This window comes from Hypanus sabinus, chromosome 3 (genome assembly GCF_030144855.1).
Source record: "Hypanus sabinus isolate sHypSab1 chromosome 3, sHypSab1.hap1, whole genome shotgun sequence".
NCBI lineage: Eukaryota > Metazoa > Chordata > Chondrichthyes > Myliobatiformes > Dasyatidae > Hypanus > Hypanus sabinus.
Window position 1 is genome coordinate 143,258,734 of NC_082708.1, and position 144,179 is coordinate 143,402,912.

At 40.8% G+C, this 144,179-nt stretch overlaps 2 protein-coding genes across 3 annotated transcripts; both read left to right on the top strand.

Annotated features, from left to right (window-relative positions):
• The first annotated feature begins 32,421 nt into the window (after positions 1 to 32,421).
• On the top strand, positions 32,422 to 39,438 carry LOC132391716 (cytokine-like protein 1). The gene is made up of 4 exons (XM_059965273.1): positions 32,422 to 38,398; positions 38,479 to 38,523; positions 38,631 to 38,777; positions 39,154 to 39,438. The coding sequence occupies exons 1-4, from the start codon at positions 38,255 to 38,257 to the stop codon at positions 39,232 to 39,234; spliced, it is 417 nt and encodes a 138-aa protein (XP_059821256.1). The 5' UTR covers positions 32,422 to 38,254; the 3' UTR covers positions 39,235 to 39,438.
• A 4,555-nt stretch (positions 39,439 to 43,993) lies between these two features.
• On the top strand, positions 43,994 to 100,819 carry LOC132391715 (leucine-rich repeat-containing protein 27-like). 2 transcript variants are annotated; one of them, XM_059965271.1, is made up of 10 exons: positions 43,994 to 44,955; positions 49,001 to 49,131; positions 52,296 to 52,354; positions 52,550 to 52,702; positions 57,461 to 57,659; positions 65,809 to 65,946; positions 80,987 to 81,068; positions 88,047 to 88,126; positions 94,403 to 94,520; positions 97,529 to 100,819. In XM_059965271.1, exons 1-10 carry the CDS (start codon positions 44,761 to 44,763, stop codon positions 97,664 to 97,666), a joined length of 1,293 nt encoding a protein of 430 aa, XP_059821254.1. In that variant the 5' UTR covers positions 43,994 to 44,760; the 3' UTR covers positions 97,667 to 100,819. The 2 variants fall into 2 exon arrangements, with proteins under 2 accessions (XP_059821254.1, XP_059821255.1); XM_059965272.1 differs by having other exon boundaries at positions 88,050 to 88,126.
• The last annotated feature ends 43,360 nt before the right edge of the window (positions 100,820 to 144,179 follow it).

The following is a 144,179-nucleotide window of genomic DNA, read 5'->3' on the forward strand; positions in this document are numbered from 1 at the left end:
GAGAAAAAGCTAAAAGGTCCAGTAGCAGTTTCAAGAAGAGCACTAATCTGCATGCTGTGATGAAAAATCTGATAAAGATGAGAGTGACATCAGTCTGAATAGCCTTGAGATTTACAGTGTGAAAACTAAAAATAGACAAGCAAAATGCAGAAAAGTAGGAGTTAGCTACATTCCAAAGCTGTGTCCTGCTTATGGAAATTCCTGCAATAACTGTGGGAAGAAGAATCATTTTGCAAAGTGCTGTATATCTGGGACTACCAAGAGAAAGGTGCACATGGTTGATGTTGAAGTGGAGCAATTCTTTGTGGATTCTCTACAGATTGTTGATGCTGGTAAAACAGAATGAGTCATTCCAGTGACTGTGAATGAGACAGAAATTCCATTCAATCTTAATACTGGAGCCCAGTGAACCTGTTAACTATGGATGATTACAAGATTCCCACAATAAAGAGCAAGATTTAGACAGTGAAATTAAAAGTAACAGACTATACTGGAGAGGACATTCCAGCAAAATGGGTCTTTATAGAAAACTTCAAGCACAAGGGACAGCACCTGAAGTGCAGCTACTGATTTTAGAAAAGAGACTACAGCTAATATTAGCTCTGAGTGCACATGAAAAGCTCAACCTGGTGAAATGAGTTTTCATAGTGGCTTCACAAACCAAGGGTGATCACACGGCACTCATGGAAGAGTATGCAAAAGCCTTTGAGGGACACGGATGCTTACCTAGTACAGTATATACAAAATTCATATAGATGAGACAGTGACACCTGTTGTCCATGCATATAGGAAAGTTCCATTTCCACTTAGAGACAAACTTAGACAAGAACTAACATGGAACAGAAAATAGTCATACAGAAGATTGAAGAACCAACAGATTGGGTGGGCTCACTGGCCATTGTACAAAAGAAAATCGGAGCATTGTGGATATGTCTAGACTAAAATGATCTCAATAAATCATCATGAGAGAGCATTTTAGATTGCTAACATGGGAGATCATGTCCTGATTTGCAGGTGCCAAATGGTTTAGCAAGCTTGATGCATCATCTGAGTTTTGGCTGATGAAGCTCGATGAGTCAAGTTTGAGACTGTGTACTTTTAACATACCACGGGGAAGAGATCCCTTTCTTCAGTTACCATATGGGTAACTGTCTGTACCAGAAGTCTACCATAAAACCATCCACATGATCTCTGAGGGCATGCCTCATGTCAAGACCACGATGTCGTGACATCGTCTAATGGGGGTTCAACTAGGAAGAACATCATGCACGACTGAGACAGGTGCTAGACGTGACACGGAATGTCAATTTGCAATTAAATTTAAAAAATGTTTAGTTTGGTGTCAAGACACTGACTTACTTAACAGATGTCATATCTGAAGAGGGAGTGAAGCCCGACCTAAGAAAGACATCAACCATTGAAAGCACGGTGAGGCCGCAAAACAAGGAGGAAGTGAGATGATTTTGGGTATGCTGGCTTACCAGGCTAAGTTCTTCCCTCGACTGTCAACTGTGTCAGCACCACTGAGGTCACTCCTTGAGCAGCAAAATGAGTGGATTTGGTCTCTCGAGAAAGAGTGTTTACAGACGCTGAAAAGCATCGTAACTGAAGAGCATGTGCTGAAGTTTTATGATCCGGAAAGGTGTACTCGGATCTCAGCTGATGCATCCCAGTATGGCCTGACTGTAGCAGCATGATGACACGTGGCAATCTGTGACCACAAAGGCTTTAAGAAGTATGGAAGCCAGCTGTGCACTGAAAGAGAAAGGGCTTCTTGTCAAGCACATGAGCATGCAAAAGGATCCATCAGTACATTTATGGACAAGCTTTTGAAGTAGAGACAGACCATAAACCATTAGTCTCAATTATGTCCAAACCCTGGAATGACTGTCACATCTGAATACAGCACCTGTTGATAACGCTGCAGAAATATGACGTGAAGATGATTTACACACCAGGAAAATAAATGTTTGCTGCTGATGCATTGTCTCAAGCAGTCAACAAGAAAGAAAAGAGTGACCAAGAGGGTAATGGAGATATACAAGCCTATGCTGACATGATTGTTACCTCTCTTTCCGTATCTCCTGAAGGAACAGAGCAGATTAGGAAAACAGTGGGATGAGGTGAAACAATGAAATAACTCAAAAATACAGTATGGAAAGGATAACCAGCAGCTAAGAATGAGTATTCAATATGCATTTGGGATTATTAGGCATGCAGAGCAGAACTATCAGTCATGAAAGATATGGTCTTTAAAGGGACCAGGTTTGTGGTTCCAGTGTTGCTTGCAAGGAAATGCTCCAGAAGATACATGAAGGGCATCTTGGTGTGGAAAATGGTAAATGTAGACCTTGTGAAGTGATGTAGTGACCAAGAATGAACTAAGACATCTCCCAGATCATTCCTTCATGTGATATATGTCTTACCTACAGACCCAAGCATCAAGCAGAGCCACTTACATCACACCTAGTATCAGAGAGGCAATTCTTCAAAGTTGGAGTGGATTTGTTTGATTGTAATGGAGAGAGTCACATTGTTGTAACAGACTACTTTTCCAATTACATGGAGTTTGAAACATCCAGCAAAGCATTCATCGTCTTCCTGAAAACTATGTTTGTGAGGCATGGGGTTCCATCTGAATTGGTATCAGACAATGGTCCACAATATTCACGCTATGAATTTGAGTCCTTCACCAATGTTTGGGGGTTCAACATATAACTTCAAGCCCACATCATCCAAAATCTAATGGCTTAGCAGAGAGTTCAGTCAAGGTAGTGAAAGGCCTCATGAAGAAAGCGCAAGGCAGATGAGAGGATTTCCACAAATGTCTAATAATTCACAGAAATGCGCCACTACAGAATGCCCCTTCACCAGCCCAAATGCTGATGTGTCGATGCATACACATTAACCTTCCAATGCATGAAAACTTGTTGATACCTAAAGGAGCACATAAGGCCAATCTGGTTAAAGAAGAAGGGAAAGAAAGACAGAAACAGCATCATGACAAGACTGTGAAAAGCTTAGCAGTCCTGAAGCCTAGAGATCAAGTGTGAATCTGAGATTGGAATTCTGCCACATGGTCCAAGCAAGGATATATGCAAGAGAAAGTTGCTCCACATTCTGACCACATCCAGGCAGAGTGAGGACCACCTCTGAGAAGGAACTGCATGGTTCTACAATCACAAGCTCCAACACAGTAGATGTGACACGTCACCTGTCCATGCACCCAAGGGGCCAGCATAGGTACAAAATGAACATGGTGATCAGAGCTCTCAGAAAGGCACAAATATCAATGCAGTAAATTCAAGCAATATACCTGTGGCAACACATAGCAAACAAAAAAGGACTGCCGGGTGATGTAATTGGTGGAAACATACAGAATTCACAGCCACCAACATTGAGCTGGGGTTTCACGTCAAGAGGCTGTCCTGGCGTGATGATGTAATTACATAAAGTACTTTAACCACGCTTTGAGTTCAGTTTTTGGTGTTCAATAAATAAGTTGCTACAACTTTTCTTCAACATAAAATACCTCAGTTGTTCTATATGTGAAAACTTACCTTGGTGACTCCGATTCTCTGAGACTATTCCAAAGTTATTGAACATGTTGGCTCATGCAGTTGCTTTGAAATTGACAAGAGTTTTGGGAGTAAAATACCATTGCTTGGTTCGTACTAACCAAAGCCCAATTCACCCTGTGAGAAATCTCTGCTGATGACACCAACTATTTCTACAGGGTAGCAATGCTCAGTAATTCCATAGCTGTGAAAGTGGAGAGTCTGCTAGAACACCCACCTGAACATGATAAATACTGATTGCTGAAAACTCACCTTTTCCAGACTTACGGACTATCAGAGTGCGCCAAAGAGTCGCTCTCTTTGCCTGGCTATGGCGATGCTAAGCCATCAGAGGTAATGGACCATACACTGTCTCCCCTGGGAAATCACTATCCTTGTTTTATTTTTAAAGAATTCTTCATGCAGCAAATGTCTGATGAAGTTTGTATAGCCCTCGCTAATTCACCCGTGAAGGACTGTAGGGAGCTTGCTAAAATAGTTACACTCAGCCAGGCAACGGGACATTATTCCTACTTTCCCAGCCTCAATAAGTCCATTCAGCAAGGCCCCCAAAATAAGGATGCCCATGGCTGTAAAACAGGTGATGCCAGGCCTGTATTTTTACCATGCTCGCTTTGGTACAAATGCGCGGAAATGACAACTGCCTTGCAGTTTTGACATGCCAGAGCCTCAAGACATCAGAGGTTTGTGAACATCATGGGTTCCAGCTGCCAGGACCATTTACAGTTTCTAAAGTGACCCTACTGGTGCAGCCACTTCCCAATGCCATTGCTACTGACGCTTCAGACTACGCTGTGGGTGCTGTGCATGAACAGTTGCCTTCTTCAGCTGGTAGTTCCATCCTTCTGAAAGGAGCTACAGCTCGTTTGGCCATGAGCAGCAACACCAACTGGTCTACATATCAGAATTCACAACTGATATACAACATTTTAAGGGGAAACATAACACCTTTTGATGTCCTTGAGTGATGGTTTGACCACTTCTATGTGGACCCTTTAGGTCCTCTTCCCCCCCCCCCCCTCACAGTTTCACTTACCTCCTTACCGTGGTGGATTGTACCACCGGATGGCCAGAGGTTATCCTGCTAGCATTGATGATGTCTATAGACATGGCTCAGGCGTTCACTTGGGTTGCTCAGTTTTGTACCCTATCTGATATTTCCTCTGACTGCAGTCCACTATTCCTATTAGACCTGTGGGCTGCAATGGCCCAGAACGCTGGTGTTAGGCTGCATCACACCATGATGTATCACCCACAATCCTATGGCTTATGTGAGCATTTTCACTGTTGCTTAAAGGCTGCTCTAAGGGTTTCCCTAACCAATGAGTGTCGGCATGATTGTCTCCCGTGGGTCATGCTGAGGATCAGAACAGCTTCAAAAGTCGTCTGTGGCTGAGTTGGTATATGGGCAAAATTACGAGTGCCAGGTGATTTGACTTCTGAAGCAATGACTGCCTGGTTGACTTGTCAGCAGCGTTCCATCCTCCTCAGGAAATTCAATTCCATTGCACATATTCCTAACTCCCAGCATGTCTTACAGCACTCTTGGGTTTCTGTTGAGCTCATTCCACCTCGTTTGTTTTCGTCCACCATGATGCACGCCAACATTCCTTAGGCCCCCTTATGATGGGTCGTTCCGCGTTCTGGAGCAGAGAGAAAAGAGGGTAAACCTGACTGTGTTTTGGTAGAGCATCATAAACCAGCTCACCAAGATTTGGAGGATACCACTACCATGCCCCTGTCATCGCAACATGACTGTGAGCATGTCAACACACCTCTGGATGAGCCAGATGCACCTGTTGGTCCACCACCCATGGAACATAGGACCTGAGCTGAGAGGCTTGTCCAAGCTCAGGGCAGACTCACAACGCTGGTTTTAGTAAACATTGGAAGGGGTGGGGTGGCATATATAGGGTAATGTAATAGGTGGAAACATACAGAATTCACAACCATCAATATTGGGTTGGGGTTCACTTTAAGAGGCTGTTGAGTTCAGTTTTTTTTTGTTGTTCAATAAATGGGTTGCGATGGCTTTTCTTAAATAAATAACACCTCTCCAGTTTATTTGTGAAAATCTATAGGACCATTAAATCACCTCAGAGACTGATTAAAAGTTGTTGAGTGGATGGGGACTACAATTGAAGTTGAAATGTTTAGACAATTGAAAACTCAAAGAAAAGGAAAGAGTGGCTACTGAATGTGTATATTTTTGCTGGAAAGGATTATTCTTCCTTGGAGGCTTATGAGGACATAGTACTGTGTTTGTTTTTCTTTCAAGGGGGAAGATGTATTATTATGTGTGAATCATAAAGAACTTCAGTTCACCTGGAACCGGTGATCTAGTTACATGTGCACAGGGTTGAGCAGCAGTTCAGTTACAAAACATTCTAATGTAAACCCACACCAGGTTTGCCTTTATTGAGAGCAAACATAGCAAGTACAGATAGGTTAAACACAAGCAGGCCTTTTCCACTGGAGTTGGGCAGGACTACAACTAGAGGTCATGGTTGAAAGGTGAAAGGTTTCAGGGGAATATGATGGGAAACCTTTTCACTCAGAGGGTCGATGAGTGTGGAATGAGCTATCAGCACAATTGGTGCATGTAATTCAATTTCAATGTTTAAGTGAAGTTTGGATAGATACCTGGATGGTAGGGGTATTAAGGGCTATGATTCAGGTGCAGGTCAATGGGGGTAGGCAGTTTAGATGGTTCATCATGGAGTAGATGGGCCAAAGGGCCTCTCTCTGGGCTGTACTTTTCTATGACCCTATGACATTTGTAGCAGTGAAATATGACTGCTGTCCTGACACCTCAATAATAAGCAAATTAAGGACTACATATTCAGCATGCTACCACCTACACTGGATCCCCTACAATTTGACTACCAATACAACCGATCAACAGATGGTGCAATAGCTACAGCTCATCAAAGCGACCTTATATACCTGGAAAAGAAGGATGTTTAAATGAGAATGCTGTTCTTGGACATTCAGCATTCAACACCATAAATCCCTCCAGGCTCAACAAGAAGCTCCGAGATCTCAGCCTTCACCCTGCCTTGTGTACCTGGATCCTGGACTTCCTGTCAAATCGTTGGCAGGTGGTAAGAGTGGGCTCCCTTACCTTTGTCCCTTCTGACCCTCAACAAAGGTGCTCCTCTGGGCTGTGTACTTTAGCTCCTTACTTTACCCTCTGTATGCCCACGACTGTGGTGCCACCCACAGCTCCAATCTGCTAATTAAATTTTCTGATGACAGTACACTGATTGGTGTAATCTCAAATAATAATGAGGCAGCCTACAGAGAAGATATCATCACCCTGACACAGTGGTGTCAAGAAAACAACGTCTCCCTCAATGTCACAGAAACAAAGGAGCAGGTTGTGGACTACAGGAGAAACGGAGACAGGCTAACCCCTATTGACATCAATGGATCTGGTGTTGAGAGGGCGAACAGCATTAAGTTCCTCGGCATCCACATCAGAGAGGATCTCACATGGTCTGTACATATTGGGGGTGAGGTGAAAAAGGCACAACAGTGCCTCTTTCAGCTTAGATCGTTGAAGAAGTTTGGTATGGGTCCCTAAATCCTAAGAAATGTCTACAGGGGCACAACTGAGAGCATCCTGACTAGCTGACGCTGTCTGGTATGGGAAATGTACTTCCCTCAATAACAGGGCTCTGCAAGGTGGTGCGGACAGCACAGTGCATCTGTAGATGTGAACCTCCCACTATTCAGGACATTTACAAAGACAGGTGTGTAAAAAGGGCCAAATGATCACTGGAGATCCAAGTCACCCCAAACACAAACTGCTCCAGCTGCTACCAGCTGGGAAACTCCAGGACAGTTTCTTCCGCCAGGCCATTAGACTGCTTAATTCATGCTGACACAACTGTACTTCAATGTTATATTAACTATCCTGATGTACATAATATTTATTATAAATTACTATAAATTGCACATTGCACACTTAACAGAGAGTAATGTAAAGATTTTTACTCATGTATATGAAGGGTGTAAGTAATAAAGTCAATCAATTAAATTCAACAAGTCACATTGGGCTATAATGTGGTAAAAACAGGAGGACCAGCATTGTGGGGATGTGACTGGCTGAGACAGAAACAACTTGATTGGAGATCCATCCACCAGTTGCATGCCACACCCCTTGAAAGAGTTAAGTGAAAACATCAGTGCTCAAGATGGCACTGGGAAAATCAAACATATCAAGGGTAAAATAGTGTTAAATGAAGATGCCACACTCAAGTTTTACAAAACCCATTCAGTTCTTGATACCATCCATGACAAAGTAACCAGTGAACTGGGTCAACTGGAAGCTGAAGGAATTCTTTCCAAGGTCTCATGATGCCATGGGCAATGGCAGTGGTTCCAGTTGCCAAGGAGAATGTGTCTGTCAGAATCTGTGGTGATTTTAAAGTCACCATCAACCCAATGCTGAAAGTAGATCAATACCCTCTGCTTGAGATAGAAGATAACTTGGTAAACCTTTTTGGAGAAAAAGACCTCAGCAAAGTGGACTTAGTTGAGGCCTACCTACAGATGGAGATTGAAGCAGAGTCTGGTGTTTCTCACCATAAGCACTCACAAAGGGTTTTATCTTTATAATAGGCTTATTTTTGGAGTAGCATCTGCACCTGCACTCTGGCAGAAAGCTATGGACCAGGTGCTGCAGGGCAGTCCAGGTACTTTGTTTTACCTGGATGACATGATTGTTGTTGGTAAGGATGACAAAGAACATCTCCAAAATCTCAAGACAGTGTCCAAAAGATGAGAAGATGAGGGTCAATGTACAAAACAAGTATGAGTTCTTTAAAATCAGGCATCACTTATTGTGGTCACACTATTGATGCACAAGAATTACACAAGTGCGTTGAAAAAATTCAAGCAGTGGGAAATACCCCAAGGCCAAAGGACATCTCACATTTGCAGTCCTTTTTTGGAATTGTCAATTACTATAACAGATCGGATAGAAATAGCAATGGATGAAGCAGTGTGAGGTGGCATTCAAAGAGGTAAAGAAAATAGTGACATCCGACACTGTACTCACACATTCTGATCCATATCATCCAGTGAAGCTTGCCTGTGTCACTTCACCTTATACTCTCAGTGCAGTCATGTCATATGAGTGATAAAAGTACGTTTGTAAATGTGCCATAGCCTTTGCATCACAGAGAAAAAGTCTGGTTTGGAGTGTAAAATGTTTAAACTATGAGAGAGAGAGTTTATCCTCATTACTGATCACCAGCCACTAGTGTCTATCTTCAATCCACAGCAAAGTGAACCACTAACAGCTGCAGCACAGATGCAGAGATAGGCTCTGTTTGTTGAAGGAGACAATACAAGATCGAATTCAAGTGTCACGGTCCGGTCCGTGGATTCTTCATTCCAGTTTACTTCCTTTACCCCTTGTTCCGTTGAGCACCTTGATTAAGGCACTTGATCTTCATTTTGTACCAGCAACATAAAAGGCTCTGGGTTACAGCGATTATTGCTGGACCGTCGTCAGAGGTTCGTCACCGGTAACCAGTCACCAGAAGCCTAGACTCTAGTTGCTCAGTACCATGGCCACTTAGTGAATTCAGTCGTTTTCATGCCCAGCTGGGTTGCCGGCCGTTTTGCCATTACTCCAAGTAAGATACAAGTTCTGTCATCTTCATGGGCGGCTGAGACTGGGTCGAGTCATGAGCCGGCCATGTGCAGATCTGGGGTCGAGTTGAGAACCTGTCGTCGGCTGTTCCTGAGTTGAGTCCAGAGAATGCTGTCCTAGTCCTTCCAGCGGAGTAGGTCTGGCCATCAACCATTACTCCGAGTTCGGTATACTGTCTCCTCATTGTCCAAGTCCTTCCCGCTGAGTAGGTCCAGCCATTTGCTGCTACTCCAAGTTGGGTATTCTGATTCCTCCTTGTCTGAGACCTTCCAAGCTAAGTAGGTCTGGCCATTTACCGCTACTCCGAGTTGGGTATTCTGTCTCCTCGTTGCTTAAGTCCTTCCAGCTTAGTGGGCCCAGCTGTTTGCTATTAGTCTGAGTTGGGTAGTCTGTCTCCTCGTTGTCCAAGTCCTCCAAGTCCAGACTCCAAGCCATGTTCCAGTTCCAGGCTTCGTGTTCCAATTCTAGGCTGAGTCCCAGTCAAGTTCCATGTCCAGGCTGTCCCAGTTGACTCTCGAGTCCACATCAAGATCCAAGTTCCAAGTCCAAGCTGAGATCCAAGTTTTGAGTCCAAGCCGAGGTCCAAGTTCTGAGTCCAAGTCGAGGTTCAGGGTTCGAGTCCAAGTCGAATCGTAGTCCGGGTTCCTAGTCCAAATCGAGACCGAGTCCAGGTTCCTAGTCCCAGTCAAGTCCAAGGCAAGTTCAAGTCCAGGTTCCAAGTCCAAGTCCTAGTCCAAGTTTCACCGGTTTGTTACCCAAAGTTTACGTCCATGTTGACATTTAGTCCTCGCTCTCTATCCTTAGTAACTATGAACAAACACTGCTCTGTTTATAGTACATCTGTGTCTGTGTCTTGCACTTGGGTCCACTCCCAATGCCCTCTTGTAGCAGAACGGACCAGCCAAACGTGGACCCAGCGACACAGCCACTGTCTTCAGACTTTAGCTAACCAGTCTTTTCCTGCCAAACACACCCCACTCCCTGCCCAGGTCGTCGATAAACTGGGCAAGCCTGTTGGGTCGCCTGGAGGCCCCCATTGAGGAGGGGTGGAATTGTCATGGTCCAGTCCGTGGATTCCTCATTCCAGTTATTTCCTTTTCCCCGTGTTCCATTGGGTGCCTTGATTAAGGCACCTGATCTTCATTTTGTACCGTCAACATAAAAGGCTCCGGGTTACAGCGGTTATTGCAGGACCATTGTCTGAAGTTCGTCACCGGTAACCAGTCACCGGAAGCCAGTCATCTCAGCAAGGCAGCTATGCTTGTCTCAGGGCCGCCGAGAATCGTGGACTCTAGTTGCTTCAGTGCTGTGGCTGCTTAGTGAATTCAGTCATTTTCATGTTCAGCTGGGTTGCTGGCTGTTGTGCCACTACTCCATGTAAGATACGAATTCCGTCATTTTCATGGCCGGCTGAGACCAGGTCGAGTCGGAAGCTGGCCGTGCACAGTTCCTGGGTCGAGTCGGGAGCCTGTCATCTGCTGTTGCTGGGTCAAGTCGAGAGCCTGCTGTCCAAGTCCTTCCAGCTGAGTAGGTCTGGCTGTTTGCCGCTACTCCGAGTTGGGTAGTCTGTCTCCTCGTTATCCAAGTCCTCCAAATCCAGGCTCCAAGCCATGTTCCAGTTCCAGGCTTTGTGTTCCAATTCTAAGCTGAGGCCCAGTCAAGTTCTGAGTCCACGTCAAGATCCAGGTCCCAGTCCAAGCCAAGATCCAGGTCCCAGACCAAGCTGAGGTCCAAGTCCCGAGTCCAAGCTGAGGTCCAAGTTCCGTCCAAGTTGAGATCAAGGGTATGAATCCAAGTCCAGGTTCCTAGTCCAAGTCGAGTCCAGATTTTACTGGTTTGTTATCTAATGTTTATGTCCATGTTGACATTTAGTCTTCACTCCCTGGCCTTCCTAGTAACTATCAATATACTAACTCTGTGTCTGTGTCCTGCACTTGGGTCTGCTCCCAGCACCCCCTTGTAATATCAAGAGGATGACTAATCATGGAAATGCTAATGGATTGTGCCATTTACACTTGAGAAATGAAATGTCTGAAAAATTTACCGAAGAGTAGGCCCCTCTTGTCGTATTCTCCCTAATGAAAATTGAAAGCTCCTCTATTATGTCAGAGATGATCCAGAGGGAAAGCAGAGAAGACCCCACACTTGTGGCAACCCAAAATAGCTGGAATATGCAGCAGAAATGTAACTTCCCCCATTCTTACCAGCACAGGGATAAACCTGCCCTTGATGACGGTTGCCTTATGTGGGGATTGTCAGTTGTTGCACCATGCAAGCTAAGAGCTAAAATGCTAGTCATTTAGGCATGTTGAAAATGAAGGTGTTGTCTTGAAGTTTTGTCTGGTGGCTTGGGATAGATCAGCAGATCAAGCAACTTGCCATGCTCTGTTTTGGATTCCAACACATCCAGAAGATGCCAAGATCAGCACATCTATATCCTGGGAGTGGCCTGCATTTCCCTGTAAGAGGATTCATATAGATCTTACCAGATTATTTATGGGCACAAATTTTTTGGTAGTTATGGATGCAGTTACAAAGTGGCCAGAAGTGTTCCCATCGCTTCCGATATTGATGTGTTGAGAAGTCTCTTCCCAAGGCTGATGTGTAGCCCACTTGGTCAGTGACAATGGACAGTTTCAATCATTCCTGAAAATGAATGGAATAAGATAAATTACATCTGCACTATACGTACTGCAAGCAATGTCAGCAGAACACACTACACTGAAACTGAATCAGAAGCTCACCAATCTTCCCCTTGCACATCTCAGTGCTGCAAATTCCACAACCAACAACTGACCAGCTATGCCGTTCCTGTGTCACCCCTTGCATTCATGAGTGAACCTCCTCAAAACCAATCCCAGAAGGAGAATGCAGGACAAAAAGCTGAGACTAATTGCGGGCTTATCAAACAATGAGGTTAGAGCAGTCCTGATTGAAAACTAGAGAGATGATCAAAAGTGCGTACTCAGAGAGATTAAGGACAGAACTGGACCACTGTTCTACACAGTGAAGATGGTATTTGATATCATGTAGAGATGACGTATCGATCAGTTGAGGAGAGCCATCATTTATTTGAGAAGAAATGTGGCCAAAGCTGTCAGAACCATTTCCTGCAGTCCCAGTGTCAACTTCTACAAGCACCATGGAGGAGGACCCAGAAACTGAGATTGTTTCACAGTCACAAGTGTCACCTACCAAGGAGAGTGATCTCACTTGTCAGAATAGATGTTATCCCACAAGAGCAAGAAAGCTTCCACAGCAATTAAACCTTTAGCCTTGAATCAGACAATTTAAATTTTATTTATTTATATATATGTATGTATAGAATATAAGTTGAGTTGCATTCTATATTGAGTTGGCATTTATAGCTAAGTAGGGAAGAGTGTTGCGTATTTAATATTTCAGTAATATTTGAGTGATATTGTAAATATGTACTTTGATTAAGCATACTTTGTTATTTAAATAATTTATTAGGGTTAGATGTAAAATAATGTGTCTGCGTACATCATGCCACCACATGATATGTGCCAACTTTGCTTAAAGTAAAAATAAAGTTAGATATGTTATCTCCAGCTCCTTGTTTTCCTTCCATTTTGTTTGATGTTTTGGAGTTACGAAACATAACAGCTACAGTCAAAATATAAATTTTTAACTATGATATAAAATGTATCTCAAAGTGAATGTGATCAAATACCTAGACCAATATATTTTTGCATCGTTGTTAGATTTGAATTAGGTCCTTGAATGGATATGTTTTTATAGTAAGCTTGGGGAAGTGTTCGAGTGAAAGCCATTGCAGCCCTTTTAATCAGAACCACCAACCTCCCAGGGGCAAATTTTTGTCCAGAGAACCAACAGGAAAGCATGTGAGGGAGAAGATACTTAGTCAAAGAATAAAGATATGGTAATTATTAATACAAATGAGTACCAGTCTTCATGAACTATTTGGAAATGGAAGCTACAAATACCGATCAATTTGAATTAAAAGTACAGCTGAATGAATAAATCCTACTGTTTGAAAAGACCTTGTGAGATATGGTTTGTAAACTGACAGATCATATGACATCCAGCCAAGCATAAACAATGCCTAATTACCCTGCATGAAAGTAAGTATCAAAAATGTTCAGCTGAGATAGTTTTGTACATTATGACAATGATTAATGAAGGATCAAAGATGGTCATGGGTATACTTGACATACTGTATTTGCGTGCCCCAGATAATCAAAACTCACTACACTAACTTTAACTTGCTGTAGTTTCTGTCCTCAGAAACCTTAGAAGCATTCATGTGAATTACTTTGTCCCAGGAAGGGTGGTTGAATATTCAGAGGCCTCTTGCCCTTTAAGATGTACTCCCAATAAAAATTTGTAATTCAATGGAACCACTTGTCTAATGCAAAAATATTGAAGTAAATCATGCAATTGTAACTATTGAAGCAGTATTTAGTCATCATCTGTTAACCTTGTTCTTAAAAGTAACACAATGTACTTTGACTTCAGAGAGATTCTGCTGAGTAATTCTCCCCAGAGAGATTCTTCCACCAGCTCTTCTCCTGAAAGTCTACTTGTACTGAGTAAAGATTAATTTACATGTACAGCTCCAGCTTCAATGTCACAGAGTCACAGCAGAGAAAACCAAATTAAATCTTTATTCCGATCTATGTTTGTGCTTTCAGTCAAGTCTAAAACATACAAGTTTGTTGGTGCTTCCCAATAATAACTGCATTGAATCTTGGAAGTTTGCAGTTTGACTGATGAAAGGCTGATTATATGTAGGACAGGGGTGTAAAGAGAGTTCTGAACAAATGACCTTAGACATCCTTGAAATCCACTGTCATGGCTGCAGATTGGCAGCAAACTGCTGATGCTTAATAAACTCTTCTCAGGCTTCCAGCCAGATACAAGTATTAATTTTAACTGACATTTCGATGACAAATTCTGCCGTGTTCATCAGGGATGACGCCTAGGCATGGCTAGTTTGTCATCCATCCTTCCCGATTGGTTAGTCCTCATCCAGTCAGGTTTCTGCTGTCCCACCCTGTTTATAATTGAATCAAAAGAGCTCGCTGCAAGTAAGTACTGGAATTCGATTATAAATTAGGTGAAACAGTGGAAACCTGATTGGATGAGGACTAACCAATCGGGGGGATGGATGATGGGGTTATATGTGCCACTGGACTAAACATGCTTAGGTATCATCCCTGATGAAGATGGCAGAGTTGGTCATTGAAATATTGGTTAAAATTGATACTTGTATCTGGCTGGAAGCCTGAGAAGAGTTTATTTGTCATATACACTGGGAAAGAACTAAATCCTTTTGCTCATTAGTATTTCATTTACTGCAGGGCAATCCTGCCTCCACTGTGCATAAAAGTACCGGCACCAGGACTGATAGTTTGCAAGTGTCAGACGGAATGCTGGAGTACCTTCCTAGATTCTGCCTTGCTCAACAGCTGCCACCACTGTCCAAGCCAGATAAGAGTTGTTGGTTACTCAAAAGAAGAAAGGTAAAAGTGTAGGTTGCTGGCAATGAGATGGGGCAAGTATAAGAGATTAGAAATTAGCTTTATTTGTCACATGTACATCAAAACATACAGTACAATGTATCATTTTCATTAATGACCAACAGTTCGAGGAGGCGCTGGGTGCAGCCTGTAAGTGTCACCATGCTTCTGGTACTAAGTATCATGCCCACAACTTGTACATCTTCGGAATGTTGGAGGAAACCAGAGCATCTGGTGACAGGGAGAATATACAAACTTCTCACAGGCAGCAGTGGGAATTGAACTCCGATCACTGGCTCAGTGAAGCATTGTATTACTGCTATGCTACCATGCTGTCGGCACAAGAGATTGATGTTTATGCATCTTCTACTTGTAAATCATAAAAGGTCATGCGATGAGAAGGAAGTGGAATTTGAGAAAAGATGAGTGTACCACCATCAATGTCAATAACTGGGCTCAGTTAATGTTGCAGCAATAATTCCCAGCACTCTTCATTCTATGATCAATTCAGCACTGCCATCAAAGAAGTCCCTTCTCAAGAGCCACTATTCATTCTTGGCAGCTTTAACTCAAGTGTTGGCAGTGACCACCACAGCTGGCCCTCCTGTTTGGGACAGTTCAGAACTGGAGAGATGAATGAAAATAGCCAGCACCTCCTTGGACTCTGTATCACTAACACTTTCTTCAACACCAAGCCTCAGCACAAAGTGTCATGGAGACATCCAAGGTCTAAACATTGGCACCAGCTTGATGTCATCCTTGCAGGATGCAACAGTCCTCTGACTGTCAAGGTGACGCACAGTTACCAGAGTTCAGATTGCGACACTGACCACTCCCTTATGTATGGCAAGGTAAAATTTCAACATTCCAGGCCACGCATTGTGCAAGCCCTGGAAGAAGCTCTGCCTGGCTCTCCCAACACCAATGTCAGCAAGAGGTGACAAAACCTACAGGGCACCATCTACAACACTGCGATATTCACTTTCATTAAAAAAAGACAGTCAAGCGCATTCTGAGGTGCTGCTGCTCTGATTCAGGAGAAGAGAAAAGCACTGACAGCATACAAGTCTTCTCCTAGTGAGAAGAACCTGCAAGTTTTCTGGTCTACTCAGAACAAAGTTCAACTGGCTACCAGGCAGTTTGCTAATGACTACTGGCTCCAGCTCTGCCTCAAGATCCAGGAGGCTACTGACACTGGGAACATCAGAGGAATGCATGACAGAATCAAGTAAGTCATTGGTCCATTACAGAGCAAGACTGCCCCGTTAAGGTCATCAATGGGAAAGGTCTTCAAGGACAGAACACAAGAGATGGAATGCTGGGTAGAACGTTGCTCAGAGCTGTATGCCAGAGAGACTATCATTACAGAAAAAGCTCTGAACAGCATTGAACTTCCACCCACCATGATCAAACTTAATGTAGACCCCACATCAGGGGAACACAGCAAGGCACTGGAAGCACTTCCTTCTGGGAAAGCACCAGGAAAAGATGGCATCTCTGTCGAGGTTCTCAAATGTTCCAAGAGCACCCTCATCCCAGAGCTGCATCAAATCCTCTGCCAGTGTTGAAGAGAAGGCAACATACCCCCAATACACGAGGGATACAAACATAGCCACTCTCTGCAAGAACAAGGGCGACAGAAGCAATTGTAACAACTATCGTGGCATCTCTTTTCTCAGCGTTGTGGGGTAGCTTTTTGCCTTAGTCACCCTGAAGAGGTTCCAGCTGCTCACAGAAAGGGTCTATCCCAAGACTTAGCGTGGGTTCAGAGCTGAGCGGTCCACCGTTGACATGACCTCCTCCCTCAGGCAACTGCAAGAAAAGTGCAGAGGACAGCAGAAATCACTCTACATCACCTTCACTGATCTTACTAAAGTGTTTAACCTTGTGAGCAGAAAGGGCCTCTTTGAGATTCTTGCCAAGATTGGCTGCCCCCCTACTCAGTATCATCAGGTAATTTCATGACAACATGAAGGGGACCATAGCTCCACATCAGAGTCCTTTAACATCCTCAGCTGGGTAAAGCAGGGCTGTGTCCTCACTCTGACACTGTTCGGCACCTTCTTTGCAGTCCAGCTCAAGTCAGCCTTTGGGGAGGCCTCTGCGGGCATTTATTGCCCTTCAAGGTCAGATGGAAACCTCTTCAGACTGTCAAGACTCAGAGCGAGGACCAAAGTACAGATAAGGCTCCTCAGAGACTTCCTGTTTGCCGATGATGCAGCTGTCACAACTCACAGTAGGAGCTACAAGATCTCATGACCCGCCTTGCGGAAGCCTGCAGAAAGTTTGACCTGACTATCAACCTGATGAAGGCACAGGTGATGGGCAAGACGTTGATGACAAACCATCCGTTAACTTTGTCAACTATGTGCTGGAAGTCATCCACGAATTCACACACCTGTGCGGGGCCTATCAGCGGCGGCTCTGAGCTCGATGAACTAAATGAAAGTACAGAAGGGATAAGTGGTGCGGCCGTTGTCGGAAATAGGCCAGTGGCAAGGGTAGAAGCGACAGGCTTGTGCTCATTTAGGCATCGGCGAAAGTGGGCTTCACCGAGTTAGGTGTGTAAGTGGAATCGTTTTTGATTTTTCTTCACATTTTTTTTGAGGAATAGTGAGCATGTCAGTAGGGTTAGTATTTTGCTCTGGGTGTCAGATGTGGGAATCCTGGGAATTATCCAGTGTCACAGATGGCCGCATCTGTGCCGGGTGCACCGAGATGCAGTTCCTGCAAGATCGTGTTAGGGATCTGGAGCTGTGGCTCGAAGACCTACAGCTTATTAGGGAGAGTGAACAGGATATAGAGAGGAGTTAGTCATCCCAAGGCTGCAGGAGTTTTATAAGTGAGTGATGGTCAGGGAAGTGAGGGAAAGAGCTCAGATAGTAGAGAGCAACCCTGTGGCCATCCCTCTCAGTAATTGTTATCTCATTTTGGATGCTGTTGAGGGGGGTGACCTGACAGATGTGAACCACAATGATTGGGTCTCTGGCACCGAGCCTGGTTCCATGGTGCAGAAGGTAAAGAGGAAGATGAGGAATGCGGTAGTCATAGAAAATTCCATAGTGAGGGGAACATGCAGGAGGTTCTGTCAGCCTGGTAGAGATACCTGCATGGTGTGTTGCCTCCCAGGTGCCAGGGTACAGGATATCTCAGATCAGGTGCAGAGTATTCTGAAGGGAGAGGGTGAACAGCCAGAAGTCTTGGTACACGTTGGTACCAATGACGTAGATAGAAAAAGGGAGGAGGTCCTAAAGAGAGAATTCAGTGAGTTAGGTAGGAAGCTGTAAGGCAGGAGCTCTAGGTTAAGAATCTCAGGATTGCTCCTGTGCAACGTGCTAACGAGTGCAAGAATAGCATGACCAGGCGTATTAATGTGTGGCTGAGAGACTGCAGTAGGGGGCAGGGATTCAGATTCCTGGATCACTGGGGCCTATTCTGGGGGAGGTATGACCTGTACAAAAAGGACAGGTTACACATGAACCCAAAGGTGTCCAATATCCTAGCAGGCACATTTAATAGAGCTGTTATGGAGGGTTTAAACAAATTTGATGGGGGGATGGGAACCGGAGTGATAGGGCTGAGGAAGGGGAAAACAGAAATAAATCAAAGATAGCGTGCAACAGAAATTATAAAAAGAACAGGCAGGGATGAGACTTAATCAATCTATGGGTTGAGTTAAGAAATGGCAAGGGTAAAAGGACCCTAATGGCAGTTATATACAGGTCTCCAAACAGCAGCCAGGATGTGGATTACAAATTACAGCAGGAGATAGAAAAGGCATGACAGAAGGGCAACGTCATGATAATCATTGAGGATTTTAACATGAAAGTGGATTGGGAAAACCAGGTCAGCACTGGACCTCAAGAGACAGAATTTGTAGAATGTCTAAGGGATGGCTTTTAAGAACAGCTTATTGTTGAGCCCATTAGGCTGTGCTGAATTGGGTGTTGTGCAGGTGATAAAAGAGCTTAAGGAACAGTGATCGCAATATGATCGAGTTACATTGACATTTGAGGGGGAAAAAATAACCTATATCAGTGATCAGATATCCATTTACATTAATCTAATCCCATCCGTTTTATTCTCCCCACATTCCCATCAACTCCCGTCAGATTCTACCATTCCCTGTCTTTCCAAAGACAATTTAAGGTGGCCAATTATCCAGACAATCTGTGCCATCGTTGGGGGGGGGGGGGGGGAAGGTGGAGTAGTCTGGAGCACCAGGAGGAAGCTAACAACTGACATGAGAATATGGTAACTCCATGCAGAAAGTACCAGAGGTCAGGATAGAACTTAAGTCCTTGGAGCTTTGAGGTAGCAGCTGTTCAAACTCCCTGTGGTTAGCCAAAAATTCTACTCATCTTGGAACCAGGCAAATCAAGACATCTTGTCCAGAAGTTTGTAAAATTGTTAGATCTTAGTGTACAGTCTAGTGTCTGTGTCTCCCAGCAATACAGAAAGTACTTCATTGGCTTGAAGAGCCTTAGCTGTAAAAGACAAAATATAAATGCATATCAGTCATGTTTTGCATTAGAAGAATGCTTTTAGATGAAGCATTTTAAGGGCAGTGTTTGTCACTTGTTGCTTTAATGAGGGTTAAACTTCAACACAGGTCTTGCTGTTCAGTTAACATAATTGTGTTCTCTGCTTCTTTTTACTGCAACCACAAAAAGATCCCTACCGTTTGTAGAATGCACTTTAAGTGCCAGACTGTTGCAATTTGAGGAGTTTTGATGAATGGATGGAATGTTAACATGCTAACCTCTGCTTTATTTTTTGCAGTTATATAATACAGTACTGGGAATGCACAATGGGTCTTTTCTCCAAGTTAAGAATGAACACAAGGCGAAATTGTACCAAGAAACAGTAAAACCAAATAGTTCTGTTAGAAATATTTGAATAAGCCTTCAGTGTTGTTAGAAATACATATAAAAAACACAAGGTAAAACAAAGCCAAGATTTATATTGGTTTGAACCCTAGCAGAATTTCTTTTTGAGAGAGCAAGACCAAATAGCAAAGATGGTTTGGTTAGTTAATGTCAATAATGTTGTGGTAGCGGGGCAAAGAAAAACATAACATGTTTAGGAATTTTTGCAAATGTCAATCACGTATCCAAAATACGTATTTTCCAGCAAAATATATTTTAAAAAATAATAAAATGATCTAAACATGAAAATAGAGTTATATTTTCTGAGTGCTAGAGAAACTCAGTAGGTCAGGCAGCATCTACAGAGAGGAATAGAAAGTTGGTGTTTCAGACCAAGATCACTCACCAGGTCTTGAAAGGAATGGAAAAGAAGCCAGGATAAGAAGACTAAGGATGGGGAAGGTGTACAAACTAGAAGGTGCTAGGTGAATCACAAACAAGAGAAAATCTGCAGATGCTGGAACACACACAAAATGCTGAAGGAACTCAGTAGACCAGGCAGCATCTATAGAAAAAAAAGTAGAGTTGATGTTTCTGCCCGAATCGTCCACCGTACTTTTTCCATAGATGTCTGCCTGGCCTGCTGAGTTCCTACAGCATTTTGTGTGTGGTGCTAGGTGAAGCCAGGTGAAGAGGAAGGCAAGTGGGTGGGTCAGGGCAGATGAAGTGAGAAGTTGGGAGATATAAAGGTAAAGGGCTGAAGTAAAAATCTCATAGCAGAGGAGTGTGGACCTTTGGAGAAAGGGGTGATGGATGGGCACCAGAGGAAAGTGATAGGCAGGTAGGGGGAGCCAGAATAGGGAGTGTAAAAGCAGTGAAAGAGCAGGAGTAAGAAATTACCAGGGTTGTAGAAATTGATATTCATGTGTCAGATTGGAGAATAACCAAACAGAATATAAGGCAATTCTCCTCCTACATTGTCTCATTGTTGCAGTCGAGGAGTCCATGGACTGACATGTCGAAATGGGAATGGGGAGTGGAATTAAAATGGTTAACTGCCAGGATATCATCCCTGTTGCGGATGGAGCAAAGGTATTTGAAAAAGTGGTCCCTCGATCTACATCAGATCTCACCAATGTAAAGGAGACCACACCAGGAACACAGATACCATAAACTACTCTAAAAACTTGCAAGTGAAATAAGGACCGTTTGAGACCAGAATGGTGGTGAGGAAAGAGGTGAATCGGCAGGCATAGCTTTACTTATCCACTTCACTTATCCCTCCACTTGCAGGGGTAAGTACCAAGAGGAAGATTAGTGGGTAGGGACACACAGAGAAGGGAAGCATGGAGGGAGCAATCCTTGTAGAAAGTGGAGAGTAGGGGGAAGGTAAAAATGTGTTTGGTAATAGAATCTGGCCCTGTGCAGTGATATTTCCAGCAGCTCATGTGATCAACTGTCTACAGTACATCAGGCAGAAAATGCTTAAGCTTGTCATCAACAAGCTATATTAACTATTTTGTGTCAACCCAATGAATCATTTTATGTGAACCTCCTTTGAACCCTCTCCAAAGTCTAGCACATCCTTTCTTAGATAAGAGGCCCAACACTGCTCACGATACTCCTAGTGAGGCCTCACCAGTACTTTATAAAGCTTCAACATTACATCCTTGCTTTTATATTCCAGTCTTCTTAAAATGAATGCTCACATTGCAATTGACTTCCACACCACCAACCCAACCTGCAAACTAACCTTTAAAGGATCATGCACGAGGACTACCAAGTCCCTGTGCACCTCGGATTTTTGAATTTTCTCTCCATTTAGAAAATGTTCTATGCTTTTATTTCTTCTACTAATGTGCATGACTATACACTTCCCTACACTGTATGCCATCTGCCACTTCTTTGTTAATTCTCCTAATCTGTTTAAGTCCTCCCGTAGCCTCTCTGCTTCCTCAAAACTACCTGCTCCTCCTCCTATCTTCATATCATCAACAAACTTGGCCACAAGACCATTAATCCATCATACAAATCATTGACATTCAACATAAGAGGAAGCATTGGTGTTAAAGGAAAGATACCAACATGGATAGAGTATTGGCTGATTGATAGAAGGCAAAGAGTGGAAGACACAGTCCCAACATAGACTGCTATGGAACACCACTAGTAACCAGTAGCCAATCAGAAAAGACTCCATTTACTTCCACTCTTTGCCTTCTATCAATCAGCCAATACTCTATCCATGTTGGTATCTTTCCTTTAACACCAATGGTTCTTAACTTGTTAAGTAGCATCTGTCAAAGGCCTTCTGAAAATCCAAGTACACAACATCCACTGATTCTCCTTTGTCTATCCTGTTTGTTATTGCTTCAAAGAATTCCAACATATTTGTCAGGCAAGATTTTCCCTTGAGGAAACTATGCTGACTATGACCTATTTTATCATGTGCTTCCAAGTACCCCAAAGCCACATCCTTAACAATTTGACTCCAACATCTTCCCAACCACTGAGGTCAGACTAACTAGCCTATCATTTCCTTTCTTCTGCCTCTCTCCCTTTTTGAAGAGTGGAGTGACATTTGCAATTTTCCAGTCCTCCAGAACCATGCCAGAATCAATTGTTTCTTGAAAGATCAATACTGATACCTCCACAATCTCTTCAGCCATCTCTTGCAGAACACTGTGGTGTAGACCATCTGTCCAAGTGACTTATCAGTCCTTTCAGTTTCCCAAGTACCTTCTCCCTATTAATGGCAACATCACACTCTTCTACCATCTGACACTCTAGAACTTCCAGTGAAGACTAATGCAAAATACTTATTCAGTTCACCTGACATTTCCTTGTTTCATATTACTACCTCTCCATCATCATTTTTCAGTGATCCAGTGTCTGCTCTTGCCTCTCTTTTAAACTTTATATAGCTGAAGAAATTTTTGGTATTCTCTTTAATATTATTGGTTTTCATTTTCCATCTTTGCCATCTTAATGACTTTTTACTAGCCTTCTGTTGGTTTTTAAAAGGTTCCCAATCCTCTAACTTCCCATCAATTTTGCTATGTTATATGCCCTCTCTTGGGCTTTTATGCTGCCTCTGACTGCTCTTGTAAGCCATGGTTGTGTCATTCGGCCTTTTAAATTCTTCTTCTTCTTTAGGATGTATATAATCTGTGCCTTCCAAATTGCTCCTAGAAATTCCAGCCTTGCTGCACTGCCTTCATCCCTGTCAGTGCTCTTTTCTAATCAGTTTTGGCCAGCTTCTCTCTCATGCCTCTGTAATTCCCTTTACTCCACAGCAAATTTGATACATCTGACTTCAGCTTCTTCTTCTCAAAGTGCAGGGTGAATTCTATCACTTTATGATCACTGACACTAAGTGTTCCTTTATCTTAAGTGCCCTAATTAGTTCCAGTTCATTGCACAACACCCAATCCAGAATAGCTAATCTCTTAGAGGGCTCAGTCACAAGCTGCTTTGAAAAGCCATCTTGGAGGCACTCTGGAACCTCCCCCTCTTGGGATCCAGTACCAACCTGCTTTTCTCAATCTATCTGCATATTGAAATCCTCCCATGATTATCACATCATTGCCCTTTTGGCATGCGTTTACTGTCTCCTGTTGTAATTTGTAGACCATATCTTTACTAATCTTTGGGGGTCTGTATACAACACCCATCAGCCTCTTTTCACACTTGTGGTATCTTAGCTCTCCCCACAAAGATTCTACACCTACTAATCTGATATCACCTCTTTCTAACCATTTCTGATTCCCCATCCCAGGGTGGAGGTGCCGCACCTTATATTCCATCTTGGTACTCTCCAACTTGATGGCATTACCATCAATTTCTCCTCCTCCCCTTCCTCTATTGCTCACTCTGGTCTTTGACATCTTCCCTCCTGCCTATCACTTCCCTCTGGGTACCCTCTTCTTTCCCTTTCTCCTATGGTCCTCTCTCCTCATTATCCTTCTTCTCCAGCCCTTTACCTTTCCTACCCACCTGGCTTCATCTATGACTTTCTAACTATCCTCCTTCCCCTCTTCCACCTTTTTATTGTGTCGTTTTCCCTCTACAGTCCTGAAGAAGTGTCTTGGCCCAAAATGTTGACTGTTCATTCATTTGCATAGATGCTACCTGACCTGCTGAGTCCCCCAGCATTTTGTATGTGTTGCTTTGGATTTCTAGCATCTGCAAACACTTTCATGAATATAATCAAGATCCTTCCCCCAATGGTCATTTTCTGTTGTTCCCGAATGGACCTCTCATACACTAAAGGTGAATTCCTTATCTTTTTTCCCCATTTTTCAATCTTTTTTATTGATTTTCAAATAAAGAATATACAAATCAAAAGAGGAGTTTAACAAGTAGATAATATAAGACATATAAACAGCAATAGTAAAAATAGAAAGTATATAATGTCAAAATCAAATAGGTAAAATATTATGCTGTTATATATACAATGGTCAAAAAGAAACTACAACTCCTCAATCATAAAATAAGATCAGAAATTTTATTGACAAAGAAAAAAAAACCCAGTAACTAAACTGAAACAAAAAAAGAGAAAGAAAAAAAAGGAAAGAAAAAGAAAGATTGGGCAGTCCAATTGAGGATAAAACTTTAAAAAAGAGGGAGAAAAAAAACATCCTTCCAGTCATCTCTGAAGCTTCATTGATAAGGATTTTCCCCAAAGAGAATAAAGAAGAATAAATAAAGATAAATTAAATCATGTGAAAATATTGAATAAAGGGTCACCAGACTTGTTCAAAATCAAAGGATGTATAAAATGTCCAGCTTCTAATTTTCTCCAAACTTAGACATAACATAATGGAGGAGAGCCAATAGAAAACAGTAGGTGGGTTAGATTCTTTCCAGTGTAGCAAAATAGCTCTCCTAGCCAGTAAATTTGAAAAAGCTACCACATGTTGGGTGAAAGCAGACACTTTGCTTGCTTCCTCTGGAAATATCCCAAAAATTGCTGTAAGTGGATTAGGTTGAACATCCATATCTATAACTTCAGATAATATTCCAAACACATCCTTCCAAAAATTATTTAAACTTACACATGACCAAAACATATGGGTTAGAGTAGCCACTTCTGCGTTATCTTCTAATCTTATAATCCTTCTAATCCTTATCTTCTAATCTACTGTCCCTTGTTGCACAGTTTGTCTAATTACACTACACTTTTCCAACAGTACATTCTGTGTTTTCTTTTTACCACTTTGATGTATACATGTATGTATGATCTTCCTGGATATCACACCAAGTTTTTCATTATATCTTAGTACACATGACAATAATAAATTGCTACCAATAATTTTGATGGCATCTTTTTAAAAGTATTAATGCAACTTTACTATCAACAGTTAAAGTTTGTTGAGATCTCACTTTGGGAAGGGTGTTACAGTCCAGATGTAGATTTTCCAGAACTTTCGTTGGCCCTCGGTAGACACTGTCTTATTCTGAGGCAACGTTTGGCAGGCACAATTGCAGCTGCTCCATCTCCAGCCTGGAGAACTCTTCCACCATCAGATACAATGCATCCATTTTCAATGCCAGGAATTCACAAGATGAGCAGTAACTTGGGTGCTCAACCCAGTTCTCATCATCAGGTTCACACAAAATGCTGGTGGAACACAGCAGGCCAAGCAGCATCCATAAGGAGAAGCACTGTCGAAGTTTCGGGCCGAGACCCTTCGTCAGGACTAACTGAAAGGAAAGATACTAAGAGATTTGAAAGTAGTGGGGGAGGGGAAAATGCAAAATGATAGGAGAAGACCAGAGGGGGTGGGATGAAGCTGAGAGCTGAAAAGGTGATTGGCAAAAGTGATACAGAGCTGGAGAAGGGACAGTAGGCCTCAGGAGAAAGAAAGGGGGAGGGGGGAGCACCAGAGGGAGATGGAGAACAGGCAGAATGATGGGCAGAGAGAGAGGAAAAAAAACAAACAACTAAATATTGTCAGGGATGGGGTAAGAAGGGGAGGAGGGGCATTAACAGAAGTTAGAGAAGTCAATGTTCATGCCATCAGGTTGGAGGCTACCCAGCCGGTATATAAGGTGTTGTTCCTCCAACCTCCTTCCCTTAATGCCCCTCCTCCCCTTATTGTGTCTGTTGTTTGAATTTCCAGCACCTGCAGATTTCCTCATGTTTGCTCATCTTTAGGTTTCCAACGTGAACAGCAGAGTGCCTAAAAAAGCGTTCACAGAGTCAGCTCAGTGCTGAGGCCAGTGAAGCCGGTCCAGGAGCTCAATTGTCGAGGGCAGCAGCTGCTCCTGAACCTGGCAGCTTGGAATCCGAGACGCCTGCTCCTCCCACCCAAAGGGAATAGTGAGACACGAGGGCAACAGGTCAAACACAGTCATGGTGAGCACTAGCAACGAATGAACCCGGGTGTGGAGGAACAACCCTCGCACGTAGAGTTAGAAACAAGAGCTTATACATAGGAATTCTGACAGAACATCGGTGCACAAACAAGCAACACCACAAGATGAATCATTCTCAGGACAGGGACGCTAATCGGGAGTCTGCTTTAAATAATCACAGAATGCAGAAAACCCATGCCTGTGAAAATAAATTTGACCAGATTATACAAAAAGCAGAAGTGCTCAATGGCTGCAATTAAGACAACAATTAATAAATACAGGTGCTTGAGAAACCTAGCCCAATGCTCACAACCAAAGTTTGCAGAGCTCATGACAAAACCAGGCATTGGGACAGGCCCAGGTGGGGGATCTTGGCTGGCATGGAGTAGTGAGGCTGAACACCGGTTTGTTTTCCCCTCTCAGGCCTCGACATATTAATTTGGCATTTTAATCGGCATACAGTAGTGAGGATGAATACCTGTTCATTTTCTGCTCTTGGTCCTAGACACTTTAACCTAATGTGTAGTTCACCCCACGGATGGCTGACCTTCATCCTCAAGGCAGCATACCTGCATTCCCTAGAGTCAAACTCATCGGATCCTTCAAGAGATCATAAAATCTCTCATTCGTTTGGATGGTTCTAAAGTATATTTCCTACAGGAAAATTGCAGACTGTGGATTGCAGTGATCATAGTCCAGAAGAAATATACCTAGTAGTTTTATGGGTTGCCTGCAATGTTCTATTATTCCTTCTGGATGCAATCATTTTAATCATTAGAACTATGAATGAAGAGATCTCAATCTCTGTATATGGTTCTTCATACCAAATTTATGGTTTTAACACTACCACAAATACTCCTTCATAATTTGTCTTGTGTTATGGACAATGCCTGCACAATATATTTATGTTATATAAAACAGAGAAATTAGAGTGAATAGATAATTATCATAGAACCTTGTTAACAATCAAATAATTCACTTAATTTCTAGACACTGATATTAGAATGTACACAGACCTTTAGTACATAATTTGACAAGTTAGTACATTTTCTAAACATTAATAGTTATCTTAGAAACTTGTGCATTCCATTATATTTTATGAATCACATAATTGTGCAAATTAATATCACTCTGGAAGTTTTTTGTTGACTAATATAAAGTTATAAAACTTACAGAAGATGTTTGTACTGCTTATACACTTTTCTTGCTGTAATAACATATTCAAACTAAGCATTGCTAAAATGTTGTCCCTTAGAGAAATTTGAGGAAAACAAAATATTTTATACTTGGTCCTCAGATTTCCGTCTAGTCCAAAGCAACCACAGGCATCCTGGAGCCTCTCTAAAAATATTATTTCCTCAAATAAATAAAGAAGAATATGTGAGGCATGCTGATGTCCTGGGGGATAAAAAGTACTGCTGCTGGAATGACAAAGAAAGACACAGCTAGCGTGAAAACTCAGTTACTTTGAAACAAATATAAACATCATGAAACAAAGAATGATAACACAATTCTATACCTCTATATACCTTATGGGAATTCCAGTGAGTGCAGGCCCAAAGCAGCCAAACGCTCCTCATATGTTAACCCTTCATTCCCTGAATCATCCTCGTGACCCTCCTCTGTATTATCACCAATGATAACACATTCTTTCTGAGATATGGGACCCAAATCTGTTGACAATGCTCCAAGTGCGGCCTGACTAGTGTCTAATCAAGCCTCAGCATTATCTCCTTGCTTTTATATTCTGTTCCCCTTGAAATAAATGTCAATGTTGCATTTTCCTTCTTTACCAGACTCGGCCTGTAAATTAACCTTCTGAGCATCTTACATAAGGACTTAGGTCCCTCTGCACCTCTGATATTTGAACCTTCTCCCCATTTAGATAATAGTCCGCACTATTGTTCCTTTTACCAAAACACATTATCATAAATTTCCCAACAATGAATTCCATCTGTCACTTTTTTGCCCATTCTTCCAATTTGTCCAAGTCCTGCTGCAATTGCATTGCTTCCTCAGCACTACCTACCCCTCCACCTATCTTCGTATCATCCACAAACTTTGTCACAAAGCCATTAATTGTCACCAGGCATGGGTATGGCCCAAGTGAGAAGTGAGAGACACTGAAGCAGGTCGATAGTTCACAGCCCTTAATGCAAACAGTGTTAAAGGGAAAAGAAAATCATAAACTCTAGGCCAAACAGGGCCACTGACTAAAACACTCAAACGGAAAATGAAGCCTACACTGCGGCTGAAAAGAACAACCAAGAATAAAACGAATACCATGAGTCTTCAGTTGACTCGACAGTCCAATTTCTCAGGCAAGGCAGAATGCAGATGACGAAGCGTAGCTGTGTCCAAGTCTCAACAAACACTACAACTGAATGAATGGAGTTAAATACTATCACAATGAAATAATAATTACCTGACGTGTGCATATTCACGGATGGAATTGCCGAATCCATGGTTGTGACATTATCCAAATCATTGACAAACAATGTGAAAAGTAGTAGTCCCAATGCTGACCCCTGTGGAATGTCGCTAGTCACTGGCAACCAACCAGTAAATTACCCATTTTATTCCCACTCACTGCCTCCTGCCTGTCAGCCATTCCTCTATCCTTGCCAGCATCTTTTCTGCAATGCCACTGGATTTTATCTTGTTAAGCAGCATCATATGTGGCCAGAATCAAGTGATTCTTGAAAGATCATGATCAATGCATCAATTATTTCTTCAGTGACCTCTCACTCAGGACTCTGGGATGTAATCCAGGTGACTTATCCACCTTAATTCCTTTGAGTTTGCTTAGCACTTTTTCTTTTGCAATAGCAATGGCTCTCACTCCTGCTCCCTGACACTCACGGATCTCTGGCACACTGCTAGTGTCTCCCACAGTGAAGACTGATGCAAAGTACCCATTAAATTCATCTGCCATTTCTTTGTCCCCATTACTACCACACCAGCATTATTTTCCAGTGATCCAATATCAACTTCCTTTTACTCTTTATATGATTGAAAAAAAATCAGCATTCTTCTTTATATTATTGGTTCGTTTGCCTTCATATTTCATCTTTTCCCTTCTTATAGCTTTTCTTTGGTTGAGTTTTGTTGGCTTTTAAAAGCTTCCCAATCATCCAACCTTTGCTACCTTATATGTCCTATCATTGGCTTTTATTAACTTCTGTTGTCAGCCCTGGCTGCCTGGCCCTGTTGTTAAAGAACTTCTTCCTCTGTGCAATATATCTATCTTGCACCTGTGAACTATTCCTAGAAACCTCAGCCACCTCTGCTCTGCTGTCATCCCAGCCAGTGCCCTCCTCTAATCCACCAGGGAAAGCTCCTCTCTCATGCCTCCGTAATTCCTCTTTATTCCATTTGTGATACTGATACATGTGACTTATGCTTCTTTCTCTCAAATTGCAGTATGAATTCAACCATATTATGATCACTTCCTCATGAAGGCTCCTTAACGTTAAGCTCTCTAATAAGATCTGGATTATTACACAACATCCAATCTAAGAAAGCCTTTCCCCGAGTAGGCTCAAGCACAAGCTGGTCTAAAAAGCCATCTTGCTGGCATTCAACAAATTTCCTCTCTTGTGATCCGATATCAACCTGATTTTCCCAATCCCCTTGCATATTGAAGTCCCCCATTACAATTATGATATTGCCCTTATTACATGCTTTTTCCATTCCCCTTTGCAATCTCAACCCCATATCTTGGCTACTATTTGGAGGCCTATATATAATTTCCATAATGCTTTTTTACCCTTGCAGATTCTTAACTCCAGCCAACATTCTCTGATCCTATGTCACCTCTTTCTAAAGATGTATTTCCATCCCTTACCAACAGAGCCACACCATTGTCTATGCCTTCCTGCCTGTCCTTTTGATACAAAGTATATTTTCTGATGTTCAGCTCTGAAAAATGGCCTTCTTTCAACTACGATTCAGTGATGCCCTCATCTGTGATTGCACCACAAGTTCATCCACCTTATTCTGAATGCTATGTGCATTTAAATACAGCACCTTCAGTCCTGCATTCTTTGCCCTTTTGAATTTTGCCTCTGGTACAATTTAACTCTTTCCTCTGTCTGCATGTGTACCCAATCATTGGCTTATCCTTCCTTGCAATGATGTTATATCCAGCATCTACTTGTAAACTTGCTGGCTCTTCCTCAGATCTATCATACTGGTTCCCACCCCCCTGCCATTTTAGCTTAAACCAGTGGTCCCCAACCACTGGGCCGCAAGGCATGTGCTATTGGGCCGCGAGGAAACAATATGATTTGATGATACAAAACAATATGAGTCAGCTACACCTTTCCTCATTCCCTGTCACGCACTGTTGAACTTGAAGTAACCTACCAAATCATACCAAATAACACATAAAACTTAAAATAACAGTAACATATAGTAAAAGCAGGAATGATATGATAAATACACAGCCTATATAAAGTAGAAATAATGTATGTATAGTGTAGTTTCACTTAACAGAATCAGCAAGATTAAGCCAAAACTGATTTGTAGAGAAAAAAATCGGCACGTACACGCATACACACATCATGTATGCACACGTCAAGCATACGCACACAGGTGCCTGCACAAGGTTTCATGGTCATGGTAGTCTTTCTCGGGGTAAACACATGTGCCAGATTTGACTGCTACTTTTGTCCCTTATTTGGGAGTGAGAAAGTTGGCAACCCTACTTGAACACCCCCAACCCCCCACCCGTCGGCCGGTCCGCAAGAATATTGTCAATATTAAACCAGTCCGTGGTGCAAAAAAGGTTGGGGAGCCCTGGTTTAAACCACTCCCAACAGCTCTAGTAAATATGACCACAAGAATATTGGTCCCCCTTGGATTCAAATGCAACTTGTGCCATTTTTACAGGTCCCACCTGCCCTAGAAGAGGTCCAGGTTATCCTGAAATCTGAATCTAATTCTTCAGCCACACATTTATCTGCCACCTCACTCTATTCCTATCCTCACTGTTGCATGGCACACGCCCTCACACATCCCAAGATTACTACCCTTGAATTCCTGTTTCTCAGGTTTCTTCCTAACTCCCTATATTCTGTTTTCAGGACCTCCTCCCTTTTTCTACCTATGTCATAGATACCAATATGTACTATGACTTCTGACTGCTCACCCTCCCTTTTCAGAAACATCGCAGACCCTGGCACCTAGAAAGCAAACCATCCATGTTTTTTTTTCGATCCACAGAATCACCTATCTGTCCCCTAACTATAGAGCCCCCTATGACTGCTGCCATCATCTTCAGTTCCCTACCCTTCTGAGCCACAGGGCCAGACTCAGTGCCACAGGCACGGCTGCTGTTACTTCCCTCAGGTAGGCCGTCCCCACCAAACAGTACTCAAAATGGAATATTTATTGTTGAGGGGGACAGCCACATGGGTGCTCTCCACTATCTGACATTCTCCCTTCCCTCCCCAGATCTTATTTCACAGCCCCCTTAAAGTGGCTACACAGCTTGATAACATGGCTAAGAAGACATATGGCATGCTTGCCTTTATTCGTCAAGGCACTGAATTCCAAACTCAGGAAGTTATGTTGCAGCTTTTTAAAACTCCTGTTAGGCCTCATCTGGAGTATTGCATACAGTTCTGGTCACCCGATTATAGGAAGGATGTCAAGGCTTTGGAGAGGGAGCAGAAGAGGTTTTCCAGGATGCTGCCTGGATTAGAGGGCATGTGCGATGAGAAGTTGGACAAACTTGTGTTGTTTTCTCTGGAGTGGCAGAGTCTATGGGGCAATCAGATCGAAGTTTATATGATTAGATAGAGTAGAAATACAGTATATTTTTCCCAAGGTTGAAATGTCTAAAACCAGAGAACATGCACTTAAGGTTCAGAGGAGATGTGAAGGGCAAGTTTTATACAGAGAGTGTTGGTAGGTGCCTGGAGAGACGGTAGAGAAAGACACTTCAGGATTTTTAATAGATGTTTAGATAGGCACAAGAACGTGAGGGAAATGAAAGGATATGGACATTACAAGCAGAAGGGATTAGTTTAGTTGGCTATTTGATTACCAATTTAATTGGTTCAGCACAACATTGTGGGATGAAGGGCCTGTTCTTGTGCTGTACTGTCCTATGTTTTTGTTCAATCTATGATCTCTCCTAAAACGGTTGACACAGCTGTATCCATATTTAAAGTTAAGTTCATTGTGAATATAAATCTGCGTTGATGTTAATGCCAAGCGATAGTAGTTACTGTAGCAATATGCCCCAGCTCTCAGTGTTACAACACATAAAGATGCTTCATTTACCCAACTTTTCAGTTCATCAATTTTCCTTGATACCTCAAATCAAGCGATCTACATATATTTTACCATCTGACATTTCACATCAAGTCAAGTTGAGTTTATTGACATCCTCATAAATAAGGTGAGGTAAATTACAATGAAAAAATTTGCTTGTAGTCCAGACATGTAGATTCAAACAACACACAGAGCATAAATTATACATAGACTATACATAAATTATACAATTCAGTGAAGAAAAGGACTCAAAAACAAGACATTTTGCCAAAAAAACACAATCAGAGACAAGTCCATGGTACAGCAAGAGGTGGTTCATAGTTGTCTGTTGCTGACAACTAACAGGTCAGATCAACATTGATAACATAGAAGGAGAATTAGGTCATTTGGCCCATCGGGTCTGTTCTGCCATTCTACCATGGCTGTTTTATTATCCCTCTCAACCCCGTTCTCTTGCTTTTTCCACATAACCTTCGATGCCTGACTAATCAAGAAACTATCAACCTCCATTTTAAATGTATTCAATGACTTGGCCTCCACAGCCATTTGTGGCAATGAATTCCACAGATTCATTATTCTCTGGCTAAAGAAATTCTTCTTAATCTCTGTTCTAACAAGACGTCCCTCTATTCTGAGGCTGTGCTCACTGGTCCTAGACTTACCCACCATAAGAAACATTCTTTCCACATCCACTCTATCGAGGCCTTTTAATTTTCAATAGGTTTCAATGAGATCTCCCCTCTTTCTTCTAAACTCCTGCGGATACAGGCCCAAAGCAATCAAACAGTCCTTATACATTAACCCTCTCATTTCCAGATTCATTCTCATGAGCCTCCTCTCCAATGCCCTGTCCAATGGCAACATATCTTTTCTTAGATAAGGAGCCTAAAAATGCTCACAATACTCCAGCTGCTACAATACTCTGATTAATGACTTATGAAGCTTCGACATCACATCCTTGCTCTTATATACCAGTCCTCTTGAAATGAATTCAAACATTGCATTTGCCTTCCTTAACATTGACTCAACCGGCAAGTTAATCTTCAGGGACCCTGCTTGAGGTCTCAGTTTTTTGTGCTCTTTGCCCATTCATCTAAGTCCTTCTGTAGAATTCCTGTTTCTTTAACACTGCCTGCCCCTCCGCCTATCTACAAATAGTTCACAAACTTGGCCACAAAGCCATCATGTGATTCATTCAAATCATGGACATATAATGTGAAAAGAAGTGATTCCATCACTGACTCATGTGAAACACCACTAGCCACCAACAGCCAACCAGAATTAGTCTCCTTTATTCCCATTCTTTGCCTTCTGCCAGTCAGCTTATGTCCTATCCATGCTAGTACTTTTCCTGTAATACCATGGGTTCATATCTTGTTAAGCAGCCCCTTGTGCTGCTCTTTATCAAAGGTCTTCTGAAAATCTAAGTAAGTAACATCCACTGTCTCTCCTTTGTCTTTCCTGCTTGGTATTTCCTCAAGAAAATCCCACAGATTTGTCCGGCAAGATTTTCCCTTAAGAAAACCATGCTGACGTTGGCCTACTTTATCATATGCCTCCAGATATCACAAAACCTCATCCTTAATAATGGACTCCAACATCTTCCCAATCACTGAAGTCAGGCTAACTGGCCTATAATTTCCCTTCTTCTGCTTCCCTTCCTTTTTAAAGAGTGGAATGATATTTGCAATCTTCCAGTCCTCCAGAACCATTCCAGAATCTGGTCATTCTTGAAAGATAATTACTAATGCTTCCACAATCTCTTCTGCTACCTCTTTCAAAACCCTGGGGTATAATCCATTTGGCCCGGGTGACTAATCTACCTTCAGACCTTTCAGCTTCTCAAGCACCTTCTCCCTATTAATAGCAACTACACTCACTTCTGCCCCCTGACACTCTCACATTTCTGGCACTCCAATAACGTCTTCCCCAGCGAAGACTGAGACAAGTACTTCTGGTTCAAAATGGTGCTACCTGAGATGTGTGATGGCTTACTGGTAGTTTGGAAGGCAAGAGATTTGACTAAAACCGTTATTTATCATATCATTTTTGAAGCAAATTGTGGTGAATTGTTGCCGCAGACAGTGAGGAGGCAGGCAGAGGTGAGATTGGTTTGGGGATGTACTGTTCTAGGAGAGCATGTTCAAGCCGGGGTAGCAGATAGAGCTCCTGTCACTGCTGGAGATGGAGTGAGCGATTTGGAAAGGAGTCAATGCAGAAGAGTTTCAATGCCCGTCCACCTAACCCGGGCGTGAGCTTGGATCACTCCAAGCACTGAGCCAATTTGGTGAGATCAAAAATACCTTTGAGCTGGGCAGCACATGCGTATCGTGGCACTGCAGTACAGGTCCTAGGGAGAGGTGCCAGCTGGTGCTTGGACAAGTTAAACGCTGGTACAGATAGACTGGAAGCCCAAGTGTTGGGAATGGAGGCGAGGGTCAGGGTGACTTGCTCATTCTCCTGTCAATGTTCATTCTTTTTCTGTGGTGCTGAGGCTATGAACTGATCCAGTTACTGTGTGTTTTTGTCCTGCAGGTGTGATGAATTAGGACTAAGGCTTGGGCCTACTCCAGCTGCTCTGAGAACGGATCTGGGGACTCAGTCTAATTTGGAATGCTGTTAGTTTACTTCCATTGTTTGCATGATTTGTGTTTTTTTTTCTCTTTCTCTGTGCTGTGGTTTCTGGTCTTTCTTTTTTTTAAATTGGGTGTTTTGGGTGTCTTGCTTTGTGACTTCCTCTAAGCAAATTCAGCTCAACCTGTATAATTTATACTTCATTGATAATAAGTGTGCTTTGAATCTCTTTGAAGTACTTATTAAGTTTGTCTGCCACTGCTTTGTCTCCCATTACTATCTCTCCTGCATCATTTACCAGTGGTCCAATATCCACTCTTACTTCTCTTGTACTCTTTATATATCTGGAAAAAACTTTTGGTATCCTCTTTTAAATTATTGGCTAGCTTACCTTCATATTTCATCTTTTCTCTCTTTTTCAGTTGCCTTCTCTTTGTTTTTAAAAGCTTCCCAATCCTCTCTCCCCACTAATATTTGCTAAAGTATATGTCTTTTCTTTTCTTTTTATGCTGCCTTTGGCTTCTCTTGTCAGCCACAGTTGTTTTATCCACCTTTAGAATACCTCTTCGTCTTTGGAACGTATCTATCCTGCATCTTCCGAATTGTCCCCAAAAACTCCAGTCACACTGTTCTGCCATCATCTGTGGTAGTGTTCCCTTCCAATCAATTCTGGCCAGCTCTGCTCTCATACATCTGTGATTTCCTTTACTCCACTGTAATACTGAGACATCTAACTTTAGCCTCTCCCTCTCAAACTGCAGGATGAATTCTATCACATTATGATCACTACCTCCTAAGGGTTCTTTTCCTTTAACAATCTTCATTAAATCTGGTTCATTACACAGCACCCAATCTAGAATCTCCTTTCCCCTAGTGGGCTCAACCACAAGCTGCTCTAAAAAGCCATCTCATAGGCATTCTACAAATCCCTTCTCTTGGGATCCAGCGCCAACCTGATTTTCCCAATTTACCTGCATATTGAAATCCCCCTTGACTATCACAACATTGCCCTTTTACATGCCTTTTCTATCTCAAATTGTAATTGGTATACAATAAGCTCTACAGAACGAAACACAAAATGTATTAAATAATGTAGGGCCACTATATCAGAAACCGAGATTCTCTACATGGACTTGGTGTATACTCACTGAGAATTTCCAGCATTTTTTTCTATATTATATGAGACAGGATTTCTCTTCATCTCCACACATTATGACATGACATACAAATCATACTATACACAATTTTCTGCCAATTGCTATAATCTATAAAAGTTCAAACTGTTTCTATGAGGTCCTCCCTCATTCTTCTAAATTCTAAGTATAGTCCAAGAGTGGTTAAACGTTCCTCATAAGTTAACCCTCTCATTCCCAGAATCATTCTAGTGAAACTTCTCTGAACCCTTTCCAACGTCAGCACATCCTTTCTTAAACAGGGAGCCCAAAACTGCACACAGTACTCCAAGTGAGGTCTTACTAGTGCCTTATAGAGCCTCAACATCACAGTCCAGCTCCTATACTCTATTCCTCTAGAAAGGAATGCCAACATTGCATTTGCCTTCTTCACCACCGACTCAACCTGGAGGTTAACCTTAAGGGTATCCTGCACGAGGACTCCCAAGTCCCATTGCATCTCAGAACTTTTCCATCTGAGAGGTTGCTTCATCCATCCTGGCCATTCGCTGTCCAGTAGTGATAGAACTCTATAATGTGGTCCTCTCCTACAGAATCTTTCTACATCATAATAACTCTTTGTTTCCAATTAAGGAATGGCAGGCTCTCTGAGAACGAGGCCATTGCTAGATCATACCATTCATGAGATAATTGCTCCCAGAGCAATTGAAAACTGAACAAGATCAATAATAGTTTTCTGTACATTTAAACAGAAAACTATGATAACTCTTGTTTCCAAGGGTACTAATGATTGTGGAATTAGCAATAAATCCGAGTCCCACGATGACCATGGAATAGAGGCTCCTACTGTAGCAATGGGAAGTTTCATTGTGCTAACAAGTCTCCTACCAAAAGACATAGGGATTGTCCAAGCTCCAATCTTTAACTTTCCACATTAGCCTGTTTATTGTAAGCAGTCACAATGGGTTAAACATGCTTAGATTAGAAAAACAGTGCCTCAATTGTTACTCAGTAGAGAGAATTTACATCATTAACAAATGAGATTAACTGATTTATTAAAAAGACTGCAGGAAGATGGAAGTTTAGGATGGATTAAGGTTCTTTCATCAAAGTTTGGGGAGATTTGATTCAAGTTGTAAAATCACAGAGGATTTAGAGTAGACAGAGTTAAGTATTGAGAATATTTTCCAAACTAATGTAATAAGAATATTTAAGTAATGAGTATATTTTTCCAAACTAAAGCAGCCAAGAACCAGAAGCACAGGTTTGAGTCCTTTAACAAAATGACTAGAATTGATGGGAGAATAGATGAGTTGTTGGGAGGTGCAGTTCATTGATGCAGCTCAAAGAAGTGCCTGTTCATCACTATATCACTAAATAACAACCAAACAAATAAATAAATATATGAATAGGCAGATATATAGATAAGTAAGTAAGTAAATGAATAAATAAATGGGTGGCTCAGGTCTCAAATGCACTGGCTGAGTATAAGAAAGATAGGAACTCACTGGTAGCTTTCAAAAGGACATTTGGCAAAAAGTAAAGAATGGGATTTATGGAAATAATAGGAAATAGGTTGCTCCTCTAAAGAGCCAGTGTAGATTTAATTGTGTTAATTAGCTCTTCGTGCGTAATTCTCCATGTCCAAGTCCCATACCAAGTTATTGCCTATGTTAGGAAACAGAATAAAAACACACAGGGTGTTTCATTCTGTTGCTTTTTGCACTATGTGTATGTTGACTTGATTGAGAATTGGTTTCCAGCTCCCAGCTTTTTATAATACAATTTCCTTAAAATAACTTAATTTCACCTACCTATGATAACAGAGTCTGGACTATAATGCTTAGTATTCCAATTCACACGATGTATGATTTTTGTTAAAGTTCATAAGGAATTAGGACAACAGCTATTAGCGATGGCCGTGAATAAGGCAAGGCAAACCTGAAATATCAAACCTCACCCTGTATGAACAGGAACGCTTCTGCTAATTATAACCTGGTCTAAAGTTAGTCAACAAAACGGTTTTGTGTTGTGGTTTTGATAGGAACTTGAGAACCATGCTCCTAAATTTAGTTCAATATAGTCTGGTTCACATTTGGGATCCTTCTGTTGGAATACATCCAGACAGACGTCAGCAATAGTCATCACCGAATCCAGAAGGTCATGCGCTGGATTCATAAACTGGAGCATATTTCGGAATGGGCACATTTCAAACTTCACGGAAATAGAAGGAAGGCGCCAGGAGGGGAACTTCACTTTAGAATTTACAGCTGGCTGCATACTTTAACGAGTTATGGATCTGCTAAGAAAAGTTGTCCTCTTGTCCACTCTCCTTATAATCGTTGATTCCGCCCCACCGACTTGTTATTCGGCTGTTTTGAAATTAAGCAAAGGAATTATGGTGACAATGGAAAGATTAGAGAAATATCCTGTCACGGTAAATTAAAAAGGCAATCTGTTGTCTTGATTAGTGGGTTGTGCTTGCAGAATAGTTACATGAATATGTTTCTTCCACAGAGCCGTTGTGTTGCCCATTTGCCCAAACTATATATTGATGTACACGTAAGTACTTTCGACTTCAGGAAAGCACCGTTGGCGCAGTTATTATTTCAGTGATTTGTTGCTATTGTTCTTAATGAAAATATTGATGAAGTATATTCGTGTTCCAGAACGCTTGCGTGTTGGTCAAACTTCGCGATCACATCTATGCTTTGGAAAATCTCATCGCTGCCGAATGCAAAGAATTAAAAAGAATTGCTTTTCTGAAATTCCGTATTGCGCGATTGTATTCAATGATCAGCCGACTCTGCCGCCGGGTAACGTATACAGTATAGATCTTGTTGACACCTCAAGTCGAACTTCAGGTCTTGAGCGAGGACTATAGATAAAAACATATGTATTTCAAAAAGTACTTTATTCATATAACAGATCTAAAATATCATTCAAATCAATATTTTCAAACAAATAGTGTTATTCCATTACTTAACATTAACATAGAATCGGTTATCGTCAATTTTCAAATTTAAGCTAAATAGTTAGTGGAACCTTAACTCAATTCATAGGGCTTATATTCTGAATACATTACCAAGCTTACTATCTTTATGCTTATCCTGATTTTGATTTGCTTTCTAATTGGATAACGTTGCACTTACCGCATGGTCAATAATTACAGTTGTTTTTCCCCCCCTTCAGGATCTTGTGTTTCTCACTGATGATTGCCCAGCACTAGAACGGCCTCCACCCCCAGAACCTGAAGAAGACAACTTAAAGTGAATCCTTTGGGTTAACAGATTCAGTGGTATCACACGTTTTGTATTATTCCAACAGTCTCTCCATACGAAAACCCACCACATTATTTTAACCACAGAGCTAGTTCTAATAGGATAGTGCAGACTTGGATTATATAAAACCATTTGGTACATTGCATTCAATGATCTAATCATTTTATGTGTGTTATATGAGAGGTGTAGTGTGGCACTGGACCAAAACCATTTTGGCTCTCTGATTAATGCTGGATTGTACAAAAGTGAGTGAACAATATTAGCAAAATAAATGACTATGTTTCAATTTGAAATGTATTCTTGTCTTGTCAATTGTGTGGTTGTTGACACTGCTGTTTCTATGTAAGAGGTTATTGGCGCTTTGGGCAAATGATTATTCTTTGAATGGTTATCAAATCAAATTCACCATGATTATTAGTAAATATTCTTATATTATGTTTTTCATTTCAACTTGATATGCAATCCTCTTTTGAAAATCATTAATAAATCTTCTTTTACCAACATTTCATCCCAGTTCTTGTACATAAATGGTGCTCCACACCATCCAGAGCAAAGAACCTCCCTTTACTGGTACCCAATTGACCACCAAAATCTTCATTCCTTACAGAACGGCACAAAGTATAGTGCAGTCACTCACATAACATTCAGTAGAATAGTACAACACAGAAACAGACCCTTTGACCCAAGACATCTGTGTCACACAATGCCAAATTAAACGATTCCCATTCTCTGCAAATGGTCTATATTCCTCCATTCCCTGCCAGCCCATGTGCCTTTCAAACTGCTCCTTAAATTTTGTTATTAATTCTGCTTTCATGCCAGGAACATGCTTCTCTTAGCTGCATGTTCCAGGTACTCCCACTTTGTGTAAAATCTTGCATTGCAGATCTCCTTTAATGATTCCTCGTCCCACCTTAAAGCTTATCTGATATTTTCACACTAGGACAACGTTGCTGACCTTACTTATGCCTCTCATACTTTTATATAGTTTGATCAGTTTGCCTCTCAGACTCAAGAAACAGTCCAAGTTTGTCCAACTGCTTTTTACAACAAATACTCTCTAATCCAGGCAACATCCTGGTGAATCTCTTCTGTACCATCTCCAAAGCTTTCACGTCCTTACTGCAATGCCATGAACGAACTACACACAATGCTCCAAATGTGCTCTAAACAAAGCTTTATACTGCTGTAACAGAACTCCCAGCTTTTATACTCAATGTCCGCTCTAATGAAGACAAACAATCCTTACTCATTTACTGCTCCATCCATTTGTGTTGGATCTTACAAGGAGCTAAAGGCTTGCACCTCAAGATTCTCCTGTACGTGAATATCACTTATTGTATATTTTCCTCTTATATTTGACCTCCCAAAGTGTAACAGCTCACACTTGTCTAGATTAAACTCCACTTGCCATTTCTGCACTCAATTTGTGAATAATTCTGTGGTATCTTTTGATAACCTTTTTGACTAACCACTTTTACTCTAATTTTCTGTGTTTACTTGTTAATTGATATAACACCTCTTTTGGAGTATTAACTTCTTCGATAGTCTTTCAGAATTAGGGATGGTTCACTTCCAATATAGTTTTGTGGATTCTGTGATGATTGATAGCACTTATGTTAACCTTGATGAACCTTTATCATTGTGGTATGGCAGTGTATCCTGGGAGCAGATTTGTAGAGAATCTTTGTTTATGGACATAGTGATTAACACCCATTCTAGTGTATACTCCAGTGAAGGAGTTGAAGATGGCTTGAAGTTGAGTGTGTGCAAGTGCAAACATCATCTAATTGTTACAAATTGACATCTGAGGTTTAGAGGACCTTGGCTCTAGGATGCATAGAGTACTACAGCACAGGAACAGGCCCTTCAGCCCATCTAATCCATTCCAAACTATTATTCTGCCTAGTCCCATCTGCCTGCACCTAGACCAAAGCTCTCCATACCATTTCCATCCACATATTTATCCAAACTTGTATTAAACATTGAAATTGATACTGCATCCACCATTTCTGCTGGTAGAGTGAACAGAATTATGTATCTGTCTCTTGCAAATTAATTTCTTGAATCCTTTTATGATGCCCACAACCCATGTTTTGAGCAAAACATTTAAATCAGCAGCAGTGAAAGATTAGCTTCCGCATTCACCTAATGTGAATTGCACTTCTCCATCAAGTCATGGATTCCTTGCTGTGGAGTGAATGAGCTCCATATTTAAAGACAAATTACTATCTCATAAGACAACATTCTGCCTAATTATTCATAAGGTATCATGTTATATAAAAGTAAAGTTTGTCAATTGTATGTTTCCTCTGCCACACTACAACTTTGAGATGCCATCATTGAAAAAAATAATCCTTGAATATTTCTAAATCTAAGCCTAAAGAAGCAAAAGGTGCAAATTAAGTTAAACCAGCATTTTTCACTGTTTTTCCTTTTCTTCTAATACATTAATATGATGCTTTTATGCATTACCTTCTTAAATCTAATGTTACACTTTTAAAAATATGGTAGCTAAACATAAGCAACTATAGTATTTCACTGGTGAACAGAAATTCTCTGTTTCTAATCACAGTTTTCATAAGATTATGTAAATATACTTCACAGAAATAGGCCATTCTGTGTAACTGGTCTGTGTCAATATTTATACTTCATGAGTAGCCTTCCCCCTCCCTCTTTGTCACCTCATATGCTCGCCAGTGTTTATGTAGCATCTCCATTAATGTCTGTGCCATTTTCTCCAAATACTCCTTGTGATACCAGATTCTGTGTTCAACCAATCTCTCAGTAAACATACTCCTGAATTCCTTATTGAATTTGTTGATGAAGTCTTACTTTCGCTCATGTAAACTCTCTATCATATGGCAATACTTTATACACATCTATCCTTTCAAAGCTGTTTGTATTCTGAAAGGCTTAGTCCTTATTTTTCTATGTAAGGTTATGCTTTGTGACAGCTGTTGTATACTATCACCCTAGTACATGCAGTCTCCCATCCTTTACATTGTTTAAGAATCTTTTTAATGACATAATCTTCTTTGGCCCCATCACAAAAGTTGTTACATTGGAACCACCGCCATCTTTTTTTCTGTAGTTTCAATCTGAAATGTTGGTGTTACACTTGACCACAAGTCGACCTTCAGATGTATTTTAACCTCACCACCAAAACAGCCTATTTCAAGGTCTATGGCGTCACTTAACTTCACTGCCCCAGCGAATCTGCTGCTGAAATCCCTGTAAGCTTCTTTGTTATGTCAAGCCTACTCCTGGTTGAACGCTCAGTGAATTCAACAACATTAAAAACCCCAGCTTGAACTGACACATGCCGATCCCTAAATGTTCATAATCTCTGAATTTTCTGACCTATTCTGACTCCTGGAAGTACATTGTCTGTTTTCCAATTCTTGTCTTGTGGTTCAAATTGCTCCATTTAGTCACCCCCCCCCCCATCTCAGTCATCTTCACCATTGCCTTAACTCTCCCAGATATCTACAATCAACTGCCTCCGAGATCTCATTCTTTCTCAGACTTAACCACTGGCCATCACATCTTCAGCTACCAAAGATTACAATATCTCAATGTCATTTTCATTTTGAACATGCTTCCTGAGACCCAGCAAGATTCTGCAAGAAAATAGAAAAATGTTGAGAATATTCAACTGATCAAGCAGCACCTGTAGAGATAGAAACAGGGTTAAATTTCAGGTCAGTAATTCATCATTAGAATTGGAAATGTGAGGGGGAGAGCATGCCAATAAATTGAAGAGCAGGCAGATTGGGGTGTCTGTGATTGGGTGGACACAAAGGCTGTCCAGGACACAATTGTTTTCACTACCGAAGGAGTGTAATACTGGGAGGATGAATAAAGATGGTAAAGAGAAAGAGAGAGAGAGAGAATACTCAGTATATCAGGAGACATCTGTAGAGAGAGAAAATCTAAGTTAGTGTTAAAGGTGGATAACCTTGCATTGGGACCTATTGAACTTATTTCCTTATTGAATCTCAAGGGCTGCTACATGCCTAGAGGGATGACAAGGTGCTGTCCGCACATTTAGAAAATTACATTGCTATGATTGCTATAACCTAGATGCTCTGGGTTGACCTTGAGGGCTGATTTCGAGAAATTGGTTAGATTAACATTATTTGTCACATGAACATTGAAACAAGCAAACATACATAATTTGCATCAATGCCCAATACAGTCTGAGGATATGCTGGAGGTGGTCTGCTAGTGTTGCCATGGTTTGGATGCCCTCAACATACCAACTTACTAACTGGTAGTCTTTGGAATGTGGGAGGAAGCTGGAGCCCCCTGACAAAACCCACATGGTTATGAGGAGACACCTTACAGGAGACAATGTACAGACGCCTTAGATACAGCGGTGGGAATTAAACCTGATCGCTGGTGCTGTAAAGCGTTGCTACCTGCTATGCTACTGTGTTATGAGTGAAGGATCTTCTAAAAGAAGAATCCCAATCTGTACTTATTTCATGTCTGTATTAGAAGGAACAAAAAGCTCAGACAACATACAGAACATCTATTTAGTCTGCAAGGGATATTTATATCGGGCATATAACTTCGTTTCTCCGTCCACATAACCTGCCTACGGCATCAATCTACTGGATCAACATCTGTGAGGGGAATTGAATTGTCAACGATTGGGTTCGAATTCATCAGCGGGAATGCGACCGGAAACATCAGCTATTTCACCTCCCACACACACACACATACAGATGCTGCTCGACCCGCGGTGTTCCTCCAGCAGACAGCTGTTCCTGATTCCAGTATCTGCAGTCTCTTGTGTCTCCACTGATGCTTTCTGACCTGCTGAATACCCCCAACATTTTCTATTGTTTTCACAAAATTTCAGTGGACTTTCTTCGTTTTTCAGAAGTGTTGCAACTTTTTTTTCTTCTTCTGTAAGATTTCCTTTCTCGCCTGCTCTGATACCTTCTTCAGTGGCTTGGTGCCTGATTATGTTCGATAGAAACACTTCCGGTGGTTTATATGTAAGGCGCTGTATCCCCGTGTGCGTCAGGTCGATACCTACAACCGCGATGCCACCGAACCTGGGCGTTTGGCTGGGCAGCGCCGGACGGAGCCTGCACCCACTCGCCCAGAGTTGTTCTCGTTTGTCATATAAGGTGGACGCCTGGTACCTAAAGACCGCGCCAAGCCCACATGCAAACGGGTTGTCAGCGGCCATAGGTTACAGAGATCTCTATGGTAACCGCACCGTTGGTGTTACACTGCTCTGAAATTGAGAAAACTTCCCAGCATTGCTGTCGGAAAGTTTAGAAGTAAAAGCTCCTTATACCCTTCACTGAATTTTAAGCATCATTTAATACTAGTCGCTTGGACGCTTCATTCCCTTTTATGCCTCAATCGTTGGAATGAAGATTGCTTTGATTAGTTCTTGAGCTGTTCTGCCTCGGTTCGTGAGTCTCGGGCTGACAGCATCCTGCATGGCACGACGCCAGAGCTGCCTGTGCCGCTTTGCAGGTGGCTTTAACTCCTCATGGAACTCAACAGTCAGCCCCCTGACCCTTCGGCGAGGTCTAAGCCCGAAGTTCGACACCCCTGCACCCCGACTTCGGACAACGAGGAAGGCGAGAATGGAAGGCCGTCTCATGTCTGGTGCAGCGACAAGTCACTCGATCTTTGCAAGAACAACTTAACCTGTCTGAGTTGTGACATTCCAAGATGTATCGAGGTAAATCGGCCCTCGCTAGTTTTGTTGGCTCTTATTTTTGTGTAATTGCTTCACTTAGTTTAGAATTTCAAATGTAAATCTTCCTGTTCTTTGTGTTGCTTTTTGAAAGGACCGATGCATGAACTTTTGAAAATTGACCACAGTTCTCAATTCATATTGCATTTTTTTTAAAAAAAGTTTGGCCACTTTGGGGGCCTCGTTCAATCGTCGAGATTATTGTGAGCACAAGTATACTGAAGTACAGGAACAACTTAAACTTGCTCGCATCAGATTTCAGACAGGCAGGTTCAGACAGCGCGCCATACATAAACTGTAGGTAAATTATAGAAAGGGTAAAGAAAAGACTGCAAAAATGAAGTATTAATACACAAACAAGGAGAGACGCGTCTATGGCAGTGCAACAGTGTTCTGAGGTAAAATCCAGCATGCATTTGAAGGTGAGAGGGGAGGAGTTTAAAGGAGTTGTGTAGGGTAAATTTTTATGTATGCAGAGAGCGGTAGCTTGGGTAAATGGTGGAAGCAAATACAATAGTGTTAGTGGATAAAATATGCAAGAAATGAAGGGATGAGGATCACGTGCAGGCAGAAAAGAATTAGTTTAATTCGGCATAACTTTCTGTAGACATTGTACGCTGAAAGGCCTGTTATTGTGCTATACTGTACCTATCTTCCATGGTAACATCAGTGAGTGGTGGACTATAGACTCAGTGCATTCAGCAGACCAGGAGAGCAGTTTCTGCTGAAGATCCTGTGAGAAGTGCATTGACCCACAGGCTCCAGTGCTAACACTGCTGGCAACTGCCCCTTTGGGACTCCAGTTACATGAAGCAATGCATCAGGTAAACACTGTTTCCTGAAATTTAGGTTCCAAGAGACAATCTGAAGCCCAGGAAGGCCAGGCAATAGAAAGAGTAAGGAGAAATTTGATGCAAATTCCTTGTGTTGTTCATTCTCCTGAGCTCAAAAATGTGATCTCCTAATTTACTCATATGGGAAGAATGGAGAGTCCAATGGTGGCACGGCAATTAGTACTGTTGTCTCACAGCTCCTAGGAAAACGGTTTAATCCTGACCTCACATACCACCTACATACAGTTGGCATGTTTTCTCTTGTGACATTGTGGGCTTGCAATCGGTGCCCAAGTTTCCTTCCATATCCCAAAGAAGAGGTAGTAGACTAAATTGGCTCTTTAGTGTAAATAGGAACCACAAGAATCACAGTGAGTTGATGGGTATGTGAGAGAGAAGAGGTTGCACAGATACAGGGGAATAAGGAGAGAGGGTATGACTAATGGAATTATTCCATTGGAAGCTGGCTAGGACTTGATTAGTGATTGACCAGTTGTTTGGTAATAAATACATAATAATGCTGACAGCCAGTTACTTGGAGATAAGAATTATGTTTGGAGCTATTGGAGTATAAATTCTGTATGAGTATCTGAATGAATTTATTTGAGGCATGTATAATCAACCCCAATTCCTCTGGCATCATCCATTCCACGCACATTTGTCTTTGTACTGGCAAGATAACCACAAGAGATTCTGCAGATGCTGGAAGTCCAGAGCAACACATATAAAATGCTGGAGGAACTCAGGAACTTTACTGGCCGGATCATTTGTTTTTGCCTGAAGTATTTATATTTCTAGAAAAATCTAAGACTAGAGTTACAGCCTAATCTTGTGTCTTCCTGTTTTTCAGATTGTGTCCAAATTCTCTTAGAGAATTCAGTGGCCTCAGATCTTCCACCTTTTGGGACATTGCCCATGGCCACAACTTCCTTCTAAATGTTCTGCTTTTCAGTGACTAATATCAAAGAGACGACTCCTTTCATTAAAAATCTGTAATAGAAAGGAATGCACATGTTCACAGATGTGTCCAAATTGAGTTTGCTAATATCTGGCTCAGTAAAGCAGGCCACAGAAGTGCAGACAAATGAATAACACAATAAGTTAAACTGACAGAGTTTAAGAATGATTCTGGATGAACTCAACTCAACTGATCTGCCCATTATGTACACTGCATATTCTGATCCCCTTTCAATCTTAGAAATGTAGCTTGGATTTTGCCAGAGTCAAAAATTTACAAAATCAATTCTATAATTAAGAAGCTAAAATTGGGGCATAATGTAGTTAGATGTAGTAGTTAGAATATTATTTGTGGACAAACTATTCAAATCCATAATTTGAGGTGCAATTGGTGGTCATTTAGAAGTACAAGGCTTAATTTAGATTAAGAATATTAAGAAAATTAGTTTTCAGACATCAAATTTCTTTCAACACACACAAAATGCTGGAGGAACTCAGCAGGCCAGGCAGCATAGACAGTAAAGAGTAAACTGTCAACATTTCAAGCCGAGACCCTTCATCAGGACCTTCATGAGCCCTGATGAACTGTCTCAGCCTGAAATATCGACTGTACTCTTTTCCATAGATGCTGTCTGGCCTGCTGAGTTCCTCCACTATTGTGTGTGTTGCAGGAAATTAACAGAATCTGCAAAGTTTCTCTTGCTAGTAATAAAATTTCTTGTTCAGTTTGATGCCACTTCAAGTTCAATTTAAAGTTTATTGTCATTCGACCGTATACAGCTAAACCTTAACAATGTTTCTCTGGGACCAAGGTGCAAAACACAGTACATATTTCACATACAGCACATAAAATAATATTAACAGATAATGGAACAAATATTCAGAAAGTGCATACATGGCATATAGATAAACAGTATAATGCTACTGCTGCTGACATAAATAATGTGTACTGGAAAGTGTTCAGAAGTCTCACAGCCCCTTGTGAGGGAAGAAGCTGTTACCCAACCTAGCAGCCCCTTGTTCTTATTCTACTCGATGGTAGGAGGTTAAGTTAATTGTGGCTCAGGTGGGAGGTCTTCTTGTCAATGCTGAGAGGCTCTGCGAACACAGAGCTTCTGGTATATATACTGGATGGAGGTGGAGGTGAAAAGAGAGACTCTGTTGATTCTTTCAACACTTCTCACCATCCATTGCAGGGTCTTGAGACCAGATGGCTTTCAACTCCCATACCTGATGGTGATGCAGCTGGCCAAAATGCTCTTGATGGGCTCCGGTAGAGTATGGTTAGAATGGAGGCACAATAGCATAGTGGTTAGCACAGCGCTTTATAGTACAGGGCACCTGGGTTAAATTCCTATCACCATTTCTACATTTTCCCCATGACCACGTGGGTTTCCTCCTTGTGCTCTGATTTCCCTCCATAGTCCAAAGTGGTAGGTTTGATCTGTCATTGTAGATTGCCCCTTGATTAGGCTAGGATTAAATTGGGAGACTGCTGGGCAGCCTGGGTCAAAGGACCGGAAGTGCCTATTCCATGCTGTATCTCTAAATAAATTAAAAAGAAAATAATGAACTACTTTGGGCAAATGTGTGTACATGGGGATTTGAGTCATAGTCACAGAATAAAACAGCCTGGAAACAGGTCTTCTTGCCCAATTCATCCAAGCAGACAGAGATACCCAAGTAAGCTAGTCCCATTTGTCTGTGTTTGGCTTGTACCCCTCTAAACCAGGGGTTCCCAACCTGGGGTCCATGGACCCCTCAGTTAATGGTAGGCATCCAAAGCATAAAAAGTTTGCGAACCTCTGCTCTAAACTTTTCCCATTCATAAACTTATCCAAATGTTTCTTAAATATTGCTATCGTACCTGGCTGAACTACTTTTTTCTGGCAGTTCATTCCTTATATACACTACACCACTTTCTTTATGAAGAATTTGTCCTTCAGGTCCCTTTTGCATTCTTCCCGTCTTATCTTGACCTATGCTCCTGAGTTTGTGGTCCTCTTTTCTAGAGAACAAGACTGTGAGCATTCACCCCATCTGTGCCAGGCAGGATTTTATAAAGTCACCTTTTCAAATTCTTACATAGCAAGGAATAAAGCCCTAGCGTGCCCAGCCCCTTTGTATAATTCAATCTTTCGAATTCTGGCAACATTCTTGCAAATCTTCTGAAAGTTTATGCAAAGCTCAATACCTTCTTTTATCAACTCCTATTATAAATATCTTCTCCTCTTCTAAAGCATCTATATCTGGAGGGCAACTTACTTCAAGAATTACCAGAGGAACTGTTTGATCACCTGCCACATCTCGTGTGGTTGGACTTAAGGAAGAACAGACTCCAGAAAATACCCACTAGAATTGGAAATCACAGGTATGGAATCAGAACCCACTGGATCGGTTACAGGAGGGCATTACTGCTGATTCTATCATTGACTCCGAGTTGATTGCTATTTCATTGAACCACTTCTGAAATGGCAACATTCCCCTTAGTAGAACATTTATTATCATTCATCATCAATATTCATGATAGTCACAATATATACAGACACTCCAGTGCCTGAAATCACTTTATGGACATTCAATCAATATATGTGTATAAGCTATCTTTGTTTATATTTATTGTTTTTTATTATTGAGTTCTTTATCTTATTGTGTTTCTTTTTGTGCTGCATCCAACTCAGAGTAACAATTATTTTATTCTCCTTTACACTCGTGTACTGAAAATAACATTAAACAATCTGATATCTTGAATGAATAATAGTTTTTTTTCCGCAAGTCCGTGGACTTTGGAAAATATATCTGTAAGCTCATATCTTTCAGACTGAGGGAGCAACAAAAATTATTCCAAGTGGGGATCTTAACAATAATATTTTCGAATCATTTTTCAAGACACCACTGATATCTTGAAGCATCATTGGTTTAAGAATATCTGGGAGCCCACCTTGCTGACATAAATGTAAGCAAAGAGCACCCAGCTGTGTCATGTACTAGCCGCTAACCCCATCCCAGATGCTGGGAAAGAAGTTACTTGAATAGTTGGAAAGGGTTCATCAGAATGGCACTGATGGCATTGCTTGCATCTAGCAAAGCCAAAAATTTGTTGAAACCATCTGGTTCTGAACAAACAGGCCACTTTATTGCTCCGAGAGTGGAGTTTATATAATCCACCACAGGTGACACATCAATATTTTGCTAGCATGGGAGAGATTAAAAGTGTGTAAGTGAGATTTCCTCAAAAATCTAGGAGTAAATGATGGAATTGTTTTTGTATTGCATGTTTTCCACATATGGCAGTGGGTATGTTTTCACATTGCTGACTTTTAAATTAAACCACAAAATTTTCTCATCATGAAGAACACTTCACTGTTCTCAACAGATCATAAAAACCATACAGCTGAGGAGGCGGCCACTAAGCCTATCATGGTTGTGCTATGTCTTGGAATAATTCACCATTTAGATTCAGTCCCCAGCAGACAACAGTTTGTGCGGCTTCAGAGCTGTGTGTCAGACTTAGCTGTAAGCGGCACTGCGACCCCACAGGGGAATGTATTGGCTCCTTTCCTGTTTACCTTGTATTCTTCGGACTTTAGGTATAACTCTAAGTCAAGTCATCTGTAGAATTTCTGATGAATCAGCAATAGTTGGGTATGTAAAGGAGGATGGGAGGATGAATACAGGGTCCTGGTGGAGGACTTTGTCAAATGGTGCAAGCTGAAACATCTGCAGCTCAACATCAGTAAGACAAAGGAGATGGTGATGGACTTCAGGAAGACTAAGCCTGAACTGCTCCCTGTTACAATTGACGGTGAGGACCTCTGAGTATCTGGGGGTGCACCTGGATGACAGACTTGAGTGGAGCACCAACACAAATGTTGTTTTCAAGAACGTCCTGAGTCACCTCTACTTCCTGAGGAGATTGAGATCCTTTGGAGTATGCAGGCCTCTCCTTCACATGTTCTACCAGTCTGTTGTCGCCAATACAACCTTCTATGTGGTGGTGCACTGGGGCAATGGCATCAACACCGGAGATGCCAACAGGCTCAATAAACTGATTAGAAATGCTGGCTCTGCTATCGAAGTCAAACTGGACACACTGGAGGCTGTGGTAGAGCAAAGAACTCTATGGAAAACCTTGGCAATTCTGGACAATGTTTCTCACTCTCTGCTTGCCATCTTGGCTGAACAGAGGAGCATTTTCAGTAATAGACTTAGACAATTACACTGCTCCAGAGAGTGCTATATGAAGCCATTCTTACCCTTTACAATAAGTCAACGTATAGCTGGGGAAGTGATGACACACCTCCTGTTGGACTGTTTGAGGGAACTTATTTTTTAATATTTCTTACTTCTCTTCTAATGTTTGTATATTTGTATATCTGTGCACATGTAATACTATTGTGACACTAATTTATTGATCCTTTGGGATCAATAAAGTATCTATCTATCTATTGATCCATCTGTGTCCTCTGTTCTACAGATTGTTCTGTTATTTGCATACATAATTCCCATTTGAAAGTTACTGTTGAACTACTTCCAACATTTTGCTAAACATTCAAATTATAATTATAGTTTTTAAATTACTGAAATGAAAAGATCGATCTTGCATTCTTGATGTAAATAACAAAAGAAATATGCCATTATAGTAAAACAGAAAATACACAACAGGCCAGGTAGCATGAAGAAAGGGTGAAATTGAGTTAATGTTCAGCTCAATTCCATTCTAGCAGAATTACATAACATCGCTTTAGGCAAAATTAGGCATTTGTTTCTAGAAGTCCTGTTTCCAGAATTGCCTGGTTGTTTCAAAATAAATGTTTTAATGTATTGTTTTGACTCTAGTAGTTATTATCTTGGTCATGAATCAGAGAATTATTGCAAACCTCTCCCTAAGACTAGAACATACACAATAAGCTGATGCTTCATCATTTTATATAGGGAACAAGAGCAATATTATAAGAGTTGTCACCACCATGAATTATGTTGTTTAACCTCAATATTTAGGGGATTTTAAAACTGATCACTCAGCCTGTTTGAAATAGTGATAATATAAACTGGAAGTATTTATGAATGCTATTATTTTTTGCAATTAACTGTATTCTTTTTTTCAGTATTTTTATTTAGAAGAAAAAACAAGATTTACAGAGTGTAACACATAGATACATCTCAACATAAAGTGTGTACGTTCATATATTGTAGTAAAATTGATCAAAATGTTATAGCATATCACATAAAGGTATACCACTCTGTAATCAAAAATTTAAAGATAGGTCATACATCATAAAAGAAATTTTTTATATTAAAAAAAGTCAACCCCTTACAAATTACCAAAGAAAAAAGCTGATGGATGATAATGGATAATTAGAAAAAAAACATATTTGCTTAAGAAGAGATCTGTATTTGATGTTACTCTTGTGCTTGGAATGAGAAGAACACAAGAAATACATATTTGTAGTAAAACAGAAATGTGCTTGGTACTCAGCATTTAAGCAGTAGAATAAATTTAATATCTAATGTAATTAAAGGGTTATTTTGCAGATGTCTTAGAACACTATTGTTGGAGACAAATCCACTTAGAGAGTTACCCGTGGAACTAGGTAAGTATTATGACATAATATTTTAAATTAAACCTATTATTTAATAATCTAGTGGAAATGCATATTGTTTCAATGCTGGTTTATTTTAGTGACTGTATAAGTATTACTTCTGCAAGTATAGAATTTGAGATATTAAATTATCTTTTCACTGTACTGCCTCCTGCCATAACAAATTATTATGCTTCATTTTTTCAGGAAATGTATCAACTCTTAAAGCGCTTAATCTGAGGAACTGTCCACTTCACTTTCCACCTTCAGATGTAGTGAATTTAGGCACACAAATTATACTTTCCTTTCTTCGAGAGCAGGCCACTAAATCTCTTCCTGAGACACTAAATCACAAAGCAGGTAAGTCTTGGAATTATATTATTATTTTGAATGCCTTAAATTTAAGTAGCTATTATCCAAAGTGAAACCTTTTCTGTGCAAGGTGAATCCAAGGGCTTTGCATGTCAGAACACGTGTAAAAGAAATTACATAGGATGATCCATTTTATCAAACATCAACATTGATTCTTCTCTTCAGCAAACTATTCAATTCCTTTAAATTCTGAAGCCAACACCATTGAATTTACCGGAAAGATTTTTGAGAAAAGGTATGCACAGTTTGTAAAATATAACACACAATGATTAATTATCAGAAGAAACCAGCAAGAACTGTTATATAATCTACATAATGTTAAAATATCTAACAGTAAATTTAAAACACCAATTTACTCTCAATGGAGTTATTGTCAAGTAACTTTAAAAGAACAAACAAGAGAAAATCTGCAGATGCCACGGATGATTGATCTGCAGATCTACCATTCAGGGCCCAAACAGTCCTTCCAGGTGAGGTGTCACTTCACCTGTGAGTCTTTTAGGGTCATATACTGTGTTCAGTACTCCTGGTGTGACCTGTATATCAGTGAGATACGATTTACATTAAGAGACCACTTCGTCGAGCACCTGCGCTCTCCATCCGCCAGAACAAGTGGGATCTCCCAGTGGCCACCCATTTAAATTCCACTTCCCATTCCCATTCCGATATGTCTAGCCATGTCCACCTCCACTATCATGATGAGGCCACACTTAGGTTGGAGGATCAACACCTTATATTCTGTTTGGGTAGTCTCCAACCTGATGACATAAACATTGATTTCTCAAACTTCCAGTAATGCCTCCACCCCCCCCCCTTCACTATTTCCCATCCCCTTGTCCCTCTTTCATGTAGCCTTCTTGCCTGCCCATCACCTCCCTCTGGTGCTCCTCCGCCAACCCCCTCCCTCTTTCTTCCATGGCCTTCTGTCTCTTTCACCAATCAACTTCCTGGCTCTTTGCTTCATCCCTTCTCCTCCTCCAAGTTTCACCTATCACCTGCCATGTCTCTCTCCCCTCCCCCCACCTTTCAAATATACTCTTCAGCTATTTCTCCCCAGTCCTGCCAAAGGGTTTCGGCCCAAAACGTCAGTTGCAGTTTTTTTCCGTAGATGCTGCCTGGCCTGCTGAATTCCTCCAGCAAATTGTGTGTGTTGCTCTAACTTTACAAACATCCTATTTCCAATAAAAACCACTTTGTAACCAACTGTTGGGATACGGTATTCTCTCTTTTTATTGATGCTCACTGATTTACCTACACTGCTGCAAAATTATTAATCACAGATCAAATATTAATTTATATAATAACATTTTTTACACTTGCATGAATTCTTTTAAGAATAAATGTATTGCCAGAGAGGAAATCAATGTACTTGTCATGCTGCTTGTCCCATTGAATTCCTCCAATGTTTTGTTTATTGGCCTAAAGCATACCCTGTTTCAGCCAATCACAAGACAAATTTGCAATTAATAATTGTGCAGGGTCGGTCTTCTTTTCATCTACCAAACTTAATTTTAATGAAAGAAGCTTAGTGTTTTTATTTTGACCTAATAATATATAAGAGAACTGTATTGTGCTTTCTAGTATAGTGGGATTGTTTTTTCAATCCGAATGAAAAAAAGTCCAAAACATCCCAACACAGTTGTTCAAGAATCACTAGATTTTGAAATGGTTCTGGAAGACTAGAAAATTGCAAATGTCACTCCAATCTTCAAAAAGGGAGAGAGGCAGAAAAAAGGAAACAATAGTCTAGTTCAGGGGTGGGCAAACTTTTTGACTTGTGGGCCACAAAGGGTTCTAAAATTTGACAGGGGGGCCGGACCAGGAGCAGATGGACGGAGTGTTTTGGTAATACACCTCATAAGAGAAAATAAAATATCATCGGATATGTAGAAAACATGTGTTTTAATTTCAATTGAAAATGAACAAATGCATTACAACAAAATATCTGTCTTTGAAGTCCCATGGTATTTAGCTATTTATTGAAATGACTTTTAAAACACTGAAAATTAAATGAATAAAATACAGCTTTTTTTTATAGTAACAGTTATTATTTTAAAGCACTGAAAATTCTGTTATCCTTCAAGATATTATCATCATCACTCTCCTCCTGACTGTCTTTATTTCAAAAACGGTAGGAGATGCAGGTCTACTTGTCCTGCTCCTTCTTATTCAATTGTCCCCTGTGCCAAAACTCAACAACGACCAGCACAAGGACAGAACAGTGACAGCGCGCCAGTATGCGGAGCGCATTATTTGATCTGGAGCGCATTTTTTATTTTGAGAACGTACGTGCACCTGCACACTACTCATGTCCATCACTTAACAGAAATGACGTGTAACATGTAAGGCTTATTGAAAAAAATATTTTCAAATGCATTTTTTACATAACACAACGAAGAAACTTATTTTTAATTTCATTGGGAACAGTGTTGTTGGTCTCCCTTTTTAGCCAGCGCATCAAAGTCTGGATTTAGTTTTGTTGTGGCGATTCTCAGGATGGATCTGAAGTGTTGGTCAGTTAACTTGGATCTGTGGCTGGCTTTGTTGATGTTCATGACGCTGAATGCCTGTTCACACAAATAGGTCGAGCCGAACAAAGAGTAAAGCGCAAATGTGGAGTAATACGCTGCACCTCAACAAAGGTCAATGTATATAGAGTGCGTCATCCATTGGGAAAATGCCAGAATTGCGGGGAAAAAACGTTAACAAGGTTTATTAATATAATTTCATCAAGTTCTGCGGGCCGGATTAAAAAGTTTATGGCCCCCAGGCCGTAGTTTGCCCATGCCTCGTCTAGTTAGTCAGACCTTGGTGGTTGGGAAGATGTTGGAGTCAATTATTAAGGATGAGTTCTCAGGGTACATGGAAGCACATGATAAAATTAGGCAGTAGTCAGCATTGTTTCCTCAAGGGAAAATCTTGCCTGACAATTCTTTTGGAATTCTTTGAAGAAGTAACAAGCAGGATAGACAAAAAAGAATTGGTACTTGGATCTCTAGGAGGCCTTTGACAAGGTGCCACACATGTGGCTATTTAACAAGCTACACGCCTATGTATTACAGAAAAGATTCCAGCATAGATAAAGCTGCAGCTGATTGGCAGGAAGGAAAGACTGGGACTAGTGGGAATAAAGGGAGCCTTTTCTGGTTGGCTGCCACTGACTAGTGGTGTTCCACAGGGGTCTGTCTTGAGACTAATTCTTTTTATGTTAAATCTCAATGATTTGGATGATGGAATTGATGGCTTTGTTGCAAAGCTTGCGGATGATATGAAGATCGGTGGAGAGGCAGGTAGGCTTGAGGAAGCAGAGAGCCTGCAGAAGGGACAGACAGATTAGGAGAATAGGCAAGGAGATGGCAGATGGAATACAATATCAGGAAGAGTATGGTCATGCACTTTGATAGAAGGAATGAAAGGGTTGACTATTTTCTAAATGCAGAGAAAATACTAAAAAACTGAGGTGCAAAGAGACTTGGCAGTCCTTGTGCAGGATTCCCTGAATTTAATTTGCAGGTAGAGTCTGTGGTGAGGAAGGCAAATGCAATGATAGCATTCATTTCAAGAGGGCTAGAATATAAAAGCAAGGATGTAATGTTAAGACTTTATAAAGCACTGGTGAGGCCTTTCTTGGAAAATTGTGAGCAGTTTTAGGCACTTTATCTTAGAAAGGATGTGCTAAAACTGGAAGGGGTTCAAAGGAGGTTCACAAAAATGATTTCATGGTTGAATGGCTTGTTATATGCAGACCGTTTGATGTCTCCGGGCTTGTATTCACTAGAATTCAGAAGAAAGGGGGGGAGTGACTTCATTGAAACCTATCGAATGGTGAAAGGCCTTGATAGAGTGGATGTGGAGAGGATGTTTCTGATGGTGGGAAAGTCTAAGACCAGAGGAGAGCATCCTTTTAGAATAGAGATGAGCTTCAGAATAGAGACTCTTGGAATAGTGATGAGGAGGAATTTCTTTAGCCAGAGGGTGGTGAATCTGTGGAATTCTTTGCCACAGGCAGCTGTGGAGGTCTAGTCTTTACATATATTTAAGGCAGAGGTTGCTAGATTCTTGATTGGTTAGGACATGACGGGATATTGGGAGAAAGCAGGAGTTTGGAGCTGAGAGAAAAATTGGATTAGCCATGATGAAATGGTGGAGCAGACTTGTTGTTCCTGGACCAGGACTGCTGCTGGTTTGCTTTCAGTCATAACTTATTTAATTTCAAGTTAACATCAATGTTCAACATTGTCTAACAACATTCAAGTGATCCAATGCAGAATGTGTTGGAACATCTGTACCCAACCATCTAACTGCAGTATTTAGTTAAAACTAGGACATGTGGGAAAAGCTTTTAAAAAGAAAAATAGAAAAAATGCTTTTGACAGATCCAATACAAATCATACAAAAAGCAAGTTACTGACTGTGGCTATTGTTCTATTTTCACTCATTTTGAGTGCTCACCAGAGATGAATTTCACCTGTTTATGCTAACTATCTAAAATCAGTTATATCTTGTCAACAAACTTTTGTAATTGGTTACGGCAGAACTAGCTTTTATCTGAATTTCCATTTTTTGGCAGATAGTGAGTCATTTTGCAAATCAATGTGGCCTATTAGCAAAAAAAGATTTTTTTTAAATAGCCATAAGGAACACTCTCTCATTGGTTTAAGTTTCAAGGAGTAAAGATCTTCTATAACAGTATACAATCTTTTATTACTTTATTGACAGTGCTAGTTTCTTACTTATGTTCTTCAGATCCCAATCACTCCATCACAAACTCAAATCGACATCGTAAAGTAATAAAGATACATAATTCACTGGAGGGTCATTCCAATACCCAGAGTGGATGTAAACTTCCAAGTGCCGCAGATTCATTAATATCGATCCAAGGTCAAACACTTCATCACAAATTCATTCACAATCCTGTAAACAACAGAAAAAATATTGTACAAAGGTATGTAATATATTATCATGCAAATTAGCAATTATGTAATTATTGTGATAATCAATGAAATCTGAAAGCAAAATAACAACAAAAGAAAAATTAATAATTTTTAGCAGTTCTAACAAATGGTCTCCAGCTTGAAATGGTAACTCTGTTTCTGGCCCCACAAATGCTGCCTTACCTGTTGAGTGTTTTGGTCATATCTTGCTTTTATTTCAGGTTTCTTGCATCAGCAGTGTTTAAATTACATGTTTTATAATCCAATGTAAATCATTGTTTAAACCAATTTCATAAATTGGAGAAGCTCTGTAGGTTACAATTTCCATCCATGTTCTCCAATACTGCTGAATTGATGTCTGCAAACTCTCTACCCCTCAGAATAGACTAATGTGGTTCAAGGTGGCAGCTCATCCACCTTCTTAATAGCAGAGCTGGATAATGAATCCCAATATCAGCAACAACCTCTATCCTTCCTGCAATGACTCAATCACTTTAATAAAGAAGACATTAATATAAGTAGACAATTGCTAACATATTTCCATTGCTACATTATACAATTCTAAATGTCTACTTATTTCCTTAATTCAATATTTTTATCTTAAACTACTTATTTCATCTACATGTTCATTCAGATTTCTTAATCGAATGTAACAGAATGATGAGCGTTAAAAATGTTGAAAGATCTCAATACATAATGATAGGTGACTGTCAGGGAAAAATGGAAATGTGAATAGGCAGTTAGTGCAGAGCACCCCTGTGGCCATTCCCCTGAAAAATAAGTATACTGCTTTGGATACTGTTGTGGGAGATGACCTCCCAGGGGGATGTCATGCAGGTGGGGTTACTGGTACTGAGTATAGGTCCGTGTTGCAGAAGGGAAAGACGAAGAAGAAGGGAGCAGTAGTGGATTCAGGATTCAGTAGTCAGGGGAACAGACAGGAGATTCTGTGGATATAAACAGGACACACAGATGGTATGTTGCCTCCCAGGTGCCAGGCTCAGTGACATCTTGGATTGTGTCCGCAGCATTTTGGAGTGGGAGGGAGAGCAGCCAGATGTCTTGGTATGTACAGGTACCAGTGACGTAGGAAGATAAAGCAAAGAGGTCCTCAAAAGAGAATTTAGAGAGCTAGGTAGAAAGCTGAGAAGCAGGACCTCATGGGTAGTAATTTCTGGATTGCTGCATGCGCCATGCAACAGTGAGGGTAGAAACGGGATGATTTGGCAAATTAATGCGTGGCTGAGAAGCTGGTGCAGGGAGCAGAGCTTCAGGGTCTTGGATCATCAGAATCTCATCTGGAGGAAGCATGACCTGTTCAAAAGTGATGGATTTCACATGAACCCAAGGGGAACCAATATTATCACAGGCAGGTTTATTAGAGCTGTCGGGGAGGGTTTAAACTTATTTGGTGGGGGGGGGGAGTTGGGAACAGGAGTGAACGGACTCGGGATAGGACGGATGGTAAAACAGCAAAGATAGCATGCAATCAGACTGTCAGGAAGGGCAGACAGATGATAGGACATAATTGCAGCTAGCAAAGTGAGTGTCGGTACATTAGGGATGCAGAATCAAAAAGGATAGCAAATACAGTATTCAAAGTGTTTATATCTCAATGCACGGAGTATAAGAAATAAGGTAGATGGTGGATGATCTTGTTGCATTATTACAGTTTGTCAGGTATGATGTTGTGAGCATCACTAAATCAGGGCTGAAGGATGGTTGTAGTTGGGAGTTAAATGTCCAAGGTTACAGGTTGTACCAGAGGTATGGGAAGGTAGGCAGAGGGGGTGACGTTTATCTGCTGGTAAAGAATGGCATCAAATCAGTAAAAAGATGTGACATAGGACTGGAAAATGTTGAATTCTTGTGGGTTGAGTTAAGAAACTGCAAGGGTAAAAGGACCCAGATGACAGTTATATACAGGTCTCCCAACAGTAGCTGGGATGTGGACTACAGATTACATCAGGAAATAGAAAAGGCATGTCAAAAGGACAATATTATGATAGTCATTCAACATGCAGGTCAATTGGGAAAATCAGGTTGGTAATGGATCTCAAGAGAGTGAGTTTGTTGAATGTCTATGAGATGGCTTTGTAGAGCAGCTTGTAAGGGATCAGCTGTACTGGATAGGGTGTTATATAATGAATCGGAGGTGATTAGGGAGCTTAAGGTAAAAGAACCCTTAGGAGACAGTGATCACAATGTGTTTGATTTCAACTTGGCATTTGATAGGGAGAAAGCAAAGTCTGACATAACAGTATTTCAGTGGAGTAAAGCAAGTCACAGTGGTATGAGAGAAGAGCTGGCCAAAGTAAATTGGAAGGAGCTGCTGGCAGGGATGACAGCAGAGTAGCAATGGCATGAGTTTCTGGGAAAAATGAGGAAGGTGCAGGATAGATGCATTCCAAAAACAAAGAAATACTCAAAATAGTACAACTGTAGCTGACAAGGGAAGTGAAGGCTAATGTAAAAGCAAAAGAGAGGGCATACAACAAAGCAAAAATTAGTGGAAAGACAGAGGATTGGTGAATTTTTAAGAACCTACAGAGAGTAACTAAAAGAATTATTAGGAGGAAAAAGATGAAATATGAAAGCAAGCTAGCAAACAACATCAAAGTGGACAGTAAAAGTTTTATCAAGTATGTAAAAAATAAAAGAGAGATGAGAGTGGAAATAGGACTGCTAGAAAATGCCAGAGAAATAAAAATGGGGGAAAAGGAGATGGCTGATGAACTAAGTGAGTATTTTGCATCAGTCTTCACTGTGGAAGACAACAGCAGTGTGCCGGATGTTGACAGGTGTGAGGGAAGAGAAGTGAAAGACCTAGGGGTACATAAGTCACCGGACCAGATGAACTGCACCCTAGGGTTCTGAGAGAGGTAGTGATAGATATTGGGAAGGCATTAGTAATGATCTTTCAAAAATCATTGGATTCTGGCATGGTACCAGAGGACTGGAAAATTGCAAATGTCACTCCACTCTTTAAAAGGAGGAAGGCAACAGAAAGGAAATTATAGACCAGTTAGCCTGACCTCAGTGGTGGGGAAGATGTTGCAGTCAACTGTTAAGGATGAGGTTATGGAATACTTGGAGAGACAGGACAAGATAACACAAAGTCAGCATGGTTCCCATAAGGGAAAATCTTGCTTGTTGAAGCTGTTGGAATTCTTTGAGGAGATTAATTAAGAGGATGCAGTGGATGTTGTATATTTTGACTTTCAGAAGGCCTTTGTCACACATGAGGCTGCTTACAAAGTTAAGAGCCCATGGTATTACAGGAAAGTTATTGGTATGGGGTTAGAGCATTGGCTGATTGCTAGGAGGCAGTGAGTAGAAATAAAAGGATCCTTTTCTGGTTGGCTGCCAGTAAGTAGTGGTGTTCCACAGGGTTGGCGTTGGGACCGCTTCTTTTTAAGCTGTATATCAGTGATTTAGACAGTGGAATAGATGGCTTTGTTGCTAAGTTTGCAGATGATACAAAGATTGGTGGAGAGGCAGGTAGTGTTGAGGAAATGGGTAGGGTGCAGAAGGATTTAGACAGATTAGGAGAATGGATAAGACTGTGGCAAATGAAATAGAATGTTGGAAAATGCATGGTCATGCACGTTGGTAGTAGAAATAAATGTGCAGACTATTTTCTAAATGGGGAGTAAATCCAAAAATCTGAGATGCAGAGGGACTTGGGAGTCTTTGTGCAAAACAACCTAAAGGTTAACTTGCAGGTCGAGTCAGTGGTGAGGAAGGCAAATGCAATGTTAGAACTCATTTCCAGTGGTCTGGAATACAAGAGCAGGGATATGCGCTGAGGCTTTAAAAGGCACTGGTAAGGCCTCACCTTGAATATTGTGAACAGTTTTAGGCTCCTCATCTAAGAAAATATGTGCTGGCATTGGAGAGGGTTCAGAGAAGGTTCACAAAGATGATTCCGGGATTGAAAGCTTTATCATTCATTTGATGGCTCTGGGTCCGTACTCGCTAAAATTCAGAAGGATGAGGGGTATCTCATTGAAACCTTTTGAATGTTGAAAGGTTGAGACAGAGTAGATGTTTCCTGTGGTGAGAGAGTCTAGGACAAGAGGGCACAGCCTCAGGATAGAGGGTCATCCACTTAAAACAGAGATGTGGAGAAATTTCTTTCGCCAGGGGGTGGTGAATCTGTGGAATTTGTTGCCATGTGCAGCTGTCAAGGCAGGTCATTGGGTGTATTTAAAGCAGAGTTTGATAGATTCTTGATTTGACACGGCATCAAAGGTTAAGGGGAGAAGACCGGAAAGTAGGGCTGAGGAGTGGAAAAAGAGGATCAGTCTTAATTGAATGGCGGACCAGACTTGATGGGCCAAATGGACTAATTCTGCTCTTCTGTCTTATGGTCTAATACAGTTACAAAAATGCCATCAATCTGTTTTGCAGACAAATAAGCCTTTTAGAATTAATGTCCTTCGATAACTTGAGGTTCTGATTGTAATTAGTGCCAAACTATATTCATTTTGTAAAGGAAACCTGTCCTTTTGACATAAGTTTGACATAAGTTCATTAGTCCCAATCTCATATGTCGTTCTCTAGGCGCATGTTCCCATTCCACCGCCACCACTCTTCCTCTCCGGCGCATGTCAGCAATGCATGGCTCTTGGTGTGGGTGGCTCTCCAAGGTACCTCAAGCCTGCTAGCCTGGAAAATTCATTAATCGAGATTCGGTTTTCTTTACAAGGGAGGGTCACTTCAGTTTTCAAGGATTTTTTTGCCTTTTGAGTTTGTTCTCTTTTCTATTTGGCTTATGACCTCATAGACACAGACACCAAAATAAAAAACATCAAACATCTTGCTGTAATGATGCCTTATGCATCATAGCAGCTGATAGATAACCAGCCGAATGCTCTGTTGTCATTAGAAATCAGAACAGAAAACAAAATCAAACCCATATTTTTCCAAACGTCTTCTCAAAATATGCTTAGTGATTGCATTACTTTTGGTAAGCTGGCTAAGTACCTGACACTGAAGAAGATTTGTTTGTGGAACTCTAACCTTGGTTCTTAAATTTATTTTTGATTTAGGTGATCAAATATTTGATTTTAAACTGCATAATCTCTTTAAAAAGTTTGCTACAATGAGGGGATTTATTTAATTCAATTGGTTACTTAATGAGGTTGTATTTGCTGCAGTGAAGGATAAGGTATACTGAAAAACCTCTATTATTTTACAAGTCCACCGTAGCATAGCAGTTAGCATGAAGCTATTACAGCTTGGGGCGTTCCAGAGTTCAGAGTTCAATTCCCATGCCATTCTTTAAGGAGTCTCTGTACGCCCTCCTTGCGAAGTGCATGGATCTTCTCTGGGTCATCTGGTTTCCTCCTACAGTCCAAAGATGTACTGCAGAGGTTAATCTGTCACTGTAAATTGTCCCTTGACTTATTTAAGGTTAATTGGGTTTTGGGTTTGTCGGGGGTTACAAGGCCCCCAGAAGGCCCTACTCTATGTTGTACCATTAAATAAGCATATGAAAGCAGTAACAGACGGAAGAATATAGTGCTACTGTCACAACAATAGAGAAAGTGTACTGCTGGATCACAGTAAGGTAAGGGCCATGATGAGGTAGATTTTGATCTTTAACATACAAGAAGTCTATTTAAAAGTCTTCTAACAGTGGGATACAAGCAGTGCATGTTCTCAAGCTTTTTCATCTTCTGCCTGATGGAAGGAGCTGGAAGAGAGAATGTCCAGGGTGGGAGTGGTCTTTGGGAGTGGTCTTGTGCAGGGTGGGAGTGGCTGCTTTTCTGAGGTGATTGAGAAGTGAAAAGTTTAGACAGAGTCCATGGAGGGAAAGCTGATTTTCATTATGGGGCTGAGCTGCATAAGTAACATTCTACATTTTCTTGTGGTCTTGGGTAGAGCCGTTACCATCCCAATCTGTCATACATCCAGATCGGATACTTTCATTGGTGCACTTATAAAAATCAGGGACCAGCTATATTTCCTGGCCCTTTTGAGAAGCCTAGCCTCCTGAGCATAGAGGTGTTGGTGTGCTCTCTTGGTTACATTTAACAATCTTTTTGATCAGGTTATGGGGAAATCTTTTAAAGAAATAAACAATTATGTTTTTAAAAATCTGTTCCGTATCTGCACTTTTTTTTATCAGACCGCAGTAGCTATTGGATGAAAGGCTTGTAAGTTTCAGTCTGTAGGCTTCAGTTTCTAGAAGGTGGGTACATTGTTTTTGATTTACCACCCCTTTACTGGGAGGATGTTGACTAGCTTCTGACATTTCTTACCCACTATAATAACTAGAATCCCCTTAAAAGTTAAGACTTGCTGTGCCTCCCACTCTATGAATTTTCATATAACTAAGCACTCACTAAGAACTAAACCATTTTGTCATATGGAAGAGACCTGTACAATAAGCTGTATTGATAGGCAGCTGCTTCAGACTTAATGAAATTCTCAATCGCTGTGCAATGCAGATAAATGTGAGGTTATCCACTTTGGTGGCAAAGACAAGAAGGCAGATTATTGTCTGAATAGCATGGGATTAGAAAAATGAGAGGTGAAGCAGCTCTTGTGCAGCCCTGACAAAGAAAGACTGGATCGACTAGGCTTATACTCACTGGAATTTAGAAGATTGAGGGGGGATCTTATTGAAACATATAAAGTTCTGAAGGGATTGGACAGGCTAGATGCAGGAAGATTGTTTCTGATGTTGGGGAGGTCCGGAATGAGGGGTCACAGTTTAAGGATAAAGGGGAAGCCTTTTAGGACCAAGATGAGGAAGAACTTCTTCACGCAGAGGGTGGTGAATATGTGGAATTCTCTGCCACAGGAAACAGTTGAGGCCAGTTCATTGGCTATATTTAAGAGAAAGTTAGATATGGCCCTTGTGGCTAAAGGGATCAGGGGTACTGAGAGAAAGCAGGTACAGGGTTCTGAGTTGGATGATCAGCCATGATCATACTGAATGGTGGTGCAGGCTCGAAGGGCCGAAGGGCCTACTCCTGCACCTATTTTCCATGTTTCTGAAATAAGTATACAGGCACAGCAGAAGGTTATGAAGGCAGATGCTATGTTGGCATTCACAGCAAGAGGAATTGAGTACTAGAGCAGAGATATCTTATTGCACTTGTACAGGCCCTTAGAGAGAGCAGTTGATTTCTTCATAGAGACATGGAATCAGACATTGATCCAGCTTGGACCGGCTCTTTGTCCCATCAAGTCTGGACTGACCTTTAAGCACCCAATAAAGCTAATCCTGCACTAGTCCCTTTTTTATTATCTCCAGATTCTGCTCATCTAGTTCCTAAATTATATTGCACACCTACATACCAGGGGCAGGTTGACTTACTAGCTTAAACACCTTGGCATGTGGGAGACAACTGTAGCATTCAAAGGAAAGTCCTGCAGTCACCAGGAGAATGTGCAAGCTCCACTCAGGAAAAAAAAGGGTCAAGATTGAACTCTATTAGTTTCACTGCTGTGTTTTTTTATCGAAGGAAGGACATTTGTGCAATGGAGGGTGTGCAGAAGGGTTTATCCGATTGATTCCTGGAATGAAAAGATTGAATAATAAAGAGAGATTAGGAATACAGAGTTTAAATTCACCCAGATTTAAAAGAATAAAAGGGGATGTCATTGAAATTTATGAAATCCTGATGGAACTAGATCTAAAAAATATGTTAAGGAATCCAGGAAACATGCCTTAAGAAATTAGGATAGGCCATTTAGCATTGAGATGAGGAAAATTTTCTTCAATCAAAGAGTGGGGAAGCTGTGAAAGTTTTTGCAACAGAAGGCAATTAAAAACAAATTGTCAAATATATTCCAAAAAGAATTGGGTGTAACATAAATGGATAAAGAGATGAATGGATATGGGGTAAAGGCTAGGGCCAGGATACTGAATATGGATCATGATCATATGAAATGGCAGATCAGTCTTGAATGATTCAATGACTTACTGCTGGTTTTAACCTCTTTGTCCATTTCTGTTTCTATGGAATATAATTGCCAAATAACAATATTAACTTGGCAGCTCCTAACACCTACTGGATTTTCTTTTCTTTGAGCTTGTGTATGCCTGTTCAATCAGAGATCAGTTTCAACTAAGTACCTTAGCTATTCTCTTTGGTGTTTTGAATGCTGTCTTCATAAGCTAATTAAATATTATACTCACAGTGGTGACTACAGGCAAAACTTTGATGTTAAAGCAAACACCAATGGAAACTTACATCAGAAGAGAATAATTAAAGAGAAAAAGCTTCCTGCTTTCAATGAATTGTTGGAAAAGCGAAACTACACAGAAAAAATCCAAAGGTAAGCATATGATTAAATGTGACCTCTGAAATCCGTATGTTGAAGCAAATGTTATAAGAATTGGCCCCATGTGCATAATCCTAAAATAATATTTTCCACATGTGCTTATGTGAATTCTGCATTGAAATTTGCTGAGTTTGACATCTGCCTTGAATAAATTTCTTGTTTGCAATGTCTTCTTCTCGGGATTCAAATTTGCTTGGTCACTTGGCTGGGTTTAAGCTACAGGAAACCAAAAATGGATGAATTTCTCTGGCTCTTTTGTTCATCCATTCACTTAAAATAGCTAAAAGACTTGAAGCATATTTATCTTTTTATTCAATATTTTCAAGATCACTTCATAAATAAATAAAAATGAAGATATAGCCTTCCCTGCTTTGGATACATTCAAAGAAATTTCTAATCAGTTGCCTTGGGAAAGTGATATTTGTTCTTTTTGACTTGTAATCTTTATATTGGTGGTGCTCTAACAATATTTTAGTTTGCATTAAAGAATTCTGGGATAATGGCATAATGATAAAAGAATAACTGTCTACAATAGATCAACGAACTATGAGGCTCGGAGACAAAATAGGAGAGGCAAGTGGGTCAGCAACTCCTCCAGAATATTCAGTCTCCTGACACGCCCCTTGTCTCCATAATCGATTTCCATGTTTCTGTGCAACATAGCAGCAGACCATTCTGCCTATTGAGTCTATGCAATCCCAGTCGCATTCTGATTCTCCTAGTAGCCCATTCTCTCTACATTCTCATCAACTCTTGCAGATTTGACCACTTACCTATACCGGTGCAATTTACAGTGGTAACTGCATAAGAATAAGGAGGATGTGTTTAATTAGTAAATCTAGCCCCATTACTAAAGAGGACAGTCTTCACTTACTGTCCTCAAAGTCAGGCGAAGCATTTAGCCAATTTTAGAAAGCAGCACCACTGAGATTTGTTTAATATAATAATCTTTTAATTGATGATGAAAGTGTCCCCCTGATATAATCTGAAATGACTTGCATCATACACCTGGGTGTTCTCTTCTATTTGACCAGGGGCAGATGTTGTTGGGTGGTGCCCAACCTTCATAGAGTGCCTCAACCCTTAGCCACTGCACTGTCCAGTTGGCGGGTCAGCAACAGTGGCCATGTCACTGCCCTCTGCTCCTGACTTCCAGCACAACTCCTCTCGCCTGCTCCATGTCCAGCAAGAGGCTCTTTCTGCTTCCTCCCCCATCCTGCAAGCTGCTTGGCTCTTGCTCTTTGCATCAAGGCCCTGTGACCTCCACGCCGACCTTGCCAGGAACCCTCTACAACTGATCTTTACAGAGAATAGTCACGTCTGCCATCCTTTGTCCCTTCACTCCTGGACTAAGGACTGGTACTGCAGGGCCTTCCTCTTGTGAGCCTCCTCGCATTCTTCCTCCCATGGTACTGTGCGATCCACCAGGATGATTTTTTTGTCTTCGGTGGAGCACAGAATGCTGTCAGGTTGAAGTGTGGTTTGCATCACCTCCAGGAGCTGCAGCTTCCTCCCCACATCGAGTCGCACCTCCCGCGATTTGGCAGTTAGCAGCAGATTGGATTGAAGCCTCTTTGATGTGACTAATGAAAGTAACTGCCCTGTTTGCCTCTCTGCCAGTTGGTCTCCTTTTAGACCCCTCCTGCTCCAGTGTGTCAGCAAGGGACAACAGGACCTTGTTGTGGCACCACCTATACTGTTCTTGTGTTAAAGCTGTTTTGTATCCTGAGAATATGTGTGCCAGTGAACCTTGCTGACCACAAAGCTTGCAATTCGGGTCCTTTCTCAGCCTCCATCAATGCAGCTCTGATGCTGTAGGAAGAGTATCATACACGGACCGCAGGGGGAAGAAATATGGAAGAGCTGCAGTCTCCAAAGCTCTGCCCAGGTGATCTTGTGCTTGGGAAGATCCCATTTTATCCGGGAACCTGTAACCCCAACTCCACACCTTCGATAATCGCCTTTCATTCTCGCAGTTCCGGACCTCTGCCTGGACCATGTCACACCTACCCTTTGCATTTTCAATCCCCATCATTGGAAGTATGCAGAGCCGAGGCCTTGCCGTCCCAGGCATTTGTTGCCGATGATGTCTCTCAACTGCAGGAAGCTCAGTGCCGGGTCTGTGGCTGAGTTGGCAGGCCACTTTCAACCTGAACTTGTTGTGACTCCTACTTGATTTATTAGCTTGTCATCGGAGCCCCTCAGTATTAACACAACTCTACACTTTGCCACCTTGTACTCCTCCACTGCCAATGACAGTGAGAGCTGTAGCAGGCCTGATCTTATGTAGAGCCACACTGAAGAAAAACCCAGTTAGCTATGTTGTTCTGGGTTTCCAATGCCCATCTTGTTTAGACATGGGTTACAGTGGTTACTGTGATGTCATCCATGAACGCCTGTATTGCAGGTTGTTGGATTCCAGGCTCCAACACTGGGCCTCGGGTTACATTTGCTGCTTTGAGGAGGTTCATATCTATGGCAAACAAAGTGGGGGAGATGGTACACCCAGTTGGGATCCCTTTTTGGAGGCCTTGCTTCCTGGCTGTAAAGTGAGCTGAAATGAAGTGTAGCTTGAATCTTCCAACAAACTGGTGATCATGCCTTGCATTACTGGCAGGTTATGGCAGTGGTCCAGGCCAACCTGGATGAGGATGTGTGGAATTGATCCCTAGGTGTGGGCTAGACCTTACCAGACAATTGTTCGGTCGCCTTTCTTCTACCCGGCTGCATGGATCAAAATGGCTGATTATTGACGTGTGTTCAAGGTACACAGAAAAATCGGAATGCCACCTTTCTGGATGGATGCATTGATGTAGTGGTTCTCCATTAAGTAAATGTCAGCCTTTTTGCAAGCACTGAGAAGCATATCTTGCACTCCACGCTGAGGAGGGAGATTGTCCTGAACTGGGGGGTTGTAGAGGAATCATCTTCCTTGGGAACAAAGCATCCTTCAGCCAGTTTCCAGCTTGATAGAGTTTCCAGCAGGATAGAGCCTTTGGTCCAAGTCTTCCTCATTATCTTCCACAAACTCCCGAGGAGCTTTGGACATTTTTTATATACATTGTAGGGTATACCACTTGGTCCTGGGGTGGCAGATGTCTTTGCTCTCAATGATATCCTGGACTTCCTGCCATGTGGGCTCTGCCACGTCCAGCTCAGTTGCTGGGATTCTTGGTTGGAGGACTTTCAGACTGAAATCTCGTCCCTGATTCCTATGGGGATTACTGAGTGATTACTGCAGAAGTTCTTCCACCTCCTGCTTTGAGCTGGTTAGGATGCCAGATTTTTGCTGGCTGAGAACCTTGGTGAACCTGAATTGGTTTTTAACAGACTGCACTTTCATCTTTTTCTCATTTCTTCGCTTTCACAGCTGTTCTACCCTCCCAAGCTTGCGCAGCTGTTCCCGCAGTTTGCTGGTTAGTTCTTTGACACCCTCTTTTTCATCAGGTGAGTTGTTTTTGAATTATTTGTTCAGGATCTTTATCTCACTTCTCAGGAGGTGAATCTCCCTTTCCCTCCTGTTTGGTTGCTGTGATGGTTTAAGATCCCCTTTCTTTCTGTGAGTGGGTTTCACAGGCCTTCTAATTTCCTTAGTCTCTCTGTTCCCTTTCCTCATCTAGTAGCAGACATAGAACAAAAATGTGCCAAACCATATTTAATATGTTTTCATTGAATGATTCAAGCTAGATATGGAAAATAAGAATAAAATAAGTATAAAGAACTGTATTAAATTCACAATCAGAATAGGAGAAGTGCTTTTGGTGGCCAGGTTACTGATTATTAAAATACAGCAAATGATCATCTCACAAGCATTAGACTAATGGCAGCCAACTGTTGACCTTCACCAACTTTTTGGCACCTAGAGCTTTGCAAGCAGATGTTCGGCCATTGAGTGATGGGTCACAAATGAAAAGCACCTTCAAGCCACCATAAAATGGTTTCAAAAGTGCTTTTCATTTTTAAGTATTTATTTTCAAGGCTTCATTGTACTTTATTTTCATAATGTTTGCCGGAGGACTACAGTAGAACGCGTGGCAACAATTTTCGTTAAGATATACAAGGTCAATGTAGGAGGTCGGGTGGAACACTGCCTATTATATATTTAATTATGATATCCATTTACCTATGGTGTGATTGCTTGGAAAACATTCAGAGGTTGAAACTCCATCATCTTCTGACATATCAGAAGCAGGAATGCATTACTGGAGCTGGAAGACATTATGGAACTACCACGTATTCAACAATATCATTCCCTCAGGACTAATAACTCATTTCAACACCAGCACCTCTAGACATCTGCAGTTAGATCCTTGGCTTGCTTATCAGGAGACCACAGTCAGTGTGGATCAGTAATAACATCTCTTCCTCACTGACTATCAACATAGGCCCGCTTTAAGAGTTCATACTTAGCCCACTGCTATACTCTCTCTGAACTCATGATTGCGTGGCTAAGCACATCTCAAATGCCATCTATAAGTTCACAGATGACACCACTGCTGTTGTGGAATCTCAAATGACAATCGAGTCAGAGAGTCATAGAACACTACAGCACTGAAACAGCCCCTTTGGCCCATTTAGTTTGGGCCGAACCAATAATTGGCTTAGTCCTGTTGACCTGCCTATCTATGTGCCTATCCAAATTTCTCTTGTGCTGGCAGTTTGTTCCACACTCACACCGTTATCTGAGTGAAGAAGTTCTCACTCACGTTCCGTTAAGCCTTTCACCTTTAACCCATGACATCAAGTTGTAGTCTCACCCAATAACAGTGGAAAAAGCCTGCTGTATTTACCCTTTCTATACTCTTCATAATTTTGTATACCTCTATCAAATAACCTATCAATCGTCTACGCTGTAAGGGGAAAAAATCCTCACCTATTCAAGCTTGCACTGTAACTCAGGTCCTCAAGTCTCAGCAACATCCTTGAAAATTTTCTTGTATTCTTTCAATCTTATTTACATCTTTCATGGAGGTAAGTGACCAGAATGCTCCAAATTTGGCCTTGCCAATGTCTTATACAATTTTAGCCTAAAATCCCAGTTCCTGTACTCAATACTTTGATTTATGAAGGCAAGTGTGCCAAAAGTTTTCTTTAAGATGCTATCTACCTGTGATGTCACTTACAAGGAATTATGGATCTGTATTCCCAGATCCCTCTGTTATTCTGCACACATCAGTGCCCTACCACTTACCATGTAAGACTTACTCTGATAGGTTCTCCCAAAGTGCAACACCTCACACTTGACTGCATTAAATTCCTTCTGCCATTTTTCATCCTATTTTACAGGCTGGTCCAGATCCAGCTGCAAACTTTGATAGTCTTCCTTGCTGTCCATGGCACCCCCAATCTTGGTGTCACCTGCAAATCTTCTGATCCAGTTTACCACATCATCATCCAGATCACAAAAAACAAGTCCCAGCACTGATCTCTGAGGCACACCTCTAGTCACAGGCCTGTAGTCAGAGAAACAACCACCTCCTGCAAAGCCAATATCTAATCCAATTTACTGCCTTATCTTGAATCCCTCAGAGTGTCAGACACCCTGAGCCAGTAGGCTGGTCCTGGAGTTATTTCCACTGGTCATGATTAACTTATTATTATTTAATTATTTCTGATTTTATATTGCTATATTTCTTCACTATTCTTGGTTGGTGCAGCAGTAACGAAACCCAATTTCCCTTGGGATCAATAAGGTATGTCTGTCTGAGCAACTAAACCATCTTGGCCAAATGTCCATGTCGGATCTTGTCAAAAGTCTTGCTAAAGTCTATGTAGACAACATCCACTGCCTTGCCTTCATCAAATTTCCCGGTAACTTCCTCAAAAAACTTTTACTTTTTCAATATTAGAGTCCCAGTCTATGTATGGAAAGTTAAAAAATCACCTACTTTGATGAACTTGTGTCATTTTTCCAACAGTCTGCAATCTCTGTAAATTTGTTCCTCGAAATCTCTTGGACTGTTGAGTGGTTGATAATATTGTCCTAATAACATGGTCATACATTTCTTATTCATCATCTCTATCCATAAAGCCTCCCTAGCCAAGCTCTCTGATCTCTCCTGTCTGAGCACTGCCATGACATTTTCACTGACTAGTAATGCCCTCTCCCCCTTTAATTCCTCCCACTCTATCACATCTAAAACTACTGGAACATAGAACTATCAGTCCTGGCATTCTGCAACCAAGTTTCAATAATGGCAGCAATGCCATAATCCCACTTTGATCCATGCCCTAAGCTCATCTTCCTTCCTATAATACTCCTTGCACTGAAGTATACGCAACTCAGAACGTTAGTTACATTATGCTCAACCTTTTGGTTTCTGACTTGTATCTAGGCTTACCAGTCCACTATCTGTATTGGTTCTCTGTTTCCCATACCTCTGTATCTCTAGCTTAAACACTGCCCCCACCCCATGCAGCACTAGCAAACCATCCCACTAGGATATTAGTCCCCCTCCAGTTTCTATATAGGTCCCACCTTCACTGGAAGAGAGCCCAATGATACAAAAATGCACACAGGCAGAAATCTTGAGATCACAACCCTGGAGGTCCTATCCTTTAATGCAGCATCTAACTCCTGAACTTATTTTGCAGGACCTCATCAGCCCTTCTACCCGTGTCATTGGTACCGACATGGACCACAACTTCTGACTGCTCGCCCACCCACTTAAGACTGCTCTGGACTCGAATAGAGATGTCCCTGGCACCTGGGAGACAACATCCCATCCAGGAATCGACAGAACCTCATCCACAGAACCTCCTTTCTGTTCCCATAACCAACAAATCCCCTTTCACTACAACTCGCTTCTTCTGTTCCCTTCCCTTCTGAAGCACAGAGCCAAAGACCTTACTGCTGTGGCATTCCTCTGCTAGGTCGTCTACCCCCAACACTATCCAAAGAGGTATAACTGTTGTTGAAGGGAACAGCCATAGGGGTAGTCTGCAATGACAGCCTTTCCCCTTTCCCCTTTCCCCCTCCTGAAAGCCACACAGTTACCTGTGTCCTGCACCTTGACTGTAACTACCTCCTTGTATGTACTGTCTATCAACCCCTCAACCTTCTGAATGATCCGGAGTTCATCCAGTTCCAACTCCACCTCTGTGATGTGGTCTGTTAGAAGCTGCATCTGGATGCACTTCTCATGGCTGTAGTCGTAAGTGAAGGTCTCCCGGCCTTCCCATATCCCAAAAGAGGAGCATTCCACTATCCTGCATCGCATCTCCACTGCTCTAAATGTGCAATTGCAAAGAAAGAATAAATCTACCTATGGCCTATGCCTCTCCTCACCGAAGCCTCATTGAGCCACTCAAACACTGGACCTCTCTCACAATGGCTTCTCCACTTAAACCTAACTTTATTGGATGTTGCTAAGTGTCTAATTATGGGAAATCCAATGCCTCCTTGGGAACCGTGGCATGCAAAACGTGCCTACTGCCACCATTCGCTTCTTTTAAACTGCCTCTCCCTCTGCACAATCCAGTGTCTCCTCGGGAACTGTGGTGCGCAAAAGGAGTTGTACAGGAGTGAGGTACATCAGCTGTTTGAGTGGAGTCAGAGAAGCAATCTCACACTTAACATGAGTAAGACTAAGGAATTAATTGTGGGCCAGGAGGGAAAAGTCAGGAGATCGCACAACAATCTTTAATGAGGGCTTAGCAGTGGAAAGAGTGAGCAGCTTCATGTTCCTGGGTATCAGCATCTCAAAGGATCGATCCTGGGCCCAACACATTAATGCATTTCGAAGGAAGACAACAGCAGCAGCTCTAGTTTGTTAGAAGATTGAAGAGATTTGGTGTGTCACAAACAAAAATCAGGATAGATATATTGTGGAGAGAATTCTGACTAGTTGCATCAAAGCCTGGTATGAAGGCCCCAATGCACAATAGCACAAGAAGCTGCCAAGGGTTGCAGACTCAGCCAGCTCTATCATAAGTACAACCCTCCCACCACCAAGGACATCTCGAGATGGTGCATCAAGAAGGCAGCATCCATCACTAAGGGCCTGCACATCCTTAGATATGTCCTCTTCTCATTTTTACCATTAGAGAGGAGATGCAGCAGCCCTCACTTAATGATTTAGAAACAGTTTCTTCACGTTGTTACGTTGAACATTACATCATTATTCTATGTTTTTTACTATTTTTCTATTTTTGTAATTTATAATTCTTTCTGTCTTTGCACTGTACTGTTGCCTCAAAAGAAATTCCACATCATATGTCAGTGATAACAAAGCTGATTCTGATTCTGATAGCAAAGGTATTTAATTGTACATTAAACCAGAACTCTGGTTGCTCTGTCACTTTGATGTCCCTTGCTGGATCTTCTCACATTGCAACCACATGTCTATTGGATTTCTCCTTTATTTTTGGTGGCTTGCTCTTACCAGTATGATCCCCTTTGGTTGATGCAGGAAAGGTCCAAACTCAGGGAATGAATTGTACCATAACTGTGGAGGTCAGTTGGGTGTGGTGAAATCCTACTCTTTCAATACATGAAAGAACTGCAGCATTGGTCTTGAAAAAATTGCTAACAAAGTACATTGTCAGGAGGGAGTTACATTTCAAAGGTATAACATCAAATAACATTGCAATCCTTTGTGTTACCTGGTTAGTTCTCCCCAGGAACTTAGGCTACCATTAGACATGTGCTGTACTTGATTAAAGCATTAGAAGCTGACAACGCAATTCAGAATGCTGGGCCCTGATAATTTTTTTCTTTGGGCTGGTTGTGATGTGCATAAACAAAATGGTGAAGGGTCTCAGCCCGAAACATCAACTGTTTATTCCTCTCCACAGATGCTGCCTGACCTGCTGAGTTCCTTCAGCATTGTTTGTGGTGCTCTGAATATTCAGCATCTGCAGAATCTTTTGTGTTTATTATAAACAAAAGCCTATTTATAAAAAAAAGTAATTTGAATTGATTGATCCAGTTAGCAGTTATGACATACAAAGTGAGTGTTTGTGCCAAACATCATTTTAGAATTCCAAAGGAGGAAAGACATTAGTATCAAATAAATCAAGAAAAAGTTGAGTATGAAATTCTCCCTTGTCCTGTCAGGAAAAACATCAAGTTATCATTATTCAGGGTACAGAAATTTTAAAAAAGCTGCTTTATATTACAAAGAGCAGTATGAAAGATGTGCTACTGCTATGCATTGCTCAGGAAGGATAAAATCCCAAAGCTTGAGAAGTTAGATAATAAGATTTTTTCCTTCATTTGTAACCTTGTGAATAATGGGCCAAAAATAAACTTGCAGTGCTTCAATAAAGAGAAGTCTTCCATATGCATTTGCCTGGTCTCGTATTACCAGAGCAAAAGAAAGTCAAATGGGAATTATCAGGGAGAGATCTGCACTCTTAGTTAAACAGGAGAAATTTCAGTTCCTACAAGACATTTAGGCTTAGTGAACAATTTATGCTGTAGCTGATGAAAATGAAATATTGAAAAGACTGCATTTGAAACAACTGCCAGTGGTTTCTCATCCACAAAGCAATTACTGGCAAGTCATGTAAGACAGAGATGCAGATTCAAATCCTAATGGATTTGTTTCTTGGTGTTTGAAATTAATAGAATTCATTATAATATTCATGGAGTTCACTCCAGCTATCCAGGAATTCACCAAACAAAAAATTGAATATGGATATGATATGGAGTGCAACATTCTTTTTGAATTCTAATTGATTTAGGATTATTATAAAAGTTATTAACTCGGTCAGCTCCATCATGGGGACCAGCATCCCAAGCACCCAGGACATTTTCAAGGAGGATTCCTTAAAAAAAGCATTATCCATCAATAAGGACCACCTCACCCGGGACATGCCCTTTCTCACTGATACCATCAGGGAGGAGGTACAGGTACCTGAAGATACACACTCAACATTTCAGGATTAGTTTCTCTCCCTCTGCCACCAGACTTCTGAATGGATATTGAACCCATGAACACTACCTCACTACTTTTTTTTCTCTTTTTGCACTACTTGTTTAACTTTTTAAATATATATGTACTTACTATAATTTACAATAATAATATTTTATTATTATGTATTGCATTTTACTGCTGCCACATAACAACAAATTTCATGACATATACCAGAGATATTAAACCTGTTCTGAATTTGATTCTGATTCTGGCATAGAATATAGAACAGCACAGTGCAGGCCCTTCAGCCCCAATATTGTGCTGACCCTGTAACATACTCTTAAGATCAATCTAACACTCCATCTTTCTTTCATGTATGTGCCTCTACCATTATGCCCGTAGTGCATTCCATGTATCCAACACTCTCTGTGTAAATAAAACTCCTCTCTCTATATACTGAAACATGTTGACATCTGCACACAATCACTGCCTGCAAATATTTATTTTATCTTTATTCTTTTAGTTAAAACTTTTTTTTACAGATTTCCATTATTTAGCCTGTTGTCAAATCCTTCTTGTGTCAGCCAGAAAAGAAGATTGTTAACAGGTGTGAAAGGCCAAATGACATCTTGTGTTGTTATTATTGTGTGATTCTATGATTTCATGAAAATTCTTTGTGAAATTGAACTCTTTTAGCAATTACTGATCAGTTTCCTTTGGCTCTGAAGGCCCTTTGGTATAAATATGATAACAAATCCAGGGTCATGTTTAATGACTTCCAGTTCTGAATAAATCTGCATATTTTAGAGAAAATATTTTTCTCAGAGCCTTAAGCCTGTGGACTGAATTGTAATGTGTTGTTTTGATTACATCCGAACACCTTGAGTGAATCAGATCATCGTTGTTTCGCTTCCGCCAGATTCCATTCACTTTTCAACATTATTGAGAATTAGAGGGTTACACAGAAAGGAAGAGAAAATGTGGTGCTGTGATGCAGGATCAAATCATACTATGAACATGAAGTACCAGAGGAGGCTATCAGAAATAATAGCACCTATATTGTAAGAATATGATGGCGAATCTAGAAACTTGTGAATAATAATGTTTTGATTAACCATGGTTACAGATTTTCTATGTTCAGCTCCATTTGCAAAAAGTGGTATTTCCCAGTGGCCAATCATTTCAATTTCTGCCCCCACAAGCAAGAGAAATTTTTCCAAGCCTGCACTGGTGACTGTCACGCACTTTTCCTGCACTACTTCAACAACTGCTTTGGCCCTGCTTCCTGCACCCGTGCTGAATTTGTCGACTTCACTCCCTTTGCCTCCAACATCCACCTTGTCCTCAAACTTATCTGATTCATTTCCAACACCTCCCTCCCCTTTCTCAATCTCACAGTCTCTACCTCTGGAGACAGCTGATCCACCAATGTCTAATACAAACCCACAGACTCTCCCCTCCACTTTCAGCTTTCTGCAGGGATTACTCCCTACGCAACTCACTTGTCCATTCATCCCTCCCCACTGATCTCCTTCCTGGCACTTACCCTTGCAAGCGGAGCAAGTGCTACATCTACCCCTACACCTCCTCCATCACTACCATTCAGGGCCCCAAACAGTCCTTCCAGATGAGATGACACTTCACCTGTGAGTCTGTTGGGGTCATGTACTGTGTCCAGTGCTCCTGGTGTGGCCTCCTGTACATTGGTGAGACCCAACATCCATTGGGAGACCACTTCACCAAGCACCTATGCTCCAGCCGCCAGAAAAAGCGGGATCTCCCAGTGGCCACCTGTTTTAATTCCATTTCCCATTCCTATTCCGATATGTCAATCCATGGCCTCCTCCACAGACATTATAAGGCCACACTTAGGTTGGAGGAACAACACCTTATATTTTGTTTGGATAGCCTCCAATCTGATGGTATGAGCATTAATTGCTCAAACATCTGATAATGTGCCCACACCCCCTCCTTCACCATTTCCCAACCCCTTTTCCCTCTGTCACCTTATCTCCTTGCACTCCCCCAATCACCTCCTTCTGGTGCTCCTCCCCACTTCCCTCTCTTCTGTCTCTTTCACCGATCAACTTCCCAGCTCTTTACTTCATCTTTTCCCCCTCCACATTTCACCTATCACCTTGTGTTTCTCTCTCCCCTCCCACCACTTTTTAAATCTACTCCTCAGTTTTTTTCCTCCGGTCCTGTTGAAGGGTTTCAGCCCAAAACGTTGAATGCACTCTTTTCCTAGATGTTCCCTGGCCTGCTCAGTCCCTCCAGCATTTTATGTGTGGCACCAATTTCTTTCTTTCTTTTTCAATCTTTTTATTGATTTTCACATATACACAAAAAAATAACATAGTAATAAGTAAATTATAAATACAATAGACTTGAAATCACATTGATAATAAGATAATAATATCCTACTAAACATCAACAAAAGAAAATACCTTAATCAAGTCCACATGATTAATTTCTATCCCCATTCCCTTTCCAACAGGTAGACCCATGGCCTCTCTTATGCCATGATGTTGTCACTCTCATATCCCTCTAGGTAGCCTCTAACCTGATGGCATGAACCTTGAATTCTCCAACTTATGTAATGTATTTTCCCTCCCTGCTCCCTCTTCTTCATTTCTCCACTCTGGCCTCTTACCTCTTCTTTTCACCTGCCTATCACCTCCCCGTGCTGCCCTTCTTTCCTTTCTCCCATGATCCACTGTCCTCTCCTATGAGATTCCTTCTTCTACTGCCCTTTGTCTTTTCCATTTATCAATTCCCAACTTCCTCACTCCCTTTCCAGTCCTGATGAATGGTCCTGGCCTGATATTTTGTTTCAAAAGGACAGGCAGGAAGGCAAAGGCAGTGGTGTGGCTCTGTTGGTAAAAGGTGGAATTACATCTTTAGAAAGAGGTGACATATGGTCAGAGAGCATTCGAACTTTGTAGGTGGAGTTAAGAAACTGTAAGGATAAAAATAACTAACATGAAATCATATATAGGCCTCCAAATAGTTGCCAAGATGTGGGGTTGAGATTGCAAAGGGAGCTGGAAAAGGCATAGAACAAGGGTAATGTCGCAATTGTAATGAGGACTTCAATATGAAGGGGATTAGGAAAATCAGATTGGTGTCAGATCACAAGACAGGGAATTTGTTGAGCGTCTTTGTGCAAGATTCCCAGAAGATTAATTTACAGGTTGAGTCTGTGGTAAAGAAGGCAAATGCAATGTTGGCATTTATTTCAAGGGGAATAGAATATAAAAGCAGGGAGATAATGCTGAAGCTTATAAGACACTGGTCAGGCTGCACTTGGAGTATTGTCAATAGTGTTGGGCCCCATATCTCAGAAAGGATGTGTTGTAATTGGTGAGTCGAGAGGAGGTTCTCAAGGATAATTCCAAGAATGAAGGAGTTAACATATAAGGAGTGTTTGGGAACTTTGGGACTGCACTCAGTGGAATTTAGAAGAAGTTTGGGGAATCTCATTGAAACCTACCCAATTTTGAAAGGACTAGATAAGGTGTATGTGGGGAGGATGTTTCCTTTGGTGGGGGTATCCAAAACTAGAGGACACAGCCTCAAAATTGAGAAGCAACCTCATAGAACAGAGATAAGTATGAATTTATTTTAGCCAGAGAGTAGTGAACCTGTGGAATGCTCTGCCACAGGTTGAGGCCAAGTCTGTGGGTATATTTAAAGTGAAATTTGATAGTGCACTGATTGATCAGGGCATCAAAAGCCGGTGTATGGGGTTGACTGGATCCAGGATCAACCATGATGGAATGGCGGAGGAGATTTGATGGGCTGAATGGTCTATTTCTGCTCCTATGTCTTATGGCCTTCTGGAAAGTCGGCTGCTTATTTGTTTCCATAGATGCTGCCTGAGCTGCTGAGTTCCACCAGCATTTTGTGTGTGTTTCTATATTTAGTCTCATATTCCAAATAACAATCAAGGAGGATACTGAGACTTCTGAGTCTATGCCAGCTCCCAGAGCAATCCTATCACTCAATTCCTTGACTGATTTTCATGTAACTTATGCCCCCAACCCTGCTCATTAATGTCCCTCTGATTCTCTCACCAACACCCACATAGAGCTTAGAGCAATACAGCTCAGGAAAATGCCCTTTGGCCTGCAATGATGTGCCAATCCAATTAAATTAGTAATCAAATATCCAACTAAACTACTGCTTACACCATGTCCATATCCTTCCACTTTCCTCACATTCATGAGCCTGTCTAAACGTCTGTTAAAAGTCTCTAATATATCTGTCTCTACTACCACCCCAGGCCTTGCATTCCTGGCACCCACTGTTCTCTGTGAAAAATAAAAATTACTTCACATCCTTTAAAACGGCTTCCCTGTCACCTTAAATGCATGCCCTCTGATATTCAGGATAACTTTTACGAGATAGTTAATCCAAGGACCAGCATATCTTTGGGATGTAGAACAAAAGTAGAGCGCCAAGAGAAACTGAAGCTTTGTCTCTGTGTCACTGGACCACTCACTACTACACTATTAATTTATTTCTGTAACTTATATAGTTTTATGTTTTTGCACTACACTGCTGCTGGAAAACAACAAATTTTACATCATATATGTCAAACATAATAAACTTGATTCTGGTTTCTTGCTGCATCACAAAATCCAAAAGCTAAGTGAAAATTAAATACATTGAATAAAAGTTCCCAGTTAACAGAGGAAGATTATTGGAAAACATCAGGGAGTTTAGTGAAAAAAATTCTAAATTAATGTAGATAGCAACTACTTCTGTCTAGAGTATACAGAAGGCATCAAACAGAATGTTTTCTTTAATTGAATCGTTACCCTGGATTGTTCCTCTTTCTGTTTCATTACACACAGGTTCTTCAAAAGAAGTCCAATCATAATGACAGTCCTAAACAATAAAGCAGTAGTATGATTTTGTATCATAATCTGAGATCCTTTCTCATACCAAATAGCTTAGAGAAATGAATTTATTGATTGAATCGCAACAGTTTGCTAATACTGTCACTCAAATAAGGAAAGGACGCTCATTCAGCATTTAGGATGACTGAACCACAGAAGGCAGGTTGCAATTTTAAATTTCAAGGGTTGTAATATGATTTTTAAATTACAGTTTTTGTCTGTTAAAACTGATGTGATGATTAATAAAAATATAACTTAATGTATTTAAAGGAAGAAGAAGCAATTAACAAAACAGGATATACAACATGAAATAAAGGAAGATGTCAAGCTGACACCATTAGAGACTGTTCAGGTAAACTACAATTTGCACTTCAGCATTTATAGCAGATTATCCATTGTGTTAACCCTTCATTCCTGTTGTTTTTAATGAAATGCTGAATCTGTAAATTGATTTTTAATTGCTCATTGCTCATTAAAGCAACTACCATATGATCAGGATTACCTCGTTCTTCACCCACCATCCCCACCCTGTCCCTTACCACTCTCTACTAGTGGAACAAATATATTAATATTGCTGGCTGAGCAGATTGATTGGCTGAATGGCCTAATTCTGCTCCTATATATTTTGGTCCTATGCTGTAGAATGTCTGGGAAACCATATCTCTGAAAATATATGGGAGACAGGTAGAAACTTGCGGAAAGAAAATACAGTGAAATCACAGTGTGATTTTCTCAATTACAGGACTTTCCAAAACATATACCTGTGACTCTATATGTCTAAAATAAATGTTTTTTCAATAGATTCTTCGTTTATGGTCAGTGACAGTCTTGTTAGATTTTGTCAGGAAGTATTTACCAGTGATAGTATTTTACCAGGAAGTGAACAGTTGCATTGTTAAAGGCATGGTAAACCCTGCATAAATAATAGATATATTCTTTGCTTTAGTGAATGTGGGAGAGAGAATGAAAATAGGACAATGGTAACATAGAACATAGAATAGTAACCACATTGGGTGAATTATACCCTCAAGTCTGTTTAACCAATTAGAATAGTTCTGGCTGATCTGAATATCAATTCCATTTTTGACCTCTAATCCCTTGTTATCCTTATCTAATGAAAATCTATTGATCTCCGATTAAACATTATAATTTACCCAGCATCTAAGGCTATCTCTTTACACATGAAGAGATTTCCTAGTATTGAAGCTGTTTGTTCTGGCTTACTCCACTGGAGCAAACAAGGTTAATTTTAACAATTTGGCGTTCACAACACTGACAAAATTGATTGCACCTTTGATTTTACAGCTGAGCCAAATGCATTGAAGTCAGAAGACAGTAAAATAGGGTGGGGTGGCAGACACACACCAAAGACATGGGAAAGGAACTGTAGTATTCAGACAAATGTTTGTCAGACATTTCTTAAACTCTTACTGCTCATACTCCCTTATATTTGCACTTAATTCCCTTTAACCTTGGTATTCTTAGCACTACTAACAGCAACAGCCCAGATATGTATTCTAACAACCTACCATTTACTCAGGTAAATTTTGGGATATTTTTCTCTGATTAACCAAAGCAGTCAAAAACAAACCTTGGGAGGTCAGAAATAAACAGAAAGTTCAATGTGTTTAACTCCCTTCAACTTACTGTTAATGACCTCCCTCAGCTTCCTTTCAAAGGATTATCGAAAACAAGAATTTCAGTTTTAGAAGGTGATAATTCTCCCTAAAAGCTTGTCTATTACAAATCTATGGACTCTCACAGCAATGTCTATTACAAACCCATGGACTTTCACAGCAATGTCTATTACAAACCCATGGACTCTCACAGCAATGTCTATTACAAACCCATGGACTTTCACAGCAATGTCTATTACAAACCCATGGACTTTCTCAGCTACCTGGACTATAGCTCTTCTGACCCTGTTACTTGTGAAAATGCCATCCCCTTCTCTCAATTCTTCTGTCTCCAATGCATCTGCTCTCAAGATGAGTCTTTTTATTCCAGAACAAAGGAGATGTCCTCCGTTTTCAAAGAAAGGGACTTCCCTTCCTCCACCGTCAATGCTGCCCTCAACTGCATCACTTCCATTTCATGTTTGTCTCTTACCCCATCCTCCCACCACCCTACTAGGGATAGGGTTCCTCTTATCCTCATCTACAACCCTACAAGTCTCCACGTCCAGAGCATAATTTTCCAGAACTTCCGCTATCTCCAACGGAATCCCACCACCAAACACATCTTTCCCTTCACCTACCTTTCTGCTTTCTGCAGGGATTGCTTCCTATGTGACTCCCTTGTCCATTCGTCCTTCCCCACTGATCTCCCTCCCGGCACTTATCTTTGCAAGTGGATCAAGTGCTACACCTGCTCCAACACTTCCGCCCTCACTACCATACCAGACAGTTCTTCTAGGTGATGCGACACTTCACCTGTGAGTTTGTTGGGGTCATTCTCTGTGTCCAGTGCTCCTGGTGTGGCCTCCTGTATATTAGTGAGACATGACATAGATTGGGAGACCACTTTACTGAGCACCTATGCTCCTTCCGCCAGAATAAGCGGGATTTCCTAGTTGCCACCCATTTTAATTCCACTTCCCAGTCCCATTCTGATATCCCTATTGTAATGAGGCCACGCATAGGTTGGAGGAACAGCACATCGTATTCCGTCTAGGTGGTCTCCAACCTGATGACATGAACATTGATTTCTCAGACGTCCAATAATGTAGCCCAGCCTATCTCCTTCAACATTACCCATCCCCTTGTCCCTCTCTCACCTTATCTCCTTGCCTGCCCATCGTCTGCCTCTGGTGCTCCTCCTCTCCCTTTTCTTTCTTCCATGGTCTTCTGTCATCTCCTATCAGACTCGCCCTTCTGCTGCCCTGTATCTCTTTCACCACTCAACTTCCCAGCTCTTCACTTCACCCCACCCCATTCAGGTTTCACCTACCACTTTGTGTTTCTCTGCCCTCCCCCCACCTTTTAAATCTACTCCTCAGCTTTTTTTCTCCAGTCCTGCTGAAGGGTTTCGACCCGAAGTGTCAACTGTACTACTTTCCATAGTCTGGCCTGCTGAGTTCCTCCTGCATTTTGTGTGTGTTGCTTGGATTTCCAGCATCTGCAGATTTTCTCTTGTTTGTACTTACTTACATTTAATCACTTTCCATATATACTCAATGGCCACATTACTGGGTACACCTGCTCATTAATACATATATGGTGGATTACAGTTAAGAGTCATATCAGGACCATTTTTGTAGATTTTGGCCCAATGAAGCACCTTCCCCAATTAGCTGAAGTCCCATTGAAATAGTATAAAAGAAGACAAACCACCATTTAACTGAGTAACAAATTATGTATCTAAAAAACACAGAAAAAATTAAACCAATGCGAATACTACTACAGTACCATAAAAATGTATATTAGTTCCTAAATTTATTGAGGGAGGAATTCATTCAGTGCATGCTGCCATGTTTTTTAATTGACTGTAAATGAACGCAGAAAGCAGACACTTTGTGCAGGTAATTGATCCACTGCTTTCTTTGAACCTGATGGTGTTGTGTGTTTATAACCAAGGGCACTGTTTGGTGTGGCAGAATTTTTAAAAAGGCCTACTTTATCAGCATCATAGCTATCATCTGCACAAAACTTTTGAAACAAGTCAGGGGTTTTGTATATTTCTATGTTTCTGCACTTACTGCACTAGCACCATCTTTCTTTCCATGTGCTTTCTTGAATTTAATGTGATGCCAACATTTCCATCCAGACAACCAACCATCTGCTTTAAAATATTCGTGACTGGCTTCTTATCGAGCCACTCTAACTTTTTTTTAAATTGGTCCACTAACACACACTTCTTATCCAGTTATAATGGAAATCCTCTTCAACATCTGGATCCATACCTTCATGCTTTCATTTTTGCAATGATCCCTGTTGACCCTCATGTAATGCTCATTCTTTTCGCAGTTTATCTTGTAGATGTATTGACTGTGCAATTGTAGATTTCAGCACTCTCATTATGTCTGCCAGCTGACGAGTGGTGTTAAGCTTTTAATTTTTTTCAGTTAGTGTCAGATCTTTTTGTGGTATCATGGCAGGAGTCTGAAATCTTTAAATAGCAAAATAAAAAGCAAAATGATCATAAATCACTGCTTTTTGAATTGTCATCCATCAGCCCAAATAGATAACATAACACAAGCATACGCAACTGATACTATTTAAAAACGGTTTGCTCTAAGCACTAACTGCCACATCTGCACATGACTGGCGCTCGTTAGAAAGTGTTTGGCAACAATCTCGTGCCTAGGTAAGTGAAATAGTATCCCAAATAAACAAAGGGAATCCTAGGTATTTTTTTCAAATAGCTTTTGTTCTTTAAGAGTTGTCCCAAGTAAGCTGTTAGCCCGATTAATTGAAGGCCCAACTAATTGCAATCCACTGTATCTAATGAGTCAACTCAATGCATAAGAGCATATAGACATGGTCAAGGGGTTCAGTTGTTGAGACCAAACATCAGAATGGGTAAGAAATGTGATGTAAGGAAGTTTGACTGTGGAATGATTGTTGGTGCCAGATGGGGTGGTCTGAGTATCTCAGAAATTGCTGATGTTCTAGGATTTTCCCACGCAAAATTCTCTAGAGTTTATAGTGAATGGTGCAAAACCGAACATCTAGTGAGTGGCAGTTCTGTGGGTGAAAATGTCTTGTCAATGAAAGAAGCCAGAGGAGAATGGCCAGACTGGTTCAAGCTGACAGGAAGGTGACAATAACTCAAATAAAGATATGCTACAATGGTGGTGTGCAGAAAAGCATCTCTGAATGCACAACACATTGAACCTTGAAGTGGTTGGGTTACAGCAGAAAGAGACCACAAATACACACTTAATGGCCACTTTATCAAGTACATGAGGTAACTAATAAAGTAACTAATAACTAATAAAATGGCTCCTGACCAAGTATATATAGGAATTTACCACTGATCCATATCATTGTCATCCCAGACCTGACTTCCTGTCCCCTCCCACAAGTGATAAGATTCACTTGACTGATGCAGCATCTCAACCCAAAATATCAGCTTGTCCATTTCCCTCCACAGATGCTGCCTGACCCACTGAGCTCCTCTAGCAGTTTGCTTTTAGCTGCTTTGGGGTGCCTGCAACTACCTTACAGCATACAAATTAGATCCAAAGCTAAATTTGGCTGGCACTACTATATATCCTCTTCAGTTTTAATATACAGAAAGGAAGAATATTATTTGGACCTCCCCATTAATGAAGATTCTGCTTAAGTGGCAATAGTTATCCCATCCCTTTACATGTAACTTTATCTGTAACTTACGAATGGTGTGGAGTTATCTATGCACTGTGCAAGTATGATTTTCCTCTATTAAATAATATTATGACAAAATAATATTCTCAATTTTGGTTCTTACACATTTTCTTCAAATGTGAATAAAAGGAAATAAATGATCTTTTTGAAACATCCAAGGCCATGAGAGGACTTGATAGAGGAAATGCTGAGACATTATTTCATCTGGTGGAGAATCTGCAATTCGGGATCAGAATCTCCCTATAAGGGTCACCTATTTAAGACAAAGATGAGGAAGAATTTCTTCTCTCAGGGCACAGAGAGCCTTTAGAAATCTCTATCCAGAGGTGAATACTGAATCATTAAGTATACTTGATGCTGAGGGAACAAAACACACAAAATGCTGGAGGAACCCAGCAGGTCAGTCAGAATCTGTGGAGGGAAATAGACGGTCAACATTTCAGGCCATGACTCTTCATCTGGTTGACTATTTAGTTCCCTCCATAGATGCTGCTTGACCTGCTGAGTTCCTCCAGAATTATCTGTGTGTTGCTCCATATTTCCAACATCTGCAGTCCCTCTTGTGCCAGAAGGCTGAGGGAGGTGGACTTTCAGATTCTGGAGGAAGAAGGAGTATAAGGATCAGGTTGATCCTTAGGTTTCAACTGAAGTTGAAAATCAGATTGATTGTAATTTTATTAAATACAAGGACATTAAGATTTACTACTTCTGTATTTCTTATGTTCATAGGAATAAAGGTATTTGCAAATTAAATGGTTCAATTTCAGTTAGCTTTTATTCGGGTGGAGGAGAGGGGGCGGATATATACCTCTACCAAAGAAGGTGTGAGGCCCTTCTTCCCACCTCTAGCTTGCAGGTCACCCTTGAGAAAGGTGCAGCGCTGCCTCCCTATCAGTGTTACATGAAGTCATGAGAGAAGTTGTATGAGAAGCTGGTACACATATCATATCCTGGTTATGCAACCAATGACTCCAGGCAGACAAATTCTGAAGAGTATTGATAATGGCTGGGCTCACCTATCTTACAAAGTCATTGCCCAGAAGAAGGCAATGTCAATCCACTTCTGTAGAAAAATTTGCCAGGAGTAATCGATGGTCTTGACACCATAATTGCCTACATCATATAACATGGCACATAATGATGATGATTTATTGCATAGACTTCCAGTCAATCCATAAATTACCAGTGGAACTAATGCAAGTACCGCAGTATAAATATTTGGGATAGGAGTCTTCTAACAGTGGGTTTATTTGGGCAGGGGTTTCCACCTGAACTCCGATCCAACACTACAAATATCTTTGCCATTGTTTGCCCATAAGTTCTGCCAAGAGTTCAATGGGTTTGATGTTGAGTCAGTATAAAAGACAATAAGGTAGCTAGTTACAAGGGAAAAAAGATGTGGAAATAAGCTACTTTGCAGATGTTTACAAACACTGATATTACAGGTAATATGTTGGCCAATGGCACAGCAGTGAAATACAGAAGCCTGAAGGCCTATACTCAACAATTCAGAAACAGTCCATGAACTCATCATTCCTTTATTATTGCACTATGTATTTATTTTGTAATTTATTGTAGCTTTATTCTATAACAAGTGACTTTGTAATCTTTGACCTGTAAATCATATACATCTTATTTTTTCTTTTCTAATATTTGCATAGCTGTGCACTTTTAAGGCTACTGTGACGCTGTAATTTCCTTTGGGATCAATAAACTTTCTATCTGTTTGTGGGTTTGCACTGTAATGCTACTGCAAAACAACAAATTTCTCATCATACCTGTGATAATAACCCTGATTCTAATACCGGTGCAGCGAGCTTGGTTCAATCTTCATCTGGCTTTTTGTTGAGTTGGAAGTAAACTTTATTATCAAAAGGTTCTCTTATTTTTAGGATGATCTTTCATGAAATATCAGCTGGAATCACAAATGAGAAGGTAGCTTCATCAGTTTCATTAAACAATTACAATAAATTAATTCTTCTGTCTTTACATTATGAACATAGAAGAATGAAGAGGCGATAAACACCTTTGCAGAAGAGAACACTGAAGGAAAAGCTGAAGAAGGAAAAGCAAAACAGCTAATGTAAGTTGCTCAAACATACCTGGGAAGAGTCAAGTTTTAAAAGCTATTTTCATTCTGAAAAGTAAATGTATCATTTGATGTTAATGTGTGATATTAATTTCATCAATGTACTGTAGTGGACGTTGTACCTTGAATACAAACCAACCTAAAATCCCAGGTCTGAATTCACTTTAAGATCTAAATTGGGCAGTAAGACCTGGCAAATGTTGGTGTATAACTCATTGCTCCATTCTACTGTGGAATAGTGTTTATTTTAATTCTATTCAAACTCCCTCTCTCAACACTGTTTCTCATACATTGCCAAATCTTCCTGAACTCATGCAGAGCTCAAAATTGTCACCATTTTACTCCAATTTTCCACCTTCTTCTCACTTACAGAGAGTTTATCTCTGATTCTTTCCTCCTTTTTTAGGATTTCTCTGTCTGCATCTCATGGAAGATAGATCAGTGACACACAAGTAAATGAAAACTGAAAGATACAGATGGCAGAAGGTGGTAATAAAAATTGGAAGTACAGAAAGCACACAACAGATGAGGCAGTATCTGTAGAAAGAAAATTAGTGCTATGCTTCAGATCTCCGGAGTTGTCACAACTATGCTTTTCCTACCCAACAGTGCATTTCATTTCATCTTCTCAATTTCTTTGTCTCTGAATCCGAATCAAAATCAGGTTTATTTTCACCAACATATGTGGTGAAATTTGTTGTTTTCTGGAAGCAGTACAGTTCAATACATGAAAATCACTTGAAGTTGTAATAAGTAATAAATAAAAATATATAAAAAGTGCAAAAGGAGAGCAAGATAGTCAGGTAGTAATGGACCGTTCAAAAATTTGATGGCAAAGGGGAACGACATATGCCAGCGATATTAAACCCGATTCTGATATAGACTCTGACTCAGAGAAGTTATCCCTTAAATGTTGAGTGTGCATCCTCAGATTCTTGTACCTTCTTCCTGATGCAGGTTTTGATAAAGAATTTTTGACCTGAAATATTAATTCCATTTTTCTTTTCACAGATGCCGCCTGATCTGCTCAGTATTTTATTTATTTTCTGCTTTCCCTTCAGATTTTGAACACTTGCATTTATTTTGACTTTTAGTCATTACTCCATTCTTTCTGACATCTCAGAGACATTCAGGTTAATAGGCCTTTCCCTCATCCCTCAGCTGTAGGCCCCTTAATATCCAAACTAAATGTAGAATGTTGGAAATACTCAAGAGATGATGCAGCAAGTTAGGAGAGAGAAATATAGTGATTAACATTTCAGGTGGATGGGCTATCCCCCTAAATATAGGGAAAAAACATGGAATAAATAATTTTCGAAGTAAGAAGAAGGATTGAGATAATACAAAGTGCATATCAGACAAAAGTTAGCATCAGTGTGGTAGACCAAAGGCTGTGCTTCTGCACTTCAATGCTTTATGACAAATAAATATTAAATTCCATATTGGTGCTCTACCATGCACATGGAGCTTTATTTGCTTATAGAAGATTTTACTGAACATCTGTCTTCCATGGATATCCTGCCTTGTCCATGTACTGGACCCAGAGGATTTATTAATTTATTAGTATAAGGCTTGGAGGATCTGGCCATAGGATGCCCAATATCCTATATGAGATGTCTTAGGAACCATTCTATCAGCATTCCTATGGTAAGTGTACCATAAGCAATGTATAGGGGAAAATCCTCTTTTCCTCTCTGACATGAAACTGAAATGCTCCATGCCCTTTGGAAGCATGATCAGAGCAAAAAGGTGTTAAAATGAACGGGGAGGGGGAGCATGCATGGCAGTGAACTGAGGGAAGACAACCAGAGAGAGACAAACTTAATTGGGAACAAGAGTTGTGGTAGTGTGAAAATTAAATGTGGGAAGCCATAAAAGGTCTCTCTGCCAGGGATAAGGACCAGCTTGTTCTGGAAATGCGTTTTGAAGGGAATGATGCAATTACTGTATAAAAGAATTTACCCAAATTGAAGGAAGTGTTTGTTTTAATATAGATATCCTTTGTCTCAGTTTTATACAGGGACTTAACTGTGAGCTCTGTCATTATACAGAAACACCCTTCAACAAACTTGTTTATTGCAAAGTCTCCAATCACAAATTCCAAAGGATTTCTGGGACAAAAGATGCAGTAACAAGCCATTTGTGCCAATAATCCATGCTACTTCTATGCTTCATTCAAACATCAACAACTCTTCCCTCTTCCAAGTGATACAGATTGCCAGTTCATCTGTGCTCATTGGTTTTTATAAAGGAATATATGTTGACCAGAACAATACTATTGGTTTCCTTTACCTGATGTTAAGAAGACAAAAAACTGTTTTTAAATTGTCAGTCACTTCAGGTTTACTTAAGAAAAGGGAAATTGCATCAGTTGTATAAAAGAATCATTAGTTAATAACTGCCTGAGGAGGATGCCAAAGGAGAGACTCTCTCAGTGTTTGAGAAGTGTTTAGATTTGTACTTGAATCATCAAGACATAGAAGTCCAAGGAGCATATACTAGAAAATAGGATTAGTGTTGACAGGTTGGCAATGTCACAGTGAATCAAAAGGACTGTTTCTCTGCTGTTTCACTCTGTAATTCTTAGGAACACCAGTGTTTATCAATATTCAAAAGAACAACCATATCTTCACTCCTCTCAGTTGTCACTGTCACTGTCTCTTCCTTTAAGATGTTGGTAAGACCGCAGACAAAATTAGGAACCAAAAGGTTGAGCATGATGCGACTAGGATTCTGAGTTGCATATATTTCAATGCGAGAAGTATTGTAGGAAAGGTGGATGGTCGTGGTGAAGATGAGGTAGCTGGTTTACAAACAGAGGCAATGTGTACTGAGGAGAGGCTGTTGCTAGGGCAAAATTGCAGTCAGCAGGATGACTAGCAACTTAAAAGGTGGACAAAATCGAAAAGGGTGAATACAGGTTTGAAGGTGTTACACTTATATGGATTAAAGTAGATGAACTTGTAACAGAGTTACAGATTGGCATGTCTGATGTTGTAGGTGTCATTGAATCATGGCTGAAAGAAGATTATAGCTGGGAGCTTAATGTCCAAGGATACATATTATATCGAAAGGCGGGCAGGAAGGCAAAGGGGCGGCATTCCTCTGTTGGTAAAAATTAAAATCAAGTCATTAGAAAGGTGTGACATAGGATTGGAAGGTGTTGAATCATTCTGCTTTGAGCTAAGGAACTTCAAGATTAAAAGGACCCTAATGGGAGTTGTATACAGACTGCCAAACAGCAGTAAGGATGTGGTCTACAAATTACAACGGGAGATAGAAAATGCATGCCAAAGGGCAATGCTACAGTAGTCACGGGGGATTTCAATATGCAGGTAGATTTGGGAAATCAGGTTGGTGCTGGATTCCCGGGGGGGGGGGGGTGGGGGGATGATTTCTAGAGTACTTATGAGATGGATTTTTAGAGCAACTCATGGTTGAGCCCACTAAGGGATCAGCTATTCTGCATTGGGTGTTGTGCAATGAACCAGAATTGATTAGAGAGTTTAAGGTAAAAGAACCCTTAAGAGAAGTTATTATAATATGATCAAATTCACCTCAAAATTTGAGAAGCAGAGCTTAAGTCAGATGTATCAGTACTGCAGTGTAAAGGAAATTATGGAGACATGAGAGAGGAGTTGCCAGAATAGATTGGAAAAGAACACTGGTAGGGGTGATGGCAGAGTAGCAATGGCTGGAATTTCTGGAAGCAATTCAGAAGGCACAGGATATATACATCCCAAATAGGAAGAAGTATTCTAAAGACAAGATGACACAACCGCGGATAACAAGGGAAGTCAAAGCCAATGTAAAACCCAAAGGGAGATCATATAATAGAGCAAAAAAAAGTGGGAAGTTAGAGAATTGAGAAGCTTTTAAAAGCCAACAGAAAGCAACTAAAAAGTCTTTAAGAAGGTAAGAGTGGAATATGAAAGTAAGCTAGCCAATAATATTAAATAGGCTACCAAGAGTGTCTTCAGAAACATAAAGTGTAAAAGAGAGGTGAGAGTAGATATCAGATCACTGGAATACAATGCTGGAGAGGTAGTAATAGGGGGCAAGGAAATGACAGATGAACTGAATAAGTATTTTGCATCACCCTTCACTGTGCAAGACACAAGCATTATGGCAGAAGTTGCAAGTTTCAGGGGTCATGAAATATGTGAAGTTACCATCAGTAGAAAGAACATTCTTGGGAAAGTGAAAGGTCTGAAGGTAGATAAGTCACCCGGACAAGACAGTGTACACCCCAGGTTTCTGAAAGAGGTGGCTGAAGAGATTGTGGAGGCATTAGTAATGACCTTCCAAGAATCACTAGAATGGTTCCAGATGGCTGAAGAATTGCAAATGTCACTCCAGTCTTCAAGAAGGAAGAGAGGCCAAAGAAAACAAACTATAGGCCAATTAGTCTGACCTCAGTTGGTGTGAAGATGTTGGAGTCGATACTTAAGGATGAGGTCTCAGGATATCTGGAAGCACATGATAAAATAGGTCGTAGTCAGCATGGTTTCCTCAAAGGAAAATCTTGCCTGAAAAATCTGTTGGAATTCTTTGAAGAAATAACAAACAGGATAAAGGAGAATCAGTTCATGTTGTGTACTTGGATTTTCAGAAGGCCTCTTACAAGGTGCCACACATGAGGCTACTTAACAAGTTATGAACCCATGGTATTACATGAAAGATTCTAGCATGGGTAAAACAGTGGCTGATTGCCAGGAGGCAAAGAGTGAGAATAAAGGAAAACTTTTTGCTTGGCTTCCAGTGACTAGTTATGTTCCATTGGGATCTGTGTTTAGACTTCTTTTTACCTAATATGTCAATGATTTGGATGATGGAAGGTTTGTTGTAAAGTTTGCAGATGATATGAAGATAGGTTGAAGATTGGGTAGTTTTGGGGAAGCCAGAGGCTACAGAAGGCCTTAGACAGATTAGGAGAATGGGCAAAGAAATAGCAGATGGGATACAGTGTTGGGAAGTGTATGGTCATACACTTTGGTAGAAGAAATGAAAGAGTTGACTATTTTCTAAATGGAGAGAAAATACAAAACTGAGGCAAAAGGGGACTTTGGAGTCCTTGTGCAGTTTCCTCAAAGGTTAGTTTGTAGGTTGAGTCTGTGGTGATGAAGGCAAAAGTAATGTTAGCATTCATCTCAAGAGAAAGAAGGCAGGAGATAGGAGCGGAGAGAAAAATTGGATCGGCCATGATGAATAGGGGAGCAGACTCCTTGGGCCAAATAGTCTAATTCTGCTCCAATATTTTATGGCCTTATGGTCTTTAATTGACTGGTCCTTCACTTCAACAGAGAGATACTCTGTACCCTTTACCTCTTCATATATGTAAACTTTGTGTAGCCCCAGATTCAGAGGGCAGCGTTAGTCTAGGGGAAGGCAGTTGCTGCCCCACCAAACTGGTGAAATCTCGTTTGGATGGATGCTGTGTGATGTGTTCCCCGTTACAAATCAGTACCAAGAAATAACAGAAAGCACACCATATGCAATTAAGCAATTTAGCTTTATAATTCTTAATTTGACTAGAGGGTAAGTAAAGAAAACAAAAAGAAAAAGGCTAAACAAAAAGAAAAAGGCTCATTTTAATGAAACAGTTTAATGCACACGTTGGAGCTCATGATTTTCCCGTCTATTTGTTCTCCGTTGATTTTCCCCGGGCATCGTTAACTCCTGACCCTATTCCACATCCACTCAGTCCTGCAGTCTATGACCTCTCTGTTCTGGCATCTTCTCTCTCCATCTTCCGCCAACCAAAAACCCACGAATCCCTCGCTCTTGGACATACACGAAAGAACAACCTCCCCTCATCATACGTTGCAATTTCCAAAGCCCCTGTTATCTCTAATCATAACCCAAACACTTCTGCTACTACAGAGATTGGCGGTGAGACATTTCCCAGGGCATTTGTCCTGTCACAACTCTTGATACTAATTAATTTTGGCTCTTAGTTGGTTGCCTTCCATCAGTTCACTGCCATTCATCTTTTTCCCTCCATGTTCATTTTAGCACCATTTGATCTCTTTTCACAGAACCTGCTGGCAGTTTTAACCTCCTGCAGTTCTTCAGATCCTGCAGGAACCTTTTCTCCTTCCCCTCCACCAGCAGCACCCTATGCCCCCTCCCCCACTTCTTTGCCCTGGGATTATAAGAGATACTGTTCAAACTAATATAGAACCTGGTTTGCATTAATGACCTTTTAACTATAGATGCTGAGAAATGAATTTTTGAAATTTGTTATTTCTTTTATCTTCTGATGACTAGCATTCCCAAAGGCAAGAACTTTGAACACAAATTACAGCACCGGCTCCAATGTCATCAGAAGCAAAGAAGAAAGAATTATGCAAGCATGGCAGTCTTGCAAGAGGACGAAAATTCTGAAGTAAAGGATATTACTTTTTTTAGAAGATATTTTATGAAAAATATATAAAGCATATTGGCCTTTAAATTCAATTGTGCAGTTTTCATAAAGGTTTTCTGCCCAGTTAAGCTTGTGGAATGTTTTTTAGTAAGCACATACTGTACATGCAGCACAGTGCTGCAACAGTTAGCAGAATGCTATTACAGTGCCAGTAACCCAGGTTCAATACCTGTAAGGATTTTGCACAGTACATTCTCCCCATGACCATGTGGGTTTCTTCCAGATGCTCCAGTTTCCTCCCACATCGCAAAGATATATCGATTAATAGATTAATTGGTCACATGGGTATGATTGAGTGCCATGGGCTCATTGGATGGGAAGAGTCTCTTACCGCGATGGATCTTCTAAATATATTTTAAAAAAGGAAAATTGTAGACTTGACAATTGTGAAACAAAAATTCAGCAAGTCAGGTTGCATCTATGGGAAGACACCATTAGTATGGTCTGCTGCCCATCACGTAGACAAAGGAAACAAAATAAGCATAAGAATTATCATTGGCCCATCCGTCTATACAAATAATGGACATGTTTAAGGCCCTGATAAGACTAGTTAGGCCAGAATCTCCACTCTGTAAAACCTTCCCAATTAGCCTCGAAGTAGGTTTCTTGCATTCATTTAGGTGAATCTGGAACAGAGAGGAAGAGGAATAGAACTCCCAATACTAACCTTAACACTCTGCTGACTCTGAGCCTTGGTTCCCTATCATTTTGAATCTCCAATCTCCCAGCAGTTTTCACTACTCAAAGCCTTCATCATATCATGGGCATAAACTATACTGTTCTCAGGTTATTGGATATCTCTGCCCCACAAGATATTTAAGACGTGCATCTGTTAACAGTCTCTGCTGGAATACCTGGTCTGAATAGAGGTGACTGTAAAGAAGCAAAATATTGATCAGACTTAGGAAAACTCATAGCATCTGATTACTCCTTCTGGTGGAGTAATATTGCACAACTATTGTAGAAAATCATACCTTACCAGTAGAGAATGAATAGGCATGGCCAGCCAATTGACTAGAACTTCCACTGAGTAAAAAGGAGAAAAAATTATTGGTCAAAAAACCAAAATAAAACAATTTTTAAAAAAGACTCTGAGTCAGTTGTAACAAAATGTGCATAATGTTGGAAGAAAGTATCTTTGCATAGGGCTCAATTGACGTTCAACTATTATAACACATGTGTCATTATATATTACAAATTAATATTTCTTGACTGCAAAAACAAAGGTGCTGAGAGCAAATAGGAACTACTATTTTCAGAATATTTCAGAAAGTTATATAAAAAGGATATTTTACTGGACTTAAATCACAGCAATCAACAAACTTGAGCAAAATGTTGGAGGAACTTAGCATCTATGGAAAAAGTACCAAGTCCCTTCAGCAGGACCGGAGAAAAGAAATGAGGAGTAGATTTAAAAGGAAGGGGAGAGAGAAAAACACAAGATGATAGGTGATAGATGAAGTAAAGAGTTGAAAAGTTGATTGGTGAAAGAGATACAGGGCTGGAGAAAGGGGAATCTAATAGGAGAGAACAGAAGGCCATGGAAGAAAGAAAAGGGGGAGGAGCACCAGAGGGAGGCAATGGACAGGTAAGGAGTGAAGGTGAGAGAGAGAAAAAAAGGGATGGGGAATGGTGAAGGAGAGGTGGGTGGAGGGGGGCATTTCAAGAAGTCGATGTACCTGCCATCAGGTTGGAGGCTATCCAAACAGAATATAAGTTGTTCTTTCTCCAACCTGAGTGTGGCCTCATCACGACAGTAGGGGAGGCCATGGATTGACATATCGGAATGGGGAAGTGGAATTAAAATGGTGGCCACTGGGAGATCCCACTTGTTCTGGCTGATGGAGGGTAGGTGTTCTGCAAAATGGTCTCCCAATCTACATTGGGTCTCGCCAATATACAGGAGGCCACATTGGGAGCACCGGACACAGTATATGACCCCAACAGACTCACAAGTGAAGTGTCGCCTCAGCTGGAAGGACTGTTTGGGGCCCTGATTGGTTGTGAGAGATGAATTGTAGGGTACTTGTTCTGCTTGCAAGGGTAAATGACAGGAGGGAGATCAGTGGGGAGGGACAAATGGACAAGGGAGTTGCATAGGGAGCAATCCCTATGGAAAGCAGAAATTGGGGTGGAGGGAAAGATATGCTTGGTGGTGAGATCCCGTTGGAGACGGCAGAAGCTCCGGAGAATTATGTGCTGGATGCGGAGGCTGGTGGGGTGGTAGGTGAGGATAAGAGAAATGCTATCCCGAGTAGGGTGGCGGGAAGATGGGGTAAGAGCAGACGTGTTGAAATGGAAGAGATGTGGTTGAGGGAAGTCTTGACGGTGGAAAAAGAGAAGCCGCTTTCTTTGAAAAAGGAAACATCTTCATTCTGAATAAAAAGCCTCATCCTGAGAGCAGATGTGGCAGAATTGACAGAAAGGGGTGGTGTTTTTACTAGTAACAGGATGGGAAGAGGTATAGTCCAGGTAGCTGTGAGAGTCCATGGGTTTATAATAAACATCAATAAATAAGCTGTCTCCAAAGATAGAGACAGAGAGATCGAGGAAGGGGAGGGTGGTGTCAGAAATGGATTTCCAGCATTTTAAGATTTTCTCTTGTTTGTAATCAACAAGCTTGCATTGCTTCACCGTCGCTGACAGTGCTTAATTGTTGTCAGTTGGAAAAGTGAAGATTCAATTATTGAGCCATTCAGCGACTTTGAAACTTAAATAACTTTATTTGGTTGATGCATCGGTGCCTGTGCCTAAGTTGCTAATGTGGGGAAATTATCAACAATAATGACGTTTGGAGAATACCCACTTACAAGATTTTTGTAGCTCATAGTTGATGTGACTTATGCTATGCTTCATCCAAAGTTAATGTGCAATAAACTTGTTTACTTTTGGGAATAAAGAGATTAAGGTTTTAAATCTTCCCAATCATTTAGAGTTCTGCATATTAATTTTTGCTTTATTAATTTTAGGATCAGAATATGAGGAAATCATTGGTGGAGTTGAAACTGGAACGCGTGAATCCTCTGGAGTATCGGTTCTGTGCTTTCATTGGAGACTATTCCCCAACATTATCTCGTCAAGTTGCTTCTTCACAGGACTTCTCATAGTCCTGAAAATCAAAGTCTTGATGCAGTACCAGTTACTAGAGATAAATGTTAAATATTTAATGATTTATGCATTCTTCATTTTTATAATTATACAGAGATTGGTCAGAAACACAATAAGAAAACAGAATGTTGAGTTGTTCTGCAGTTTGGAATTATCCAGAAATCTCTTTTCTATAGATCTAGATGGGTGCTGAACTATGTCTTGTCAAAATAATGCTAAGGGTAATCTCTGAGAGAGGAGTGTTACCTTTCTTAATTCCCTAAGGTTTCACATTAAACTTTGTCCATTTGGCAATAATGGCACCAACTGGTTTAACACATTCACTAGTGCTGCCTTTACACTATGTATTTTAAATAATTACCATAAATAATTTGGCTGAAATACATTATTTTATTATCTTCATGTTGGTTAAGACTTTGTTTATATAATATATGATAATCTCAGTCAATTAATTATTGGGGAAGGGGTTCTTTTATGTAACTTCAGCATCTGAGCAAGATGATTACATTACATACCAAGATTCCAGGCCATCCCCACCCTTAGAGGGGGACAACTAAATATGTCAATAAGCAGTCAGTGAACTGGGCCACAAACAGCATGAATTATAGTACATATAAGAGAGTGTGAAACCACTAATTTATTTTGAACCTTGGACTGTATAAATACAGTCCCCAGTCCTGCAACCAAAAGGACTGGAAAAAGCCACGTGCAGTAATTTATCTGGATCTTACACTAAATCTGACCTCCAGAATTTTATCCTGTCCCCAAATCCTCTTGGTCTAGTTGGTGTAGCATAGAACTATAGAGATGTAGATGTTGTGAAAGAAATTAGTTTTTTAATGTATAGCTGTTTATTCAGTGTTTCTTGAAGTCAGTGATTATCAGCCGTCCAGGTACAATAAATACTGGTTCCCCATTTGCTTGAAACCTTTTCATTCATTAACTCACTGCACCTCATGCTGACCCAGATTCACTACTCTTACCAGTTTCCCAGATGAAAGAATGCAGGTATAAAAGGACAAAACAAACTAGCCTTCCCTTTTGTACGGCATTTCAATGGGTTATTGATGACTCCCTCTAGCTTTGCTGCTCCGTTTAGGCCTATGGCCCTGCTTCCTTTTAGGAATTTTTATTTTGTATTATGGAATGAAGTTGGATAGTCGTCTTTGGCTCCTCCGCTTCTTTAATGGATAGTGAATGGGTCGGCTTGTGTAACCTATCAGTCGATTTTTCTGCACTTAAGCTCCCTCGCAACAAATAAGTATTTTAATACAGTATAGTATTATTTCACAACTTTTAATAATTAGTATGCTTAAAATAACATTGAATTTTAAGCAGTGTAGCTGCAACTCATTCCTGTTTCTTTGGAAACTGCCAAATTAATCAAGTATGATTGTTGCAATTTGCATGAAGAGGTTCTTCAGATAGTCTGACATGCGTTCAGAGCTTTTATGCAGAAACATGAATGTGAATAGATGGTATTCACTTGAAATAATAAGATTATAACAATTATTTAAAATATAAATTACAGAATAATTGTACAAAATGGATTTGACCAGACAAGGAGAGCTAGTACAGTCACTGCTTCAAAGTTTCATTGGCCCAGGTTCAATCCTGACCTCTGATGCTACTTGTGTGGAATTTGCATGTTCTCCCAAATACTGGGTGGGCTTCCTCTAGTTCACTTTCCTCCCATCTTCCAACAATGTCTGGTTTAGTTGGTTAATTGGCCACTGTAAATTGCCCATAGTGCATTGGTGAAAGGTAAAATCTGTGGGAATTGATGGGAAAGTAGAGGGAATAACCACAGCGAAAGTTAATGAGGATTAGTTGAATTGTTCTATTAACCAACAATTACTTGAAGGGCACAATGTTTCAAAGAAATATAGAAAGGCTTCATAATATGGGAAAACCAAATCTACAGATGCAGGTAAGCTAATATACAAAAAGAAAGTATAGTAATTATTTATTAATGTATTGTAATGACTGCCTCAGCAGCTGTGCTCTATGCCTGCTAATATGATGAACCATTGAGGCTTTGGGCCTACTCCGGGGTTCAGATCTCAGGACTTAATTTAGTTCAGAATGTTATTGTTCGCTTCAATTGTTTGCATGATTTGTGTTACTTTTCTTTCAAGTGTTGGTCTTTTGTTTATTTATATTTCCTTAATTGGGTTTTTTTTTTGGGTATCTTGCCATGTGGCTACCTGTAAGCAAACAACTCTCAAGGTTGTATAATTTGTACGTTCTTTGACGATCAATGTACTTTGAATCTTTGAATTGCTGAGGTGAGGAAGCATCTGTGGAAAGGAAAACACGGTAAACTGATTCAGTCCCCTGCCCTCCTCACTACAACACACTGCCTTGCCAAGAATCCAGCCATGTATCAGTAATTCTCAGCATGTAGAGGTTGGCACTGGGCAGGCTAGGGCAAGCGACTTGACCATTAAGAGCTGAGAACTGAACTACAGAGATGCAGCCTGGCCAGCACGATGAGTCTTTACTTGGCTGCACATCTCTCCCCAGCTCAGGCTTTCTCAGGTGAATTAAGATGGAGATAAAGCCATTACATACAGGTGAGAAGTTGTAGGATCTGTGCGGTCTGTCACAACTACTGCCCGGCAGGCTGCAACCTAGGCCCGACATTTCTTTCCTTTTCCCAGGCCAGTACGACACCTTACACTGTGCCATGTTTGGTTAAGGAACACAAGAGCCAGCGCCAGGCCCCTCAAGCCTGCTCCACGGTTCTATATGATCACAGCAGACACTACAGTAGAATCAGTACTTCCTGCCACACACTCTGCATCTCTATTGGCAAATAAACTTCCAGTAGGAATGCATCTCTATTTATAACATAGAACTTCACATGAAAATAATGACTCACGTTGCCGAAACTCACAACATAGACAGTTTTCTAGGAACACAACCCCTGAGTAATGCAGGATACACTGTATATCTTGTGACCTGATCTCCAACAATTCAGGAACAGGGTATTCCAGAGACTTTCTACACTTTGAAAGAAGAAATTTCTATGCGCCTCAGTTATCAGTCACTAGCCCCTAATTTCACAACCATTCCCCTTGTTGATTCATTACTGAATTTGCACCAAGTTCCCAGCACAAAGGTGGCTTGCAGAGCAGTGCTAAACAAGATTCCAGTGCATTATGAATTTTGCATATAAACTAATAAACAATTTAACTTCAGACATGGTCTTACTGTTTTCTTTAACTTCAGAATTGCTTATTATTTCCATTTGGCATCTAAATGAAACAACCAAATTCATGCAACAGAATTCAAAAAGACTAATATTGTGCAATTATGTGCACTGAGATAATAACCACAACTGAATTTGGCTGCACATTGTTAACTATATTTGATTTGTTTTGGAAACACTGAGACTCAACTTTGAAATATGTTCTGGGAGCTATTTGTCCCAGGAAGTTACAAAATATATTTTCTACATGATTTTATGGACTTTGAGATTAAAAACAACATTAAGTTCAAACTATTATGTACTTATCATAATGTTTCATCAGTTATAGATACTTGTCGTAAGACTCAAAACTGTTAATTTTAACAGAAACCCCCAACAAGCACATCCACCTAAACCAAGATCGCTTCCCTAGTGAGCACCACAGTTAAAATTGAGCTAATTTGGCCAATATCCACTTCAGTATCACACTACAGCGATTTCATGATGACTCTATATTTAAGGTTGTAGAAGCAGCCACCTGAATGAAGGGGAACTCCCAGAATTTTATACAAAATTGTATTAATGATCTTTTGCAGCAGATTAGACAGCTAACAAGCAAGATCTGAAAATCTTCCCCATTCACCCAGCCAGTTACCTGCCTATGACCAACAGAACACCTTGAAGCATTTCCTCAAGACTATAACACCAACATCACAGTTAGTTCTTTCATGCCTTGTTCCTCTAATAATCATCTAAAGACAAATAATTAGGAGGTCAAAATAGTTAAATATTGAAATATTTTTAATTCTACAGTACCCTCATTTAATTTTAGTAGCATATATAAAATATCATTACAGTTCATTCAACCATTATTCAACAGTTATTGCGATTTACAGCAAAGAGATCTGAAAGGGTGAAAATTGTATTCCAGTTTGATAGAACCGACTTTTTGAATCAAGATAAAACACATATATATATATATATATTATATGTTTAGCAGAGTCACTTTGGAATTGTTTCTTGTGGTGAAATAAGAACAACACTACTTTCAGTTTAGTCCTGTACCATGGCTGGATTCCACTCCCATTAGTTGCTTCTGTCTCTATCTTCCACGTCCTCTAAGTTATCATACCAATGATATGACAACGTCTTGAAACCAGTCATCCTCAGAAACACGTACATTGATGATCAATTTCCTCAAAAGGAAGAAAGCCATAAATCAGCATTCAGAAGTGCGATAGAACTCCAGGATGAGTGGTGCCACAATAACAACTTCATGCTCAGCATCAAGAAGACCAAGAACTTCTCTCAAAAGGAGAAGTTGGATGGCATGTGCCATTTCTCCTTGGTGGATCAGAGGTGGGGCAAGTAAGTATAATTATATTCCTGGCCATTAATATCTCAGATGACCTGTCATGGACCCAGCATATAGATGTGATCTTGAAGGAAGTACACCACTGCAGCTACTTTCTTAGAAGCTTAAGGAGATTTGATATGCCTGTACATACTCTAACAAACTTCTACAAATGCTATGTTGAAAGTGTCCTGATCAGTTGCATTATGATCTGATAGGGTAATTTCAATGCACAGGAATGCAAGAGGCTGCAGAAAGCTAAGGACACAACATAGAACATAGAATAGTACAGCACATTACAGGCCCTTCGGCCCACAATGTTGTGCCGACCCTTAAACCCTGCCTCCCATATAACTCCCCACCTTAAATTCCTCCATATACCTGTCTAGTAGTCTCTTAAATTTCACTAGTGTATCTGCCTCCACCACTGACCCAGGCAGTGCATTCCACACACCAGCCTCTCTCTGAGTAAAAAATCTTCCTCTAATATCCCCCTTGAACTTCCCACCCCTTACCTTAAAGACATGTCCTTCTGTATTCAGCAGTGGTGCCCTGGGGAAGAGGTGTTGGCTGTCCACTCTAACTATTCCTCTTAATATCTTGTACACCTCTATCATGTCTCCTCTCATTCTCCTTCTCTCCAAAGAGTAAAGCCCTAGCTCCTTTAATCTCTGTTCATAATCCATACTCTCTAAACCAGGCAGCATCCTGGTAAATCTCCTCCATACCTTTCCCAATGCTTCCACATCCTTCCTATAGTGAGGCGACCAGAACTGGACACAGTACTCCAAATGTGGCCTAACCAGAGTTTTATAGAGCTGCATCATTACCTCGCGACTCTTAAACTCTGTCCCTCGACTTATGAAAGCTAACACCCCATAAGCTTTCTTAACTAACCTATCTAGCTGTGAAGTGAATTACAAGGATCTGTGGACATGTCCCCCCAAATCCCTCTGCTCCTCCACATTATCGAGTATCCTGCCATTTACTTTATACTCTGCCTTAGAGTTTATCCTTCCAGTGTACCAGCTCACATTTCTCTGGGTTGAACTCCATCTGCCACTTCTCAACCCACTCCTGCATCCTATCAATGTATCTCTGCAATCTTCGACAATCTACTACACTAATCACACCACCACCAATCTTTGTGTCATCTGCAAAGTCCATCATGGGCACAGCCCTACCTACCACTGGAAGTGTCTACGTAAAGTACTGTCTCAAGAAGGTAACGTGGATTATTGAAGATTCCCAATGTCTGGGCCATGCCATCTTCTCACTGCTACACTTAGGCAGGAGGTACAGAAGAGCTACTTCTACACAATCATCAAGTTTTGGAATTAACTCTGCGCAACAACCAGATTGTTAATGATTTAGATAGATCTATGATTGTAAAATGTAATTATGCTGATTGTTAATACACCATTGTTAATATATCTTCCCACCCACCCCCCCCCCCCCGCCCTGGTACACAAATGAGCAAAATCTGATATACTTAACATTTAAAATCCTTAAACATCAGTGAATCTTTGATTTTAAACTATCCACTCAAAACCAGAGACAAACTGATAACTGTTTTCCTTCCAGCTCCTACAATAATACTTCAGAATCTATCCAATTTCTCATGCACTTGGGACCCCTCAGGATTCAGAAAGGCACTCATTTTCCAGCTGACTAAACCCACCTGCATCAAACCACCACTTTGCTTTTGAATCGCTGATTGTTTCTGACTCGTCACTCTCTTTGTTTACAGCCCAATGTCCTTCCAGTAATGTTGGGGAGAGTAGTTGTCTTTGACCTTTAGCAAAACTTTATTTAAGTCAAGTTCTAGTTCTCGTTTATTGTCACTCAATCATACACATGTATATAGCTAAACAAAACATCTTTTCTCTGGTGCCAATGTGCAAAACAGAGTTCATTTTGTCTCACACAGTTATGATCCAGCACATATAGTCACAAAATAATATTAGCACAAGTGCCTGAGTGGCACGGCCTGAAGATTGACAGGTTGACGTACAGTGCGAGGTACATGTTTACGTGCAACAGCGTAATGTTTCTGGCACTATTATAATAAAAAAAATAGCTGTATATCCTTTCCCTTTCATAGTAACTCACTGAGAATGAAACAAACCATTGCAAGCTTAGTGCTGTATTTAACATCCACTCCACTACCATTACTTTTAATCCATCTCAATTCATCTTTCTCCAAAATTGTCATTTATGTTTTTGCTATCCCTGGACTCAAGCATTTTAAAGCTTTTCCATTGAGTCTCTTGTCTCCCAACATTATAAACATACCTGCAACTTATTCTCTTGTCACATATTCCCATTAACTCACCTTGACATTCTTTTCCATTAACCTACACTAAAATGCGATTCAAAGTGACCAATTAACCTACCACCATTGCATTGGGATGGACAGAACTGGAGCACCTGGAGCAAGCGGACCAGAGAGTGTGCAGACTCCGCACAGACAGCACTGGAGTCCAGGAGTGAGATGCTGGATCTGTAAGGCAGTAGTACTAAAAATCTGTCACTCAATATAAAATTATATCAAACATATTATAAATCAATAGAAATCATGTTAATCATTCATACACTAAAATGCACAGCATAACTTCATGACATTTGCTGAAGTGGAAAAGTTAATATTTTGGTAATGATCAAACAAAATTCAATCAACCCCAGCAAAGGCAGGGAATTTTATGCTGTAATTTAAAAATTGCATGTTATCAATGACCTTTAGATTTCAAGGACATTGCAAATATACACACCCAGAGTTGAATGTAGTATGAACAAGCAAACAGTTTGACACTTCAAACTGTATTCACCATTTTATCCCTCAATGAAATAATACATTTCCATGAACATACTTCAAAAGGTCGTGAGAAGAATCTGAAATGTATCACAAAAAGAGAAAGATAAATTATACTAAGTAAATTGCTTCTGTTATCAATAAACATTAAAAAAAACTGAACAGTCAAGCCAGTCTGTACTGTTACTTTTGAGATGAGATCTCATTTCAGCTTCTTCTTCAAACTCAATAAATACAGTAGGACTCTCAGCCCATGATTTTCCTTGGCACAGGAAAATAATGCTCATAGCATATTAAGTAACACATCTGAAATATGACATCCTTATAAGAAATGAATATGCTATGTTTACGGGAGAATAGATACTGTAGATTGACATATGGGTAAATGGAATAATGATGCAGATGGATGAAAGGAGAAATAATTAGAATCCAAATCAGAATCAGTTTTAATAACACCAGCATATGTCTTGAAATGTGTTATCTTCACAGCTGCAGTACAATACAATATATTGTAAATATAGAAAAAAACTGATTTACAGTGAGTAGGTATATGTATATTGTTAAATTAAGATATAGTGCAAAAACATATAGCATAGAGAAGTACAGCACAGTACACATCCTTCAGCCTATGATGTTGTGCCAACCTTCCAAGACCAATCTAATTACCCTCCATTTTTCTTTCATCCGTGTGCCCATCCAAGAGTTACTGAAATGTCCCTAATGTATCAGCCTCTATCACGACCCCTAGTAGTGTGTTCTATACACACGTCACTCTCTGTTTAAAAAACTTATCTTTAACACCACAGTAGCCATTTCTACCCTGGGAAAAAGGCGCTGGCTATCTTCTATATCTATGGTATGTCTCTTATCATCTTATACAACTTCATCAAGTTAATTCTCTTTCATTCCAAAGAGAAAAGCCCTAGCTACTCAATCTTTCCCCATACACACGCTTTCTATTTTAAGCAGCATCCTGGAAGATCTCTTATGCACTCCCACTAACGCTTCCACATCCTCCCTATAATGAGGCAATAATGAACTCAATACTCCAACTTGGTCTAATCAGAGTTTTATAGATCTGCAGCATTACTTCTTGGCTCTTGAACTCAATCCCCCAAATTGATGAAGGCCAACACACCCAAGGTCCCTCTGTTCCCCTTCACTGCTAAGAATCCTGTCAATAACCTTATACTTCGCCTTTAAGTACAACTTTCCATGATGTACCACTTCACACTTCCCCAAATTGAACTACATTTGCCACTTCTCAGCCCAGCTTCACATCATATCAATGTCTCATCGTAATCTAGTACATCTTCCCACAATATCCACAACACCATCAAACTTATTGCCCTCTGCAAACTTATTAACCCACCTGCGGTTGGTAGTTAATAGGTTATTCCTATGCCACTCAGTTAGCCACTCCCACATGGCAGGAGTTCATATACTGTGCAACCAAAGTTTTCAATAACGTGGCACTTTGCACTCTCAATAATGAAAACAACATGGTGTCAAAAGTGATGGATTGTTAATGTATTGGAACGACAATCCCAAGTGTGATCCCCAACAAAGAAGAATTTACCGAAAAACATACATATATGAAAAATATTCAGGGGCTTATCATAATCAGGCTGTGAAACTGCCCCTGCTGCTCCAAACTCTGTGAAGTTTACTCTGCTCTGTACCAAACTGGGGCTGAGACTGTGGGCCTGCTCTGGCTGCTCCAGGTTTTGTGACAGAGAACTCACTTTTGTTCTAAATGCTGTTTGCTTACTTTTATTGTTAGCATGATCTCTCTCTCTCCCCCCCCCCCCCATCATAATTAAAATGAATGGACCTACTGACTGGTGTGCAGGTATTGTTATTGTTACTATTCCAGATGGCACAGAGAGGATCTGTGTTGATGTACAAAACTTGAATAATGCAGTGAGGAAAATTTTATTCTGCTCGATGTTGAGTACACATTGGGTATGCTGGGTGGAGCAAAGTTCTTCACCAAACTAGCTGCAAACTCAGGGTTCCAGCCGATCCGTTTAGCTCCTGAGTCACAGAAACTCACAATCTTTAGCACACCATCTGGACACTATTCCTACAAGAGATTCCCTTTTGTCATATCATCAGTCCTTGAACTCTTTCAGATGAGGATGAAACAAATTTTGGAGTGACTGAAAGCAGTAGTCTGCCACAAGGATGATATACTCATTTTTGGAGACTCAATTGAGAAACATGACAAAAGAGTGGAAGAGTGGAGAACTGAAACAGGCTGGAATCAGCCTGAACAAAAAGAAATGAAAATTGGCAAAGGTGGAGGCGAATTTCTTAGGCCACCAACTGTCTGCAGAGGGAGAGCAACCAGATTCAGAGAAACTAGCAAGAGCTTGAAACATGAAACTACCTATGAATGTATCAGAGATCTGCAATTTCCTTAGCATGGTAAGTGCATTCCAGACTTGGCAAAGAAAAGAAAGCCACTGCGTGGCCTCCTCCCTCAGAGAAGTGTTTGGACCTGGCACAGACCACAGGAGGAGTCATTCTCATCATTTAAGGCGGAGCTTATCTCTTTGCCAACATTGCTGTTCTTTGAACCAAACAAAGCAACCAAGGTATCAGCAGACACCTCTTCCTTTGGCCTAGGAAGAGTGATCATGCAAATTTGCAGAGGTGTATGGAAACCAGTCGCATATGCATCAGGAACACTGACTCCCACTGACGGCATTACACCCAAATCAAAAAGGAGATGTTGGCAACACACACAAAATACTGGAGGAAATCAGCAGGCCAGGCAGCATCTATGAAAAAGAGTACAGTCAACATGTCAGGCCAAGAACCTTCATCAGGACTCCTTGCCACCTGCCAGCCTCTTTGGCTCTAACACTTGGATGGCTTACCTCCACGTCTGCAAAGGTTCAGAATGAAGCTTTTGTCATACTGTTATGACATTGAACATGTCCCCAGCAAATCTTTCACAACACCAGTCACTCTGTCGAGGAGACCATGCAAAAGTGAGTGGATGGAAGCTGACTCCGTCCTTATGGAAGACATCAACATCTACTTAGCTCAGATATATGAAAGCTTTCCTGCAACAGAGTAAACTGAATGAAACTTGTGCTGAATTAAAAAAACAACCAGATCTGCAGCAAATCTGAGCATGTGTGGCCAGCTGTTCCAAAAGGAGCTCAGGAACTCAGGCCTTATTGGCTTGACAGAGAGACAGACATCATTCTTGATAGCTTGCTGCTAAAGGGCTCCAGACTCGTCATGCCTGCTTCTAAACACACCAATACCATTAATTGAATTCACCAAGGCATGAAAAAATGTCACTTAAGAGCAAGGTGACCAGCTGAGCACACATCTGGGAGATTATGTAAAGCAATGTGAGGCATGCAGAAAAGTTCACAAAAATCATGCTGAACCTCTCTGTCTCACAGAATTCCCAGACTGTTGATGGCAAATTGCAGACACAGACATTTTCCAGCTGAGAAAAGACAAATATCTTCTCAGTGTGGATTACTACTTATGGAATGCTGAAGTGTCCAAGCTGTCCTCTACTTGTCAACAGCATCTATAAAGTACCTGGAAGCTATATTCACTCACCATGAAATACCAGAGACACTTGTGTCAGACAATGGTCCACAATTCAGTTACTCAGAATTCAAAGCCTTTGCTAGGAACTATAAATTCAAACACAAGACAGCTCGCAGTACCCACAGGCAAATGAAAAAGCAGAAAGAGCAGTGCTAAGTGTCTCCCATGGAAGGCAAAAGATCCCTACAAGGCCCTGCTAGCTTATTGTTCCATGCCTCTTGTGAATGGCTACAGTCCATCAGAGCTATAAATGGGCCAGAGATTGAGAACATCACTTAACTGACTTAGACAAGTTAGAAATTTTGAGACAACACAGCGTGAGAAAAACAAGAGCTTGCATGATCAAAGACACAGAGCAAAGTCTTTGTTGCCACTTAGGAATGGTAAAGCTGTTAGGGTTTCAGACCAATTGACCAAAGGAACAATAGTCCAGCAGCATGCACTACAATTATTTGTGATCAGAACGTCGCAAGGTGAAATCAGGCGGAACAGGCATGTGCTCCAAAGCCTTCAAAGTCCACAAAAGTTAGAGAAAGAAATAGGGTGGCCTGCTGAGGACCACTTGCCTGAGGTGGATGCACCAATTCAAGAATTTTCATGCGCTCCAACACCTCCAGGAACATATAGCACCAGATCAGGTTGTTTATCTGTCCCATCATAGGTAAATTCCACAGCCTAATAGCTTAGGGCAAGTGACTAAAGAGGCAGAATAATGCTCTCACTTTGCCTAAGTGTTCAGGTAGTCTACCCTGACCTGCATTAGATTTAGTGTTTTAATGTCAAAAAAAATTCACAGAACGAGATTGTTCCTGAAAAAAAAGGTATTGGGTAAAAAAAGAGGAAAACAAAGAAAGAGAAAGACTGTTATAATGTTCCCAATTTTTTTTATGTTTAGGTAAGGAGCATAAGTTACGTGCTATGAGTAAAATAAACTGAATTGCTCAATTCTCCTTGCAGGCAGGTTAGCTAGAGCTGTTGTGAGTGGTTTAAACTAATATGACAGGGGCTTGGGACCAGAATGATAGAGCCGAGGAGGAGCCAGCAGGTTTACAAGTAGATGATTGGTGTAATATGAATGTAAGGAAGGAGCCAATGACTGGGTACAACTACAGAAAGAGCAAAGAGTTAAGTTTTACCAAAATTCATAAGGGCGAAGAATGTAGAACTAAAGGAGCTGTATTTAAATACACGCAGCATTTGGAATAAGATGGACAAACTCATGACACAATTAGAGATCAGTTGATATGACTTTGTGGGCATCACTGAGTCATTGCTGAAAGAAGCTCATAGTTGGGAGTTTAAAATCAAAAGATATAATTTGTATCAAAAGGACAGGCAGAAAAGCATAGGTGGTGGTGTGGCTCTGTTGGTAAAAGATGGAATTACATCTTTAGAAAGAGATAACATCAGATCAGAGAATGTTGAATTTTTGTGGGTGGAGGTAAGAAACTGCAAGGATGAAATAACAATGATGGGAAAGATATATAGGCCTCCAAATAGCAGCCAAGATGTACAGTTGAGATTGCAAAGGAGCTGGAAAGGGCATATAAAAAGTGTAATGTCACAATTGTAATGGGGGATTTCAATATGCAAAGGAATTGGGAAAATCAGGTTGTTGTCAGATAGCAAGAGAGGGAATTTGTTGAATGCCTATCAGAAGGCTTTTTAGAGCAGCTTGTGCTTGAGCCTCCTTTGGGAAAGGCTACCTTAGATTGGGTGTGTGTAATAACTCAGATCTTATTAGTCAGCTTAATGTAAAGGAATCCTTAGGAGGCAGTGATCATAATATGATTGAATTCATAACGCAATCTGAAAGGGAGAAGCCTACTCACGTGTATCAGTATCACAATAGAATAAAGGGAATTGCAGAAGCATGAGGAGGAGCTTGCCCAGGTGGTTTGGAGGGGAATATTGGCAGGGAAGTTGGCAGACAGAGGGGGCTGAAGTTGATGGAAATAGTTTACAAGGCACAGAATATATATGTTCAACAGAGAAGTACTCAAACGACAGGGCTAGGCAACCATGGCTGACAAGGGACTACATAAAAGCCACGGAAAGGGCATATAAGGTAGCAAAAGTGAGTGGGAAGGTGGTGATCAGGAAGCTTTTAGAATCCAACAAAAGGCAACTAAAAAAACTAAAAGAAGGAAAAAGAAGAAATATGAGGGTAAACCAGCCGATAATATAAAGTAGGATACTAAAAGGTTTTTCATTTATGTAAAGAGTAAAAAAGAGGTGAGAGTTGATATTGGACCACTGGAAAATGGTGCTGGTGAGGTAGTAATGGGGGACAAAACAATGGCAGATGAAGTTATTGGGTACTCGGGATCTGCCTTCATTGTGGAAGACACTAGCAGTGTGACAAAGGTCTGTGAGTGTCAGGGAGCAGGAGTGAGTGCCATTGCAATCACATGGACGGGAAAGACTAAATCCCAGAGTCCTGAAAATGGTTGCTGAAGAGATAAGAGATGCATTGGTCATGATCTTTCAAGAATCACTTCATTCCGGCATGGTCCTGGAAGAGTGGAAAATTGCAAATGTCACTAACTCTTTAAGAAAAGAAGAAGACAAAAGAGAGGAAATTATAGGCCAGTTAGCCTAACCTCAGTGATTGGGAAACTGTTGGAAAAGTCCATTATTAAGGATGAGGTTTCAGGGTACTTGGACACTAATGATAAAATAAGTTAAAAGCAGCATGGATTCTAAAAAAGGAAATCTTGCCTGACAAATCTCTTAGAATTATTCGAGGAAGTAACATGCAGGAAGGACAAAGGAAAGGAAAGGATGTTATTTACTTAGATTTTCAGAAGCCACTTGATAAAGTGACTCACATGAAGCTGCTTAACAAGATAAAATCCTTTGATGTTACAGGAAATATATTGGAATGGATATAGGAATGGCTGACAGGCAGCAGGCAAGGATTGGGAATAAAAGGGGCCTTTTCTGGTTGGCTGCCAGTGACTAGTGGTGTACCTCAGAGGTCAGTATTGAGACCACTACTTTTCACATTGTTTGTCAGTCATTTAGATCGTGGAATTGATGGTTTTGTGACAAAGTTTGCTGATGATGGAAAGATGGGGGGAGGGGTAGGGGTAGCTAGTGCTGAGGAAGCAATGCGATTGCACCAGGAGTTAGACAAATTGGAAGAATGGGCAAAAAAGAGGCAGACGGAACACAGTGTGGGAAAATATACATTTTGGTAAAAGGAACAATAGTGCAGATTTTTATCTAAATGGGGAGAAAATTCAAACATTGAAGGTGCAGAGGGACTTGGGAGTTCTTGTGCAGGACTCCCACAAGGTTAATTTACAGGCTGAGTCTGTGGTAAAGAAGGGAAATGCAATGTTGGCATTTATTTCAAAGGGAATAGAATAGAAAAACAAGGAGATAATGCTGAAGCTTTAGTAAGACACTAGTCAGACCACACTTGGAGTATTGTTGACAGTTTTGGGCCCCTTATCTCAGAAATGATGTATTGTCATTGGAGGGAGTCCAGAGGAGGTTCATGAGCTTGATTCTGGGAATGTGAGGAGCACTTGGCAGCTTTGCGTATGTACTCACCGGAATTTAGAAGAAGGCATGGGGTTCTCATTGAAACCTATAGTATGTTGAAAGGACTAGGTAAGGTGGATGTGGAGAAGATGTTCACTCTGATGGGGGTATCCAGAACTAGAGGCACAACCTCAAAATTGAGGGGGGATCTTTCAGAACGGAAGTATAGATGAGCAACGGACACAAAATGCTGGTGGAACACTGCAGGCCAGGCAGAATCTATAGGGAGAAGTACAGTCGATGTTTCGGGCTGAGACTCTTCATCAGGACTAGAAGTATAGATGAATTTTTTTTTAGCCAAAGAGTGATGAACCTGTGGAGTGCTCTGCCACAGACTGCGGTGGAGGCCAAGTCTTTGGATACATTCAAAGTGGAAGTTGATAGATTCCTGAATGGTTGGGGCATCAAAGGATATAATGAGAAGACAGGTACGCAAGGTTGAATGGAATCCGGGATCAGCCATGATGAAATGGCAGAGCGGACTCGATGGTCAGAATGGCCTAATTCTGCTCCTATGTCTTATAGTCTAATTTTAGTGACTATAATTTCAATGTAGCTCTGTATACATGAAGTACATGCCTAGTTTGTCTTGTTCTTCAAGAAAGGGAGAGGTCATGGTCGTTAGTGGTGCTATTCCTATGTCACTCATTTTGCCACCCTGCATGGGAGGAGTTCACTTACTGTACAAACAGTGTTAGTAATAAAGTTCAGCTGAATATCCTGAAAGGCTAGCATTTTGGTGTGCTCTGCCACTCCCTCAATATCGAACACAACAATGCTCTTCCGCTACCTAATCCAAGTCATTTTTTATATTAAAAAAATCACAAAGATCTTTCTGCAGAAAATCGCTGGTCACTGACTTCTATCCAAAATATGCATCGTCTCCTATCACCACATGGGGTGCACGGGGTGAAGGGGCTTGTCATGTCCATTCTGGGGCAGCTCACTCATCTTTTTCTCCCCAATGGACATTCAGCTGTCACCTGTGGCTCCAAGTAGCTGTTTGCACGTGACTCCCCAGGACACCGCTCAACAGTCGGGCTAAACCAGGTGAGGGTAGCCAGTGAGATAATGACGTGCCTGTCCTAGTATGTGAAATCAACTCTGTTGGACTGGACGGTGAAACTTACAGTGAGATCCAACTCTTAAGAAGCTGGTAATGTAATGCTTCATGGAGAGTGAAGAGCACAAAGGCACAGAAGACATCCTGCTCATCCACTGCGACCAAGGAAGACCACATTTTATGACGCTTGAACGTATTACTGGATCCGGACCTCTGAGATTGAAGGAGTGGAATGGCTTTTCCACTTTAAAAACTCTCCAACAGGGGTTTCTTGTCATTGTCTGATATGTTGGACAACAACCACATTCACAAACTGTCTTCAGTGGACAAGCCATTTCTGAATCCATGCCGCCAACTGTCACTGAATCCCATACCTCCTGACTTTCTGAATAAGCCTACCTCATCGAACGCCTTACTAAAATCCATCTACACCACATCTACTGCTCTATCTTCATTATTTGGTCTGTCAGTTCCTCAAAGAATTCAATCAGGCTTATGAGGCATGACATGTCCCCTCACAAAGCCATGCTAACTATCCCTAATCAGACTATGCTTCTCCAAATGCTTGCAAATCCTGTCTTTAAGACCATTTTCCAATAATTTGCCTACCTCTGATGTAAGACGTCACTGGTCTATAATTCTAAGAATGATCCCTATTACCTTTCTTGAACAAAGGAATAATATTTTCCACCCTGCAATTTTCTGATACTGCTCCTGTGGCCAGTGAGGATGTAAAGATCATCTCAAAGGTACAACAATCTCTTCCCTCATTTCCCATAGCACCCTGGGGTATATCCTGCCTGGCCCTGGGTCTTATCTATTCAAATATTTTTGAAAATTGTCTTATATCCTGTTTCTTAACATTAAGACGTTCCAGCACATTAAGCTGTTCTACGCTATTATCACATTCATTGAGGCCCCTCTCACTGGTGCATACTGAAGCAAAGTATTCATTGAGGACCTCCTCATACCTCCTCTGACTCCAGACAGATGCTTCCTCTTCTATCCCTAATTGGTCCTACCCTCACAGTATTCATCCTACTTTACTTCGTGTACGTGTAGAATGACTTGGTGTTTTCCTTGATTTTATTCACCAAGACCTTCTTATGTCTCCATCTAGCTCTCCTAAGTCCCTTCTTAAACTCCTTCCTGGTTACCTTATAACTCTCAAGTTATCTTCTTTCTTCCTAAACCTTAATATGTTTCATTCCTTCTCTTAACCAGAGGTTCCACTTCTCTTGTCAACCATGGTTCCTCCACCCTGTCACAATAGAACATACCGATCGGAAGCCCATACAAGTGCTCCTAAACAACAACCATATTCTTGTTGTGTATTTCCCTGAATATATATGTTCCCAATTTACACTTACAAGTTCCTGCCTAATAGCAAGTTCCCCCAATTAAATGTTTTCCCATTATGTCTGGTCCTCTTCCTCTCCAAGGCTATGGTAAAGGTCTAAAAGTTGTGGTCACTGTCCCCGAAATGCTCACCAGCAGAGAGTTCTGCCACCTGACCTGGTTTGTTGCCCAATACTAGATATAGTGTGGCCCCTCCTCTAGTCGGCCTGTCCACATACTGTTTCACAATCTTTTCTGGACACAATTAACAAATTCTGCTCCTTCTAGACCTTTTGCTCTAAGGAGGTGCCAATTAATATTAGAGAAGTTGAGATCACCCATGACAACAACCCTGTTATTTTTGCAACTTTCCAAAATCTGCCTCCCAATCTATTTCTCGATACCTCTGCTGCTATTGGGCAGGGTGGTGTCTGTAGAATCTGCCCAATAGAGTGATTGCTCCCTTTCTTCTTCTGACTTATACACACACTGACTCAGGAGATGATTCCTCACGATGCCCTCCCTTTCTATAGCTGTGATACTATCCCTGATTAGCAATGCCACTCCACCACTTCTTTTACCTCTCTTCCTGTCCCTTTTAAAACATCTAAACCCTGAACATCCACCAGCCATTCCTGAGAGAGGCAAGTCTTTGTAATGGCCACAACATTGCAGTTCCTTGCACTGATCCATGGTTTAAGTTCATCAATCTTGTTCCTGGTACTTCTCAATTAACATTTAGACACATTGAACCCATCCAACTGACTGCAATTAAGCCCTATCCACTGACTATCCTTCATTACAATCTCTCTACACGTTGCATCTAACTTTATATCAACTGCTTCAACCTTTAGCTAATCCCATCCCCCTGCCAGTTAGTTTAAATTCTCCCCAACAACTCTAGAAAATCTGCCCACAAGGAATTGATTTCACTCAAGTTTTTAACACAAGTGCCCTCTCTGAAGTTGAACTTCACAGGATAGTGGTTCCTGCCGCAGTATGTGCCCGCTGGCAATAAGGGTATGCAGAATTAAACTTCTCTGTTGAATAATTATTCCACATTGTATAGTTCTACTTCTGTTTTTTTTTAGAATGTGGAATAAACTGCACTGACTCTGTAGCAAAGGTAAGTTGTCCAAATAAGTGTTCATCGGAGGAAACAGCAAGGAATAATTAATCATTTTATAAAAACAATTAATTCTTGAAATTATGCTTGTAATGTAGATTTTGTCAAGTATCTCAAGGTTCACTGATTTATTCAACAACTCAATTCTACACTTATTGCACCATCTAGTGTTGAGAATGTGAGAGTCCCCACTACAGATTATGAATTGGTGCATCCATCATTGAAGGCAGCACATATTGACAGAATCAGAAACAGGTTTAATATCCCAGGCAGCGGCAGTACAATGCAACACATCATAATAAAAACCATGAATTACAGTCAGTAAATATATATATATATATATATATATATATATATATAATAATTGAATTAAACAGGCAGTGCAAAATAAAAGTAGTGAGGTAATGTTCATAGGTTCAATGTCCATTCAGAAATCTGATGGCAGAGGGGAAGAAGCTGTTCCTTAATCCTTGACTGTGTGCATTCAGGCCTCTGTGCCTCCTCTCTTACCCTTTCTGAAGGTGACAATCAGTTCATTGGTCGTACTGACATTGAGTGCAAGGTTATTGCTTTGACACCACTCAACTAGTTGATGTATTTTTGTATAGCCTATGTGCCCACTTGTCACCATCTGAAATTCTGCCAATGGTGGTTGCATCACCAGCAAATTTATAGATGGCATTTGAGATGTGCCTTGTCACACAGTCACTGGTGTAGAGAGAGTAGAGCAGTTGGCTAAGCACACATCTTTGAAGTGTGCCAGTGTTCATTGTCAGCGAGGAGGAGACATTATTTCTGATCTGCACAGACTGCGGTTTTCCAGTGAGGAAGCTGAGGATCCATTTGCAGAGGGAGGTACAGAGGCCCAGGTTTTGGAGCTTTTCAATTAGAACTGTTGGAATGATTGTTTTAAACACTGAGCTGTAGTCAATAAACATCATCCTGACATAAGTATTGCCACTGTCTAGGTCATCCAGGGTTGCGTTGAGAGCCAATGAGGTTACATCCACTGTAGACCTATTGTGCTGATAGACAAATTGCAGTGGTTCCAGGTCCTTGCTGAGATAGGAGTTGATTCTAGCCATAACCAACCTCTCAAAGAATTTCAATACTGCAGATGTGAGTCCTACTGGACGATAATCCTGCTCTTCTTGGGCACTGGTATGATTGCTGCTCTTTTGAAGCAGGTCGGTACTTCTGACTGTAGCAATGAGAAATTAGAAATGTCTTTGAATACACCCGCCAGTCGGTTGGCACAGGTTTTCAGGGCCCTACCAGCACTCCACTGAGGCCTGTCACCTTGCGAGGGTTCTCTGCCTTGAAAGACAATCTGATGTTGTCCTCCAAGACAGAGATTGCTGTGTCATTGGGGGTCGCAGGGAACCTCTTAGCTGCAGTTTTATTCTCCATTTCAAAGCGTTCACAAAAGGTATTGGGAGTGAAGCAACACTGCCATTCATTACATTGGGTTTCGCTTTGTAGGAAGTAATGGCTTGCCACCCCGGCCAGAGCTGACGTGCATCCAATTCCGCCTCCAACCACATTCAGAATTGTTCTTTTGCTCTTGAGATAGCCCTCCATTAGTCATATCTGGTCTTCTTGTATAGGCCTGGGTCACCAGATCTAGCTCTTAGCAGACTATAAGTCTCCTGGTTAATCCACGGATTTCAATTTGGGTATGCATGGTATGTTCTCGTAGGCACTCACTCATCTACGCAAGTTTTAATGAAGTCAGTGACATACTCATTCAAACTTGAAGATGAATCCTTGGACACAGTCTTGTCCACTGACTCAAAGCAGTCCTGTAGGTGCTCCTGTGCCTCCCTTGTCCATACCTTCTTGGTCTCACTACTGGTGCTTCGGTCTTGAGTCTCTGCCTATACTCGGACATTAGTAGTACAGTCAGGTAATCAGACTTTCCAATGTGTGGCTGTTTCTTGACATGGGAAGGGCTCTTGATGGTAGCATAACAGTGGCCTAGTGTGTTGGCTCCTCTGGTTCCACGTGTGATGTAGTACAACACAGAAATTACAATGCTCTCATCTCATAAATTACCTAAATGGATTTCTTTTGGATTCCCTCTAATGGTAGCATATCCTCTCTTAAATAGGTGAACAAAATTGTGCTAGCAAAATTTAACAGTCCAGGATGGCTGCAGTTAGTGTCCAGAAGTCAGCCTGACTATAAGTGTTTCTGGCCATCGATGTCAGGAGTGAGTACCTTAGCCAGCTGTAGTCAGCTGGAAGGCCTCATCTCTCCCAGGACTGACAGTAAATCGAGCGTAAGGGAAATGAAGAAAGCAGTGAAAGGTATTCCACTGAGCCATTCACTAACAGACAACCTGAAGACCCCTGCCCAACAGGAGTGGCCACAGCTGTTGAACTGCCCTGGATGCCTCCGTAATTAGCATTCTCTGACTTCCATATTAGGTAACAGCAAGAATAGGTTGATGACAATAACCAGTAGATCCAGGAGCTAACTGTTCATAAATGTGAGGTTTGTTATTTGGACTTGGATTTCAATCAAGTCTCAATGATGAAGAAAACACATCAGCAGAAACTGATAGCTCTCAGATTTTCTGCTCCTCAGTCTAAGATTCGGGACCTGCCAGCAGATCCAACAGCTAAGGGCCTGAATATTAATAATTGGTAGTTGGTTTATTATTGTCACATGTACCAAAATACAGTGAAAAGCTTTTACTTGCATGCCAACCAGACAGAACATTCCAGACATAAGGACACCAAGGCCGTACAGAAAAGGAAAACTGAATGCAGAATATATTGCTCTAGTTACAGAGAAAGTCCAGCGTGGGCAGACGTATAAAGTGCAAGAGCCATGATCCGGTAAACTGAGACACTGTTATGATGTTTACTTTCAAGATGTCCAATTCCAGTAAATACAATGGGTCTGTTTCTGGGAGCCAGGTGAAAGTTATCACAAGAATACACATCAAATGAATCCTCCCAGTGGCTTAAGTGACCCTTGCAGATTTGCAATATAGAATCTGTCAATTAAAAGGCAAAAATGGGCAAATGGATATGATACTTCATTGTAGGACAAACAAGAAAAATGTGGACAATAGCACAAACATTTGTGCATTGCCTTTTCTTTCTTTCTTTCTAAATCTTTTTATTAATATTAGTAATATGGACAGAATGCAGATGATATGTTGATAAAGAAATTACCAACATACACATTCCATTACATATGAAAAAAAACATACATAATAGTTACAATATAAATGAGTTTACCAAGACATAAGCCATAAGATATATGTATGGACATAGTAAATCTAAATATTTCATAATGTATAATATAAAAAAACAGAAAAAAAGAAAAAAAAACAAAAAAAAATTTATATAATGCAGAACTAGCTAATCTAATCTAATAACTATAACTAATAAGTAATATAAAAGAAAAAAAACAAAAAAAAGAGAAGGGAAAAAAAAGCGGGCTGTTTATAATATCTCACAAAAATAAGTATTCATCAATGCCGTCACTTCCGGTCCTCTCAAAATACATAAGCTAAAAGCTGGGAAATCAAATGAACTTGGCACAGGGTCATATTACATCATATGAAAATGTTGAATAAATGGTCTCCATAACTTTTCAAATTTAATAGAAGTCTCAAAAGTACCACTTCTAATTTTTTCTAAATTTAAACATAACATAGTTTGAGAGAACCAATTAAATACAGTGGGAGGATCAATTTCTTTCCAATTCAACAATATAGATCTTCTAGCCATCAGAGTTAGAAATGCAATCATTCGACAATCATTGAAGAAGATAAATGCAATGAGTCTAACATTGGTAAACCAAAAATTGCGGTAATAGGATGAGGTTGTAAATCAATATTCAAAACCGCAGAAATAATATCAAAAATATCTTTCCAATATTTCTCCAAAAATGAACACGACCAAAACATGTGAGTTAAAGACGCAATTTCAGAATGACATCTATCACAAATAGGACTCATATGAGAGTAAAAATGAGCTAATTTATCCTTGGACATATGGGCCCTAGTGCATTGCCTTTTCAAGCACACAAGAGCCACTATCTCTGTCAACAAAGGGGATTATGAAGAATCCTTCTCAAATACATTGTCCTCAAAAATGCATTACCATTCTTATATCTGCTAAGTAATGTTGTTATGACCTGACCTCAACCAATGGGCCCATCATTGATCTTGTGCCTTCACACTGGAGCCAAACAAGGTTGTGTTACCCTTTCTGCAATCTCACACCAACAGATTCCCTGCTGAAATGATGTTAATTGCATGCTGTAGAATTGTCAAGACACTTGTCCTTCGTTATTGAGAGGGAGAGCCTGTGGCCTATCGAACTGTCAGGTAAACAATAGTTTGTGCTGACTGCAGATCATGGCCTCTGTTTGGGTGCCTTGCGGTTGCTTGGTGGGTGCTGGGCTCTGACAGTGTGGTGGGGGAAGGGGAGTTTGATGCCTTGCTTCTGCTTGTGCAGGCAAGCGGGGAGAGGGGGCCTTGGGGTTATAATGTTTTTCTGTCGTTTATTCTTCTGCTTTTCATGGATGTCTGTGAAGACTAAGGACTTCAGGTTATATACTGTACACGTTCTATGACATTAAATGGAACCATTTGAACATCAAGAGCTTTGGAAATTGGAGGATGGAAAGACAAGGAGAGTTAACTTTCCAGTATGAAGACACTTCATAATACTATGTATCAGTGGAACGCCAATGTCTATGTTAGACTTAACATATTTGAAGACTTAATGTATTCCAATATTAACATTCTTAATAATTTCCGATGCAAAATATATTGAACTTGTTTTCAATAGAGTGCCCTGCTCTGCTCACTTTACACTGTGGCTAAGCACAACTCCAACGCCTCAGTGTCAGCAAGAACAAAGAGTTGACTGTAGAAGGAAACCAGAGGCCCATGAGCCAGTCCTCATTGGAGGATTAGAGGTGGAAAGGGTTAGCAACTTTAAATTCTGAGGTCTTATTATTTCGGAAGATCTGTCCTGGGCCCAGCATGTAATTGAAATGGTGAAGAGAGCACATACTTGTTTAGGAGTTTGTGGAGATTTGGCATGATATCTAAAACTTCGACAAACTTCGATAGAAGTGTAGTGGAGAGTATTTTGACTGGCTGCATCACAGCCTGTTTTCAAAACACCAATGCCTTTGAACAGAAATTCTAGAAAAAGTAGTAGATACAGCCCAGTCCATCACAGGTAACCACCTCCCAACCATTGAGCACATCTACATGAAAAGCTGCTGCAGGAAAGCAGCATCCATCATCAGGGACCCCGACACCCAGGGAATGCTCTGTTCTTGCTGATGTCAAAAGGAGGTACTGTTAGGAACAAGAGCCTCAGGACTCACACCACCAGGTTCAGAAACAGTTATTACCCCGCTGGTGAACCAAAAGGGATAGCTTCACTTGCCCCCTCAATGAAATGGGCTCACTTTCAAAGATTCGCCATATCATGTTTTCAATATTTATTGCTTATTTACTTAATATTATTTCTTCTTTTGTATTTGCAGTTTGTTTTGCTACACTCTGGCTGAACACCCTAGTTGGGCAGTTTTTCATTGATTCTGTAATGTTATTATTCTCCAGATATATTGAGTATGCCCAGAAGAAAATAGATCTCAGGGTTGCGTATGTAGTTTGATAACAAAATTTACTCTGTACTTTGAACTTCTGAACTTTGAAATGAATACTAAGTTAGCTTTCTGCACAGAGGAACAGCAGTAGATGGTAAGTTTCGACAATCATGTCTGTGTGCTGATCTTTTTTATACCATTCACAAGCCCATCGGAAGCAAATTGCAGAGTTTTTTTTTTGCTTCTGTTGTAGGCATTAGGAGTCAGACTACAGCAACCAGGAGGTTGAGTCACAAGTGCAGTGATTGATTTTTCTGCTTGGTTATAATTTCACTTTGCCATAGTCACATAAAAAGACAAAGGTAACATGAGTGAGAAGGTGATTCATGGGTGCTTGATGGTCTGCACGGACTCCATAGTCTGAAGGGTCTGCTTCAGTGCTGTAAGGCTCTAAGAAAGGTTCATAATAGATGTCCAAGTCATTTTCTAAATGGCTATGTCGGCATTCCCTTCATAAAGGAAAAGCCACCAATCCTGCTCAACATCAGCTGTGTCTGGAGTAGCTGCTGCAGTTATTGATTCTCATTGCTGGACATTACAAAGGCTGGTGTCCATAGCTTCTCTTTGGTGGCTAATGGCACAGCATTAGTGGGTGCTTGTGATAATAATATGTCACATGAGGTACAAGAAATGGCCTTTGCAACTAGTATTTCAGTGTAATATTACAAATCCTCTTGAGCAGAGGTACAATCCAGTGTAAATTTCATTATTAAACCTGACTCTAGCACTCACTTAGAACTGTATGGCACAGGGACAGGATATTCATTCCACAATATCTTCTTCAGTTATCCCCAGACTCCTATCTATTTTGTAGCATATTGTCTGGGTGGGCCTGAATGAATCATGCTTCCTTTAGCTCTTTACTAAACTATCTTTTCTCTACTCACTACCTCTAATGTACAATGGAATACCCAATTATGTAAGCATCTGCTCAAACCATCCTCCCAGATAATGTAATGGCCTGCTCTGTATAGTGTAACCTACAGTTAAATATTCCCTTTGCCTTTAGTTATTTCACGGTGAAAATCTGTGTGAGATTTAGAAATGTTTCTGGCAACTCAAATTGGTATTTTGTCCTTTGCCATAATATTTTATGAAGCTCCTTTCTTGGATTGGATGTTTTAATTGTTTTTGACCTCTTTTGTAAAAGGCAAGATTCTTGATTTTCTTCATCATTCCTGTTTCAAATAAAATTATCAGAAAGAAGAAAATACTTGACTTCCATGTTCTTCTGTATTTTGACCAGCAGAGGGAACATTGTTACAATTAAATGAGGCAATATCATCTCTAAAACAGCCAAGTTCACTAAAATTCTTAATGAAACACCAGAAGAATGAGGTGTGCGGATTATGGTGCCATTACTGCGAATCAAGAGATGGAATCTTACAAGGTTATCACTATCTTCCTGGCAACAGAATTATTTTAATAATTGAAAGCGGGTAATCCAGATTCTGATTCACTGCAATATGAAAGGTGGTGCAGAACAGTGGCATTACATTCATTGGATCAGAATCAGAATCAGTCTTAATATTACTGACATGAAGTTTGTTGTTTTGTGCAGCAGTTTCAATAGCTTTCAATGAGTGCATTTACTGTCAGAAGAATGTGCACAATATACATCCTGAAATTCTTTTTCTTCACAAATATCCACAAAAACACAGGAGTGTCCCAAAGAATGACAGTTAAATGTTAGAACCCCAAAATCCCCCAGCTCCCCCCTCCCATGCATAAAAAGGAGCAAACCGACACCCCCCATCAGCAAAAAAGCAACTGCACCCTTCACTGTGCACCAAGCGTGCAGCAAAGCATCAATAAAGACACAGACTTGCAGTACTCCAAAGACTACTCGTTCACCCGGTAATTCGACATACCACAGGCTTGCTCTCTCCCTAATAAGGGGAAAAGAGGTGTCCCTGTTTCACAGAAAGAGGATAGACAAAACAACTCACCGATCTATGCTGTTAGAAGTCTGTTGTGTGCTTTTTCCAAGCTCTGTGCCCAGTAGCAGCCAGTTTGCTGCTTTCAATCTTACACGTACTCGCACGACGCATCAGGCGGCGGCACTGACCTCGAATCTGTTCGCCTCCAGAGCCACGAAATTCCAACACCCTGATGGAGTGCTAGTCTTCCAGGACGTGTCCTTGGCATATCGAAGAGTGGCCAGTTGTAAGGCCCGGAGAGCAGGTCCCATTTCCGCAAAGGACCGAAGTCAGGGTGTAACTCCAGGTCAAGGTCTTCAAAAGAACCTTGAAAAGGAAAAAAAAAGAGATGTTAAAGATAGAAATGGCACTGTTTCCAAAGATGGAAGTAAAGGAATTTAGGTATCATCACCCTAAGCTCCGCCCTCAGTGTAATACATAAAATATATATAAATTACTGTAAGAAACATATATAAAATTACATTAGTATAAAAGGAGAGCAAAATAGTGAGGAAATGTTCACAGGCTCATTGTCCTTTCATTGTCCTCTGCTAATAGCGGAGAAGAAGAAGTTGTTCCTTAAATGTTGAGTGTGTGCCTTCAGACTCTTGTACCTCCTTTCTGATGGTAGTAATGAGAAGAGAGCAACTCCTGCATGATGGGGGTCCTTAATGATGGATGCTGCCTTTTTGAGGTACCACCTATTGAAGATGTCGAGGCTAGGGCCCATGTTGGAGCTGGCTGAGTTTACAACTCTTCGCAGCTTTTTCTAATACTGTGCAGTGGCCCCTCCTTATGTTGATGCAGCCAGGTACATCTGTAGAACTTTGCTAGAGTCTTTAGTGACATACAAAACCTCCTCAAACTCCGAATGAAATATAGCCACTGTCATGACTTTTTTGTAGCTGCATTGATATATTGGGTCCAAGTTAGATCCTCAGTGATATTGACATCCAGGAACTTGAAATTGTTCACTCTTTCCACTTCTGATCTCTCTTTGAGGACTGGTTTGCGTTGCCTTGTCTGACAGTTTCTGAAGTCCACAGTCAGTTCTTTAGACTTCCTGATGTTGAGTGCAAGGTTGTTGCTGCAATAGCACTCCTTTAGAGACTACGCGGGAAACCTGAACACCACTTGTGCCTTTGAGAAAGCAACAGTACAACGTGGCATTCTCGATTTAAATTACTCTTAATTTTAGTAACTGCTTGTCTCTCAACTTCAAGGTTCTAAGCTCTGAAATAATCTTCCCTAAACTCTTGGTCACACCACCATTTACCTTTTATGCACATTTTATTCCATAGCACTACTTTAACCACTTGCCAATGACCAGTGGTTAAAGTAGTGATATGGAATAAAATGTGCATAAATATATACAGTAAATACCAGCATGTACTTACAATGTAAACAGCATTATAAAAAATGGTTTAATATTTTTACAAGGCAGTAGATAGAGAGGTGTGGTGAAGGAACTAACTAGAATGGTTGATCAGATTGACTGCCTGGGGGAAAGAAACTTTTAAAAGGGCATTAAGTTTTTATTTTAATAGTCCTATAATGCTTTCCAGAAGGGAACTTTTTGGAAAGGCAGTTTGCAGGCTGGATAGTGTCCACAATGATTTTTCCTGCCTGTCTCTTTGTCCTGGACACATACAGGTACTGCAGTAAATAGAGACTGCAGCCAATGACCTTTTCTGCTGACCTAAGAGTTTGTTGTAGTTTAGGTATACGGTGAGAGGATGCTGCAACCCACTAGACAGTAATAGTGATGCTCACTGTGATGGCAGTGCGGAATTGTCCCAGGAATTTCTGGGGAGGATGGAACTTTACCCTTTGCTGAAAGAAGTGCATCTTCTGCCAAGCTTTTTTTGCCAATGGAGGAGATATGGTTCTCCCACATGAGGTCCTGCGAAATAATGATGCTCAGGAATCTGAATGTTGCAACAGTGCCTACTGTGGCATTACACACACAAAATGCTGGATGAACTCTGCAGGCCAGGCAGGAACTAAAGAAATAAGTTAACATTTCAGGACCAGAGAGGAAGGGGGAAGATGCCAGGAAGGGAGAAGGAAGAGGGACACCAGGGGAAGTATTAAGCAGGTGAGGAGGAGATTTAAAAGGCCAGTGTGGGGAATAGAAGCAGAGGGAAGGGGAGGGCAAAAAAGTTAGCAGAAGGAGAAATTGATGTTCATGTAAATAGATTGGAGAATATGCAGGAATATAAGCTGTTGCTCCCACACCCTGAAATGGGTTTCATTCTGGTAGAAAATTGACATGTCTGAACAGGAATGAGGATAGGAACTAAAATTGTTGATCACTGGGAAATTCCACTTTAGTGGATGCGGTGGAGATGCTCGACAAGTGGTCCCCCAATTTATGTTATGTTGCACCAATGCATCAGGAGGACCGGATATATTAGAGAACACCAACAGATTCTCAGGTGGAATGTTGCCTCACCTGGAAGGACTGTTGAGGCTCTGATTTGGAAGTGATGGAGGAGGAGAATGGGCAAGTATAGCATTTCTGTTATTGCAGGGATATGTGACGGGAGGGAGATTAGTGAGGAAGAAAGGATGGACAAGGGAATCATGGAGGAAGCAATCCCTATGGAAAGTGTGGGGGAGGGGAGGTAAAGACATGTTTGGTGTTAGGATCTTGTTGAAGATGGCGGAAGTTGTGATGAATGATGTGATGCATGCGGAGGCTCATGGGGTAGTAGTTGAGGACAAAAGGGACTCTATCCCTGTTAAGGCAGTGGGAACAACAACTGTAGAGTTGCTGATGATGAGTTGGTGGAGTTGCCTTTCTCCAGAAGTCAATATGCAACTCCTACGTTTTAAGAGCACTCACCAGGACACTAGCTTGTTTACTTCCTAGTGGTTTTTTGGACACATCTCCTCTGGTGATTAGTCCAATAACAGTGGTGTTGCCCACAACTTTATCATTTTAACTGCTGGATCACTGCAGACACAGTCATTGGTGTATAGGGAAGCTAGGAGAGGGGAGAGAACACACTCATTTTGATACTGTGTGCAAACTGATGGGTAGATAATGAGGGTAGCTTCTTCACTAAGATGGTTAATGTATAAAGTGAAAGCCCTGCTATTGCTATAGTTATCAGGTGATTGTATCTATTCTCATCACCTTGTTGTTCAAGTGAGGCAGATATCACAACTTTGCAAAGGCACGCAATGTACATTGTGTATAATAGTAGCAGATTGTCAGTATACAAATACCCCTCAAAGTCCAACCCTAAGTCCTCATCGTGAGAGGTGGAAATGGGTAAGGCTGAATAACAGGGTTGGAGTAAAGCTGTACAGGCCAATCCCCTGTACAGTGGATACAATGGATTGCAGAAGCATTGATGAACTCCAACCATGCCATCAACTTCAGAGGATGATGGAGACAGGAGGTTGTCGAAGGCCTATGCTCCAGTGGGAGCTAGGAGCCCAACTTAACTTAACTTAGTATCCAAATGGAAAGAAAGCAAGCTCATGAGCCAATCATAGAACATTGAAATCCACAGCAAATTACAGGCCCTTCAGCCCACAATGTTGTGCCAACCATGTAACCTACTCCAGAAACTGCCTAGAATTACCCTACTGCACAGCCCTCTATTTTCCTAAGCTCCATGTACCTATCCAAGAGTCTCTTAAAAGACCCCATTGTATCTGCCTCCACCACCGTCACTGCAGTGCATTCCACACATCCACCACTCTCAGTGCAAAAAACTTACCCCAAAAAACATCCCCTCTGTACCTACTTCCAATCACCTTAAAACTATGCCCCCTCATTTCAGCCCTGGGAAAAAGCCTCTGGCTATCCACACAATCAATGCCTCTCATCTCCTTGGAGCGACGGAGGATGAGAGGTGACCAGATAGAGATGTGTAGGATGCCGGGGGAGTGGGGGCATTGATCGTGGGGTAAGCCACAGGCTTTTTCTGGCAGTTGAAATGGCTAATACGAGGGGACAAACCTTTAAGGTGATTGGAAGTAGGTACAGAGGGGATGTCAGGGGTAAGTTTTTTGCACTGAGAGTGGTGGAAGCGTGGAATGCACTGCTAGTGACGGTGGTGGAGGCGGATACAATGGGGTCTTTTAAGAGACTCTTAGATAGGTACATGGAGCTTAGGAACATAAAGGGCTACGCGGTAGGGTAATTCTAGGCAGTTTCTAGAGTAAGTTACATGGTCGGCACAACGTTGTGGGCCAAAGGGCCTGTAATGTGCTGTAAAATTTATATGGTCTATGTTCTATCATCTTATACACCGCTCTCAGTTCACCTCTCATCCTCCGTCTCTCCAGGGAGAAAAGGCCAACTTCACTCAACCTGTTCTCATAAGGCACACTGTCCAATCCAGGCAACACCCTTGTAAATCTCCTCTGCACCCTTTCTATAGAATCCACATCCTTCCTGTAGTGAGGTGACCAGAACTGAACACAGTACTCCAAGTGGGGTCTAACTAAGGTCTTATATAACTGGAACATTACTTAGTGGATTGAACGCCATCTGTCACTTCTCAGCCCAGTTCTGCATTCTATTGATGTACCGCTGTAACCTCTGACAACCCTCCAGACTATCCACAACACCCCAAACTTTTGTGTCATCAGCAAACTTACTAACCCACCCTTCTATTTCCTCATCCAGGTCATTTATAAAAATCACAAAGAGGAGGGGTCCCAGAACAGGTCGCTGCAGAACACCACTGGTCACCGACCTCCATGAAGCACACGAACCATCTACAACCACCCTTTTCTTTCTGTGGGCAAGCTAATTCTGGATCCAAAAAGCAAGGTCTGCTTGTATCCCATGCCTCCTTACTTTCTGAATGAGCCTTGCATGGGGAGCTTTATCAAATGCCTTACTGAGATCCATATACATTACATCCACTGCTCTACCTTCATCAATGTGTTTTGTTACCTCCTCAAAAAATTCATTTATGCTCATGAGGCTTGACCTGTCCTTGACAAAGGTTGACGAAGAGCCTGTAACAAACTGTAGATTTCTATCTTCCATGACTCTCCAAATGCTCATAAATCCTGCCTCTCAGGATCTTCTGCAACAACATGCCTAATATTGAAGTAAGACTCACTGGTCTATAATTTTCTGGATTATCTCTGCTCTTTTTCTTGAACAATGGAACAACATTTGTAAACCTCCTATCCTCTAGTACTTCTCCTGACCCATTTGATGCTATAAAAATTGTCGTAAGAGGCTCAGCAATCTCCTCCCTCATCTTCCACAGTAGCCTGGGGTACATCTTGCCCAGTCCCAGTGTTTTATCTAACTTAATACTACTTAAAAGAGCTTTCTTAATGTCTATATGCTCAAACAGTTCAGTCTGCTGTAAGTCACCCCCACAATTGCCCAGGTCCTTTTCCTTGGTGAATACTGAAGGAAAGTATTCATTAAGTACCTCTGCTACCTCCTCCAATTACATGCACACATTTCCATTATTGCTCCTGATTGGTCCTATTCTCATAGTTCATCCTCTCGCTCTTCAAATACTTGTAGAATTCCTTGGGGTTTTCCTTAATCCTTCTCTCCAAGGCCTTCTCATGGCCCCTTCTCGCACTCCTAATTTTGTTCTTATGTCGTTCCTGGCAACCTTGTAATTTTGTAGAACTCTAATAGTACCTAGTCTCCTGAACCTTTCATAAGCTTTTCTTTTCTTCTTAACTAGATTTTCTGCATCCTTTTGTGCACCATGGTTCTTTTACCCTACCATCCTTTCCCTGCCTCAATGTAACATACCTATGCAGAATGCCAACATTTCCCACATTTCTGCCATGCATTTCCCTGAGAACATCTGCTCCCTATTTATGCTCTCAAGTTCCTGCTTAATAGCAACATATTTCCCCCTACCCCAATAAAGTGTTTCCCCAAATTGTCTGTTCCTATCCCTCTCCAGTGCTATGGTGAAGGAGAAGAATTTGTAGTCACTACCTCCAAAATGCTCTCCCACTGAGAGATCAGACACCTGATCAGGATAATTTCCCAATACCAGATCAAGTACAGCCTCTCCGCTAGTTGGGTTATCTACATGTTGTGTCAGGAAACCTTCCTGAATGCACCTAACAAACTCCAACTCATCTAAACAAACCCCTTGCTCTAAGGAGATGCCAGTCACTATTAGGAAAGTTACAACCTCCCATCACAACAACCCTAATATTATTGTACAGTTCCAGAATCTGCCTCCCTATCTGCTCCTGAATATCCCTGTTACTATTAAGGAGTCTATGAGAAAACACCCAGTAGAGTTATTGTTGCCTTCCTCTCTGACTTCCCCCCATACTGATTCAGTAGATAATCCCTCCATGACTTTCTGCAGCATGACACTATCCCCAGTTAGCAATGCCATGCCCTAATCTCTTTAGCCTCCCTCCCTGTCCTTTTTGAAACATCTAAAGCCTGGAACACTCAGCAGCCATTCCTGCCCCTGAGACATCCAAGTCTCTGTAATGGCCACAACATCATAGTTCCACGTATTGATCCATGCTCAAAGTTCTTCCGCCTTGTTTATGATATTCTTTGCATTAAAACAGCCACATCTCAAACTGTCAAGCTAAGTGCATCTTTGTTCTGTCATCTGCCTGTCCTTCCTCACAAACTCCCTACAAGCTGTCTCTACTTGTATGCCAACTGCCCCATCCTCTGCCTCTTCACTTCGGTTCCCACCCCCTGCAAATCTAGTTTAAACCATTCCCAATAGCATTAGCAAACATCCTCGGTAGGATATCGGTTCCCCTTGGGTTCAAGTGCAACCCATCCTTTTTGTACAGGCCACTCCTGCCCCAGAAGAGGTCCCAATGATCCAGAAATCTGAATCCCTGCCCCCTGCTCCAATCTCTCAGCCATGAATTTATCTGCCACCTCATTCTATTCCTACCCTCACTGTCACATTGCACAGGCAGCAATCTAGTGATTACTATCCTTGAGATCCTGTTTCTCAGCTTCCTTCCTAACTCCCTGTATTCTGCTGTCAGGACCGCCTCACTTTTTCTACCTCTGTCATTGGTACCAATATGTACCCCAACCTCTGGCTGCTTGTCCTCCATTTCAGGATATTGTGGTCGCATTCAGAAACATCACTAACCATAGAAGGATCTTCTGCATAACGATGAATTGAATGAAGACCTTGAGGAATGGACAAATTGAAAGTAGTGACATCACAGGTATCAACACAGAAAATAGAAATAATAATTTCAGCTCCATTATTTGCATCTGATGTAGAAACTCAGTCGGTCCAGCAGTGTCTGTGTGGGGTTGTGAGATGAACTGTCTGCTTCAGGAATGAGTATGGAGAGGTAAGATAAGCCAGTGGAACAAGTACTGGGGGAGTGGTGAAACAGGAGATAATAGGTGTTCATTCCTGCTCCCTGACATACCACTCCAACGCTTCTCTTTATACTCGTATCTTCCCTCTCCATTCTCAGTCCTCATGCAGAGTTCTGACCCAAAACATCAACAATTCTTGTCTCCCATAGATTCTGCTCAATCTGCTCGCTTCATCAGAAGATCATTTGAAGCTCCAGATTTCAACATCATGTGTCTCCATCCCTACATCAGCACTGGAAGATATAAGACCACATTTACATCCAGCAACTTGCAAAACTGATGAATTTCTACCCTAAACTTGTTCCCAAAACTCTGAAGCTGAAAAAAACTGACAAAACTGCATTGAATTAATTAGTCAATGCCAATTGTTAAAGTTCCAAAATGTGACAATACCATCTACTGTATCTCTGTGATAACTATAAGGTCAGTCTGAAAATAGCTGTTGATGATCAACAGTATCTCTTACCTTAAATAAGGAGTTATGTGCAGAACCAGGGACTAAGATTCTAACAGGCTCAACTTCTCCCATGTGTATATCCAGCTCAATCTGGGTGAGTTGAATGAACACTCTAAAAGGTTGTACAGTGGAGTAAATTTGGCCCCTAAAATCTGTAACCATCACATTTCTCAATGTCTCCATTACCAAGGTAATTATTGATACCACTGCAGATGAGCAAATGAGAAGGTATTTCCAGAAACCGAATACAAATAATCTCAAACTGAAATGTGATTTCTTGTAAGATGAGATCATGCATCTGTGTCTAACTGTGGTTGAGAAAGTGCTGCAGACTATCAGAGAGAAGTTGGCAGCAACACTAAATTCCCACAAATCAGAAAACATCACTGAGCTCAAGTCCACCCTAGCATATCACAATCTTGTGAGGTTCCAGTCGGATCGTACCACAATATTCAGCCATCCGCATCAATTACTGAAGAAGGCTGAGCCATGGTGAAGGCATGAGATACACTGGAGGGTACATTCTAAATGTAAGATAAGCCTCAGCAAGGAGTCATTCTTAGTACCATTCTTAGTCTGCAGTACCAAACAAGGCACAGACTTTCCTGAGATGTATATTATAATAATAATAATAATAATAATAATAATACTGGAACTTTCACTACTCATGTTCATGAAGTGGAACAGAAGCAATTGGAAGCCATGCCCCTCACATGTTTACAATAGCAAGATGCTACAAAAAGGCATTTTCTGTTGTCTTTGGCATTAGTCATTTACATGAATTCTCATTCTGACAATCCTGTACAATTGTAACAAAGGCCAGCCTTAGTTAGCCATTTTCAGGCTGAATGTACCCATTCCTGTCAGAATATTTTTTTAATATGCAGTTGTGCAGTTATTGCTTAGCTAAATTGCCTGAAACCTGTAATTTTAACTCTGCTTCTCTTTTTAGATTATCCCTGATCTGCTGGATGTTTTGTTCATTTTATGTTTTTACTTAAATGGAAATCTACTGCTTAGAGATCAATTAAATTTCTGATTGACTGAAGATATTTTTCAGGAAAAGCTCTTATATTGGTAATTCAGAATTCCATACACTCGCCATGACAATTTGCCATTGTAAGTGCATTATTAAAAGGGAAAACCTTTATTTTAGTCCTGGCTGTTGTATACTGGATGTAACAAATGGATAAGAGTTTAATAAGAAGAGCAAGGTTAGGATTCATTATCTCACTTAAAATAGATTATCAGAAAAAAGTAGTGTTAACCATCAAATGATACGCAGAAGCTATGATAACAGAAATAGTCCGCTTTTATGTATACAGTATTTAACTCACATATAGAAATATTGCTTGATAAGGCTGAGTTCTATTCTTGGCTCAACCATTAAGCAACTCACTAGTAATCCTTGTAGGGAAAGATCCAGCAATAGGATTAGATTGGGAATATTAACGGAATTACACAAGAGGCTATGAAGTTTTGTTCATTCATGGGCTGAGAGTACCTCCTACAGAGCCAAGACCTATTATCCATTCCTAATTGATCTTGAGGAAGAAGGACCTACCAACAAGGACAAAGACAACAGATGCAATGCAATGCCACCACTTGCCATTTCTCCTCCAGATCATTCACTATCCATTGCTGGAGTATGCTCATCACAAGGACTATAGAAATTTACAATAGCAGCTTTTTGCCATTATTCTAGGACAATTAAAATTATTGAGTCATAGATTCAATAAACATGAAAATATGCCCTTTGGTCCAGCTGGTCCATGTCAACCAAGATTCTCATCTAAACTACTCCCATCTGTCCGTGGTTGACAATTATAGGCAGATAGTAAATAATGGTTTTACATTGATATTATAATCTAATAATGAAATATAAACAGAAAAAAGGTGAGAGAAAGTATGGAAAATAAAGAATAGAAGCCTAAATGGAGGAAGATATAATTAGAGAAATAATTATAGAAAAAAATAATTGCACATATGTTAGACCAAGACTTTGCACATGAGCAGGACCACAGATATCAACTAGTATCAACAACATTGACAACAGGAATTAGGTCTCAGTTTCTCTCTCTCTCATATTGGTCCAGAATTCTGTCACACAGAATACCACAAATTCCTTAACAGTGGGCTTGATCCAAATACTTTGGCACATTTTCTGAGGTTTTATGCATTGGTTGCTCATTTTCTTTCAGCAGTGTGAGTACTTATTGCATGTGTCAACATCAGTCAGATTGTATGCTCTCTAGATCTGTCCATCGAAATAATTCACATCATTCAATACATATGATCACTCTGACTATGCTTAAAATATGATTAACTTTCAATAAATCGAAATCCTGCAATTCCAATGGTTCTATAAAGTAAACCATTTTCATGTGTAGTGTAGATAAATAGCAAGGAATGCCTAATATTGTTAGGCATTCCTTGTACAGAGGGGAACAATTAAACTGCTTCAAGTTTGCTTTAATGGCACACACGTTCAGCACTGGAAACCAAATGATACAGTCACTTTATTGGGCTTGATTCAATCTATTCTGCCTCTTAATTGTTGATTTAATTACTGATTTTCCACTTGGATAATAATGCTTAATGCCTGTGATTAATTTTAAAGCAAAAATTTAATGCAGTAATCATAGCCAAAGCTCATTTTCTATGAGTACCAATTGCACGCAACCAAAGATGTGTGAAATCTGAATATAAATTACACAAAAAAATTTGCAGACATTTACTTAAGAAGGGAATTACAGCTAGATTCTAAGTGTAAAGATTTTGCAGCATACCAGCTTCAGCCAAGCAATCATCAGGAGCTGCAATAATTTTTCACTGAGGGTTCATGCCAGCAGAAGGAATGACAGGCATTTCTGGTCCCTGAATCTATGGCGCCAGCTGATTTCTCAGAATCAACCTCACGTCTAACCAGTCCCACCTACATAATAAACACCCCATTTGAAGAAAAGAAGACAAATTATTACTTAAAATAACAGGATATCCAACAATTTTTATTTCATCACTTATTCAAAAGCCCCAGGGTAGAGAGTATGAAATTACTTGTTTCTGTTCAGTTCAGGAGATTCAAAATTTAAGTTAGTCTCAGTAATGACCGAAGACCAATAGCAACTCGGCAGGTTAGGAATCAATGCCAACACTAGTAGTTGCAAAGGTGTCACTTTAAAGTCATTCTTGTATTTGGTATCTTTTCTGGTGAGAAATGTTGGCATTCACAACAGGTGGTAAATTTTGGCTTAATGTTCATAATGTCCAAAGTGTTGGATAGTCTTCAACACTGTTCTCCCCTCAAAACTAATCAATAAGCTCCAAGACCTAGGCCTCAATACTGCCTTGTGCAACTGGATCCTCAATTTCCTTACTTGCATATCACAGACGGTTTGAATTGGGATCAACATCTCCTACACAGTCATCATCAGCACAAAGCTGTGTGCTTAGACCCCCTGCTCTACTCGTTTTCTACTTATGACTGTGTAGCTGATGCACCATCAATAACTCTGAGACGTGGGTTAAGGTAGGCTTTTATTGGCTGGAAGAAAGCACATGCAGCAAGTGACCATCACACAACATCCTGGAGACTGAGGAAGGGTCTGTGGCTCCAATCGCCTTTATACCGGGGTCTGTGGGAGGAGCCACAGGAGCAGTCGGGGAGGGGTGGGGGGGGGCATGTCCAGACAGGTATATGTAGTTCACCACAGTAGCTAAGCACAGTTCCAATGCTATATTTAAGTTTGCTGATGAAACCACTGTTGTTGGCTAGATCAAAGAAGATGATGAATCAGCATATAGGAAGGAGATTGAAAATCTGGTAGAATGGTGCCACAACGACAGCCTCTCACACAACATCAGCAAAATCAAAGAGCTTATTGTTGACCAAAGGAGGAGGAAATCCATTAACAAGTCCTCATCAGAGGCTCAGAGGCGGAGAGGGTCAGCAACTTTAAATTCCTTGGCATTATCATTTCAGAGGATCTGTCTTGGGCCCAACACTTAAGTGCCATTACAAAGAAGGCACAGCAGCTTAGAAATTTGCAAAGTTTCGCATGTCATCTGGCAAACTTCTATCTATGTGCAGTGGGGCAGATACTGACCGGTTGCATCACAGCCTGGTATGGGAACAGCAAAGGCCTTGAATGGAAAAGCTTACAAAATGCAATGGGTACAGTCCAGTCCATCACAGTTAAAGCCCCTCCTGTCACAGTCCTGACCATTAATTCCCCATTTTCTCCTAATTCCCTTTGATGACAGCACACCTGGTTTTCATCAGGACCTGCAGCATAAGCAGCCTGGCTTTGCACCCTCCAGTTGCCAGATTGTTGGTCTTGCCAGTGTGGTAATTAATGCTTCTCGGTCAATTAGGATTGTGTGTCCTAAGTTTTGCTTCAGTACTGAGATTTATCTGTGAAACTCAGTCTCTCCGAGTCAAGATCAGTTTTCTAAGTTCTACTCCAGTTCTGAAGTTTACCTGGGAAACCCAGGTCTCTTCATGTCAAGATAACTTCTACCTGTCTCCTGCCTTCCTGCTCTCTCTCCTGTTTGCCATTCAACGCTCACACCTGTGTCTGCATCCTAACTAAATCTCCATGCCTGTGTCCTGTGCTTGGGTTTGCCCCATTTGTTGCAACACTTCCTATCATTGAGCACATCTACAAATGTTTGTACAAGGAGTGCTGTTGCAGGAAAGCAGCATCCATTATCAAAGACCCCCACTGTCCAAGCCATGATCCTTTCTTGCTACTGCCACCTGAAAGGAAGTACAGGAGCCTTAGGTCCCATTCCATTAGGTTAAGGAATAGTTATTGCTCCTCTTGAATAAGAGTGGATAACTTCACTCACCCCAACACTACATATGGACTCACTTTCAAGGATTCTATAACTCACACTCTCAATATCTATTACTTATTTATTATGTTTTTCTCTTTTTTGTATTTGCACTATTTGCTGCCTTGCACATGGGCTGATCGACAGTCTTTGCTGTCATTGATTCTATTGTGTTTCTATTTACTGTAAATATCCACAAGAAAATGAATCTCAGTGTGGTATATAGAGACATAAATGTACTTTGATAACAAGTTTACTTTGAACCTTTGAGAGAAGCGCCCACCAGAAGCATTCCAGAAGCACATCATAACCACAAAGGAAAGTTTCTCCACCATGACAATAATGTTACCACATTTCAGATGTTGAGTAAGCTGTCTTCCATGTGTCATTAAGCAAATTAATGAAGAGTTTTGGCCTGAAATGTCAATTATTTACTCTTTTTCATAGATGCCACCTGACCTGCTGAGTACTTCCACCATTTTGTGTGTTGCTGTGGATTCCCAACATCTGCTGAAGGTCTTGTGCTCAGATATGTACTTAACTATTTTCTCTAATCGTTCCCCATTTCAATTAATAAAATGACTCATTTTCAATCGGTGGTATGGAAGAAAAGAATTCAGTTGGTTCATTTAGTTATAAAATTCCCAAGTTAAACAAAATGTCAAAACTAGAATGCCAGTGCGGTGTTGCTTTTAAATGATCAGCTTTATTTGCAATACATTCAGGACTCTGCCTTTTCCAAACAATTAACTTAACTCCTCCATAATTTAGAGGGACAGCCAACTTTTAAAGAGGGGGTGGAAATAAAAATCAACTAATGAAACTGCAAATGCGGGAATGCTAGAATTCAAGAAGTGCTTATTTTAGAGAAGTTCTAACAGGATTTCCAATCTACTCTTTTACCTTTTTACTCTCAATGGTTTCTGCTTTACTTCTTGTTTTTGATAAGTGTTGAGTCATACTCACCCCATTGCCAAATATCTTTCCTCATCAAATGTCTGAAAGGCTCCAAAAGCTTTATGCCTTAGTGCCCATCTTTTAAACACATTCCCATTGTTTGAAAAGTTTTCTTAGGAAGATCACTGGCCTGAAACAATAGTTCTATTTCTCTCCACAAATGCTGCCTGGCCAATTGAGTATCTTTAACACATTCCCATTCCATCAAAGAGGAAAAGTGGTGAATACAGATATACCAACATGCTGTACTCTCTTCTGGTAGAATGACTTCCTAACTGAGAACCTTCTTGTGAGAGCAGCCAGTCATGAGCATTGTCATCTTCAATTACAATATTATTATTTAAAACAGTGGTGGATTTTAATTTAAATGATTAATAATAACCATGTGCAAATGTGATCTAATAACTTAATCATACTTGTGACAGACACACAAGGGGTAGATTGGTTTTAGTTTTTAACATAGATTGCTTATTGATTTATTGGTTTATTATTGTCAGATATACTGAAATGCAGTGAAACTCTTAGTCTGGGTGTCATCCAGACATCTCATTCCATACATCAAAGTAGTAAAATGGGAGGAGAGAATGCTGAATAAAATGTTACCCTTTCTGAGAACGTGTAGTGCAGGTAAAAATATATAATGTAAGGGGCACAACAAAGTAAATCAGGAGATGATGAGCTCATCTTTTAGCATATGAGGAGTCCATTGAAGAGTCTGGTAACAGTGAGATAGAAGCTGCTCAGCCTGCTGATCTGTGCTCTCAAGCTTTTATACCTTCTGCCCAGTGAGAGAGAAGGAGAGGAGACTTGGGTTGGACGGATCCTTGGCTATCCAAAGCAACAGTAAGTGCTGACAGAGTCTAATACTAAACTGGGTTGTGATCAGAACTCGCTGCAATTTCTTACAGTTCTGGGCAGAGCTGTTACTGGATCAAGCTGTGATGCACCCAGCTAGGATGTTTTCTATAGTGTGTATATGTTGTGAAGCTCTTGGCTCTCACTGAATTTACTCACAAGCCACACAACAGTAGCATGAAGTCCCACTAACATTCACCTCACATGCATTGTAGTGACTTTAAGAAAGTCAAATATTCTAAAGTGCTTTGGAGAAATGTTATGAAACAGAATTTGCAATTAAACAACGTGAAGAAACATAGCACTGACCAAGCGCTTGATCAAGGAGACACCTCTTACGGAGGATCTTAAAGGAGAATAAGGGGTAGAAAGTCGATTAGAGGTTTAGGAAGACTTTAGATTCATATCAGTTGGAGGAACAAAATCCAACAATGGACAACTGAAAATTCACACTAGATTCACGATGTCTAGTGCCCTCTCATTCAAACTGGAGCTCATCACTCATGCTCACATTATGTTTTAAGTCTGATGTGCAATAAACCCCAAAACCTCTCAACCCACATATCTATATGTAACACTTAGGTTCAGGCAGCACATGCTTGTCTCAGGGAAGACAGCCTCTGGCCCAGCCAGACTGAGAAATCTCATTTCTGTGGATGCTGTGTGATGTGTTGCCCGGTTACAAATCAAAACTGCCACGTATCAGACAGTACACCATTTGCAATTAAATGCGTGAACTTTATAAATCTTAATCTGACTATAGGGTTAGTAAAGAAAAAGGGCCCATTTTAATGAAACAGTCTAATGTGCACTTTGGAACTCATGATTTCATCCAGTCGTTTCCCATCGATCTTCTCCAAATGTCACCGACCTTCGGACCCTCGATTCTAATCCACTCAGTCTGGCCTTCTACCAACTGTCTCTACTTACATCTTCTCTCTTCATCTCTCACCAACAAAAGACCGCAAAATCTCTGCTCCCAGACCCACAAGAAAGAACAACATGCTTCTCATTGGCTAACGTACATTCCAAAGTCCTTGTTATCCCTAATCATAACCCAGACATTGCTGCTACAGAGAAACCATTACCTTAGCAGAGAAACATTACATTAGCAGTGGAACCTTACATATATGTTGTCTACTTAACTTGTTTCTTTCCACTTTGCGTCATTTCTTTTAGCATTGTCTAGTCATGCACTGCAGTTACTCCACTCAGCAGTTTTTTCTCTTCTCCTTGTTTCTATGGAAATTGTGTAGCAGTTTTTCATGGTGGGAATTAAATGTTTGTTCTAAGTTTTGCAGTTACTTGTGGAAGGTTCTGAAGGAAGAACAGTGCAAGTATGGATTTTTGACTTTTGTCTTGTCTGTGTATTTGGGTTATATTTCTTTATTTGGCTTCCATTGAATTGATTTTAGGGGAGAACAGATTCCACACTGGCCATGTGTAATCAAGGTTAAGATGGAAATGCATGCATCTCTATTCTGGATATGAGATGCCCACATTTCAAAGTGAAATGGGCATTCAGGGAAATTGCTCATTTCTGGACAGTTAGTTTGGGAATTTGAAAATGACAATATTAGGAAGATTGGAGTTTTGGAAGCAATCCTAAAAGTTGTTTTACTAACAAGACTGCTTTCTTTTACAGAACATAAAAGGTATAGTTCAAGATTTTTGACATATTGATTTTGAGTGTAATTCATATTTTTACTGTAATATTGCATGTATTTAATTTTGTACTATTCTGTGCGAGCTACTTGTTTTCAACTTATGTTTGGGTTACTGTTGAAGATAAGAGATGGGAGAAATGTGTGCTATCCAATTAGGATGATCGATTAAGGGGAGGTTTCTTTGTTGAGGGACACTAAGGTTGGGCTTGGAGCTTTTGTTCGAGAGGAGATGAAGAGAGAAGACACTGGGGAGAACCAGTTGTAGCATGTGATCTGGTGGGAGACCCGTTTGCTTGAGATGGATTGCGAGCAACGTTCAGAAGGTGGTGTGTGCTTCCACATTGACTGAGGGTCCAGCGCATGAGTGACAGAGAAGTTCAAGATGAGCTCCAACTTATGCATATTTGATTGGTTAATTGAAATAGACCCCTTTCTTTTTGTTATTCTTTACTAACCATTTAGTTAAGATTCATAAATATAATTCCTTTAATTGTATGCAGTGTACTGTCTGTTATTTCATGGCACTAATTTGTAACAGGGTAGCAAATTGTACAGCATCCACACAGATGGGGGGTTTGGGGTGGGCTCATGCCTCAAACTCACAAATTTGGTGGAGCCAGAGATTGTCTTCCATAGACTTAATGCAGCTGAGGAAACTAGGGTGTTTCATGAGTTTCAGATTCCTTGGAAAATACTTTTCAAGCTATCAGTATTTTGTCATGTAAATTCAAATGATAGTTTAATTTAAATTTTGAATTGGTCCAAACAGAATTTCAGCATTAACTCCCTGACCATTTTAAAGCACACATTTATCGAGCTAATGCTGGATGTTTGAATTTAAATTCTTGTTCAGTCATCCTTGGTGCTGCAGGGTTGGCATACAGTTCCTTACTGATAATCTTCATTGTACTGGAGGATTGTGATTTGATAGCAAATGATAAACCAAGGACAGTTGCATCAGGATAATAAGGTGGGAAGTGGAAGGACATCGGGAACCAATACACAGGAACAAGACGCAAAAGAAAGGAGATGTACAGGATGGAGAGAGGAGCTCTATGGATAACACTCTTGTGAATGGTGAGTCGGGCAGTGATTCAATCAAGATGTATCTATTGTTGTGGTTATATCCAAGTATTTTCCAAAGGATGCTTTGAAGATTATTAACTGTACACAGGAGAACATTGTACTGTACAGGGGGCAAGTAGAGTGAAAATGTTCACAATGTGGGTAAATGTCACGAGACAAACTTACAAATTGAGTTATCAGTACTTATGGGGATTTTTCATTATCTATTTTGCCTGTGAGTAATCAGTTTTCCTTACAATAAGTTTGCTGGGACAGACATATTGTATAGCAACATCAACAACGTGTTATACCAAGGAACAGAAAAAATGCCTTTTGAAAAAAAAATCACAATATCATGATTTTAGGTCTGGCTGTTGGAGGACAAACATTGTTTCAGCTAGCAGTAAATGTGGTAATGAAGGAGAACCTCATACTCCAACGCCATGATACAAATCAATATTTTGGGACTACGTTGTTATCAAGTTGCCACTGATTCTTCATTCAACAGCAGTCTGAACAGGTGTTGTGAACAAGGCAAGGGAGAAATTTATCAATGGATTCAACACACAAGTAATTAAAACACACGCTGCTGTTTGGAAATTATTGGTGTTAGAATACAACTGATGAGTGGCCTCAATGGTCGAAGGTTCTATTGAAAGTTACATGTCCTATGAACAAAATGAAGAACTGAGACAAGATTGGGTAAAGCAAATGAGACTGATATCTGTTAATATTTGTGGTTGAATAATGGTAATGTGGGGAAAGATGGGAGTGCAAGGATAACAGTGGGAAGTCATGTTTCTTTTTGGGTCCTGCTCCAGGGAAAATTCAGACTTATAACAAAGTGAGAGCTTTGATTAATTACAAGTTGTGTAGTGAGTTTCCCAACCTAGATCCACTGTTGAACGGTCAACAAGACTGCCACATCCCAAATTAGAGGATCTACCACCAAAGGACTAGTAGACACAAAGAGAACACCACCATCCCCTTCAAGTCACACAATATCCTCATTTGGAAACATGTAGCCAGTCCTTCATTGTCACTGTGTCTACTACCTGTTAACTCCTTATGCAGCAGTAACGTGGGACTGTCTGCATCAGAGGGTCTGAGGTGTTAAAGGGACAACTCAATGCTACCTTCTCAAGCACTTTAAATAATGAGCAATAAATGATGGCCTTACTGGAGAAAGCTATACCACAAAATTAAATAAAAAAGAATTGATCATTTGGCATCTTGAAGCAAGTTCTTAAAGACAATATATCTGAAAAGCTCAAGTGATGGACTTCATTCCAAAAGGTTTGGAATCAGAATCAGAGTCAGGCATTTGCTGGGAAATTTTTTAACTGAGCTGCAGCAGTACAATGCAATACGTGCTATCATAGAAAATATAAATAAGTAAATCAATTACAGTAAGTATATATATATATGTATATTAAGTAGTTACATTAAAACAGTGCAAGTGCAACAGCAGAAATAATAGATAGTGAGATAGTGTTCATGGCTTCAAAGTCCATTTAGGAATCGGATGGCAGAGGGGAAGAAGCTGTTCCTGAATCTCTGAGTGCCTTCAGGCTTCTGTATCTCCTTCTGGTGATAACGATGAGAAGAGGGCATGTCCTGGGTGATGGGGGTCCTTAATAAAGGACACAGCCTTTCTGAGGCACCTCACCTTGAAGATGTCCTAGATACTACAAAGGCTAGTACCCAAGATGGAGCTTCATTTAACTATGTTGAGAGGAAGTCACTGATATATGTTTTTAATTAACAATGGCATGGAGCTTTGGAACTTTAAGAGATGCAAGCTGACATACCATGCATATCTAAGTACAGTTAAGCCAGTCTTCTGATTATAAATTTGGATATAACATGCTTAATATTCAATTATTTTGGAAAATGTTAGACTGGCAAGAGTACTAATAGCTTGGCAGCTACTTTTGATATACAGTTAGTTTCCATTCCATGAAAGCAATGGATTTGTGACTGAAGTGCTTGCTGCTGAACTTTATAACTCCAGTGAAGAAATTGTCAATTCCCAAGGTCATATTATTTGTAAGTTAGGATATGGCCTTTTTGACTTGTCAAATAAAATCTTATCTCTGCAATCCCCCTTGTACCTACTTCCAAGCAATGAAAGACTGGACAAATAGATAACTGAGAGAGAGTCAATATCAAAGTCAGAATTTTGCGGAGACTGCTCCTGTGCTCCTGAGGAGTACATCCCTGTTCTTGAAACCTTGGCTACAGATGGTTTTGATGGCTGAAGAACCTTTGCATGTCATTGAGTTGCTGAGTCTCCTTGCCCTGTTTGTTCATCATCTGTCCTTTAGGTCATGGTTACGATTCAGCTATGAAGAACTTGGGTCATGCATCCACAATCTCATTGTCCACCTCTGGACAGAAGATGATATACAAGGGGACCTCAGAGAAGCTTTGGTCATACCTCTCTTCAAAATAGACAATAGACAATAGGTGCAGAAGTAGACCATTCGGCCCTTCGAGCCTGCACCGCCATTCTGAGATCATGGCTGATCATCTACTATCAATACCCGGTTCCTGCCTTGTCCCCATATCCCTTGATTCCCCTATCCATAAGATACCTATCTAGCTCCTTCTTGAAAGCATCTAGAGAATTGGCCTCCACTGTCTTCAGAGGCAGTGTATTCCAGACCCCCACAACACTCTGGGAGAAGTTTTTCCTTAACTCTGTCCTAAATGACCAACCCCTTATTCTCAAACCATGCCCTCTGGTACTGGACTCTCCCAGCATCTGGAACATATTTCCTGCCTCTATCTTGTCCAATCCCTTAATAATCTTATATGTGGCAATCAGATCCCCTCTCAATCTCCTTAATTCCAGCGTGTACAAGCCCAGTCTCTCTAACATCTCTGTGTAAGACAGTCTGGACATCCCAGGAATTAACCTTGTGAATCTATGCTGCACTTCCTTTACAGCCAGAATGTCCTTCCTTAACCCTGGAGACCAAAACTGTACACAATACTCCAGGTGTGGTCTCACCAGGGCCCTGTACGAATGCAAAAGGATTTCCTTGCTCTTGTACTCAATTCCCTTTGTAATAAAGGCCAACATTCCATTAGCCTTCTTCACTGCCTGCTGCACTTGCTCATTCATCTTCAGTGACTGATGAACAAGGACTCCTAGATCTCTTTGTATTACTCCTTTACCTAACTCTACACTGTTCAGATAATAATCTGCCTTCCTGTTCTTACTCCCAAAGTGGATAACCTCACACTTATTCACATTAAACGTCATCTGCCAAGTATCTGCCCACTTACCCAGCCTATCCAAGTCACCCTGAATTCTCCCAACATTCTCATCACATGTCACACTGCCACCCAGTTCAGTATCATCAGCAAACTTGCTGATGTTATTCTCAATGCCTCCATCTAAATCGTTGATGTAAATCGTAAACAGCTGTGGTCCTAATACTGAACCCTGTGGCACCCCACTAGTCACTGCCTGCCATTCCGAGAAACACCCATTCACCGTTACCCTTTGCTTTCTATCTGTCAACCAGTTTTCTATCCATGTCAATATCTTCCCCCCAATGCCATGAGCTCTGATTTTACCCACCAATCTCCTATGTGGGACCTTATCAAATGCCTTCTGAAAATCGAGGTACACTACATCCACTGGATGTCCCTTGCCTAACTTCCTGGGTACATCCTCGAAAAACTCCAATAGATTAGTCAAGCATGATTTACCCTTGGTAAATCCATGCTGGCTTGG

What these genes read in the sequence shown, in the direction of transcription:
- LOC132391716 (XM_059965273.1), top strand. Translation starts at nt 38,255, where the DNA reads ATGGATCTGCTAAGAAAAGTTGTCCTCTTGTCCACTCTCCTTATAATC. An exon ending in AACTATATATTGATGTACAC is followed by an intron (nt 38,524 to 38,630) that starts GTAAGTACTTTC and finishes TTCGTGTTCCAG; the next exon opens with AACGCTTGCGTGTTGGTCAA. An exon ending in TCAGCCGACTCTGCCGCCGG is followed by an intron (nt 38,778 to 39,153) that starts GTAACGTATACA and finishes CCCCCCCTTCAG; the next exon opens with GATCTTGTGTTTCTCACTGA.
- LOC132391715 (XM_059965271.1), top strand. Translation starts at nt 44,761, where the DNA reads ATGGAACTCAACAGTCAGCCCCCTGACCCTTCGGCGAGGTCTAAGCCC. An exon ending in ACTAGAATTGGAAATCACAG is followed by an intron (nt 49,132 to 52,295) that starts GTATGGAATCAG and finishes GTTATTTTGCAG; the next exon opens with ATGTCTTAGAACACTATTGT. An exon ending in CACCATTAGAGACTGTTCAG is followed by an intron (nt 81,069 to 88,046) that starts GTAAACTACAAT and finishes TTATGAACATAG; the next exon opens with AAGAATGAAGAGGCGATAAA.